The following is a 144,179-nucleotide window of genomic DNA, read 5'->3' as shown; positions in this document are numbered from 1 at the left end:
TTTGTATTTGTAGTTTGTCCTCATCAAAGATCTTTTCCACATTTCAGATGCCTCTGGATTTCACAAACCATTCATGAGCATTTTGACCTTGTCACCTGTAAAACAGTCTGGTATTGGCTTGGGAAAACTAGAATTTTATTGGATACTGAAAAGTGAAGGGATTTTATAGTGGTATCCTGGTATGCATGTCTGCACACAGGTGAAAGATATAAAAAAATTAAGTATGTGTTAAGTGGAAAATACAGTTTTACAAACATATCAAGTAGATGTTTAACACTGACTCATGGCAGCCAGATTTTAGCAAATGCTAATTCCGTTCCTATTCCTGATGATAGGATAAATCTTTTTAAAAGTCTTAAAGGATTGCAAAGGATGAAATAGGATGCTCACAAAAATGAGAATTTAAATAATAGCTGCCTGACAGAAAAAGCAAAAACATTCAAATTTTTTATTTTGAAATTCTTTATTAGTTTTATCTATCGGTTTTTGTATCTTTTTTCACTAAAAACCCATTCAAATTTGGAGTGTCAAGCTGGATTATTTTCAAGGAGTTTTAAGAAAATAGCAAAGAATAGGATTGCAGAAAAAGGTGGGGTTTTTGTCATTTTTTTCTCTTACTTTCTACTATAAATCCTGCAGCTACTTTTATAGCAGAACAAAACCCAAATGTTGAGGTGCTAGGAATGTCAATTTTGAGGCCAGGCAATAAAAAAAAGATCAGTGCAGGACACTTGCCTCTTGCTCTACTACTAGCAGCAGATGTCTCTACTTGGATTTATGAATTTGAATAAACTATGAATTTGCATATGGATTTTTTTTTTATTTTTATGCTAAAAGGAAAAACCACATTAAGTAATTTTTACAGCCTCAGACAGAAAAATGAAGACATCAGAGCTTTCAGAGGTATCATGTGGACATATGGAACAAGTGAGTAGTTCATAATGCAAATGAAGATAGCAGCGTGATTTTGCGGTGTTCAGCTATAGGCAGTGTCTATAATCTGCATTCATTAAAGTTCAGGGCAGCTGGAGCTATTTGAAAATAAAGTGTAATTTTCTGGATGAAATGCATTTTGGAAGGGAACACCGCCCCCCAAAAAAGGAACATTAGAAAAATCTTCTAGTTGCTCTGCCTTGCTCACTCTTCCAGATAAGGGATGTTGTTTCTCTCGGTTGATTTTAATGTTGCCTCTCAGCATTTTTCTGGTGCTCGCTCACACTCTCATCTGGTGGCCTGGGGATTGGAGACTTACATCATTGCTCTCCATTTTGCTGACAGATGTCCTTTAATTCAAGCTTAGATTTCTAGTTTTATACATTTCTGTTGTTCTTGACCTCAGTGATAAATTTTGAGCAATCAATATTTTGTGTGAAATTATTAACAACAGCATTTTATGTGGACATTATTTTCACAGATTTATCTCAAAGAGATGGTGGGTAGGAAAGAAAGTGTGCATGATTATCTGCTGTGGAAACACCTAACATGAGAATAAGAATTTCCTTATTTGTTCTCCTATCAGTGATTTGGTATTTTACCACTTCATTACATTTCGTAATACAGCAAAGTATAAAGATCTTTGCATATTTGACAGAGATAGTGCCAGTGGAGTTTCTGCTTCATAGCTGCTCCCAATAAATCCAACAATGTTTTTATCAAGAAAGAACACTTTCATCACTGTGAGGTGAAGGGACATATTTTGTTATAAAATTGATTTTGGCCTGCACAGCCAGGATGAATTTGACTTCTTTTCCTATGCTCAGAGACTCATTGCATGACTGAAGTGACCACAGGCTCTGGACTATGTGACTCCTTTGGAATCTACAAGGTCAGTGAATTCCTGGACAACAAATTAGGTTGTACTGGTTTTGGCCACTCAAATTAAATTTTGTCCAATTACGAGCCAGACAAAGCATTTTTGTTGACTTACCCTTGTTCTGGTAGTTATTAAAAATGCCTTCATCTTTGCAAAATTATTTTCATCAGATAGTAGTGCACTTTTAATTAGTGCCTGCAATGCTATTTCAAATATAGGTATTCCTGAAGTTTGTAATATACATGTGTGTGTGAAATATCGTGAATGCTAAACAAATCTCCCAAACTTTCCAAATGTCTGTGTGATTCAGAGGTCATTATTACAATTAAATGTTCCTGATTTACAACATAATATGGGCAGCCTACACATTAAAATTTCTTGCAAAATTGAGATAAGTACTCTATAGCAAGGTGCCACTGGCTTTTGTTTTGTGAAGCTGAAGGATGCACGATTATGTGGAGTGTGACACAGGGAAATAACCCTTCTGATCTATCTTTGTGGTCCAAAGTCATCCAGTAGCACTCAAATACAAGAGAGGTGTGGACATACAGGAGAGGGCTCAGCAAAGGAGCAACTCTCACACAATGAAAGGTTGAGAGGGCTGGGACTGCTTAGCCCAGAGGAGAAAATGCTCCAGGAATGTCACCAGTGTGTAAAATACTCGGAGGGTGCAAAGCAGACAGAGCCAGTGGTGCCCAGCTGCAGTGAAAGAGATAACAGGCACCAAAAGATGTGGCATCAGGCTCCTTTCCAACATCAGAAAAGTGCAACCAGGCTCTGGCACAGAGATAATGTGTAAAGCTCTTTCCTTGGAGATATTAAAAACCATCTGCGTGTGGCTCTGGACAACCATGTTCTGGGGTGATCCCATTTGGGCAGAGGGGGGTTCGATCAGATGACCTCCAAAAATCCCTTCCAAACTCAACCTGTCTGTGATCCTGTGTGAATGTCCTAAAATGACCAGCCTTGGTCCTGTCCTCAAGGCAAAAGTCAGAGTTGCTTCCTTCTTTGGATTACTTAGGGTCAGCTTCTGCCATATCACATTACACTGTGTTCTATGTGATGTCATTTAAGATCATACAAGTAACCCAGAGTGAAAGCAGGAAATTAAAGCACTTTTTCCACTTCCCCTACAGCAGTATTTTAAATGGCAAATTTCTGGCTTATTTTTGTATTGGTTTAATTTGCTGAGAGAAGTTGAAATCACCTTGGCTTGCAGTGCTAGTTTCACTATCCATCTAGTTTTAATTTATTAATTTATTGATAACTCTTTTGCTGATGAAACCACTGAGTCTGAAAGCTATCATATTTATTCATGTTTTATTGTTTTACAAGAATATAAGTCTATGCAAAAGTACATTCTCAGAAGCTTTGTGTTTAGGGTTCAGATATTTTAAATCTATCCTTTATCATTTACAAATGTCATAGAAACTTTATGTGAAATGTTTGATAAGTAAGAGTTAACTTTCACTATATTGGGGTAATTGTAATTCATGTAGATATTGCTTTTGATGTGAAAATTAGAGTTGGAAAAATTGAACTGGGGATTACTGACCCCTCCAATAATTGCAGAACATGATATATTGTACCCCTCAAAGGCACAACAATTTTTAGAGGTCATGCTATTTTGCAATGACATGATGTAGGAGAACTTAATTTTACTTGCATTCCTGAAAAATGAGCTACATATTAAAACCATGCATCTATAAGAACTTAATTATAAGGAGGGGCCAGCTCAATGAGCAAAGTTTCATTACATTTTACTGTAATTGTAAAATCTGAAAACAAATGGTAAATTAAAAAAAAAAAAAAAGTAAATTGGTTGAAAATATTTTTTTTGTTTGTGGTATCTCTCATGCAAATATATGGGAAATCTTCACAGGACCATTTTTGAACATAGTTACAAAGAATGGAGTATTAACTTCTTAACTTGATTTGTTACTTAATGATACTTTTGGACAGTGTGGGTCTTTGTTCCCTTCCTCAGGTGTACATTATTTTGGGAAGGCTTCCTTCTGTTCCCATTCCTCTAAACTTGGCCTGCTGCTTTTTCTTCTTTACCTGAATTGTAGAGCTCTGTGAGGAAATATGTATTTGCACTTTGCAACTGAAACAGCTCCAATTTCTTTCACTGTGTTGTCTGGAGTAAGCTGCCTGTGACATCTCTTTTCAGATTTGTTTTTCCGGACATCAGATCCAAAGCAGACACGCTTCCTTGCCTTGGATATCTGTCAGCTGATGGACTACAATTAGGAAAGTTAGAGCTGCTTTTTTGAGCTATGATGAGAAAGCTGAAGAAACTACATAAACTCAAAGCCACCCTGTTTCAGATGGAAAAACTTTCTTGTTTTCTGAACCACTGAAAGCAGAAAGCTGAGTGAAAAGCGCTAAAGCTTTGTGCGTGTGTTGGCTGATTTACCTGCAGCACCATAAAAGAGGCATACAAGGAAGACAGAGTACAACACAAAAACCCTTATCTCACTTGCAAGAGTAACTTGAATTGTGAAACAGTTTTGGAGTGCCGCTGCTGACTAAGGACCAGCTGGACTGGATATACTCCAAGATTTCTGTTGGAGTATAAGAAGCCATAGGGGTTTTGATTGGCAGCCCTTCCTGTATTGGTTCGTTTGAATTCTCAGGGTTCCTGAGGATTTGGCAGTAAATTGAAAGCAGAAACTACCAATTATTTCTGAAAATTTTTGCTGTGAAATCACATACAAATAAGAAGGCAGAAAGTATTAATTCTGCAGAAATGGGATGTTTTTTTCTACTTCGTATTTTATTTTTAGGGTGGAGATGAGCCATTTGATTAATGCAAGACACTAGTCCTGATGTCACAGTGTCATATATAGGGAGTTAATAATCAACCAGATCTTTATTTTTTACAGAGTGTCATTTGGAGCTAGATTGTTCTGCTCATTGTTCAGAGTAATCACAAGCCATAGGACCACAACAGCAGTGTAGAATGTGAGCTAATAATAACCTGTGCCATGAGACAGGGTTGATAATTTAGGTTCAGAGCCACGAAAATGCAGGCACAGCACTCTCCAACATCTGTCAGGATGGCACATGTTCTAAAGCTGTGAGTGAAGAAAGGAACAATTCTTTAGATTTCAAGTATACAAGAGAGAAAATGGTGGTGGAAGGAAAGGATGAAACAAGTGACAGGGTAGTTAAAGAGGACAGCAACGATGCTTGTAGAACCTGCCTTTAGAAGAATAGGAATGAAATGTAACACACATAGAGAGAGCTGGAAAGCCAGACTAAAGTTAAAATCAGGGAGCTGTTCTCTCTGGACCTCTGTGGCCCCCAAACACCGAGAGATGATTTTGCAAGATGGAGGACATTGCCGAGGAGCTTTCCTGGTTGAGAAAGTTTGGAGGTGTAAACTTTGTGCGGTTGTGGCATTCACATTCTCTGATTTTTCTCCTGGGAAATCGAGAGGCCTCAGAGGATAAGGAAAACAATAATTATCTCATTTGCTTCTCCTGTGTTTTGCTCATGTGGAATGTGTTTGGAGATTGTTTACCCACAGGTGATTGTTCCATTGGACTCCAGTGTGAGTTGATTTGACTTACTGGCCAATTGGGGCCAAGATGTGCTGGGACTTTCGAAAGAGTCACGAGTTTTCATTATTATCTTTTTAGCATTCAGTAAATATCTTTTCTGTATTCTTTAGTATAGTATTCTTTAATACAATATAATATTATATAGTAATAAATTAGCCTTCTGAGAACATGGAGTCAGATGCATCATTCCTGCCTCCATCAGGGCATCCTGCAAATAAAATATGCAGCAAGAAATCAAGTATACTATTGCTGACGCTGAAATTCTGGTGGGCTTATAACTGTGGGCAGTGTTAATTTAGCTGAAGAGAAAGAAGAAATGAAATTAGCAGCTTGATAGTCTTTCATAATTGTTCTTTACTTATTCTTTTATGTTTGCATAACCTTTAGTCTCTGAGGACTCCTGAGAACTTAAGAAAGAAGTTTTTGTTTGTAAAATACCAAAGTTTTGTAATATGAATCAATTACTTTTATATCTTATTTTGTGGCTGTAAGATTGTAGAAAATTTCTTTTATGTCATTACCATTTTAAAAAATTGTACAAATGCCCTTAAATATAGAAACAGAAACTTTTCTCCTGGCTTCACTCTACATGGAAATACTTTATTTCTTCAGCTATCAGGTTGCTCCCTGTTTGTTTACTGTATCTAGTCAATATTGCAATTGGGATAACATATCTTATTTTGTCAATATTTGTAGAGTGTTTAAATCCACTTAAGATCTTCCCATATGAAATGTAATCCTAAATTTACATTGATCCTTGACACATTTACGGCTCTAATCAGCTTACTTGTCTAGGTCTCTGATGTGAAGTTACTTAAGTAGAAGAGTCTGTGAATATATAAAATAATATTTTGTGGTTATGTTTTCTAGTGCTTATTAAAATGTTCTTATTTTTGACATCCAGAAAAGTAAGAAGCAGTGTTTTGCAAGCGACTTTTATAAATTGTCCCTAATATTAGGATGATAATGTCTTTGCAGTTCTTGCTACCCTAGTGGATATTTAAAACACAGAAAATTTGTTGCTGTTTCACAAATGTACAAGGAGCAGTAAAGAAAATATATCTATGCATAAGTGTATGGCTTTCAAATAGAGAAAAATATTACTATTCTTAAGCATTTGAGAATAATTCATCTGTGGTTTATCTGCATTATTCTTGTTTTCTTTGACTTTGAAGTTCATGATATTTCTGCTACAGGTTTTAACTTATATAATTCATTTTATCTAAGTAAAGAATTTTTTGTAGGGGTGTAAACTGAGTAACAAAATCATTAATCTTGCTTAGAGACATTTAAAAAAATACATACAATTCAGTAGCAGGTATCCTTTCTTCCAATTTGTAGTACACAGGCTTTTGTTTATTTACAAGGTGAAACTGTCCATTTTCAAATAATCTTCAAGGGTAAGCATCCATCACATTTGTATTTCAACATTTATTATGACTGATATAAACGTATACTTTAAAAGAAAGAAAATAATATTTTAAAAGAAGATACTGCTTTATAAAAGAAATTTAGCACAGCTGATTCAAGGTAAGGATAAGTTACTGTGCAAGAGAACAGTGAATTGGCACATTGATTTCTGAAGGCTTCTGAAGATTTTGCATTTAGTTAAAAATATAAAATTCACAGAATCTTTGATAAGTTTCCTGTAAGTTCATACTGGCTCAGGTATAATATTCCTCCAAACAGATCCATAAGGAATAAAATTTTTGAAAGCTGGAAATGTTCTTGACTGAAAATCAATTAAATTATTTCTATTGGCAGCATATTTAATACAACATATTTTTCTGATTTCTATTTAAAATTAGTATCAATTAAATATATTCATGTCCATGTTGATATGTTATAAATGTATTTTATCAACTCACCCTAACTTTCCAAAGAGATTTATTATGTTTTATCAAATATCTCAACAAGTTCTTCAGAAATCTTTTAATAATATATCAGTAATGAGAAACTTCAATATGGTTCTCTAGTGCATTCAGAGAATGATAGAGTATTTAATCTTAAATTGGTAAAAAAGATATGGAATGATAGACAGAGATTTGATCCTTTAATATTGCTCAGATATGCACATTAGAGGAAACCCTGGAAATCTTCTTGTGCTCTGATTTTATTGTATTTATATGCCCAGAGCTAACTTTAAGCTTTCAGTGTGTCCTTTTCCCACCATTTCAGTCAGAAGGATCTGAGATTTAAAATGAAAATTAGGAAAAAAGTTAGTAATTTGATTTGGGGCAGTTGACTGACAAAACTAATTAACAAATCAAAGACAGTCTTCAATGGGGAAGGCTCTAAAACTTGAGAGAAAGAAAAAAATGAGAGTTCCTCTGAATCCTAGCACTGTCACAAGAGCACTAATATGTCAGATATAAATTCTGAGTAATGTTTTTTATTTAAAATTATACTCATATCAGAATTTGATTGTGAAAGCAATATATGTAAATAGCCTTTTATAAAAAGTAATATTTAGAACACACAAAGATTTAATGAGTTGCTTGTCTCCTAAGATCTAATTAACAACTTGACAAAATGCACTCTCTAAATCCATTAAGAAAAGAGAAATCCGTTTTTCTTGCTCTCATCCCATCAATGACTAATGAAATTAATATTTTACTATTTCTTGAAGATATCTTCAGGTTTCCAGAGAACATCCTTTCAATCTTAATTTCTATTGGGAAGAAGATATGTAACATTCTACATCTCTAAAATTATTTCTGACAAAATGGAGAGGTTTGTGGTCCTACAAGTGAGACAAAGGCCATACTTAAGAACAGAATCAGACTGACTGGTTGCAGTTAGCATTAAATGACATCCTTTTCTTCCACATACTGTTTCTGCAATTCATGTTTCTTGACTATTAGAAAATAATAACATTTTGCAAGAAGGAAAACACGTATTCAGCCAGTAACCTGGCAAAACCAGGCTTACAATGTCAATCTCCTGTCTCAGGTATCACTGCTGCTGTTGTCTCCTAAGTTAGCAGCCAAGGAAATAATAATTTCAGGATGTGTAGGTTAACATCCACAAGACTGAAAATATCTAAGGTCATAAACTGAGTTGCACCTTCACCCATAGCTTGAAAAAATATTCTTGTCTGTCCACTTACAGATCAAAGATATATTTTAGCTGCAGGATTCTTAATAATAAATTTCTCTAAATATTTCCCTTCCAAACTCAAAAGTGAAATTTATTTTTCCCTTGTCTTAAATGTACTCTTGTTCTAATAGAAGAGAATTATGGTAGTGTATTACAAAAATTATTGTTTGTTTAAAATTATTCCTTTGAAATAATGATTAGTTGGACAACAGAATAAGGCTAGGAATAAGGAAAACAAAGAATACTAAGAATAAAGAAAGCAAAGGTTTAACTGGAAACTTGTTTACAGTCATATTTCAGAATCTCAAGACCTGCCAGAAACTTCCTATCTGTCTATGAACAAGTGCATCCCAGGTAGCTTTTAATTGGCTCCTGAAAATATTTTAAATATAAAAATGTATGGATTCTTGGACCTTAAGGGTCCTTTCCAACATAAATGATTCTGTGCAAAGACCTTTCACAATATTGTGTGTGTGTTGTGCTGTGGGGTAAAACAGATGTTTAGATTAGAGGTGCTGTTCTCACTCTGGAAAACAATAAACAGCAAAGTGCAAATTCCCAAATGCATTGCTTCAGTTTTTGAAATGAAGTTATTAATACGTATGAATAAAAAATCAAGTTTGAATGACATAACTATATTTAATCATTCTTTATGTGTCAAAATTGGGGAACAATAATAATAATAACTAATAAATAATAATAACAACTATTTTTTCTTAAAAAGATAACAAATTGAAGTAATGGGCACATTATATGTCAAACCACGACAATTTACTTAACTAAAATAACAAAAATCATGGTGTCCAAGGTAACAAAGGGGCCAATAAATTGCAATAATTTTAATATAGAGTATTCACTTTACTCCCTATTTTTAGCAAGATTAAATAACATCAACTATATAACATAAAATGCAACATCTTACCAGTTGAATTCATTAACACAATAAAATAAAGAAAAATTTTGAGGGGCTGGAATCACTTAATAGCTTCATTTACAGCTACTGTGAACTTTTTTCATAAATGAAAATTGATACTACTGCTTTATTTTATGTTATGATGCTTCCTGAGGAAAGACTGCTTATTTCAAACCTGCTGGGATACAAGGAGGGAACAGGGGCAGGGAAATATGGACAAATCATATAAGTTATGAATCTTTGCTAATTGCTCAGCATGACCATGGGATGCTGTTTTTAAATAACTCTCTGGAAGCATCAAAAGAAAACCAATATTAAAAGACAGAGAATTTATGATATTAGTAACTGTAGAGAATTGCAACTTAGACATGAGCCAGCTTAAATTTAAACATTTATAGTAATGACAGAAAGACTGTGTCTACCTTCATGATACTGACATCATTTAGGCAGCTTTTATCAATTTAAAAAAAGTGCTCAAAGTTTTCAGAATGACCAGGTCTGCTAGTTTGGGGTATATTGTTCCTCTCAGAACAAATTGTGTCCTTTCTGGCAGCTGTAAGGAAGGGATTCCTCAGGGCTTAGTGGAAACCTCCGGGCAAATCTCTGTGCCTCTGCAGACATTTTGAATTGTTGGCAACATTATTATTTTTTTTTTTTTTGCAATAGCAAATTGGCAAAGGGATTTACTTGGAATTATAGCCACTTTACAGGTTTGTTTTCTGTTTCTCCCTGCTTCTGTGTTCAGATTGCCCATCAGCATCAATATATGCAAGAAAGAGGATTTTTGAATTTAGAAAAGTTGACTGCATTACACATTTTGTAAAAAGATTTGGATTAGCCTATCATAAAAAGTGCCTTTCAGAGCAAAACTTAAAATTTATTCAACATACACCTATTGATATCCTGTCTGAACAGAAGGGTTCAAGAAATTCATTAGGGTTTTGTTCTTTGCTCCTAATAAATTTGAATAATATGTAACCTTGAGGATTCCACCACCTCCTAGAATACTTTAGGTTTCTGGAGAAATTTGTAAGTGATTCCAAGCAACTAGAGGTGATTTCCTTTTCAGTAAAAATCCTGCATTGTTCATGTGTCATCTCCACCAACAGTCAGATAAATTATTTTGCATTACTGATTCATTTTATGAGAGATCCAAATGACCAACAACTTAGAATAGTGATTTTCCCTTGTAGGAAATAGAGAACTGCTAAAGGCACAGAGGCAAAATGATGACTTAACACTCCTGGGGGATTAAGAAACTGTGATTAGCATAGAGATGGAAGAGGGCTGAAAATCCAAAGATGCCTTTGCTGAAAACATTTGCTTAAGGACTCACTTAAATGTTCTCTAATTCTGAATCTAAAAGCCCTAAAGCAATGTCTGCATTTTCAGCTGCACCCTTCATTCTTTCACTATCAATTTGCACCACATGTTGATGAGATAAATTTCTCTGTATTTAGATACTTGTTTTTTTTCCTGCATTGTATTTTCACATAAAACTGTGATACAAAAATAGGGTATCCTGTAGCCACTGTGCCCTTGATTCAGATCTTGAATTCACTCCCTGTCAAGAGTAATCTTTCACTAATATATAGTTGGTTTTCTGTGAGAAGAGTCCTTGGTAAACGTAGGAGAGGTGAATGATTAAAACAAATGAACAAAGAAAAAGCCCTTCATGCCTACGAATAGAATCAAGGAATGTTAAGGGGTTGGAAGGAAACTTTAAAGATCGTCTAATCTTGCCCAGCAATGCAAGAGGTAAAAATAAAAGGTGTTTGGTCCACCTCTGGGTTTGTCATCAGAGCTGATTCTCCCAGCTCAGGAGCAGGAGAAAGGGTTACTATAGAAATAGCAGAGCTGTGTAGGTTGGTGATGTGGATGTAAGAAATGCTGTGGTAATTTTGAAGCGTAATAATCCTGGTATTGGATCAATCTAAGATTGCTAGATAGATATGTATTAGTATATCATCTGTCAGTAAGTCAGATCTTCTTGTCTCTTAATATTCCTGTTAATAAATGCAGTGAAACTATAAATACAAACCCTTGTTCTTAATGGGTTATCTATTTCTAGTGTACACTTTCATTTTAATGGGAGAAACCCCAAAATTACTACAGTGTCCAAAACTTGCCAATTTTTGGTCTCTTTTAAATCTTAGCCAAATAAAGGGATTTTTTATTTTATATTGATTCAGTTGTTTGGACCCACATAGCTAGCAATATATTCAGTAACTTCTATGAAATGTTTTTTTCATTAGAAAAGTAAAATTTTCTTTTTCATTGAGATTGCTGCTTTCCTTCTGCAGCTGAAATTGTGGCAGACTCATACATCAAGTCAGCAAAAATTATGTGTCTCTCCCAGGTGAAGTTAGGAGAAAACATGAAAAACTTCAAGGTTTATGTGTACAAAATACATTTATTTGGGGAAATGAAAATATTGCCAGCAATAATAATCCTGTTGAAAACCAATCTTTATTTATGCTCTTATTTCAAAAACAAGTCAGAGGAGAGTTTAACAAATCATTATTTTTTTGTCTGTGGAGCTTGTTTTAACAATAACTCCTACCATTCTTTAGTTTCCCACGAAAAACATAAAACAAACAGGTATTTAATTTTTATGTAATTTAGTTTGGCATTTTCACATTTTAGGCATGTATTTCTGAATATTCCTGTAGGTTCCTACTTTGTTTCTTGTATTCATTCAGCCATTTTATATGTATCTGTAAGTACCAATTGTTAAAATTAATTGTTTAATCTTTGTAGTTATTTGAGAAATCTTACCTGTTAAGAAAAGTGTCCTTCCAGCTGAAGATGATTGTTTTATATTGAAGATTAGAATTTTATTTTCTTATGGAAATAAAGGTGCTTGAGCCCTTCTTGGGATGCTACCTAGTAAAAGATCACTCTTATGTACTGATAACTTAGTACATTTTGTTTGTAAATGGGCATTTTCCTGTTACTTCTAGCAATTTAAAGCATTTTTTCCTGTAATTGCTCTGACCTAAGCCATTATTTTGACAGCATTCTATTATTTTTATTTTTTTGTCCTCTGGTTGTTATGTGAGTGCCCACAAGTACAGAAAAGAATCTCAATTTCCCTGGATTTCCGGGATATATCAGGCATTTACCACTTGGAACACATTTTTTTCGTTGTATTTCCAAATTCTATTGTAGTTTACTTTTCTCACATCCCATGGAATCATAGAACAGTTTCAATTGGAAGGGATCTTAACGATGATCTGGTTTGAACCCTTCTGCTGTCGGAATTTTCTGGCCCTATAAAACAGTAGCTTTCCTATTAATGCAAATCAAATAGGGCAAAATTAGACTTATACTGAAGAACACTGGAAGACCAAATTGTGAGAATATTTGAAAAGGCAATGTCACAGCCCTGAGAATTCAGAGAACAAAGCATGTGGTTGACTTATGGGGAAAGGTGCATCGACACAGGTAAAATGGTCTCCAAGAACTTTGACTGTCAGAACATGTAATGCAGACTTCTAGAACATTCTTGCCTCTTTCCACATCACTTTTGGTTGGCAATGTCTGCCACCCTAGAGATCTGATTTGGATGGATTGTCATGTCCCGTGTTGTCAGTTAGCAAGTGGAAAAAGAGAAGAAGAGAGGACAGCTAAGATCAGGATGTAGAGAGAGACTTCAGTGACAGCACAAAAGAGGATTGAAGAGAGCCCATCTGCCAGAAATCACTGGAGTAGTTAAAAATGTCTGCATAACTAGATGAATGTTTTCCTTTTACAGAAAAAGGATATTTATATATGTGTGTGTATACACACACACACACGCACATATATATATATATATATATATATATATATATATATATATATACACATATATATATACATACATACATGTATAGTTTCATGGTGTCCATATGGGAAAGAAGAGCAGAATGGCTCTACCAGGCTCTTGTAACTTTTAGGAACAGGGGAACAAACACAAATTTATACTACTACTTTTATCAATGAATACAAGAGAAAAAAGGAAAAAGAGATGGGGATCTCCCATTTTCCTAAGATCTTAATGAAAGATTTAATTAGCAGCTGCAGCATTGTTTTACAATAAATCAATTAAACTCTCCTGCCCTTTCCCTTGTGAACCTTTTAAAAACTCACAATTAATTAATTGAAATCTTTTGTCACTTAATCATTGCCCTACAACCCTGAATTATCATGTGATGCAATAGAGTAAAATGCCATGCTTTTGATGCACATGGGATGACCCTTCTAGCTTGAATTAATTTACAGTGGTTTTGCAGAATAATTTGTGGCAGACTCTGCTGCTTTTCTTTGAAATTTGAAGGGACCTCCTTTGATATGCTGATATGCTTGTTGATGAGGAAGATATATCTACCTATGAGTGCATCTAATTTATACATGTTCTGTAGTCATAAATATACACTCATATCATGAGAATTATAATGTAATATATAACATACAATACAGTTTTTTCCCCACTGTTCATCTTGCAGCACACATCCTTCATACTTCAGTCCTGCAAATCAGAACACAAACATTTCTGTGCTGGAAATGCCCCTATGAAGGAGACAACATTGACTTGGAGCAATTCCTTGATTTTGAAATAAAAGAAGAACTTAGCCATATTTTACCTCATATTTGTCACATATTAGAAACGTTGTGCTTAAATTGAGAGAAAAGTGGAAGAGTTGTCTTAATGCTGCATATTCAGAAGATGATCTGCTTAAAGAATGAAGCAGGGAGGAAGGGGATGAATATTTCACTCTGGTGTACTACAGGGTCCCAGATGTCCTTGAGATCAGTACTTCACTCGATTACCACATCTCTAAAAATAGGTGAATAAATCATGAAAGTTAATTAGGGTGTGTTGGATATCTGCAGAGAGACAGTGGTGTTATTAATAGCTATCTTTTTATGTCTTACCTTTATTCTTATTTATGGGTTAACAGGCTAAACATGTAATCCCATGCAATACTCAAGGTGATTTCCACCATTACCAAAGGCATCTTTGAAACCCTGACATGAGAGGGCTGCAGCCAGCTGCTTCCCAAAGGTCATCAGATGTTTGAATTACTTTTCTGCCATTAAGGTGAATGATTATACTCTCTCTGATGCTTCATGCTTGTGTTGGTAGGGTTAAATACATTCAAATATGAAATAAAAAATTTGGGAATGATTTATGCATATTTATAAGAAATTCTTATTGTTCACAAAGTTTGTTTTGCTGACACTGTTTATAAAAGCACAGGTGTGTCATAAAAGATTTCAGCTTGAAATATATGTGCTCCTTAGCTTTAATTGGGCTGTTCTTTTCTTTTTCTTCTCCCTTTTATGAAGCACATTCCATCTTTAAGAAATTATCTACTAAAAAATAATCAAGATGTTCTAAAGTATTGAAGTTGCCAAAAAGCAATCCAAAGAACTTTCTGCTCATCTTGGTTTTGGTTGTTGTCTTAAAAGCACAGAACAAATATTCACTTCACTTTAGTAAATGCACTTTGATTAATATTGTATGCTCCATTTTTATATGGAGATTCCAGATTTCAGTGCTCTGAAATCTGCAGTGACAAGATGCTGTTTGGAAGGCCTTGGAAAAGAAAGGAAAAATTATGTTTTGCTAGCAGAGAACTAAACCAACAGGTGCCACATTGGCGCAAGCAGGCACCAGAGCTTTCCTGTGCCAGTTCCAAAGCACATCCTTTCTCTCCAGCATCCTCTCCTCTGCTGGAACAGAGAGCAGAGGAAAATCTCTTTGCCAAAGGTAATTTGACCAAATTACAAAGGCCCTTCCTTCGTCTGCTTGTCTGATCTGCAGCCACATCTTCACCAAAAGGATTCGTGCTTTCCCTTGCCCAGACTGCCCCTTCTGAACTACAGAAAACTTGGAAATGAATTTCCTTAGAAAGGGTTTCTAGAAAGAAAAATGTTGAAAGCGACTAGCTAAATGTTGGTGGAGTAACTGGGTGAAGGAGCTGCTGCAGTTCTGTTGCTGTGGCTGGCAGATACAGAGGCTCAGCTTTCATGTGAAGGACAAGATTTAAGCTGAGCTCATCAGGCTGTAGGAAACCTGTTCCCTCCTGGTTTTCAGTGAATCAGGATGATGCAGAGCATCTGCAACTATTCCTAGGACTGCTAAGCTAGAATTTACTTGAAAGAGAATGTGCTGAAATGTAATTTTTGTCAATCAAATTATGCACAAGCTTTTGTCTATAGTATGTGGTAAAATTGTAACCATTTTGATAAATTTCATCTTCTGCTAGGCAGGTGCCTTTCTCCCTTAAAAACAAGATACAAAAATAATGAAAAAAAAGTATATAAAAAGAGGACTTTTTCAGCTTCACATACTTATTACAGCACTTCATAATTACACAGGAATTTGTCCATGACAAGAACAAGGCAATAAACATGAAAGTAAATAATTCTAAAATAAAATGTCTTTCAGACTAATAGACTGATTTAAAAGCAGTGCATTAATAAAAATGCTAAATGACTTTTGAATTATTGAGAAATTATATATGTGTAATTAAATACTAATAGAGATTTGTTTCAGAAAGTGACAGTGATTTTTGATTTAAATGTTAAGATTTTGGGTTTTTTTACCACAAGAAAGCAATGTTAGGATATTAAATGTGGAAATGCAGACTACCACATTTAGGACAATGATTTTAAGGCAGCAAATTAAAGTTTCAAAGTGTTCTTTTCTGGAGAGCTCACAGCATTCTGCTGGGCATTATCATGGTGTTAGTAAAAGGAAATTCAAAGGATTTTATTATGGGGACAACCAAGTCAGAGCAATCTGGAATATCCTTGAGAGCTGAGAATAAATAGGAGGCAGCTGAACCATTAAACCAATGTAGGGGGCCTTTGTTTGTTTTATTGTTTTACATCAAGGTTGTGAGCCTGCTGTTTTCTATTCTCTGTGAGTTTTTCTTTGAATTAGCCCTGTGTTACAACCACTGAAGACACTGAAATAAAAACATTGCTTAAGCAGATGTTGGACTAGAAAATGGGTCCAGATCATTAAATATATTTGCTTCATTTAAATTATTTACTATAGTTTTCAAAAAGAAGTTTTTTTAGGAAAACCCATGACTAGTAAAGACACAAGTCAAGTCCACCTAAAAGCAAATTGTTCAATTATCAAAATTTGAAGTTGAGATACTACAGTTGATAAATGGGATACTCATATATATATATATATATATATATATATATATATATATATATATATATATATATATATATATATGTATGTATTTTTGTATTCTAGAGCAATCAATCTGTATGAACATTTCTGGGTTTTTGATGGTTTTGGGTAGGTTTTTTGGTTCTTTTTGTTTTTGTTTTCATATGTTTTGCTTTGTTTTGATTTTTGTCTTTGTTTTAATGGGGAGTAAATGATACATGAAGCTATTGGGGAAAAGGAAGTTCTGCATTGCAGAGTTTTGCTCTCTTGCTTGTTTTCTTTGCAATACTTCTAAGACAAAGATACCTTTTAATTTTTTTTTTTTTTTGTGAAGCAACTTCCATCACTTTTGTGGGTCCTAAATTTTCCTTATTTTAAAAGTCTGGAACTAATGATCTATTTTTTCATTGGATTCTTAACTTTTTTATTTTATCTCTTGTTTGTTAAGTTTTTTAGGAATTGAACTATTTTTGAAGCAATCTTAAAGGAAGGTAAAATCTGATGTTCTATACTATGATATAACAACACTGAAAAATGCTATGAAATTGCATCCCATGTACTTAACACACAAAATCTATAACTTTCACTGTGCTTCTTTTGCATCATAACTCTCAAATAATTCCTGATGAGAATAGTTAGCATGAATTTACCAAGAGCTAATAGCGCTTGGCCAACCTGATCATCTTTGGAGATGAGATGACTTCCTCTGTGGATAAAGGCAGTGCAATGAGTACTGTTACCTTTGATTATTACCTGCTTTTCATTTTAGTCTCTGCTGGAAAATTTGCATTGTCATAATATTAAACTGCCTTCTTTGCAGAAGCTGGTCTATGAAACACTGTGTGGTGTTCAAAGGAATACTTTTAACATTTTATATAATTATCCTCTTAGCTTTTTTCCCCCTTCTTTTTCTTTTGATGGTGCAAAACCTGGATTGTCAATATTCATGTTATTTTCTTGAATTTTAAGAGGAAATTTTTTCATATTGTATAAAGGATGTGGGTTGAAATTAATCCCTAATGAAGCTTCCTCTAAGCACTTCTCTCAATGATAAATATTATCAACACCTTAAAAATAATTAGTCTGTATGTCAGAGGTCACAAACTGCCATAAGGTCCATAGGATAACTAGAGAGAGGTTTGTACAACTCTGACCTTGGAGGTCACTTTTCAGTGTGACAGTGTGAGAGAAGTGGAGACTGTGTTATATTCTTATCTCCTTTTGACTGTTTTGTGTTTTTTTAAGTCATCTTCCTTCATACAATGATTCACTAAATATCTGAGCTCTAATTCACAAACATGCTTCTATTCACAGCATGTATGTACAGCAGTATTCCATGGTGATATGAGAGGAGAGGTTTGCTTCTTCAACCAGTTTTGTCGGTCTTATTGCTGAGAAGTTAATCTTCATGGAAAATATGCCGGTGAATGTCTGCAATCAGCTGAAGTATAGCTGTCCATTCTGATGGGAAAGAAGCAGAGTTTTGAGATATTTTGATATTTTGCCTCTTTTTTTTTTTTTAATATATATTTTACTTGGTCTTCAGCAGACTTTCCCCACAACTACTCAGTCCACTACCATGGAGTCATTCACCTCCTACTTCAGGTTATAAGGAACCTTTACATTACAGGATGTTAGCTCGCATTTTGTCCTTCAATCTTGAACATCTTGATCCATCCCTAGCCTTGAAATTATCCCACTGGCCACATTTCAACATGGTTTTTGTTGGACCTCAGGCACCATACACCATACAAGGCAGCTCATCTAAAAGTCAGCCAGAATTGGATATCAATGACTTATATTAGGAAATATAAATAGCTTTATAGGTCTTAGATTAACCATTGATGCTAAAGTTTACAGAAAGCAGCAAAGACCAAATATTTTACGTTCTGAACAAAAAGGTATTGGTTCTTGGGAGGAGCAGAGGGGAACCCAAAAGAGAATGGCTCTTTCAGGCAGTCATTCCAAGTGTTGCTGCCATCAAATACATTTCCAGGATGTGTTCGTATTTCAAAAATGTGCCATACCCTACAAAACAAAATAAACCCAAAGCAACCTGCTTTCATTCTATTTTGGAAACTCTAGTGGTCTTCCTTATAGGTAGATAGAGATAGATTTTGTATGAAAGGATGAGACAGTTGTGGCTTTTTTCCTCTGTTCAGAATTAGGCAGGTATTTAGGGGAAAAGTCAAGTATTTTATTGTATATTCTTCAATTATGTAGTAGTAAGATATTCAGAATTAATTTATTCTTTGCCCCAATGTCTATGTGCTTATTATTATTATATTTGGATGGAAAGTGGCTCTGTGAAAAGAAGGGAAATTTCCTGTACCATGTAATAGTCTGGAGGTACCTCTCACATACCAGACTTATTGCACTAAATCTGTCTAGCCCCAAACACTGAATAAATGTCTGATTTTTTCCTGATCTCTGTGTGTAATGTAGATTTTTAGAACTGGTTGCACTTGTTGTTAACTGTGCGAGGCAAATAAGAGTTATTACCAAAGGGAGTGGCATTCACTTCAGCTGCTCTGCTTTGGATAGACAGGAATCAAAGCCATAAGCACTCACAATTCAGACTGGTTTATTAAGTGATATCCATGGCAATTTACATTAGTGGATGGGAGAAACTGAAGTGATCAAATTGTCCCTTTTTTTTTACAGCATGTGTCTAATTTTGCCAGTTTCCTCTGGCTGCAAACCTTTAAATCCTACCTAGCTTACATTGCTAGAGTTTGCAAGAGCTGGTCTAATCTGCGGTTCCCAAGGGCAGAAAATAAATTAATTTTTAATAATAGCAATAAGAATAATACAAAATGAGTCTGGAGCTATCATGGGACACATGACATGGTTCAGAAGACTTTTCAAAGAAAGCTGTTTCTGTGAAATCTGTAGGGCAGGTGATTACTAATGGGAACTAAAAAGTTGATTATTAATCTAATTTTTCTAATAATAAGAACAGCTGAACCTTGGATGGTAGTGATTATAATGGTCATAAAATGACCATATTTTTTATATTAAATTCCATTAAAACCACCACAACATACAGTTTATATTATGGTAATGAACACAGCTGAGAGAGGAAGTAGTTTCTGTGTGCACATTCAACTGTAAAAATATGAAAGTTAAATTATTTGACAAAATTTTTTATTTGGTTTTCATTGTTTTGAAATGCCCCACCTTGATTACTTTTTTTTTAGGTTTTTTAATAGTATTTTCATGCAGAAATATTCTTTGCTGTGATGCCTGATTGATTTTTTTGGTTTTGTTTTTCTTTATATATTCTCTGTATTCTTTACACATACATTTGTACCTCTCTTGACTATTTTGTATAGGTATATAGTTGTGAAGGCTGACCTAGAGCAGAGACTAGACAGAGCTAAAGAATAAAGCAGGGATTTATTAGAAGGCCTTAATGGATCCACCTTGGGCAGCACAAGAGGCTGCACACAAGATGAATCCCACGTGGTCACAGAATGGACGACTGATGATGAGTAAACGCACTTTTACAGGTTCTGCTCCATTTGCATATTGGAGTTAATTGTCCAGTTACAGCTTCAGATTATGAAGTCCCATCCTTCTTTTTTTTTTCTCTCTTCAGTCCACCTTGTTTGTGCTCTTGGGCCTGAGATCTGGATCAGCTGTCCTTGGTCCCCAGCTAGAGAAGGAATTGTTTTGTCTCCTTGCTCTGTGAAGAGAGCTCACCATCCCCTCATATGAAGCCCAGACCCACACACTAAAGCAGCACAGAATCTGAAAAATGTAAAAGTTAAAACCTGAAGCATCACTGGGAACCAAGGTTGAAAGCAGCTCTTTAGGCACATTTTCATCAACAACATTTAGTCCTTAAAAAGTGGGAGTGGGATCCGGAGAGGGTTGAACCATAGAAAATTATTATTATTATCACCACTTATGTCTCTAATTAGTGATTTTTGTCAATTATGCTAATTTGCTAAACGGTATTCACTTCATGGGGGGGTAGGCATTTTATGGACATTTTCCATACCTGCCCCTGGACCCCTCCAATAAAGACCATTCTTTATATTGCCTCCTATACCAATAGTATCTCCAAAGTGTGTTGTTTCATTTCTAGGCTCTTTAAGGCATCAGCTTGATTAACCGTTTCCAGGGACAAGTCTTATCTCAGTGTTCAACCATCCAATCCAGTCAAAAATGACAACAAGATTAGACATCATGGCCACACTTTCACAACTCATCTTGACTCCATCAGTTTTATCATCACTGGAGGGAGATGAAAGGATATGAATTGCATCAGTTTAACGCTGCATATTTTCAGCTATGTTTTTATTGAAAACTCTCCCAGCTCTAGGCAAGCTACATAAATATGAAACTGCTTAGACTATTAGGCAGATAAATTTATCTCAAATAAAATATTTATGCATTTCATTGTTGGATTTTTTTGAGATGCAGTGAAATAATTAAAGTAGTGCTTTCTCCTTTTTATAGCCCCTAGTCATTATTGCAAATATATTATTTATATGTATATATATACATTTTCGATTTTGTCTCATTTAGATATCTCAAATACTTTTTTCTCAAGTTTTTCAAGGTCTCTTTTAAAATCTGGGACTATTTTCTATATGCAGTAAATAATCATACACTCATAAACATAAGCAATATTGGTATTCATTTATATAAAAAAAATTCAAAATATAAAAAGTAAGTATATTCCTTGGGAAAAAAAAATCCCTATAGTTTGGTGTCAATTTGTTATTGGATTTTTATTTTTGGACAAAATAACTTTGATGTGTCTGGAAATAAATCAACCAAAAGCCCCAATTATATTATTACTACTGTTTTTGCTGTGAAAAATTTGTTCACTTCACCTTTTAACTTTAAAAATTACCTCTCTATATCTGGATCAAATTTGTTCTGATTCCTTCTTGGATACTTTCCCTAAGCTCGATTTCTGCTCAAATTTCATTTAACAGTCTTTGCATTTGCCTCAGAGGGTTTTCCATACTTTTCTTCCATTTCCAGTAGAAATCTTATTTGTTTTATATATTGGCTTTGGTTCAGTTGATTCTCAAGTATTTCTTTTTCATAATTATTTCATATGTATTCACCTACAACTTCCAGTATGAATCTTAAAATCTAATTTATAGAAAAAAATTTTGCTGCCTGGCTAAATAACAGTGAGTCTTTCTTATTAGTCAGTCTTCTCATAATTATTTTGCATTGCAGTCCATAACTAATGTCACATATGTATTTTTGACTAGTATATTCAGTGCTCCATATTATTTCTATAAATATTCTAACTTTATGAAATGCCTTAATGCATCTTTTGCACAGCCTGGGGTGGTTTTTTTGTTTATTTATGTGTGCGATAATCTTAATTCGATGTTTTTCTTCATACAGTAATCTATTTTGAGAGTAATTGCTTTAGCTGAATTTGAGCATCCAGAAGAATTGGACAACATATATGAATGGAGTAAATATCAGTAATTTACATTTTAATTATGAAATATTAGTGTGCAAACCCCATGTCGAATTGTGTGTCTTCAGATCCTAATTGCATCATGTAGTTAATATTGATTGTACTCTTGTTAGTGACATCAGAACACAGCCATTAGTTATTAAGTCAATTCTTTTTTTTGCTTCAGGGATGTTTGATGCCTCAGTCATGATTAGACACAACTTCCATCTGTTCTGGCCTTAACCAAGTGATATCCGACCCAAACAGAGCGTGCAATGATTCCAGACTCTATCACATTGCTTGGCTCAACATTTTTAGCTCTGGTAACTGTTTAATATCATTTAAAAGTCTGGCAATAAAAGTCTTTCAGTTTTAAGAAGCAAAATAAATCTTTCAAAAAACATCACAAATTAAAGAGACAGTTTTTCAATGTGAACAGAAATCACCAAACATTGTCTTCATCCCCATTAGATCATACCATGTTTTATGGTGTTATTTCATATACATAATGTGTAATTTAATAGTAGAATAGGGTTGTAAGGGACCTTTAAGATAATCTTTTCCCTCTTTTTTGCTGCACTATAATTAGCTGCTGCTGTGGAAAAGAAAAAATTGACTCTGCAATTTCTTCTGCTTTGTTCCTATATGTGATGGTAACAATGACAATGTTGATGTTCAAATTCATAAAGCCTCCTAAAAATCTTTCCCCTCTTTCCTGCCCTCCCTCTAATAATGTTTGTTTATATGCCTTTTGGTGGGCTAATATAGCCCCCTTTCTTTTTCAGAAAAATGAATATCTCAAAACACTTGAGATGGGCAGGTATAGGATGATAATGATTCAGGATGGGAATATTGGTCCTGTGACGCAAAATAAGCAAGAGAAGGCACTCTCTAGTCTTCACTGGTAGATGCAAATAATTGCAATTATGAGGAAAATCTATGTCCTTTTACTCATTGCTATTTGATTGAGTCTGCCATCTTACACCAAAAAGTAAAATTTTCATGTTTTTAAAGGAAATTAGCAGAGTTCAGATCTTCACACTTCTACTGTTCTGGGTGTAACAAGATTTTAAGCTATCAGCAGGGTAAAATAATTACAAGCAAGATGCTGTCACATTACATCAGTATTTTGGTTTGATGTGGAAAATGTACAAGGTTTTTTGTTTGGTTTTTGCTTGTTTGGGCTTGTTGGTTTGTTTGTTTTGCATTTTATAAACAGACTGAAATGACATCATGCACAAGAGGAAAAAGTAATATAAGAGCAGTCAACGTATGTAAAACTATGAAAGTTATTTAGTAGTCTGTTACCTTCAGCCAGTTTTGCTCATTAAAGTTTCTAAACAAAACATAAAGTTTCTTACAGGTGCAAATGAAATTAGTCCACTCTGTTGAACCAGGACAGGGTGATATGTATTTTCAGATCTGTGAAAATGGAGGGGCAAAGCAGGGGAAGAAACGTCAGTGGAAAGAAAAGGAAGCCAGATGCCAAATGTGAAGAATGAAAGGAGGGACTTCACCTTAAAGAAAGTTTTAATCTCCATATAAACTTAATAATTTGTAGGAATTTGCATATTAGATCAAATAAGTGAGCTAGTTTGCTTGGTACCCTGCCTTTGAAAGTTTTCAGCTTAGATAACTCCTACAGACAAACATGGAAATTAAATCAATTAGAAGCTGATAAATGTGCTGTCTTCACAGTCCTTGATTATAAGTGTGCTTGCAGTTATGCATTTAGAGTTTATATAAATATAATTCTCACATTTATATAAGTGTGAATGCATATGTATGTGTGTAAAATACACAAAGAGTAAACTCTTCACATAGTGTTTATACTACAATAAATAGGCAAATAAAGGTTTGCAGGAACACTCTTCTGGCCTCTTTTTATCTCAGACCAATAAAGAAGTTACCAACTATTGATCAGACTAAGCTGACTTTTGCCCATTTCTGCATTGTCCAAAGTGCAGTCTGAATTTTCACTTTATTATTTTTTATCTCCCTCCCTTCAGCTATATTTATCTCTTTAGACTTTGTGAATTATTCCTGTAAATACAGCTATTTATACAAGAAGGGTAGAAAAGTGAATACCACATGGTGCTTAAATCAGGATTAGTACCTTACTATGTCAAGCTTTTGCAACCTCTGCATTTTCACAAATTTACTACTGACAGACACATTTAAGAGAGAATTTTGCATCACAATCCTGAAAAAAAATCAATAGAATTGCTTTACTAAACTGCCAAACCATTCCCAGAAGTTTTGTTGTATAAACTTTTACCTTAAAATCACAGTTCAAAGGTAAGAGAATGTTACAGCAATAAGATGTAAAGCAAACTTTGGATGTTCTTTCCTTTATGTACATGAAACACAGTATTAAATTACAACTGTAATGGTAAAATATGGTTTTGCTTTTTTTTTTTTTTATGGACTCTGCATTGTATTTACTTGTATTTAGACTATTTTTTTTCTTTGTACTCCTTATGGTAATTCACTTAGGAAATCAGCTCTTTGCAAACAAAAGTAGGCATTGTTTCTGTTTGTGGGATTTGGATGAGTACATATTTAAATGTTGAAATATAATATGGGGATAGGAAAACATTCTTTGTTTGCCAGGAAAGGACATGGGCAATCCTGAGAACATATGGAAATCCTTATTTGATTAAAAACATTAAGAGTGAACCAAAAAAAAAGCTGGTGCTTGGAAAGCTTTTGTCTTTGGTCTAGCTTCTTCTGTTAACATCTGGAAAGTTCCTGGGTTTGAATGCTAAAAGAAATGGACCATGTGCAAAACCAAGAATTTTCTTATTGAGGTCAGAAAAAGAGGCACAGTAGTTGTGTTGAACATAATAAAACCTAATTACTAACCTAATTACTGGAGATATTCCATCCTTTAGCTTTTCTGAGAGCATTTGAATAGACTCAGTATCCTCCTGCTGTGAGGTTTGCTGCCTTAAACTAAACTGGGTTGTATGTTCTGGGCTTGGCATGAATCTGCTCTCTTTAGGTACATATTTTCCAGTTTAGAAGACAGCTCTCCAGAAAAAAAATGCAGGAAATTATCTCCCTGGTAAGAAATAGAAAAATAGTGAACAGAGCCAGTAGTAGAGTAGGATTGCTTTTTCTAATTCTGTGAAAACCTAGTAAGGAAAAATCTGAGGCAGACTGCCAACCGAACTTAAAAAATGTAATTATAATGAATATAAGTGACATAATAAAATGGACATATTGCAATCTGTATCATTATTTTGATGAGATGACTGATGCATGCAATGACTTCCTCTGCTGTCTGGTGCTTTTTATCAGAGATGTGACCTTTGCTAAAGAGACTGACAGCTTTATTGGAAGTGAATATCTAAGCACATATGTAATTTTTTCTTCATCATGATTGTAAAAACACAATTATTCCATGTATTAAAACCAGTAAAAGAACCATGATCATCATGGAGTTCCTTAACTGTTGAGAAACAGGAAAATAAATTTTTCAAGACCTTAAAAGAAAGACATATCTTATAGCACAAAATTTTTTTAAATATCACTCAGTTTGTAAGGGTGGGTGGGGAAATCTGGTAATATACAGAGAGAAATTGTTCCTTACTAATGAAAATCATCACCTAAATAGTGATGGGTCAGGCAGAACTTGAACAATTTTCTTTTATCCTTTTTTAGTTGCTCAGATACTGGGACGGGGTTTTGTTTCATGACTTCTGTAAAACATGGCTCATTTCTAGTTAATTATAACAACTCCTGGTTTCAGATAACTAAATAAAATAGTAGACATTGAAGAGATCCTCTTTAGCTATATAAACTACTGATAATAGGCATATGAATAGCTCCAGGTGAGCCAAATCTCTCTGGGTTTACTTCCTAAATTTCATCAACATTTTTGCTTCAGTTATATCATCATGCCAGCACGTACCTGTATTTTTCTATAAGCTGCCATTTGTTTATAGGAAGAATATACAATGTAAGTAATGCATAAAAATAAGTAGATACATTTGGGGCAAATGGTGAAAATCATTTGGGTTTATTTATTTATTAGATGTAGTCCAGAGTCATAAATATTTAATTGTTCACAAGAGTACTTCTATTGGTAAGCATTCCACAGTGCAATTCTATTAATTTGAAATACAAAAGTGGACTAACAGCTAAAACACTTGAATATTAACTATTTAGCATCTAGACTATAAACATGGTATGAATAGGTGGCTGCCAACATAAAAAAAAATTATATCTGTCTAGTGAAAGTAATTAACAGAAGATGTTGGTTTAGATGGATGAGATCTAAACCTGAAAACACATTTTATCTGTTGCCCCTGTTGGGAAACAATTCTGTTCAAAGTTCAGGTACCATTATCCATGGGGATAATGGAAGGCAACCAGGTAGGTGTATCATCCATAGATATTCATATTTTAGCCTGTCAGTGCATTACTCTGTGCTTGGCTTTGCTTTGGAAAATTATTCTTTCTGTCACTGCCCTAGAGCCTGTCTTTGTTTTATTGGTATGGAACACTTATAATTTATTCAGAGCTGCTCTAGTTGAGGGTAAAGTTTGTTTTCACACTAGCAACTTCACATATTATGAATGGCATTGTATGGCTATTTACTGCTCTTATCTCCATTTGGGAAAGAGCAATGCCCAAATGAAGAAGAAGCCAGAGGTGTGAATCAAAAAAGATTTTAAGTTTTGATTTATTAGTCTTTATTTCAATAAATTGCTCCATAGCTCATTTAAGAGTACCTATACTGATAATGTTTGGGACTAAACACCTTATTTTAAGCATTAGCATTTCTTCTTAGACCATTTACTACTGTAGAGCGTTTTCTATATTTTTGTTAAATATTCTGGTAATGTAATTTTGTTTGAGGATTCTTTTAAAAGAATCTGGTAATAAAAGAGGCCCAATGACCATCACACATTATATCCTGGGTTCTTCAGTACCATGACCAACATAATACAATATAAATCTCACCTATTCTATTGTTAGGTGGTTTTGGGATGCCAAACTTGATTATAGTCAATAAAGAGTAGCCACTGAGAACCTATAGGATAACTCAGTGATTAGCAGAAAAAGTAAGTGTAGTTTAATTCCATATTTTAGGTTACAGTAGAAATTGTCACAGTACAACTGAACTCCATCCGCATCAGCAAAATTTGCTATTTAAATCACATTGTTGAACAGCTGTCTTCCACAACTTCTCTGATATCTCTTCATTTTCCAGACTACTGCTTCTTTGAATAACATAAATAGAAAATGTTTTGGTACAATTTAAATTCTATAGAAATTAATTTTTAAAGCTATTTAGGGGGCACACTCTTCTGGGTTTGATTGGAGCTGCTTGAATATTTGCTGAATTTCTGTACCAGTGATAAGATATGGTCTCCTCCTGAGAATGTATGGAAAGAGAATTAGAGCATGGCAGGTTTGGAAACGTGCAACTAGGAGCTTGTGCAAAAGCTGGAATCTGTCAAGAACCCTCTGCCTGCTGCCTCAGTTGGTACGCTGTGTTGAGGATTCAGCACTGATTATTCCAGTTTTCCAGGTTATTCCTCACTTTTCTAAACCAATAAGCAGAATAAAACATTTTTATAATGAATTTGAAATAGCTATGGCATGTCTCCTCTCAGTTGCTTTATGATGTTATTTGTTGCCTATAAATATACATATTCTTATAATTTATGTCTCTTTCTTGCTCTCTTTCCTACTTATCTCTTTATATCTTGGGAGAGAAACACCTCTGTGAGGGAAGGTCCTTTTTAAAGGAAAAAGTTTTACATTTTCTCATGTGTACAGACTCCCAGCTTACTCTCTGCACTTTCTGTAGGGTATCTCAAAAGTCTCTATTTCCAGTGCACAAGTCAGTTTCAGTAGCCTGACCTTTTCTAGTGGAATAATATTCCACATGAGAGTTTCCTACTAGATCTACTACTGAACTCCATGAATACATGATCTTTCTCGACAGTGGAATGGGAGCTGAAGCCTTTGAACCTAGCCAAGGATTCAGGAAAGTCTGACTTTTGAGTAAGGCTTTGCCTAACAAACTAACTTTCCCTTTGAGCTGCGTAAATCATGAAGTAGTTCTTTGGTCTTGGGCCAGGAGACTTGGCACCATGCACTGCCACGCCATTTATTTGCTGGTGTGTCATTATATCTCCAAAGGGTAATGCCATAAATATCTTCATAATTTACTGCAGATAATGGGCTGCAGACTCCCTGGCTTTTCTCTTAAACCTCTCAGCAAAAAAGTTGCAGAGACCCCACAGCTTCTTTGAACTCTCTCTTGTGATGCCAAGGCCTGTTCCAAGAAAGGAGATCTATCTCAATATCTCCAGGATTTTGTAAATGCAAAAGAAAATGGACCACGTGAGCTGCGTTTTCCCCCCATTAATTTCACATATTTTGTATACTTAGCTTGAGCAGTCACTTGATCATACAATTTGACTTTCTGCACATTAGATAGCCAGAGGTCCATGATATTGCTGTCTTATCCATGCATTAAGAACAATAATTTGTTTCCTGAAGCCTTTGGAAATCTCTATAGCAAATTAGTTTATTTTTTCAAAACTTAACATCTGAAGCGCATTTCTAAACTCAACTGTTATCTGTGAGCTGCACAGCAAAATAATGCAGCTCTCCAAAAAGACCAGCAACTCAGCACCACCCACAGAAGGAAAAAGGATATCCACCTTAGCAAGTACTAAAGAGCCAAGGGTACTGCAGATATTTGCACTATATTTTTGAATTAAGTTAGATCATGCTATAGAAATAAAAAGTGGCAATTTCTGAAGTTTCATCTGGTAATGAAAAAACTCTCTATTTTTATCATCTGTCATGGACCTTTATGGCAGTCAATCCAGCAAGTGTGGATATCAAATCACAGAATTGATGGAATATTTCTTACCAGACATTTACTCTATCATTGTTCCAATAGCTGAAGCAAAGTAATAAGATTAATAAAGACAAAAAAATTACTTACATAACATGGCAGTTGCTGACATACTATCTTACATGAAGCTAACAGTATATGGAAACACTTAAATGTCTTTTAGTAATCCAATCCTGTTTGCCATAAATCATTGTTTGGGATTTTTTTTTATATGAACAGAATGTGAACCAGGATTTTCCATTCAGTTTAGCTGCGAATCCTTTTTGCCAATGAACTACTTATATCTTAAAAAAAATTTAAAAATAGAGATTTCTATTTTAAAGTACTAGTTGTTAAAATGACAGGCGGACAAATAAGATATCAATGAACAAAGAATTGAGCAGATGTAGCCCTATTGAATGGTGATTTTCTTTCTGGCTGTGAAGTTGCTTCAAAACAGACATTATTATTATTAATAATATCTAATAATGTCTTAAACAGACATTTTAATCATTATTATGATTATAGGGAGCATATAGATATGGGACAGTTTATGCTGCCTATGTGTGACTGCCCCCAAAAGCAATCAAAACCCTTGCCTGATTTATTACAACTTTGCTAGCAGTATCTTTATCATGCAAAAGTAACAATATACAAAAAGAAAACAAAATAGACTGCAAGCCTCATGGTTGTTGGCATCTGTTTTACAGTTTCATTTAATTCAGTTATGGAATATAATGCAGGGATGCCTTAAGAATGCTGATAGTTGAGTTGGTATTTGTTATTGTACATGATAGAATGACCTGAGTTTCTATTTTTTGGTGTTTGTTTTAATTTCTATACATGCCTTTTCCTTCTCCTTTCCTTCTTTGTGATCCATTTTCTTTTATTTGCACTGCATTAAGGAAATAATTTTTTTTTTTTGCCAAAGGCTTGACTCATATGCGTTTACAGAGTACCTATTCTTAATGTTAACCATTTTGACTAGTTTTGTGAGATTGTCAACTTTGTATATTATCCTGCATAAAAATTTGCACCCAGTCCTAATCTCTAAAATGGTAAAATATAAAAAAAAATCTCTAAAATTGTAAAATACGTTAAAAAAATAAGAAAATTAAATTCTAAAGTACAAAAAAGAAGGCAAAATATAAAAATAACTTAAAATAATAATAATTAAAAAATAATAAAAAGAAAACACCATTTAGTGTTCCCTTGCTCTTTTTTGCTTTGATTTTGGATTTAATAAATGGCGCTGTTTTATTATGAAAGATGCAGGACACTGCGAATCTTCTGCTCTTTAGTTCTATATTTAAAATTAACATAATTTTTGAGAATAGAATTTTGCTTATTGTTAAAAAATTTTAAAATGTAAATAATAGGGGCAAAAAAAGCCAGATAAGATTTGTAACTACTTAGGTTTTCCCCCTACATAAGTGTTTTTCTTTCAGCTACATCAAAATACTTTCATGCTGAAATTATGTAGAAAAATATGATAGATGCAGATAATTTTTTCTGATGATCTATATGATGACCAAAGATATGCAAGAATCAAATGCTAATTCTCTGAATTCTCTGTTCTGCACAACCATAGGTGGTCTAGACAAGAGATTGTTTTCTTCCACAGCCTCGGTAAGTACTCTAACCCCTGGGTTCATGAACTCAGTATTTTTCTTGATGGTCCAATGAATATTGAGCTATTTGTATAGTTTTCTTTCAAGACTGGAGACATAAGATCAACACTGAGTATTTGGATGGTTCTGTGTGAGAACAGAAACATGTACTCTTCTTCTTTGGTTCAGGCTGTTAGGAATTTTACCAAAAATATTTTTTCTCCAAAATCATGAAATTTTTACATTAAAAATCCCTGAAATTAGCGGAGAATCCCAATGAGAACTTTGTATATCAATGTGTCATGTTTCCTAACTAAGGAAAACAAAACAGCCCCCTTCAAATTTCTACTTTATTCAAGGAAAACAAAACCTCTTCAACTGTCTCAGAAATACTTGAAGACACAGCAATTACTGGCTTTTTTATTTTTTTCTTTTCCCCCCAAATCTTTTAATTGAAATAAGTGATAGAAAGGCTAGAGGTCAAATAGCTATCTATAAATTTTTTTTTATTGCTATAAAATTATACTATCTTGATAACTTTTACATATATTATTAGCATGTTCTAGCATCCATCTGTCTTTGCTAAGAATGCCTAATTGTGAAAATTTCACACTTCTGAGGAACTCAAAAGAAAAGATTTTAAAAACCCACAAAAACCCCCAAAACAACAACCAAACAAACCAGAAACAAACAGGCAAAAAACCCGTCTGAAGTATTAGATGTAATCTTATATAAAGGTGAAAGTGATCCTTTGTTTCTGAGAACTGTAAGCAAACATGCTAATATTTCACATGCAAAATCCATTAGTACTTTTCTTTGCCATCTGGAATACAGTGAATTATTTCTTGGAAAGATCTGCACTATTTTTAATGCCCTTTAACCATATACCTATTAGTGATCTTCCAGCTCTGAGGCTCAAACCAAAGCTAAGTGAACACAAAGATATTTTTTAAAAGATGAACAGCTTTCTTTTGTATTAAATTGCATTAATTTCACCCCACTGGGCTTCAAGTTCTGTTCCTTTAAATTGCTATGTAAAAAGGCACATGAGCATAGGGCCATTGAGATTTGTTTCTGCTGATGTCAAAAAAATTTACATGCAGTGAAACGTAACAAAGTGCTGAAATATAGTAACATAAAATATAAATATATAAATATAAACCACAAATATTCAAAATAGGCACATTAAACTCTGTAAATCATAGATAATTGGATGGGGCTTGCTTTAATTTAATTAGATGTGGCTCTCTGGCCCTAATGCCCAGAAAATATTCTGGTCTTAAGGTAGTTATTTCTATAAAATGTCAATGTTATACTTCAGTTATCACTGCAATTGTTGTGGTTTGAAGGGTTAAACACAAGGAACTAGGAAAAAAATGTGGAATTCCTATTGCAAGATTTGGCTGGGAAGAATAATAATCCTGAGCTGAGAGAAGCAATTCCCATTGTCTTCCCTGGAGAATGAAACTCTGTATCATTGAAATGCTCTTTTATACCAGAAATAGATTTCAGTAGAAAGGAAGATTATACTGGTTAATATGATTTTTTTTTTTTAAAGTTATATTTCAATTTTCCATTGTCCCTAATCAGATCTTAAATTCTCTGAGACAGAAACTGTCTTGGTAAACGAAACCCTCTTAATAATTATGCCTGTAAAAAAAAGTTATATCTGAGACTGTAAGTTCACAACAGTTAAGGTTAGTTCTTACTTTTTTTTTTCTTTTTCTCCTCATCTTTATATGAAGATCACTCCCATCCAGTGCATACTAAGAAAGGATATTTTTCTGTTAGTTATATCTGATGTCATGTGCACACCCACTAAATGTAGGAGAATGATGTTTCCCTGATGTGAGAGGGCTGGCTGAAGTAGTTCAGGTCATGAATGAAGTAGAAAAAGAACCACACAGACTCACAAGACGGGCTTCTAATACTGGACAAGATCAAAGATCTATTTTGGAAACATTCAAAATAGACAGAGCTACAGCAGAGAGTAATATTTCAAGGGAAAAACTTGTGAGTTAAAATGTGTACATTATTGCTTTTTAAATACATTGGCATTTTGCAAGTGGAACTGGAATATTAAATTTAGAGATAAATAACATCAATCCCTTTTGAAACCTGTCAAAAAACCCTAAGCAATTACATGCTATAAGGTGCATAAGGTTTTTCAGAGCTTTTATTTGGCAGCTGTGAGAGTGTAGGGCTGAATTGATACAGAAAACCATATTTAAAAAAAGAAACTTCAACAATAGAGCAACCCTCAAAGCAAAGAACAAGAGGACATTACACGATTATAAAGGACTTTCAGTTTTTGATTTTTCTTTACTTATTATTTAGAAATTTATCCACACTGGTCTAAGACCTAAATATTAAGTACTTACAAGGGACATAAATGCATTCAACCAACCAGAGATGTGTAAACATTTTTAATGATTTGAACTAGAATGAGATTCAGAAAATTTACAAATATTCAGAAATTCTAAGAGTTACAGTCTTGTTCAAAATGATTAGCAGACACAAAGTTGTCAGAATTTAATCATGCAACAGAATTGCTCTAAGGCATTTTTCCTCCCTTCCAAGTTGCATCTTCACTCTTCCAGAGGATTCACTCTTTTCAGGTGATTTTGGTGTGAATAAAGGCAAATCTGTTTACACTTGACATTTTAAATAATCCTTTTGTCTTGGGCACAGCTGAAGGAATACAAGATGCAAGAGACAGTTGTAGTTGCAAAATTTAGCTATTACTTCTCCTGAGAATTGCCAGTAATATGTTTGGGGACAACTTCCTTCTTACATCTGACAACTATTTCTAGAACCATTGTTGGAGAACTATTACTTTTTTTTTCCTTAAGAAAATGAAGAAGAAAGAAAAAAATGCTGGTTTAAAAATTACTGTCGATATTGCCCCTCCAATTTTTTTTTTTTTTTTTTTTGTGGATCTTTTTGTTAGCTGCAGCAAAATTCTGCTGTGAGAAGCAGTCCATCTTTAAGAGATTCTCAGGATGGAAGAAAGTTCCAACACCAAGAGTTAGTTGTAGCCCAAGATTTCTAGGGAACTTGACATTTTCTAGGTATGCATGTTTTCCCATCTGGAGTCATGTAGGCATATTGCTTGCAAGGAATCTCTTTACAAAATATGATGATTTTCGTTGTGTAGAGGTTGATACTGCTTTACTTCAGCCACTGGTCTTTTTTATCTTTTCTTTTTTTTTTTTGCTTCCTGAATAAAATAGCCCTTCCCAGTATTATAGATGTTATTATTTTCACACAGTAAAGCTAACATGCTAACATGAAGCAGAGAAAAAGAAATCCCTTTAGCAGGCGACTTCTGCTCCTTTGTGCTCAGTCTCAGCTGACTGATTCGCCCTGAGTCGGAACCCTGTCTCAGCTGCAGCTGTCCCTGACAGACAGACACGCCTTGGAGGAGGTGAGAAGTGGAGAACTTGGAAATTCTTGTGTTTCCTGGACAGTGGAAGTGTCAGTGTCAGTGATTCCTGAACTTGGGAGAGTGTTTCCTGCCCACTGTTGCCTTAAGCCCCAAGACATTCTCCGTGTCATCAGTGCCAACTGCAATCCGGCTTGAAAGAGAAAGGTGTTTGAAAAACCTGTGTCCACCTCTAAGAATGGACCAGCTCATCTTTCTTTAATTCTTTTGGCAATGATGGGACTGTAGTGATGAAGCATGAGAGTTTGGGAACACAAAAACCCTTTCGCAAGTGTAAAAATTTAGATCCAAATCTGCCTGCTTGAACAGCAGAGCTGTCTTCTAACTAAAAATGCTGACAGCAACTATCTTATTAAATAAGTACACATGTTAAAGCATAAATACACACTTTTAAAATTAATCTAATACATATTGTTCTAATAGGAATATATGAATATCTATTTTAGGTTTTGAAATGAAACACAAGAGTGCTGTAAAAATCTGTGAATATTATAAACCCTTTACGGATGAGATTTTTTTTCCAGTTAGACTGAACAGCAAATAACATTCACTCACCACAAACTTGTATTAAAATTCATGTATAAAAAGTAGTTAAATTCTTTAAAGCAACTATAACAAATATTTGTAAAGTTTTAATTTTGTAGTTTTGTAGACTGCTATAATTTCAAACCAGCTTTGATGATAAAGTGAATAGTTTACATAAAAATCTAATAGATTTGTTGTTATAAACTTACAGAATAGGTCTCTAAATTGTAATTTTTTTATTTCATTCTGGCACTCACAAACATAGTCTCATCAGAATTTTTCTGTGAACATGATGAGATTTCTGTAACATCTTGTAAGCCCCTGAAGTTTATGGCAAACTGGTATTCATAACATCCTATGAAGGGACTGTGGAAGTATGCACTTAGTGATTCTTATTTAAATAAGTGTAGCTACTTTGGTAGCTATCTGTACATCAAAAGCACTTTAAATTGTATGTAGAAAGTAATTTACTAACTGGAAAACTTTATCCAACATATCAATAGGCAGTCTGTACTGATGTGTGAAACCACTCCTGGTTTCAGTACTTTTTGTTGTCTTAAAAATGGGGTAAAAATGAATGTGCTATTAAGAGGAAGTCAGTGTAATATTTTGGAAGTGTGTGAAGAAAGCATCAACAAAGGACTGAGCAGGGTAAACAGAATAATATATTGTGCTTGTTATTCTAGGACTAGATCTGAGGAGAAGCATGACAGTTCTACTCCTACCCTTTTGCTGAAGCCAGCAGAATTGGAGGAATTCCCGAAAGACTCAGAAAAGTGTCTTGGTTTGATATTGGCCAAATGCCAAGTTTCATGCTATATTTGTTCTATAATTTAAAATGTTTCTAGATTTCAATCCTCTTAATGCTGTTCTTATGATCCTTCTTGGACTTTTCATTGTCAAATTCTGTGAAGACCTGTTGTCCCTTCCTCCCTGTATAAGGCTTTTGGTCATTCCTGTATCTTCAGACATCTTTCCTCTCTCTCCCTGCCTTTCTTCAGTGCCCCATCTCATTTCCTTGGATCTGTGGCATATGAGAATAGCAACTTGCTTGCCCTCATGCTTTGGCCTAATATCAAAAGACAAAACTCTTGTGGCAGTATTAAAATAGTAAGATAAAAATCAAAACTTTCTAAGAAGCTTCCTGGTACCCCTGGTTATGGGCACACCTGGCCTTGGATTTCTACAATTTTATAACTTTAACAAATTAGCATCTCTAACAAAGACTGTCCAATTAGAGAATAATTGTCTAATAATTGTTCAGTTATTGTTACATAATTTTCCCCCATGTTCTGTTTCGTTGGAGTTGGCCCAGGGCTTCTTTGCCCCATTTCTTGTTTTGTCTTCCTCGATTTTGGTTGCAAAACAAAATGTTCTTGTTTGAGGTTTTTTTTCTTGAAAAAAAAGTCAAAACAGTATTTCAGGACTGTGTTAGAAAATTATCTGACTCTTCTAAAAGGTAAGGGGAAAAGGGCAGGAAAAATACTAGAAGCTACAGCCATGTATTAGTACTCTACAAAGTTACTAATTATGGAAAATGTTTAGAAAACATATTTAGGCATAAAAATATTTAGGCATCAAGGGAAGAAGCAATGGCTTGGTTTTTCCAGGTGATACTCAGGGAAAAGCAGCCTCTGCCCAGCTCTGGCTTTGAGGCACCACAACAAAAACTGGTCCTTGGTTAGTGTGCACATTCAAGTGCTCTGTGCTGTACACCTGCCTAACAAGTCTGTTACGTTGACATCAACCTTGCTCTTCAGTTCAGATTTAATTTTAATGTTTTCCTAGGATTTTTTATTTCACTTAAAGCAGCTTGAGAAATTGAAGCTGTTGCAAAACTTTGACATTGTTCTGGATTGATTGTCTACTACTAAAACTTTATGGTCTTCTCTAAAAATCAGTCCTTGTGGAAGGAGCTCACAGCTGGTCTGTGAGTCAGAAAGACTTGGTTGAAGAAGAGAAACTGATAAGAGTTGCCTTTGCCCCTGAAAGGAGTTCTATCAAGTCCATTAGCATGGAAATGGAGGAGAAAAACAGATAAAGAACGGGCCTGCAATTAGATTTTGGCAGAAAACAGTGGTGGAGACCACCTTGCTCCAATGAACATTATGTTGACTTATTGTGGCCAATGAATAGACATAAACTTTGTGAGAAGGTACAAAAAGACAGCATCCTGCTAAAATAAAGGAGAGAGAAGCCTTCTCAAATGCATGGTGTTTTTCTGCTTGTTACAAGCTCTAAACAAGGACAAGTCCTCTTCATAAGAAAATAACTTTTTTTTAAATGGATGCAAAGAACTACCGAGGTCTCCATCCATCTGGGAGAAAATGCTGATGTTTTGAAAGAGTTCCTATGCTTAGCTGAGGCTTAACAGTGCTACATTTAGAGGCTGTGACAGAAATGATGCTGATTTGTTGTAGAAACCAGGCTCAGTCCCTGCATCATCCCCTGTGCTGCTCTGTGAAACAGAGGCAGATGGAAGCGATGGCAGTCACTGGTACCAGAGTGGCTGCAGACACTGATGGGCATTTCATATGCTGCCCATATGGTCCCTGTGGGAGACCTATGGCTTTGGTTTTTGCCTTAAGTTTGTCCAGTTCTGTTGCAAGATTGAATTCTCCCTGTTAACTCTGAGCAGAGAAGGAATTTATATTTACAATTTCATTTAGGAACACAACCTTCAAGAAGAGAGCTGCATTAGAGAAAAAAATAAGCATTTTATAGGTATTCTTTGACTATTGACTTGGATTATTCTAGTGCAATACCAGCTTCCAACCTTACAAAAGGTCAAAGCTATTATAGATTGATCCATTTCATCTCCTGCTGAGAAAAATAGGAAGACTTCAATGACTTCACAGGGAGCTTAGCTGGTATAGCAATGCCTTCCTGAGAAGTACTACGTGGCCTAGTTGAAATCCACCAATTATACTATATTTTGCTGCAAGGTATGGGTAAGGTCACAGTTATACAAGTTCTCAATTTAAGTGCATGTTCCTACCATTCAGATCGTGCCAAGTTAGCACTGGTTCAACAAAATCCAAAGTATATAAAAACAACAGTAATCATTTTATACTAAGGTCATTTATATTCTATATGGTAATCATTATATATTTTGTATTCATCAAATAACAGGGTGTTTTTAAATTTAACTTCTTATTCCACAGTGGTAGTGGTTGGCATTAGACTTTGATCTTGGTCCCACAAGCGTGTAAACATGCAAGCATAGTAAGTGATTTTAAGCATTTCTTGAAAAGAGTTGAAATACAGGCTCTGGGAGAGTCACTCTTACAAATATGCTCATGTCCTAACTTCTCCATTATTCTCCAAGCATCCTCAAGTGATGATCACTTATAAATGTTCTAGTCTGGTTTTCTGCTTCAAACCAGTGTTTTTCTTGATTCAAGGACCATGGGAAAATTGTCATTCCAACATCTTTTTTCTTAAGACTGTGTGAGATATCTTTGATTTACTCCTTGCTGAGGGCATCCCTGCCTGGCAATAAATAAATATATCTCTGGTTTAATGCTATTTCTCCCCTTGGGTGTCTTTCAAATGCTTTTAACTACAAGGGATTTTGCTGAAGTAATCCATCAATGCTGGTAAGACCTCATTCAAGTCGTGGAGGTCAGTATATAGTAATATAACTGGCTCCCAAGGATGTTAAAGAGCATTTACCATGAATAAAGCCAAGCTTATTTCATATAGGGATGTTCATCTAGGTTTGACAATTTTAATTAAGGAAGCCACACAGAATTGGGAAATGTTTCTCTGATTTTTTCCTAACAGTTGGCAAGCAGTTTGAATGGGGTTAAAAGCATGTACTTCAGTTGGAGAGAATAAAAATGGAAGCAAATAAGAAACAAAGAAACAAAACCTCACAACAACAAAAGCCCACCCACCTTCACCATAACCTCCCCCACTAGAAAAAAGAAACCAAACCCTTTTTCAATATTTTCTGTAAAAGAGTCAATTATGAAGGCAACTACCAAATTAGAAGTTTTTTCTTTCCCTTTAACTGATGTGAAGACAGAAGGAAAAGCAAAGCAGGCAGGAAAATTCAGTTTTCTCCATCTACCAGTGCTCACTCTTTTTTATTTTTCAGCTTTTGAATCAAACAGTAAACTTTTAGAATTGGACAATGAGTTACTATGTATTTTAAATAGCAATAAAAACAATCTGATGTGTTACTGTGGAAATAGTTCATAGCTTTCTGGATAGTTCTGAAGGGATTAATTATTGTACCCCTGGAGTCAGGCTATAAAACAGCTAAAGTGGAAATCTGAAAATGATAAATAGTACTTTGCATGTTCACCCTGTTTTATTAATAGCATATGTTTTGTTTACCTTATTTTATTCCTATACTATGTGGCCATTGTACCCTGGATATTTATGTGCAGCGTGATGTATATTACCATTATTATTATTATAAAAGAACACTTTTCTGTTATTGTGTAGCAAAACCAAGACTGAGCACCTGAACAAACTGACAGATCTTCCAAGGAAATAAAATATTTCACTACAAGTGACTTTTAGGTATACAAATACTTGGTGTTCATAGCTATTGCTTCTGGAGGGGATTAGGTGCATTCCCATTCCATCCTAAAACTTAGTGCCAGGCTGGAGCTAATGCCAAGGCTGTTGATATATCAAAATTCTTTACTGCAGCTGTGCTTTAGCTGCATGCTTTTTGTTTGTTCCCATGCTGAATAAAAGCCTGCAGACCAAGTTGCCCTATAATTCTGGATAATTGGGTTATTCATTTTAAACCCCTTGTATGGTGGGAAGAAATAATCGCTGCGCCTGTATGAATTGGAAAGGTGCCATTCCATTGAAACCAAGGTGTTTGGTTGTTCAGTTGTCCCTGATATTCCATTGTTTCTGGAATATCAGGGACAACTGAACTGCTGCAGAACAAATGCCTTTTTGAGATAAAACTAGACTAAACAGCTTTAAGCTTCCCTTTACTTGTTGGTGCCTGCAGTTCCGAACATTTTAATTGAGGTTTTTCTTTTGTTCCACATAAAAGAAAGCATTGTCCATCTGTTTGAAGTGAAATGTTATTTTGCTTAAAAGAACCCATTATAAAAATTGAACTGTAATCTATTATTTTAAAAGCATTTGGTCCTATCCTGAGTTGATGTAAAATTAATATTAAGTTATAAGAACAATACATGAGAAAAGAATCTAATAATTTACTTCTTCCACCACACAATTTATGTAAGGATCAGCGTTTAATATTTTCCTAAGATAAGCAACACCATTTTGTTTATCATACAAGTGATTCTATCTGTCCTTTTTGATCTGTGAGATGTAAAGCCTTAGGAACTAATTAAAAGCTTTGGCCTTGGACATGATGTTTCTTTGTTTTCTCTGCCTTCAAAATATTGTTATATTCAAGTTTTTAAAAAATTCTTTACAGTTATTCTAGACTAAAATCTGAATACCAGATATTGCTAAGCTATACCTACTTTAATTTCTTAAAATTCAAGTATCTTTAAACATTACTACACATCAAAGAATTCAGACACTGCTAAGAATTAAAGATGAACAACTAAACTTTGGCTTTATTAATAAAACATTCCAGCTCTAAACAGCGGAATAAGTTTTCTCTTCAGTTATTGGATGTCCAAGGAAAATAATGAATTCTGAAGAAAGTAAGATGATGTTATCACAGTTTTCAATAAAAGACAAATACTTCAGGGAATATTTTTCTATTTCCTTTCTGATAATGACTAAGTTCTTGCACAACCATTCAGAATGTAATGAGCTATTTATGGGTATATGAAGGTACAGCTGCATTCATTGAGGACATTGCCTTAAATGTGAGCTCTCTAATATTATGCATAACTGATATATATGATATTATATCATAATCTATAAAATCTTAGGCTGAGTTTTTCTTTGGAGTTGGTCAATATAATTTTTTCTATTGAATAGTACTGACTATGAGCAGCTGACTGTGAGGAAACTCCTCAGTACATGTAAGAAGACCAAAACCATGAGTAAGGAAAAAAAAATGATGTAAGTTTCATTAACTAAAGGAATAATCACTAGATAACCAGTGGGTTTAAAGAGGTTCACACTAATGCATAGCATTTGCTTTGTAGAAATTAATGTCTGGAAAATATACTGTATAGGAATGTATGATAATTTACATATAGTAATATGAGAACATTGAATGGTGTTACCTCTCAGCTGATGACAACGGAGTATGCCTAATTAAACCATTTATCTGTCATGAAGAAATGATAAGTTGAGATACTTCAAATAACTTTTATATAAAACCAAGGAAAAAAATATCTATTTGAGAAAATAAAAATGAAATATAAATATAAAGAAAGCTGCACCATCTCTTAGTAAAAAATACTCTTCATTCAAACAATTCCAAAATGTTTAAATAAATAAAAAGAATTAACAATTGTAGCTATTAAAAATAAGATTGATAGGGAAAACAAGGGTGTTTCTAGCACCTCATGACAATTACTACTTGCAGTGCTCTTCACAAATACAACATATGCATTTCATGCTCTCCTGACTTGCACAAAATGCTTTCCATGAGCTTTGCCTGGACTTGGCCTGCTTGGCCTGTTTGCCTCCACCTTTTTGGACCAGTGGTAACATTTCAGTTGGTGCCTGCTTTGTGCAGTCAGTGAGAACTGGCAGCAGTCAGACCTTAAGTTCCAAAGTCTGTTTTGAAAGAAGAAACTGGCAGGATAAATCATTGTGCATTATGGAAACTGGTCTGTGGCAGAGAGCATAAACTCGGGATTTCTCTCTCATTTGGAAATGGGAGATGCTGGAGGTAGATTCAGGTGCTTGTTAAAGTAAATTGTTTTACTTTTTAGCCTATTTAGCAACTGTATAGGAATATCTCAGCTAGAAGAGGAAGAGTAGGAATGGAGATATTAAAGAGAACTAAAAAATTAGTATAATATTCTGTGTGTGTGTGTGTATTTAAATGCAATCAAAGCTCCTGTCAAGCTCAAAATATCTGCAGATCAAAGGACAATTCTACTTTGTGTGTGGCATGCCAGAGCCAGGGAGGAGCAGAAGTGTTTCACATCAGCTGGAAAACTTGTCCCTGCTATCAGGAACCTTTCTCTAATGCAATGCTTCTTCCTTGCCACAGCTTCTCTCTGATCTTTCTGTCACAAGAGCTAAGGAAAGCTTTGATCCTGCGCTAAAATCCCATACTTTGATTCTGTACTAATCTCACACCTCCAAAATTCATGTTTTCCCATCAGGTGGCCCGACACAGTGCTGTGCCTCTGTAAGAGCCACTTGATCCACGTTATCACATCTCTTGGAAATTAAAAATGGTATCGTTTTAAAATGTAGCAGAACAAACAAAATGCCAAGGACTGGTTTTATTTTTATGTAAATAATGGGCAAGACAAGAATGCAGCCTGTTCTGTTTCTGTTTAAAGATATGATTGTCTGTGGGATGTGCTTGCAGAAAGCCTGTGGAGCTGATCAGAGGATTAGCTTTTACAGCAGCTGTTGCTACTGAGTAAGAGAAAGCCAGTTCTAATTCAACATATTTCTCATCACTTAAAGCACCTGTGTTACTCAGACTGGCTGCTCATAAGCCCACTTCAGTTTCGTTTTTACTTAAATTCAAGGAAGCCTTGAATATTAGTTTTTAAAGTACCTGTATTCATAGAGCTATCTGACTATTTCTTCCTGAAATGATATATAGTAGTTTATCACTTCATCCTGAACCAGAACAAAAATTTATAAAGAATGGCCTGTCTAGAAATACTTTATTTTGAAATGAAGATTTTTCTTCCTTTCTGACAGCTGAGCTGGAAAACTTTTGCTGAAAATAAGTGAATTAAGGGTCAAAAGTAATTTATACTCTCCTGACTAAAAATTTTAAATGCGTTTCCACTATAATTTTTTTCTTTGAATATATTCTTTTAAGTAGCAAGAAATACTTAATTAATCTCTTATATAAGTTTTTTAATTAGTATACCTTGTCAAGGTCTATATATCTTGCTGTTATTATTTTTGGAGCAGATGAGCCTGAATGCTTGTACTATAGAGTGACTTCAAATGAATTAATTACTGAAAATTCAGGGACACGAGATGAGACGCAGAATATTAATCTGAGAAAGGAAAAAATGTTAGATACTTAGGTAGAGAGACAGAAGGGCCAAAAAAAAAAGAAAATCTGGTGGCTGAGAGACTGAGGAAGACTCAGTCTGTCTCTTTGAAAATAAGTGTCCTGATCAGGTTTTGCACTAGCTCGGAGAATCTTGGTGAGGATACTGAACTGGGGAGTGCCATTCCCAAACCATGACAATATTTATGGGAGGATGATGAACAATGTTAAGCTTGGATAGTATCTGCATGTTATTGAGTCATAAACAAATGCCTTGAAAAATTGTATCACCTATTATTCACTTGTTGAAATGTCTGGACTCCATATAAATTAAATCATCAGAATAGCACCTGTTTGGAAAACATTTCTATGATACCTAAAATTTTAAAACTAATTTTAGGGGAAGAAACCCCTAGTATTGATTTAAACATCTGTGCCAATAGTGGAAAAAGGGAGGCAATGATAATATAACTGGGATATTGAATTATAGACATATTTTCACTTGTCATATTCTTAAGTAATACTAGTGGCCTTCCTCTGTAAGGATGTAATTAAAATTTCTAGAAACCAATCCAGGCAAGGCTCATGAATCACACAGTTTCCTCATTTCCGTTTTCAGCTGCTTCCCAAATGGATAAAGTACATATTACCACATTTCCAGCCTACAAAGCTTATATTTGACTCTGAATGATATTTCAATTGTACCACATGTTTCTGCTTCACCTTGTTCCAACACGGTTTCTACAACTTTCTGCTAATGGAGTCCATAGATCCGTAATGTAATCATAGTTTGCTGTTTTCCATCCACATCCCCCCCAAAAAAAACCAAAAACCAAAAACAAAAAAAAAAAAAAAAACCAAAAAAACCCAAAAAAAAACAACAAAAAAAAAAACCCAAAAAAAAAAAAAAAACCAAAAAAAAGCACAGCATCATCAGGATTGTAAGAGACCTTTAAGATCATCAAGGCCAACCATCAATCCACTGCCATTGTAACCCCTAAACCACTAAATCCCAGCAGCCAATGCCAGGTCCAGATTCTTTTTGAGAACCTCTGGGCGTGGTGACTCCAGCTCCCCACGGGCACCCTAAAAGTGGGGTTTTTTTCCTAATATCTAATCTGAATCAATTCTATCTAAGCTGTTATTAATTCACAGAATGCATACTTTCCTTATACTTGTTGACTTCCTTATTGAGAATAATTCCCCAAGCAAAGAATCTGGAGAAATCAAGTTCCTGTGAATTTTTGCCTCAAGACCTGTAAGTATGCTCTAAACTCCAACTGGAAATTCCCTATGTACAAAATCTATAATTTCTTTGTTAGCTCCACTTCTTTGATTAAAAGAGAGAAAAAATACCTTTATATGTTTCACAAATCTGCAGAAATTGAGATATTTTAAAAAGTAACCCTTTTCTCTCAAACTAGACTTAGGTGTAACAGTGGTTTCAGAATATAAAGGTGCAGAAAGACTGATTTACATCTGCATAGTGTGATGGAATGTTTTATGTCCTAGTTTGATGTTTATTTTCATATATGTGCAAAAGTCTTGCTGATTTCAAAACCTGGAAAATAGCCATGGGATTTAGCTTCCTTATCTCCAAATTTAAATTTACTGCAGAAGATGAAAAATGGCATTTCAATGCAAATACTCAGCAAAACATGGGAAAGTAACTATAATTTAATAAGCAAATTATTTTTCTATTAATTAAATGTATATTGATTGCTTCAAGAGCAATTATTACAATTAGCAAGTATGAGAGAGATTAATCTAGTTGCAATCTAATTAATTTAGAATTGCATGGGCAATACAAATACATAATTAGAAGGAACTGTATTTCTAGGAAGTTAAGGATTTATTAATGAAAAATGTTCTGATTGTATGAGTACTAATTACAGAATTCAGGGAATAACAGTTTTTACAAACTGCAGTTTTTAAAAACTGCTAGAAAAGAATATACAGAAGAAGACATGAGAGAGGTACGAGCCTTGCTCATAGCCTAAGTTTGGATTAGAACTATTTATGTTAAATTAATAAAACTCAGTTTCCTTAGCAGCCATGGGCAGAAATCCTTCTATATAAAAGGCACAAAACTTCTACATTTGCAGTTGATGGACAAAGGAGAAAATAATTAAAGGGCTGTCATTAAAATATGGTGTTCCCTCTTGCAGTGCAGAGGCCATAGTGTAGCAAAGAAAAGCACAGGACAGCTGGGATCCAGGCTGCTGGAGGATCCGTGGATGTGAGAAGCCTGAACAAAACAACCCCCTGAGTAAATTTCTGGAACAAGGATGAATGGCACCTTTTCCCTCTACTCACACAGAGACCTCTCATGAAAAGCCTTGCACTGTATTTCCTAACTGTTATTAAATCAAAATGGTTTACCTGACAGGGCTGAATAATCTTTATACAGGGATTTTGGAGGAGATGTACCATAAATTTTAGCAATGCTGGGCAGTATTTTATAGCTCTGTAGGCCAAATGAGGTTTGTGGGTCATTCTGAAGCCATTGCTAGCTAAACAAGCAAGCAATGTGTTTACCTCTGTTGTCATTAAAGGAAAAGGGACTGGATGAGATGCGTCTCACAAGGTGCTTAGCAAAATTTGATGAAGCATTATATTTAGAGCAAAACAAAAACAATCAATCAAGGAGAAAGGATAAACTAATCTTATGCTACAAGCCCATGCAGAAGGGGGTTCAAATGTCATTTAACTCAAAAGAGTTACAATTTAGCATTTAAACTTTTTTCAGTTGTACTCAGAATAGAACTAGTATTATAAGATGCAGATTTTATTTTCTTGATAGAATTAAGCTAGCTTTCTGCCATCAAATGCAGTAGATGCAGAAATATAGACATAAATAGGAAGAAGAAAAGAAATTTTTGAAAAATTAATCACATTAATAAAAAAAACCAAACCTTTTTCTCAGATACATGATATGGAGAAGCAATGTATATTTGCGAAAGATTAAATATAATAGACAATATGTGGAAAATAATTTGTTGCGTCTGAATCCTGAGAAAATTTTCTTCAAGACTTCATTTTCATTAGTGTTTTACAGTCAATATCAGTTCATAAATCTTTCCAAACTATTTCACAGAAATTAGTGACCCCTATTATTAGCTGTTGTCAAAGACTGGAATAATTCATGCCTCAATCATTGATATGAAGTTTTTCTCATTATGGCAGAAAAACTGTATAAAGAAGCTACAACCACAGAAACCTCCTTCCAGAACTTTGGACTGTGAATCAAACTGCTGAGGTTAGATAAAGAGAAACCCATTCTTCAGTCACCTCAGGCCAGGGGAGAAACAAACAAGGCTGGGGGAAATGAATGCCTCCGCAAGAGAGCCAAAAGCAACAGAGATCCTTTCCTGTCTGGATATGGGCAGAGGGAGACCACAGCCCACAGAGGCCAGGTTTAGAGGCAGAGAACACCCATCTTCCCCTACAGAAACCAGCCCAGCAGTGAAACCCCCAATCCCACAGGCCACGTGCATGGGACATTCCTGAGAGAGCAGCTGAGGGGGTGCCTGAATCCATCAGTGCCCTCATGGTGCCCCTGGAGTCATTCCTGAGGCCTGGCACCATGGGACTGCAGGGGAGAGGAGCTGAGGGGGTGCCTGAATCCATCAGTGCCCAAAGTGCCCCTGGAGTCATTCCTGAGGCCTGGCACCATGGGACATTTCTGAGAGAGCAGCTGAGGGGGTGCCTGAATCCATCAGTGCCCCCATGGTGCCCCTGGAGCCATTCCTGAGGCACCATGGGACTGCAGGGATGCCACAAACCCAGAGTCTGTGTAAGGGACAAGGACAAACTCCCCCCAGGGAGGTACCTGGGTTTTCCTGCCTGGCCTGAGCAGATATTAATCCATCTGATTCTGTGCTTATTTGGGGGGACCTTCACCACAAAGCCGACAGACTGGAGAGGATGAAGGGAGCATCGTTGGGATCCAATGATGGTGATATTTCCTTTATTCTCTCATAGTCACTCTCTTTCTGTCCCCCCCGTATTTTCTCTTTTTTCTTTTCTCTCCCTCTCTCTCTTGCTCTCATATTTACTATCAAAGAAAACCCATAGTCTTTACATTTGCATGTGGTCTCATTTGCACCTTAATTCAGGCAGACACATCTCTAATAACCTCTCAAACCTTGACAGCCATTTCTGAGAAAACAGTAAAGTGACTTGTAGAGGGTTGGAGTGCATCAATAGTGTCATTGGAGAGCAAATCCCCTGAAATTGTTTTACTTCTTTGATTTTGTTACTAAGCTGTTTCCCATCAGTTTCTGTGGATAAGACAATTCAAAGCCAGTCAAATAACTCTGCATATCATCTCTGTTGCTTCTTTTTACTCTCTTCAAATACATCTATTTTGCTATATAGAATAAAACTCCATCTGTCTCCATTTGTTTGAGTTCTCTTTGAGTACTTCATACTCTTCCTGATAAAATATTCCAGGTCACAGGCTTGCTGCAGATTGCTGGTTTCTTGCCTCTCTGGCTCTCTCCCCATTCACAGCTCCAGTGCTGAGAGAGCAGGGGGCAATCAGAACCCTTCTGCAGCAGCTCTCCCATCCACTGATGACACAGACTGTCCATTACTGGCTTTTAGTGTGAGAAACTCTGTTGTGTCCCCTGACCTATCGCTCGTGTGTCAGTGAAACAGATGTTTCTCAGAGGACAGCAAATGTATCGAGAAAACACTTTGTTGTTATAGCCCCTGTACCTAGATGTGGCAAATAAAGGCTATTTTGGGTTGTCAAATGTATAATAACTTGTGTGTAGAGATTTGTAAAAAGCAAAGTTTGTTCTGTAAAACTTCAATCTTTTCACTGTGTAGGGTCTGGGAAAAGTTGGTGTTCTTTTAGGTCAAGGAGATGTGATTTGCAATGCTTTCACTTAGGAAAAACTTTGTGAAGGAACATAGGATCCCTCTGCTCTGACACACTGGCTGTTCTCCCTGTTTCCTTTCAAATTTTTCCCAGTTTCCCCTTTCTATTTCTTTCTTTTTGTTTTTTTCTTAAGCTAAAATTTTAAAATTACTCAAAATCTACATACTTCTCCAGATATGGGCAGAGAGTGGTGGGCTTGCCAACACATGTTGTACATGTGGGTTCACGCATTTGAGTACTTCAGAAGTCAAATCATGAGAGAAGCAGAAGGTACTGCCTTTCAAATAGCTGCATTTTCATTTTCCTACTCATTACTGGGATACTCCTATTATAAGTTAGACTTCTTCTTACTTTCCTGTTTAAATGCATTTCCTTCTAGAAATCTCTGGTCATGGTAACACCTGCACCAGGAAAAGGCAATATTCGATGGGGGAGAAACCCAGAACAATACATTCAAAATGATGTATTTGTAGGAAAATGGATGAGTAAGAGGTAATAGCTAGACAAAGTACTGAATCCTAAATATGTTACAAAGTATTAACCCTAGCTGATGCACTATTAATGATCAAATACTGAGTATTCATAATATATTTCATTGAGGAACAAGAAAGGGATCATATGAGTGTCGTTTTCAGGACAAATATTTCAGTGATGGAAACAATATTTGAAGTTTTGGGTTGTTATTTTTTATTATTCAAACAAAATAACAGGTTGAATAACAGGTATGAATAACAGGTTTAAAGAGACTCCCTCTCAAACCTGATTGATCCTGTATGATATGGTAAAGTGATAAGAATGCATGTTGGATGTCTGTCCATCTGCAAAAATCCAGATGCAATTTCTGCATCATTTTAAAACAAAATGTCTTAAACCTCTTAACATAGAAGCAGTTCATTTCATTTTTATATGGTTTGCCAGCAAAAAGAATTGCAAAATTAGAGACAGTGATATGTGCATTTTACAGTAGGAGTATCTTGTGAGGAAGTTAGAAGCTGTTCTTTAGCATGTAGGTAATCATCTTTGGGCTAATAATGCCCAGGAGATGTATTTCCATTTCTAGTTTCCTGTAGGCAGAGTAGAATGCTGTCAGCCAAGGTCATTACATCCTGCACTACAGAATTGCAGGAATTCAGCCTCATTCATCTGGGAGTTATTATAAAGTAGCTATTGACAAATGTGAAAACCTTAACCTTAAGAGAAAAAGTGAGATAAACTGTGTGTTGAGCTAAAGACAATTTAACAGGTAAAACTGAAGACCACATCACATGGAATGGGAGATCCCATGGGCCAGTTGGAGTTGGCTGTCTCAGCTGTGTCCCCTCCCAATTTCTTGAGCCCCCTAAGCCCTATTTGGGGTGGAGTGAGAGGCAGAAAAGTCCTTGACTCTCTGTAAGTCCTGATCAGCAATCATGAAAACAGCTCTGTATTATCAATACTCTTTGGATCACAAATGCAAAACACAGACAGCAGCTATTATGATAAACTTAACTTTATGCCAGTCAAAACCAGCACAACAGCATGGATGCTTTTTTGATTAAGCCCATCACCTTCTAAGATTCCCTTAAATAAAGCATATTATGATTAGGAAAGCTCTCTAAACTAACAGAGCCTATCAATCCTGAAGGATTTCTCTGTTGGGGAGAACAGCTAAAAATTCAAGAACAGCTGAAATTTCAAGAACCCATGGACGGTAGAATAAAGCCCAAAATATATGTCATGCTGAACAGTAAATAGCAGAGCCATTCTAATCTGATGGGCCTCACAGCCTGGGAGCCATAATAAGTGTTTAGCTGCCAAGGAGCAGTGAGAAGGCATATGTCTAGTAATGGTTTTGGATTTCCCAATTTAGAAATGGCCAGTGTTGCCTATCATTTTCTCTGATAGTACGGGCAGCATTTGCAGGATTCAATCCATGTTGCAGACATCTTTTATGGAAAATCCTTTCCTTAGGATTTTTCCTCCTGAGAAGCTGGGAGGCCTCAGGAACAAAACACAAACATTGATTATCTGCTGCTGTGGAATGCAACAGGTGCATCTGTGATTGGCCCATGTTGGATGTTTGTAATTAATGGCCAATCACAGTCAGCTGGCTCGGACAGAGAGCCGAGCCACAAACCTTTGTTATCATTCTTTGCTATTCTATTCTTAGCCAGCCTGCTGAGGAAATCCTTTCTTCTACTCTTTTAGTATAGTTTTAATGTAATATATATGATAAAATCAAGCCTTCTGAAACATGGAGTCAGATCCTCTTCCCTTGTCCAAGAACCCCTGTGACCACCGTCACAAATCCATCCTCAAAAATTGTATTTTGATGAACTTTATTTGATCTCTCACCTTTTATTTTTTTTCCCTCTGTTGCTACAGTTAATTCTCTTGAGTGTAATATGAGGCTACAACTTGTAATGTGCAGTTAAAGTGTGTTCTGATTCACAGAGTTAAATTCTGGTTTTTGACCTCCAGAAATCATTTTGCTGCTCTGGTACTTGAAACTTTTGGGGCTATAGGGCATAAACACTGATGAACTTATCATCAATTTAATTTATTAATTTATTCAATATTTATTTCATTTCATTGAAATGAAATGGGCAAATCCTTTAAAGTGAAAAGTGGAGACAGAATATATATATATATATATATATATATATTTTAAATATGTTTAGCTAAAGAGAAGCTCACAGCATTTCATTTTGACGCAGAAATTCTTGGACGTATTTGTTTGGGGTTATTTGGTTTGTGGTTTTTAGCAACGTGTTCAACTGTACAGAATAATTTTGTATTGTATCCTTCTCAGAAAACAGTTTAGATAAGAAACAGAAAACATCAATATTTCATGCATAGCTGTCACTGAGTATTTGTGCAGCTTGTCTAAAAGGTACCAAATAGTGAACTTATGAAAAATATGAAAATTCCTAGAAAGATGCTGTGGCAAGCAATGCAAAATATGCTACTTAAAATTAAAAAAAAAATACATGAAGCATGATAAAGCTGACAGAGAAAATTTTGTATTTGTAATTGAATATAACTGCAGTTAAAATAATAATATTAGTGTTTTAGAAAATGAATATATTAAAGATACACTGTCACTGAAATATATAGGATATAACAGGATAGTAGGATGTAGAATAAATATGTCTACCTGTATTTTGCTCTACCAACATCATATATATACAGTAAAAGGCATTATCTAACACTATATTTTAGGGTTTAATTTTAACTCTTAGAGTGGGAGAGTAATTTGTAGGTATTCTTCAAAATTATTTGATGAAAATACAGCAGCTAGTAACTTTTTGTCCCACAACTTACAAATAAAGTGTAAAAACAAATACGTTGTAAAAGCAAATAAGGTCTATTGATTTCTATAATTAAGGCCCTCATTTCTACAAAAGAAAAAAGTGTCTTTTTTTTTTGCTTCCGTTCAAGATGCTATATTAGAAATTGCTACTATAACACACATTGTTTTAGGTGAAATTATTCATTTCCTCAGATAAATTTCTATGCTCTGAAAGTGATCTGTAGTCTCTTTAGTTGACTTTAGCAGCCACTAGAAGAGCAACCCACACGACAGTGCCCCACACCCTGCCGTGGAGCCCATCACTATTTAAAGCTCCCATTCAGGGTAGTAGGGTTGTGGATGATTTCATTGTAATGCTCTACATCTCGTCCATCACCAGCATTCAGAGCTGATTTTTTTTTTAGCATTCAGTGATGTTTTTTTAGCAGAGCTATCTGCTGCCTTCATCTTTGCTTTTGACATGCAACATGAACAAGGAGAGTATTTGTGGTACCTTCTGCCAGACAAGTAGTTTTGAAAATAGATGCTGACTGGATAGCCAATGCAGCTAACAGATGGTCTTGTAACATGTTCTTTTGAATCATTAAAAAAGAAAAATAGATTCACTTGAGCTTTTTTTCTCTCAGCAGACAAGCTCTATGACAAACAATATAATCCTGCTGGTTCCTTAGTCAATGGTAAAAATACATTGTGTGTCTCTAGAAGACAAGGAGAAAGACAAATTTCCTAGGAAAAGGAGCCTGTAGGTGATATGTGCTCTCTGAGTAAAACTCAGTGTTCCTGAGAAAGACTGCTGGAAATCATAGCCAGTGGTACACCTATGCAATTGAAATGCCATATTACTGCTTTTTCTTTATCTGTTGTTTTTAAAACAGTGATTATTCCTAATCACAGCCTGCACACAATTAATCATCGTCAGGTGGCAGATGGCAAAAGAGTTTGAAAACTGATCTCTTTATATATTTTGGGTATGCTATCATTTTCTGTACTTTATTGCTTCTTCAGCCTTCAAAAGTAGAAATAATATAAACCCACACTTTTTTTTTTTTAAACTTCAATCTTCATTGCTATTCATAGCCTGTGGCATTAAAAGCTAGCTGTTGTGTAGCAAACACGATGGTAATATTTCTGAATCAGCAAAGAAAGGAACATATGAAAATACCTGAATACCAGATTTTCCATTCTACACCCATGAGGTGACCACCAAGCAATAGCCTTCTGCAAGTGTGTGATATAGTGTGTTTTGGAAATGTTTTCTTTCCACTTTGCACAAGTGCCAGCAAGACCTTCAGTGACAAATTAGGTTTGTCATCTGTTTTGCTGCTTCATAAAGTCTTTGCTAAATAAGCCTGTTCAGTTATTTAAGTGTGCTCAGACCTGGAGTCATGTTTGCCAAGACTCAATTTCTCGGTTATCTCTCAGTTAATTATTTAACCATGGTTTTAGGAATGCAAAATTTAGGCTTTCACTTTTATTTGCTTCTATTTTTAATAGAAGAAGTAGGACTTTTCAAAACTTTTAAAATATGAAGAGGGCATCTAGGCTTTAGCAAACAGGACTTTTAATAAAGTTCAGACTGATCCTAAGGAACCGGGTACCATTCACTTGATAAAATCTTCTATTTGTTAGAGGGTTATTAAAGATGTCATTTGCTAGGGGAAAGGACTCTTAAAAGGTACTATTTTAACAAGTCCACCCTATTTCTTTTCAGACTCAGTTAGTGATCTTCATCCATGTACCAACACAAATGAAACGCACGGCATGATGTCAGTATTGATTGGCAGGCTTGGCGTGTGAGGCTGGCTATTATGGGCACACAGTGAATTTCCCTTTCAGAAACTAATTGGCATCTTTGCAGACTTAAGCAGCTTGATGAGGGCTAATGTGAGGAGGGATGAGGTCCCAGCATCTGTCCTTGATGATAGAGGTATATATCTATTGATTTCCAAGTGGGAAAGCAATGTCAGCGTGTTGTACGCGTGCTCTGTGCAGCAGATAAGGTACCACATTCTCTAGCGGAGATGCAAGCCTCTTCCTCAATTATTCATTCATTTTCTACAGGTTTCTTGCTTGGTTCTGAGAACAAATTCTGGTAGTCAAATGCTTAGGAATGTAAATTCAAGAAAGAAAATTTCAACCTCAAGTGGTAGAAACTTCTGAAGGTATTAGAGATGTTCTGAGCACTTAATACTCAAAGCAGAGATATAAATATGAATAATTTTCTAGGAAAATATGCAGATGCTACAAAAAACAAAAGCTGCCTCTCAGTGTCAATTGGATTTATTTCATTTCTTTTAGAAAAGAAAAAATTATTTGTTTTAGTTGTCTCTAGTTCTGAAATTAAAACAATTAAATTTTTTTCTGTATTCAAAGATTGCCCCTTTTTTAGAAAGCACTTTGTATCTGTTAGTCAGATGCAAAAATATAAAATTGAAGTAAAACAACCATTTTACTTTATAAAATATTATTTCATAATAAATTATTTTTTTCTCACCTTGAAAACTGAGGAAATATAATTCTGTAGAAATCCTTAACTTCTCAGTATATAAAAAAAAAAATAACTGGGCTTCTTCCACTTCTCCCCTTCTCAGTTTTCTTTATACTAATAACAATTGCATTATAGTTATTGCTATAACATGTACTGGTATCTGTCATATCCTCATTGTAAAAAAGAAAAAAACCCAGAGTTTGTGTTTCAGAATAGATCAATCCCACTGGCATCATCATGCAGAAATGCTGCAAATACTCAGATTAGACTTTAACAAGGCCTTTCAAAGTTTAGCTGGTTTCTAAACAGTAAGTCACCATCCCAGCATTACAGGTGAGCACAGATATGGGTTTTCTTCCTATGTCTTTATCCCGTTTTCCATATCTGTCTGGCACAGAAATGATCAATGTCTTTGACATAATAACTGTATTCTTCCATTTCATCATGAATTTCAGTAATTGTTTTGAAGGAGCAAAACTGTACTAGTTAAGAGTACACAAAACAAATCCTCCAAAGCTACATTAGATTCAGATCCCCAGTCTTTTTCTGAAGTTTATAATTTCTCCTTCAAGTTAAAGCTATTTCTTGGAGAGTAGGGAGGGTGAAAACCCAAAACAACACCTATATACAAAGATAATAAAAGCCTTAATTACTTATCAGGGAGAAGATATCCTTGAAGTAGATATCAGTGGAGAATAAATACTGTGAAATAATAAGTGCTCTAAAATAACAGCATTGTATAAGTAATTTAAGGAAATAAGAAAAGCACTGCTGGATGGTTGATCAAGGAGATTGATGATTTTTGTATTTTTTCTAAATATGATGTAGCTAATGTTAACATTTATCCAAAACATTTTTTCCTTTTAGTGCCAGTTTGAACTGAGTCAAATACCTTATATGTTGTACAAAATATATGCCATTAACCTTTGTCATTTGCTAGAAAATCAAAATAGTTTTTATTCTTCTCACAACCTCTGCCCAATAATAGTGCTGCCACAGAAGTTTGCATATTAGAGGCTTGGCCCCATTTCAGAGAACTGACCCTAATGAACTCAGCTCTGACTGTGTAATTTACCTAAGAACTTTCTACCACAGGTTTTATGAAAAACGGTGAGATCAATACTCAGATGACTCATTTTTCCAGAATTTCAGAATATTTTAACCTTTAAAGAAGCAGGGACTCTAATGCTTTTTTAAAAAACAAAAATTTGCTAACAATGCAGGTCTTTTATGCTTAAAGTGGTTTAAATTATTAGGAGATATATTGACATACAGTGTGAGAAAATTGTGAAGAAAAAGAACACACCCAAGAGGCAACTCCCTATTTGCTGAAAGTAACTAATGGGACAAATAAGACATTTCAGAGCATCTCACACTGTTTTAGATACATCTCAGTTATCTGAATGTCATATTAGTGCCAAACTAACATCTTATCCTCAATTTTAACAACTCAGTTTTGACTTGGGCTATACTACAAGTTGGAAAGAAGAAAGGCATCTAGTCTTGCCATAACTGGGTTTGAGGGAGTTGTTTGGATTTGATTTTTAAATCAAAAATCATGAAATCCACCTTGCTTCTTTCAGCTCTACCATCCCACATTGTACTCACACAAAAAAAAAAAAAAAGAAAAAAGATGGCACAATTATTTTGAGCTTCAATTACTGTTTCTGTTGGCAGTCTAGGAAATTAATATTAGTTCTTTCTATTTTGTGTTCTACCCTCATGTTGGACGTTCTGCCTCTTTGTGATGCTCTGGTGACTTTTGAAAGGGAAGCTGTTGTAATCCTATTTACCACCAGATTTTCTGCTAGTTTTGCAAAATGAGGTTCAAAGTCATATATGCTGAACATCTTTAGGTATTCCCATAGCATCTATTTAAATTTAGAGGTAAAAATCCCTTGTGAACCTTTGCAAAGGTGGGTTCTGATTTCAGAATACATGGTACAATCCATGGAATTTACCCTCCAAGTATATTCAGAAGTATAATCACCTCTTCCATGAAATCATAGACTTGTTTCAGAAGTCAAAATATGCCTTCAAAATACCTTATTTTACTCCAAACCATCCCTCAAAATACCCCACTTTCTAACATTAATGCTGAAATCGAACATATTGAACAAAATAATGTTAGAGTACTTTTATTTTCTTACAGGAAAAAAACTCATGATTACCTGCATAGAAAGAAATATTAAAATAGCCTTCTGACAAATTTTTTTCATTGTTTAACATATGTCCACATTTTATCCTTTCTCTTTCACCTTAATACATTCATTTTAATATTGTTACATTCTTTCTTATTAAGAAGACGAGAGATTGCAATGAGAGATTAGTCACTGCTATGTTGTCCATATCAGCTGAGTGACAAACAACATGCCAGTCTGAATGCTAAATAACTTATCAAACCTGTGCTCCTGGTAAATGACTGAATGCATATGCAGTTTATACCTCACAATTTTTCTATCAACTAAAGCAGAAGTCCCTCAGATGACAGCTTCATTCACTATCTAACCCTAATTTATCCTTTGAGCACTGTCCATCCTGCACAAAATGCAATTAAGTAATTAAAAAGTGTATCAAAATGCATACAGGCAGGGGGGGTACAGGGAATTAAAAGTGCAAAGTCAGTGGTAATTCTTGCGTTTCTTCATTTTTCACTCCTCGACTTTGCAGATTACTGATGTCTTTAACAGAATTTTTATATGTAACTTTCTATGTTTGTTGAAAAGTGATTTGGAAGCAGCTCAGACTGGCTGCTGGGGAGGCCAGCACAGAGGCAGTGCCATTTAGAGTGGTAAAGTCAATAAGCTCAGCCCATTTCCACTCAGCTAATGAGATTTACAAGCAGTAGAATCTTGCAAATTGTCACCTTTCATGGAAATCAGTCACAAAAGGCAAGTATTTTCCTAAAGATTTCTGTACGTTATTTGCCAGTAGGAAATTGCACTCTCTAATAACTGTAGTATGTATTCCAGATTTTCTGCAAATTCAGTCATTTCTTCCTTTTGTTCCAAGTCTGGGTAGTCTAAGCTCTGTGAGTCTTCTGAAGTCCTGAATTCCTGCTCTGCTCCCTTACATATAAGACTACTAATTTTATTAGTATTTATTGTAAGGCTGTTAATTTTAATATGACTTTCCTCTGCCCTCTAATATTTTAATCTGACCATGACAATGCATGCCAGGTGTGCAGTCCAAGTCTGATTTTAAAAAGCCTCTGACAGGGGTATGACCAGACTCAAAATTCATGGTATATGTGACAGTATATGAATATATAGACAAAGGCAGGAAGGTAGGTCCTGCTTTATTCACAAAATTATTATAGTAAAATGGAATTTTATGGATGTCTATGAGTGTTTAATCTGTAATAAACATTGTTGGACACTGTAGCTGGATGTTTGAGATTTGTTGTGGCACTGTTGGGAGCATCAGTACAGGGTGTGTCAGAGAGATTTGGGCATAAGGGGGAATATTTTCTATCCTTTCCAAAACAATGCTACAATTCTTGAGGCACAAGAAAAAAAAAAAACTTTCAAAGTGATTTCTGTTAGCCAAGATTGTCAACTGAAAATATATTTAGTGCAAAGAAGTTGAGCTGACTGTAAGGTGGCATTTTTCTGCATTAATTATAAGGCAGTTTAAATAATGCCTGTTTTAGAGTGGGTACTGTCTTTGGCTTGTTGGAAAGCAGAGAGGTTCCAATTCTTGGATTCTTCATAACACTTGGTAAACCTACATGTATTAAAAAGAGAAAAGGTTTCTATTTTATGTCCTTCTATGTGCATTTGAATTATTTTCCCACTTTTTAATTCTGCATTTGAAGCACATTGTCTGACCTGGCTGTCCAGTAAAATTATAGTTTAAATGAAAGCTCTGGTAATTTTTTATGAATCCCTGCAGGCTTTCTGCTAAAACTGAGTGTGCTCATTGCAAGGTGCAAGTGCTATGTAGTCCATCAGCACAGTGACATTGGGAGCTGGTTTTATTTTAAGTCCTATTTTAAACAAATTGTTACACTTTATTTAGAATGTATTGAATCCATGCTTGTAATCAATATCAGAATTTTCTCTGAAAATAGTCTGTAACTCACTCAGGAGTATAATAAATGTCTGCATGAATAGGCAATAGCCTGAAACTCCTAAAGGAAAAGACATGGCTTGACAGGATAGCATTAAAAGAAAATTGAATCTAATTGTAATAATTATGATGTCAACAAAATATTTTTAGCTCTAGCCTTTCACTGAAGTAGTCCAAAACGTTGGAGGGGGGAAAGACAACATTTTTTGTTAAAATAATTATTGTTTTCATGACCTATGTCCTGCTTTGTAGATTTTGAAGTATGTAATAGCCCTCAGGGGGGACAGTGCTTTTCTTGAAAAGTGTGAGTCTGAGGCCTGTAGAGATGTTGAAAAGAGTGAAAGACAGATGCCTCTTTCTGCACTTGAGTGTAATGCTGTTTAAAAGAAAATGCAATGTTTAAACGATCCCCGGTTGTCTCTTTGACATATTCTGATTGTAGTCAGCTCTGCAGGGAGATTTAGATGTCTCTCCTGTCACATGGAAGACTGGGAACTATAAGGAAGTTAACAGAAGCCACAGATGAAATTTGCTTCTACAATTGCATGATGAGTTCTGTTCAAAAGAAAATATTGCATTCCATTTTCACTTTTAAAATGAAATTTCCCATTCTGCTCCCATCGTGCTCTGACAACCTCCCAGCTGGAGGCTGCCATCAATGAGAGCAGGTGAAAAACACTGACCCCAGAAATGGTCAAAAGCTTTGGATTCTAAGTATGTGAAAGTAAATATAATTCAAGAAGGATACTTATAATGTAGAGAGTCCCAGGGGCTAAACTTGGGGTTAAATTTTTGATTTCCAGTAGGTGTATGCGAGGAAGTTTTCATAATAATGAGAATCATTCTGTACTGTTTCTTACCCTCGCAAAGATCCAGGACACTTTGCTGCTTGCACAGGGGTACAAAGACAGCGCAAAACTTTTATTTCTGCAGGTTGTAGTGGTGATGCTACACTTTCAAGTTGTTGTAATAACAAAAGTATCATCTACATTTCCTTTTTGTAGGTTGCATATTAGGTGCGTGCAAATTGGCTGACGAATTTTCGTTTCTCCTATTCAGTTGTGAACAAAATGATGAAAGATGATGTTTTTATATATCTGTTTTAAGACTAAAGCTGAATGAAGGGGACACCATCTCAGAAAGTCCCTAAGCTGCTCACCATTGTGGTCTGTGCAGTTCCATATGGGAAAGAATCACTAAAACCTTGTCTGTTCTTGTGTTCTTGCTCCAAGCAGCTGCTGCTGGTTGGGTGTGGACATACCAATTTATATTTGCTTCTCAAGGTCACAGCTGAGATGCACAGAGAACTATTTGTACTTACTTTTATAGCTAAAAGAATGGAAATCTAATTATATGGTTAGAAGTGTTTCTATCTTTCATCTTTTAATGGAATGTTTCTTTACAATTTTCTTCATCGTTATTTATTAATGACAATATTGAGTTAATATTCCTAACAGTATTGTAGATAGGTACTTTTTTATCTCAAATATGCTGAAGTCACCAATATAGTTTAGAAGTTTATGTATTTTAGGTCAAGTTTTATATAAAATTTCTTTCCTTCAGAGATTAAATTTTACACAGTGGCCATGATGACAGCATTGTCTGCAAGGGTAGAAAGAAAACACTTTTCTAGTGAGGAAAGCAATGAGTTATAAGAACAGCTAAGGGCAGGATGGAAGAAAGACCATTAGTAAACTCACAAAGAGATTTGGTCTGTGTGTCTCACCATTCAGAAGAATTTCATCAGTCACCATGCACATCCTTGTAACCTAATAATTCATGATTGATTAACCCCATCTAGCCTACCATCTTCACCATTTGACTCAACATTTTGTGTCTTCTTACAGCAGAAATTTGAGGCACAAGAAAGAAATCACTTTCAAAGTGATTTCCCTTAGCCAAGATTGTCAGCTGATGATTTTTTTTAACGCAAAGAGGTTGAGCTGACTGTAAGGTGGCATTTTTCTGCATTAATTATAAGGCAGATTAAATAATGCCTGTTTTAGAATGGGTACAGTCTTTAGCTTGTTGGAAAGCAGAGAGGTTCCAATTTTGCCTGTAAATGAAAGAAACTCATGTTTGCCAATTAAATCAAGAGGCTGTTTCACAGACAATATTGCTAATAGCTACCAACTAAACTCCAAGCTGTTACTCTGCATTGTTTAATGAACTGCTTTTAATACATAGTAAATGCTAACCTCTGTATCTCAATTTATTGAGAAAGAAGGGAGGGATAGTTAAAGATATCTTCAAAATTCTATAGCATTGTAGGAACTTTCTGTGCTAATGAAGCACAGGAATTTGATACTCTTTCTTACACTATTTATAAGAAACCTGGAGAGAATAGTGCTACCTAAATTGTTTTTGACAGTGCATGACAAAATTGCCACGTTCTGATGCTATACAGCCACTGTAATTTTTTTTTTCTCTAAAGGAGATATTTTAGGCATGCCATGCAAACTTGCTGCTTGTATTCTTCACTGTAAACTGCACAATACTGATGATAAAATCAAAATGCTTCTCACGTTGGGCACACTAATGTATGCAGCAGTCTTGTGTGACGAATGAATAAAGGAATTGGAAACAATGCAAGAGTTTCAGCAAGAAATATTCAAAACTCAGGAATTCTATCTTGAATATATATAATTTTTTTTTTTTTTGCATGCAAGGCACAATCTCAGGTATTTGTTTCCATCAGAAGGCCTTCTTTACATCTCTCAGCTCTTCTCTGAGCACAAGTAAACAAGGCATCAAAGCTATCTAACACAAAAAATAACTGGTTCAGGGAGAAACCGTGAGCTGGCAAAACTGCACGCTGGGAGAGTGTCCTTAGTCCATTTCTTGTTACTGCCATGTCAAAAAAGTCCAAATGTCTTGACACTGGCATAGAAATATAGCAAGCAAGACTAATTGCAGCTTAGGTTGATATGACAAAGTTTTGCTTTAACCACACAGAATCTAGAAGTGAATGGCTTATTTTTTTTTTCCTTTCTCAAGTTAAAATCTCAAACAATTAAATAACAGTGAGAAAAAGGAAAAGCTTTCATTTTTCTCTTTTTATCTACATCTTGGACATTCATTAAATGCAGCAGAAGATGAAAAATATAATTTTTTCTTAGAACCTGCCTCATTTTCTGCGTTTATTTCCAGCTTACATCTGTTGCTAAAATGAGAGAAAACAAAAAAACAAAGGAGAAAAAAGGAAGAATTAAGGAATTTTCAAAGACCTGTTGCAATCAGCAATCTCGCTCTTTTTTTTTGTTACTATTTTATAAGTAAAACAGACCAGAAAATTTACATTTATAAGCTGAGGGGGTGGTGGTAGTGGGAAAACAGCCACAAACCAAACACACAAAAACCAGAAATGCAAACTTCTGACTTTACAGATGGCTGTTTTTCTTAATTATAGGGATAACAGTTTAGTAATACCTAATTGGTCATGCTTGACAAGTAATAGCAGTTTTTCCAAGACAAACAAATGTTCACATTTTTCATACTTAATCAGGGAGTTTATGTGCAAAAATGACCAAATGTATCATCTATTCTAAGCCTCCTATGTTATTTTGTAATAAACCACCATCTGTACTTTGATTTTACATTTTTCTGATGACCACAGAATTTAATTATATTGCAGATGGGTTTGGGGAAGAAACTAGATTTTTAAAAATTTTTAATTTTTTTATTTAAATAAACTACAAAAGCTCACTTCATTAATTTAGAAATGTCCCCAGTGCTAGTTTATTTTGCTTTTATCTGGAAGGTAGTGAACGTCCAATAACTGCTTAAATCTTTCTTTCCAGTGTCTTCTAAACTCAGAGACATTTCTTGATATGGGCATTCAGATTGTGAAAGTGTATATTTCTTTCTGTGCTGTATATTTACATATTGGTTACTTATTTTCTGAGTAATTTAACTGTTAGTGAAGAAGCTTGTCAATTATAGTTAAGATATTAGTTTATTCATATTCTGAGAGCTTGTCAAGTTATATATTTTATTTTCTGGTTACTTGTCACAACTTAGAAGATTTTGTTTTTGTGAGTAAATATACCTGAAATAGCTATTCTTTACTAACGTTTCTTGGTGTACAGTTCTTTCACATAATATTTCTGCATTTTGTGTGTGACTAATACAAGTAAGGTTTTGAGGTTTTTATATATAAATCATTAAATAATGTGAAAGATTTAATAATTCATTCAATAATTACAAAAATTAGAAGTGAATAAATAATTTTAATATTCTTACATATTTTAAACGTGGTCCTTCACCCTTCATCCTCAGACTCATTGCTGCTTAGGTTGATATGACAAAGTTTTACTTTGACCATACAGAATCTAGAAGTAAATCTCATTTTTTTTTCCTTTATCAATTTAAAATCTCAAACATCTAAACAACAGTGAGAAAAAATGAAAAGCTTTCATTTTTCTCTTTTTATCTACATCTTGGACATTCATTAAATGCAGCAGAAGATGAACAATTTAAATATTTCTTAGAACTTGCCTCATTTTCTGTCTTTATTTCCAGCTTACATCTGTTGCTAAAAGCCATGTCCCCAAGCCAGACTGGGCATGCACCATGTAATACTCTAATTCTACCCATGTGCAAGTTTAGAGCATTTGCCAGTTCTTGGCTTCTTTTCTGCCTCTGTCAAGGTCGGGGTTGAAAGTGCTCGAGACGATATTTAATGTTTGGGCTCAAATGCTTATTATTTCTTATCTATATCACAGTTTACAAGTTGTGAGGTCTACAGCATTCTACTAACAAGCTACAAAATGTCTAACTGTCTTTCTCTACGAGGTCTTTTAAGGCTAAACTGTCCAATTAAGAAATGACACCTAAATTGTTTTTATTTTTAACCCAATAACTAATCCTTTGTGCCCTGCAATGTGGATTTTTTCTGTCCAATTACACAATACCACCCAAACCCATGAAGAAGAAGATGAACAAGGACCAGCCTCTGTCCTAAAACCTCCATCTGCTTCACATATATCTTTATATTCTACAACCTTAAACTCTAGGTTTTCCACCACGTGATATTACACACTTCTAATCTAAACACCCATAATCCCACTTTTATCATTCAATTTTGGAGCCTTCTCCACAGCCTCAGGTCAAATGCAGTGTCGTCTTGAGGATCTGTGCCTTTCATCACAGAAAGCCCAAAACTCTCAGTATCCAGGGTTCCAACAAGCACTAAGGTAGGAAGGTTGTGAGTGATACTTAGTGCAATTCAATATCAGACCTTTACCCTATATTCCACTAACTTCTCCATTTAGAAAAGGTCTTGGCTATCTCAAGGAAAATAACCTGAAAGATGAACTCTTCTCTTGCCCCACCTTCTGATTATACCTCCTTCAATTCCATGAAAAATGGAATATTATCAGTGCAACTGGGAGGACATGTAGCTCTCAGCTATTCATGAAAAAACATGAAGTGACCTGAAAGCCACTTACACTCTCTTTTTTTCCCTTTTTCTTCTAGCTGTGGTGGGTTGGCCCTGGCTGGATTCCAGGCATTCATCAAAGCCAATCTCCTACTCCCTCCAGAGCTAGATAGAGGAGAGAAAACATAACAAAGGGTTCAGACAAGGACCAAGAGCGATAATAAACTGGTTACTGGCATGGGCAAAACAGACTTGATTTGGGGAAATTAACTGAATATATTCCCAATCAAAATTCAAGCACGATAATGAGAAGTAAAATAAATCTTAAAAACTTTCTCCCAGCCCCTTCTTACTTCCCAGCTCTACCCTCTCTCTCATCATGGAGTCCCTCCCACAGGAGAGGGTTCTCTATGAGTTTCTCCAGCATGAGTCCATCCCACACAGATTTTTACAAACTACTCCAAGTTGCCTCCCTTTCCACGGGGTGCAGTCCTTCAGGCACAGCCTGCTCCAGTTTGGGTCCCCCACAGGGTCACAAGTCCTTCTAGGAAATGTTCTCTAATGTGGGCTCCTCACTCCAGGGCTCTGCCAGAAACTTTTTCCAGCGTGGGCTTCCCATGGGTCCACAGCTTCCTCTGAGGCAATGTCCTGGGTTGACTATATGATGCTTTTATCCCAAATCACCTTGCTTTGTTTATGCTGAATAATAAGTTTTGCACCTTTAAGCCTTGTTCCAGAGAGTGAAGGGGGCAGAGAAGAAGCAGCAGTTTGTTTTCAGACACTGCACTCCACACTCCTGGGCTGTGCTGTCTGCGGATGGACAGACAGCGGGACAGAGCTCTCCTTTGCTTTTAGTTGGTGTTAGCTAGCTGAGGCAAAGAAGTTCCCTGGACTGTGTTTTTTTCCCTTTTCTTTGGAGCTGTTTAACCTGCTCTGGCCTGAACACCCAGGGGAGCACCGGCAGCTGCACCTGAGGCCCACCGGGCCGGGCCTGGCCTGCGACATTGCCAGCACTGAGGGACTGACCAGAGACTGAGTGAGCCGAGCTGCAACCCAGGGAGGGACTTTCTCAGTTTGTCATCGCTTTTGGAGCAGCAAGGGGTTTGATTGTTTAATATTGTTTAGGTTTTATTGTTTAAGGAACAGGTTTTTTCCACTTTTCTCCAAGGAGTTATTTTCTCCTGGACTGGTTGTGAGGAGGGGCCGATTGAATCTGCTTTCCTAGAGGAAACCCTTTGTGGATTTTCCTGACCCTTCTGCCCTTTAAGAGTTGCCCTAAGTTGTGCTCTTTAGGTTGCTTTGAACATGCTGCACTCCAGAGCAATTTTACCATCTACTCTTCTTGCTTTCAGGATGAGTAGGTAATTAACTGGGATAGATGCTAACAAGATTCCATGAGATTAAAATTTGTGGTGAGCAGAGGGTCCCAAATGGGCATAGTCTTGGCCTGAATGGTCTTGAGAATGTAATTTTTCTCCCCTGTCATGAGATAATTAAGCTGATTCAGACAGTGTGAAAAGGCAAAATTGCAGTGGAAAAGTATTTAAGCATATTATAAGATTTGGGTCAACTTCCAGTTCAGCTGACTTTAGACAAGCAGTACAGGCTACTGCAAAAGCATCTGCATGTGCATCTCATCTCTTACAGATTTGATATTTTAGTAATTGTGGATATGAAGAAAATATGAACACTGTAATTGAAAGCATTCATGAAATACTTATGACAGAGATTTTTCATTCTGTACTGGCTGTAGATTTTATTTTTTTAATCTTTTCCCTCTTCTTCCTTTGGTTGGTTACTAGTTTGCTGTTAGAATTGGGTTGGGTTGCATGGCTATTCACTATGATATTTCAGCACTTTTGCTTCCAATCTCAGCTTAGATCAGGGAATATAAATATGTGCAAAATGGAAATTGGCTGACAAAACAATAAGGCTTTTGATTTGCTTGTTTTGTTGAAAGTTTTTATGGTTAAGTTTGGATTTGTTTCAAGTGTGGGCTAGGATTTGTGTTTATTTTTATTGCATGAAAATTTTATTGCATTTTCTTGTTGATGTATGAATAAAAATAAAATGTGGAATGGGATATTATAAGAAAATATGCAAAAGTATAAACACAGCATATATAAAATTAAACATACACAAAAAATTTAAGGCAAATACTTTATTCTGTATACTGGGCAAAAACCTTGTAGAATTTTAATATGTATGTGCATTGAACTTTCATAATGTGAAATTCAGTATTTCCCAAATAAAATAAATTAGTAAATAAATATTACCATAACAGGAAAATAAAAGTAAAACAGAAAAGAAAAAAAAATCTGACACAGGTTATATGCCATATGGGTATCACAGGCTGGTTCATATTGTCTGAAACTCATTAAGATAATTCATCTTTTCTTCACACTTAAGTTGAATTTCAAATTTACAACTATAATTTTCAAGTGTTCATTGTTTTGCATTAGTAACTTGAAAGAGGTTTAAACAATTTAATCTTATCTTTTTAAATCTTTGTCCATAGGCACACTGTTCCCAAGTGGATTAAAACCATTGAACATCATTTAGATCGTTATCGAAACTTGAAACACAGAGGAAAATGCCAGAGGAGAAAGCAAAAGCACTGTTGTGCTAACATACACTAGAAAAGCTTGAACATGAGCAACTTGATAAAGATTTAACAGATAACTTGAATTGTGGGATAGCACACGATTTAATAAATAAAGAAAATGAGTGTGATTAATATCTGTCATGGTTTGGAGAGGTGAATTCTGTTTAACACATTTGTTAGCGTTTTTTGATGATCTTGTGTCTACATAAAAGTTGATGGCAACTTCTGCAAATCATTTGAGATTTATGGTACTCTTCCATGAGATTTTGATAAAAAAATTACCACCAAAAACTAATTATAAACCTGCCTTAAATGCATTTTCCACAGGGATTTAAACAGGAAATCTTCTTCCAAGGATGTGTTTCAAGTTAGAACCTTCAACAGTCTATTCTTAGCCCCATTATATGCACTTTCCACACAGATTTAAAAATATATATATAAAATTAATTACAGGTAATGTTTTTTTATCACACTGAAATTGATGGGACAATGAACAAAAATAAGTATGTACCAGCTGAACTATATTCTTTGGTAATATAAATACAATTAAACAATATGGTCAGAACCCAAGCATCTTGCAAAATTATGAGCAGTCATTTTTGTGTATAGAGACAGTTATAAAAATAAGTGAGTTAGGATATTATGTATTTATGTATATATGTGCATGTGAGTAATCATTGTATATATATTTAATATGTAAGATATAGCTAGCTCTGAAAATCTTTGGCAGTACAAAAAGGAGCTTGACAGGAGGAAAACATCAGATTAAGATATTTTATTGTACATGAGAGATGAAAAAATTACTAAAGGGTTCTTGAAGATCCAACATCCACAGTCTTGAAATAAGATTGCAAAATTAAAAAGAGAATTATAGGAAAAACCTCTAAAGCCTGAAGAGAAAAAGTAAAACGTCTCAGTGCCTGTGTTTAAATTTCTTTATTATTGCAAAGGGATATGTTTAGTCTTGATCAGCAAGTACAATTATTGACATCCTTATGGGCGGAAATGTTTCTGACAGTCAGGGGTTGGAGGGCATGGTAGTGAAAGACTTAACAAGGTCTATGGATGATCCACTTTTTGGGAGATGACATTAGATAAATTAAAACTAGAAATTAACACTTATTTATCCACAGTGAGAAAGACTAGTCTAGAACAAAGCAAAAATTTGTTGGAACATTTTGAACTGTTCAAGACCTGGCTTATTTCTAAAATATAGTCTCAAGGTCAAATAGAATTGGTCAGAGATATAGAAAATGTTGTGTGATGCACTTGAGTGATGTTAAGATTTTCAGGTCCTGATTGATGTCTATTCTGAGATGGTAAAATAAAGACACAACACAACCCCATAGTGAAATTTTGTGAAAACATCATATAAGAGGAAAGCACATATATCCTCAGAAGGTAAACAAGATATAATAAGCTTCTGTTTTCTCATGAACTTTGAAAAACAGTGAAAGAAGTACCTTAGAATCCAAAGTGAAATTACAAGTTCAGAATCAAAATTGTACTGAGCACAAAAATAACCCCAAATCCATAAGCCTGGAAAGGAAGTAAGAATGAAACACCCTTAAAAATTAGCCTTAGAAATTACTTAGGTTAGTAATAAATTATATTTTGCAATGAGCAGGTGTTAATAAACTTGAAATACAGCTTTGTTTCCCTGAAGGGGACTCTTAATTTCCAGCTTGTTGTTTAAAAAAGCTATTTATACAAAAGGCCTTTTGTGACGGTGGTCACAAGGGCTGCAGGATGAAGAGAGAGGTGAGAATGTTGACCTCATGTTCAGAAGGCTTGATTTATTATTTTATGATATATATACTACACTGTAACTACACTAAAAGAAATAGAAGGAAAGGTTCCCAGAAGGCTAGCTAAGCTAAGAATAGAAAAGAATGAATAACAAAGATCTGTCTCTCAGCAGAGAGGGAGAGCAGCTCTGCCGTGAGTGGTCAGTAAATCCAAAAATCCACAGGAGACCAATCACGGATCCACCTGTTGCATTCCACAGCAGCAGATAACCATTGTTTACATTTGTTGCTGAAACTTCTCAGCTTCAGCAGGAAAAATCCTAATGAAAGGATTTTAATGAAAAGATATCTGCGACAGGCCTTTGGTACTTACTCATCCTGGTATTTCGATTTGACAAATAAATAAGAAATAAAGTTTTTTAAATGGAAAATTTCTTGAGACAACATGCATTCACATACTCTTACATTCTTGCCATCGCTGCTTATCCCTGGAAATCTGAGAATAAAGGATGAGATCCTGTTTGGAGCCCCTCAGAGGTGCAGTGTGAAGTCCCACAGCACAGAGAGCTGGTGCAAGCCGAGGCTGCCAATTGCACAGCAGCAGACCAGAGCCCACAGCCCAACTCTGAGACGCCCAGGAAGTGATTTCAACTGACAAGAAATCAAGTAGGGTTGTGTCTCCCTGGTGTCACCAGCAGCGTTCAACTAATTCAACACAAGCATCTTACTTAAAATAAAAAAAAAAAATTCTACAGAAAAGATATTGTACTTGCATTAGCTGTACTCTGAAACTGGGCAAAGTCCACAAAAAATGAAGGTGAGATTTTCCTCATGGAGCTTTGTCCCTTAGCAGTTGTTGACTGTTCGAGTGCCAAAAGAATTGAGTCTTTACTCCATTGTATTTAAGCACTTTCAGTTTTTCATCATTCTATGAAAGAAAGGAGCAGGAATCACTGCCTTTGCTTTGATCTATTCACACTGTCCTCACTGTTACTCCTATTGCTGCTTGTATTGCAATTCCCTTTATGTTTTATTTTGAAATATTTGAATTTGTCTACAGAATCAGAAGTTTCACAGATGCCAATGAATCCCAAACCAGCCCAGTGGTCAGAGCCAAGATCTGCAAGAAGGCCTGCCTGAGCCAAACCTCCTCCAGCTCCATTGCAAAGCCCCTGCTTTCAGCAGCTGAGGATTTTCAGCAGTGTTCCATCCTGCTTTCTGAATGTTGAACCTTGTAGAGGATCCCAACACTAAACTTCTTTCAATGGGTCACCTGTCATGCTCTCACACTAGAGGATATAAAATTCAGTGGGTACTGATTACATGGTTGCACCATGGACCTCATGCACAGCAGCTGCTGCCTCTCATATTTATCTATGAAAAAGTTCATGATATGAAAACTTGCAGGTTACCTCTACTTTTACGGTTGCCATATTATGTTTCTGATTTTCCCTACTCTGACATAAATTATTCTAGATTAAGATGTCTTTATATTTAGTATATATCTTAAATATCCACTTTTCTTGCTGAGAGTGTTAATTTTACACTCGCAACTGTTTTACTCATGCTGAGAGGTTTTCCTGTGCTTCTTAAGCCCTGCACACAGTGAACTGAGATCACACCTAAAAGCGTCTCCCACTTTTTGAATGTTGCAGTCATACAAGCTGAGAGATGCCATTATCTCTTACTCTTATTTCTTCAGAGAGTAGATAATAAAAGATTAGACATCCCTGTACGATTTTTAACACCTCCTATATATTGCCATCAAAACTTCCCTGGCTTCACTGGAGCAGTGATAGCCCACTCTGTTCCCACTGATGGAAGCATGACAGGCCACTGCCACTGATATGGATATTTTTCTGTGGCTGTTCAGTCTGAACAAACAAAACTTGCAAGAACTTGAGAAGAAAGTGTTTCTTAGCTGGGGTATTTGTTAGAGTGGGATTCTGGTGCTCAGGCACAGATGAGCAGCGATGAGCACCTGGTGTGTGCCCTGGGTTGTCACTCTGCCCAAATGTCACAGGGCTGACAAGGAACCCATATCCTTAAGCAGGATACATGGATCCCAAGCAGAATGCACTCCATGATACCAAAATCAACCATCAGTATTTCCTGGCTTCCTATAAAATATGGTTTAAGTTTTTTTATTTTATTATCGGTGGGTTTTTTTTTTCCTTACATCTCTTCCATTCTCATAAGGTCTCTATTTCTCTGTGCACAAAATTGAAGTCTTAAGTTTCATGAAAAATCAAAACAACTAAAGCCAACAAACTCTGGGCTTCTCCCACCCCTATATAGGATGATCAAGATTCTAGAAATTTCAGAATCTAAGAAAATATATCATGAAAAGCATTTTCCTTTGTGAGCCACAGAATTATGTGCTGTCACAAATCTGAAGTTTTAGCTATCATGAACCTCTAGATTTTTACAAGTCAACAGATGGTTATCAATATTTGATTCTTTTCAAAAATCCTGAATATAATTTCTTTGTGCATAATTCCCATTACTGTGCTCAGGTCTTTCTTCTATGAGCATTGTGTTCTTGTTAAAACCAAAGAGGTGATACTATAAAAGCTGCTCACAGATGATTTTAACACACTTTTTTATCCTGTTCTATTTTTTAAGCCAATATTTTAAAAAGAACTTGTAGCAAAATGTAAACTTTCGAATCTTGTTGAAAATTAAGTTCTGAATTCTCCTAATCATAAAGTATGTGCTGTCCTATATATTTTTTACTTAATATAAAGAAAAATGAACGAACCAGGCATAGACCGAGCTAGGCATTGTTTTGATGATTTTTTCATACATCATTTTGTACTTTCATATATCACTTTGTACCTTCCAAAGGGATATTATTTGTGCCTTCAAACACATTTTGTGCATTTTGGCAGGTAAAGGTTCAGGGTCATTCTGAAATTCTGCTTTCCTGTTCTGCATAGCAAGGACCATCTGTAGTGAATAGTTCCCTCTTACTAATTGCAGTCATTTGTTTTCAACATTCCTGTCTTGTAAAGCCTGGTTCAAATTCATTTTTAAGAGAGAAACCGAATGTTAAAAATATATTTTGATGCAGTATATCTGCATATGATGGGAGCTGAATGTGTGCCTGGGTTTTAAATCTCTGAATGCCTACCTAATAAGGTAATTTGGACAAGGTTAGTTTCTTGCTAATGGCTTGTGTCAGCCTAGCACAATGTCCTGGTCTTTGGCGAAAGTGCTGCTGCAATACAAATATGTGATAATAAAAGATACTCATCCTGCTGAACTTAAGCTGTAACATCCCATTTCTTTAGCAACAGGGCCAAGCTCTTCTGCACTAAATCAGTTCTTCCTCTCATTTGAACCTTCTTAAAATTCCACATGCAGGTTGCCAGCTAAGTCATTACAAGGACACATCCCAGAGTTTTAGCCATCTGAAGCAATGCAAGGAAATAAGTGGAAGATTGATACTTGAGTTGATGTATTTTTTCTTTACTGATCTTCTGTTTAGTGCACTTAATTTATGTCAGATAAATCACTGGAATTCTTTTCAAAGATCAAGTGAGTAAAATGTCATAGCATTAAGCATAGGTATCCATTTTTTTTCCTAAAGGTCTTGTTGTCCCCAGGTACATGCATGTAGAAGGTTCTTGGGGAAGAGCACACATATGGCAGAGTCTTGTTGCCTGATTTTTGTAATATTCTAATCTTGTTTTTATCTGGATTCAATTTACACAAGTGAAGATTAGCTCTTTTATTTGAAATAAAGATTGTTGAGATTAGCAGTTGAAAAAGAAACATCTGTATCTGAAATACAGCTGAAAATGCAATTGTTTTTTTCCAGTCATCAAGATTGAAGTCACCAGGTGGTGCTATTACATAGTATTGCAAGACCTTCTTCTTAAATTTCTTTAATTACTTTTTTAATTTAAGGAAATGTTGAATAACCCCTTTGCCTTACATTTGAGAGAGGCTAAGGGCACATTGACCTCTGACTTTTATTTTGGGAGTAGAAAGATTTGTGGGAGGTGAAATGGGTGGCTGAGGTTGTTTTCCTCTAAGACAGTATAGTTGGCATTCTGGCTGTGGTGGACTTTGTTCCTGGTCTGAAATAGTACATAACTTATTTGACATGCAACATATTTTTTGCCCCTTAAACTGTAAGATAAACAAAATAAAGCTTGAAAGTACAAAAAAAAAATGTTAGGAAGAGAAAAGAGACATCAGGAGGGATAACTATGCTATTGTTTGCCTGGAGAATATCATCATGACTTTGAGGGGATGTTATCTCTGTAAGAAAAACTCTTCGTGATTAGTTTCCATCTTCATTGTATTAAATTAGAGACAATAAACATTAGAGTAACTATTAATTGAGGTGACATTGATTTAGATTTTTATCAGCAGAACCAGTGGAAGTCCTATAAATGTAAGTTGAAAAAAATCAAAAGGGAGAAAGGTAAATAGTCATTACCTGCCAGTACGTGTGGTGGCATAATAGTGATAAAGAAAAATACCTAAATGGGAAAGTAGCCATCTGGAGTTTAAGAGAATAATGATTCAATCTGCTTCCAAAGATTCAGCAATTTTAACATAAAAAGTCTTGTTAGAGACTAAGATGAGACTCTTTTATCACCCCATACAAGGAACGTGGATGGTGTTGCTTATCTCACCTCATTAGCATTTTAAGTAATAGGAAAGACAATTGTGTAAAGAGAATCTGATGAGTGGAGGAGGGGAAAAGCATTCCGAGTAGTAATTGATGTTTATTTATATAGTTCACATAGGCATGTGCAATTTTTTTCCAAGATAGGATTAATTTTTGAAATTATTCCTGACAATGGTTTTCTTCTCTTGATGCTTTAACTAAACCATGATGTCTCTACAAATTCAATGCAACCACTTTTTAGAATATCCAAAAGTAGTGATGTAGCTGCATGATGATAAATATGAATAATGTCCCCCATTTCTACAGGTTTTTAAGTAATTTTTCTAATTTTGGTGTCTTGGGCAGGACTGAAAGAAATATTTTACTTATACAATGTTCTTTATTAGATATCTAAAAAATATTTGAAATATCATTCAGTTAATCTTTAGAAACAGACGTTTATTTATGCTTGAAATATAATTTCAAAATGTCTCAAAATTATTATAGGTAAGTAACAATTATCTACATCAGAAAGAATAGGAACATATATGTTCTACTTTCCAGAATGGTCATTTTTTTTCTTTTTTTACTAACAAGTTATGATAAAGCTCCATGATTAATGCAAACTAGGACATGGCTATGTTTGATGGACTGGGATACTGGTCCAAGTGGAAGTTATTCCTGAGAGAAATCAATTTTTAAATTTTTCTGATGTAATAAACAATTTCTCATAGGAATAATAGTAAATAGAATTGGTAATGGCCATCTTTACAGTTTAATATTTTCTTTCATGTGTACAGTGTTGAAGAAAATAATTCATGGATTGTATTTCTGTGTTACGCTAGATAACTCACTAAAATGTTCTTTTAATAGTTCACATCTTTTTCATTAACCTCTTGAAACTCTATTCATCTCCATTAGGGTAATATCATATAATAAAACCAGCAGAAAAACAGAGACTATTTTCAAGACAGAAATCAGTACGAGGCCACGTACGAAAAAACAGATTTCAATGAGATCAAATCTTCAGCTTTTTTCTTTTTCCTCTTCTCCAGTTTCCTCTGCCTGAGCATTTCTTGCTATTAATTGCATTTCTATGCTGCCTTTCATTCTGCTCTACTTCAATAATATGAGGAACTTCAAAACAGGTTCATGGGTGCAATGCTAAAAGCTTCACAGAAGATATGAGAAGAAGCACAGTAACATTGTTGAGTAACATTCATCTAACACTGAAATTTATGGTGCTTTTACTCTGCTGATATCATTAGATCTTTCCTATTTCCATCCTTGCATTTACATCATGAAAACTGAATCAGGTATTTAGAACCTAGAGAATGTTTCTGTTTTAAGGCACTAGTCTGATTAAATAATTGGTTTATTTATAAAATTAACACATGAGTAGTTTTCAAAATGCCATCTTTATTTTGAACTTTATGCCAGAGTTATATGGTGCAACACTTTGTTCTGAACCTTGATGAGGTGTGACTCTGAAATCATATTCTACATGGATTTTAATAAGGAAAGGTTGGCAAAGAAGAGAGTGTATCACAACTAAAAGTAATGCTTGCTGAATAGAACAGTTCTATTCTAGAACACTTATACATGTTCTGTTTGAACACAGAAAATGGGTATTATTATAAACCCCCTTTACTGATTTATTTCTTTATTTTAATCTCTAGATAAATACAAATTTCAAGGTGCCACAAATATGTTTTTCAGCTTAAGAACATCTGGGAGATTTTTTCTGTTGTGAGGTACTCCAAATTGTTGTGGTTTGAAGAAATAAGGTTAAATCTTACAACAGTTTTGTGTAGAATAACTTGTGTGCCACTTGAAATTTCTCCCAACCCTATGAGAACAAAAGAGGACTTGAGCTGACCTTTGTGCTTAAGGCACATTTAGAGGAAATTCCTTCTAGAGACACCTAGAAGAAAGGAGGTGTCCTCCAAAAGAGGGATTTGGAAGATCTGCTTTTTCACTCTCAATATGCAAGATTTCCTCCTGAAGTGAGTGGAAGTTTTAAGTGTGTACAGAATGAAAAAGCAATAGCAAGGTTAATAGAAGATCCAACTGTAACCCATGAAAATTTGGGAAGCAGTGAGAGCAATAATGCCATAGGCTAATGCCATGGAAATTAAAATGTATTTATGTGTAACCCCTACAGGAAGCAACAGAAGTTTAAATGCAGTGAAGTTTATTTTCTCTAGTATATTAATTCTGTTCCCATTTCAAAAGAATTCCTGCTTTTTACTGAATCCCAAAATAGATTGTGCATTGTTCTTGAAAAAATCCCTCTCAGTATTTCAAGAATTAATTTTAGAACAAATTGTCCTCCACCTCACTCACCAATTTGTAATGCAAATTTTTCCAAAGTCAGTTTATAATTTTTAGGAATCTAATCCTGAAAAGGATATCCAAATATAAATAACTAAATAAGATGAATACCATCCATGACTATTTTGCACCTCTAAAGAATTTACTTTCCATAATTATAGCTACAGATGCTATTAGGAGACATTTTCAGGAAATCAGAAATGGGCAAGTAGGACATGTAGAGTGTCTAGATGAGGAATGAAGATAATAAATTCAGATTTACTGTTGGTAAAACCCCTAGATATACCAAGATGTTTACTTTTCCATTTAAATCACATGTTCAGAAAGCAAGTGGCTTTCCACATATCCCCCAGAGTAGTTTTAATACACATTCCCTGGACTATGATGGCTCTCCTACAGTTTTCATTCTTTCCTTGAATTTGTCAATCTCCCAGCTCCTGAGCCTTCTCCTTGCAACTGAGTCTTGCTTCTGGAATGAGTGTTTTGCCAGCCCACTTTTCTGAGACCTCTCACCTGCTGTAGTTAACATTTACAAAATGAGGGTTTCAGACTGCAGCTGAACCCAAAATTCTCAGAAATTCTCTTTCCTGATCAGTATTTTGTCTCCTGTCTCTTAAATGCTGCAGATATGAACAGGTCTCTTTGTAAGAGGAATGAGGTGGGGGAAAAGTATTTTGAACCATGCTTTCTTAACATATAAATGGGAATTAGAGTGCATATGCACAACTGCATTTAGCAATAAAATTTAACATAACCTCACATCTTAATGTCATTTAAATCTGAAAATGTTCTAATAGAATCTTAGCTTCTAAGGCCTCTGAATTACATCTCTGCAGCTGTAATTTTATGTCTGATTTTAATCTTAAAAGCTATGAAATTAACACTTTACTGATTATAAACTAAAACACATTTATGCATGTCTTTGGATTAAATAAGGTGATGTGGTTATTTCTTTTGAGTAGGAATGAGATATTTGCTGAAAGAATAAAATACCTTTTAAACTTTATAATCTCAGGTTATAAAATAAGGTAGGGTTTCCTTTTCTAGCAATAAGGGAGACCAGCTCTGTGTAGATTTATTTGCATTGCTGATTGTTTATCAAGGCTAGACTTTTCTGAGAATACCAGGAGATGGGACTACCAGATATGAATTTAATCTCTGTTAAGATAATAGCATCATTTAATTAGTCATATCAATACAGTTAGAAGAATATTCAATTACTGTTTTATATTAATAGGAAAAGGTACCACTTGCTTATTGAATCACTATTTTACTCAGTATTAAATTCAGTTATGTGGAAAAAAGTAAGATCTTAAAAAAAGCCAGAAAAAAAGGAAAAGTTCTCCATAGATTTAGCCTGAACTACTAAATAATAGGTATTAGGCAATAGATACTATCTAAGAAAGTTAATCAATAATGGCTCACATTTATCAGCAGAAAAAGAACAACTAATGTCATAAGCAGTAGAATCATATTACTAAGATATAAAGCTGTGTACTACAAGATTTCTGAGCTAGGGAAAAAACCCTAAACAATAAATATTAAACTAAAAGAAAAGCATAACAAAGATCTCTTTAGAGTAGTTGCGATAACACAACAGACGGCAGATGACAATATGCATGTTAGTAAACACCAATCAATTTATTTTCTTCATTCTAGTTTCAAGGGCATCACATCAAGAGCATCTCACAGAATAAACAACAGTCTCCTGAGAGTAGTCCTTTCCCTGGAGGGAATTGATATCTAAACCAGTAGAAGTATTTGTGAAAAACAAAAGAATTTACCATACAAACAAAAATTGGGCAAGGAGAAAAACTCAGAGTGATGACATTAGAAAATTAGTCAAATACCATAGTCCTAAATCCAGAAAGAGCTTTATGGGCTGCTTCATCAGGCTTATCCAGCTAATTAGGAATACAAGACCCAGTCTGAAATATGTGCAGAAAAATTGTTCAGGGCTCAGACACTCCGGGAAATGTATGCATAATATAATTAAATAACTGTACTATAACTTTTTAAATGTTTTATTAGCATAAATATCTAGTTGTTGTTTTGTCTTTCTTTCAAGCATATTTGAAATATGAAGATCTTTGAAATGTGAAGATCTTCAGAGAAATAAAGCCTTTTTTTTCTTCAAGTAGGGGTGGTCTGTCTACTGAAGAACACAAGCTGTTTTCATGTTCTCTCAAGTAAATCATAATATGATGGGTGAAACAGCAGGTCTCCAATTAATAATTGCCATAGTGAAAATAATTTGTCATCTGAGCACAACTCCTATTAGGGAGCTCAAACTACTTACTCCATTTGTTATCTCACTGGAAGAAAAATATAAGGAAATATCTATATATCTCTGCTGCATTCAGGTTTGCCTGGATATAGCCTCACTTCTGACCACCTCCTTTGACTTTCATTTATGTTGATGAATTTGTAGGTCACATTTTTCAGAATTATTTAGTGGCCTTAAAAACAAGTTCAGCTGATTTCTATTACTTGAAAGAGGCACAAAGTTTTTATCTCCTTCAGTCCACTTTAACTCTGACTTTCATGAAAAAACAAAAGATTTTGGGGGTATCATTTGACTGTAGGAACAGGATGAACTTATTAGGGTATAATATGGATATAGTTTTCTGAAGAGACCTTACAGGACTCTACAGTGTTTTCAGGGGCTACAAGAGTGCTGGAGAGGGACTTTTTACAGGGGCATGTAGTGACAGGGCAAGGGGGACTTCCTTTGAAATTACAGAGGACAGGCTTACAAGAAATTCTTTATTATGAGGGTAGAAAGGCCCTGGCATTGGTTTCCCTGAGAAGTTGTGGATGCCTGTCAAGATCTGATTACTAAGGTTCTTAGAAATAACTCTGCCTGAATTAAGGGAAAAATGAGACCAAATAACAATAACAATGGTATGGGTTTTATTTGATAGTAAATATGGGAGAGAGAGAGAAAGAGAGAGAGAAAGAGAGAGAGAAAGAGAGAGAAAGAGAGAGAAAGAGAGAGAAAGAGAAGGAAGGAAGTGGCGGAAGGAAGTGGCGGAAGGAAGTGGTGGAAGGAAGGAAGGAAGTGGCGGAAGGAAGGAAGGAAGTGGCGGAAGGAAGGAAGTGGCGGAAGGAAGGAAGGAAGTGGCGGAAGGAAGGAAGGAAGTGGCGGAAGGAAGGAAGTGGCGGAAGGAAGGAAGTGGCGGAAGGAAGTGGCGGAAGGAAGGAAGGAAGTGGCGGAAGGAAGTGGCGGAAGGAAGGAAGGAAGTGGCGGAAGGAAGGAAGTGGCGGAAGGAAGTGGCAGAAGGAAGTGGCGGAAGAAAGTGGCGGAAGGAAGTGGCAGAAGGAAGTGGCGGAAGGAAGGAAGTGGCGGAAGGGGCGGAAGGAAGTGGCGGAAGGAAGTGGCGGAAGGAAGTGGCGGAAGGAAGTGGCGGAAGGAAGTGGCGGAAGGAAGTGGCGGAAGGAAGGAAGGAAGGAAGGAAGGAAGGAAGGAAGGAAGGAAGGAAGGAAGGAAGTGGCGGAAGGAAGTGGCGGAAGGAAGTGGCGGAAGGAAGGAAGTGGCGGAAGGAAGTGTCGGAAGGAAGGAAGTGTCGGAAGGAAGTGTCGGAAGGAAGTGTCGGAAGGAAGGAAGGAAGGAAGGAAGGAAGGAAGGAAGGAAGGAAGGAAGTGTCGGAAGGAAGTGTCGGAAGGAAGGAAGGAAGTGTCGGAAGGAAGGAAGTGTCGGAAGGAAGGAAGTGTCGGAAGGAAGGAAGGAAGGAAGGAAGGAAGGAAGGAAGGAAGGAAGGAAGGAAGGAAGGAAGGAAGTGTCGGAAGGAAGTGTCGGAAGGAAGTGTCGGAAGGAAGTGTCGGAAGGAAGGAAGGAAGGAAGGAAGGAAGGAAGGAAGGAAGGAAGGAAGGAAGGAAGGAAGGAAGTGTCGGAAGGAAGGAAGTGTCGGAAGGAAGGAAGGAAGGAAGGAAGGAAGGAAGGAAGGAAGGAAGTGTCGGAAGGAAGGAAGTGTCGGAAGGAAGTGTCGGAAGGAAGTGTCGGAAGGAAGTGTCGGAAGGAAGTGTCAGAAGGAAGTGTCGGAAGGAAGGAAGGAAGGAAGGAAGGAAGGAAGGAAGGAAGGAAGGAAGGAAGGAAGGGTCGGAAGGAAGGAAGGAAGGAAGGAAGGAAGGAAGGAAGGAAGTGTCGGAAGGAAGGAAGTGTCGGAAGGAAGGAAGGAAGGAAGGAAGGAAGGAAGGAAGGAAGGAAGGAAGGAAGGAAGTGGCGGAAGGAAGTGGCGGAAGGAAGTGTCGGAAGGAAGGAAGGAAGTGTCGGAAGGAAGTGTCGGAAGGAAGTGTCGGAAGGAAGGAAGGAAGGAAGGAAGGAAGTGTCGGAAGGAAGGAAGGAAGGAAGGAAGGAAGGAAGGAAGGAAGGAAGGAAGGAAGGAAGGAAGGAAGTGTCGGAAGGAAGGAAGGAAGGAAGGAAGTGTCGGAAGGAAGGAAGGAAGGAAGGAAGGAAGGAAGGAAGGAAGGAAGGAAGGAAGTGTCGGAAGGAAGGAAGGAAGTGTCGGAAGGAAGGAAGGAAGTGTCAGAAGGAAGGAAGGAAGTGTCGGAAGGAAGGAAGGAAGGAAGGAAGGAAGGAAGGAAGGAAGGAAGGAAGGAAGGAAGGAAGTGTCGGAAGGAAGTGTCGGAAGGAAGGAAGGAAGGAAGTGTCGGAAGGAAGGAAGTGTCGGAAGGAAGTGTCGGAAGGAAGTGTCGGAAGGAAGGAAGGAAGGAAGGAAGGAAGGAAGGAAGGAAGGAAGGAAGGAAGGAAGTGTCGGAAGGAAGTGTCGGAAGGAAGTGTCGGAAGGAAGTGTCGGAAGGAAGGAAGGAAGTGTCGGAAGGAAGTGTCGGAAGGAAGTGTCGGAAGGAAGGAAGTGTCGGAAGGAAGGAAGTGTCGGAAGGAAGGAAGGAAGGAAGGAAGGAAGAAAGAAAGAAAGAAAGAAAGAAAGAAAGAAAGAAAGAAAGAAAGAAAGAAAGAAAGAAAGAAAGAAAGAAAGAAAGAAAGAAAGAAAGAAAGAAAGAAAGAAAGAAAGAAAGAAAGAAAGAAAGAAAGAAAGAAAGAAAGAAAGAAAGAAAGAAAGAAAGGAAAGAAGAGGGCTGACAGAGACAGAATAAGGAAAGACACCACTCCATGGATCCCAACGATGCTCCCTTGATCCTCTCCAGTCTGTCGGCTTTATGGTGAAGGTCCCCCCAAATAAGCACAGAATCAGATGGATTAATATCTGCTCAGGCCAGGCAGGAAAACCCAGGTACCTCCCTGGGGGGAGTTTGTCCTTGTCCCTTACACAGACTCTGGGTTTGTGGCATCCCTGCAGTCCCGTGGTGCCTCAGGAATGGCTTCAGGGGCACCATGGGGGCACTGATGGATTCAGGCACCCCCTCAGCTGCTCTCCCCTGCAGTCCCATGGTGCCAGGCCTCAGGAATGGCTCCAGGGGCACCATGGGGGCACTGATGGATTCAGGCACCCCCTCAGCTGCTCTCTCAGAAATGTCCCATGGTGCCAGGCCTCAGGAATGACGCCAGGGGCACTTTGGGGCACTGATGGATTCAGGCACCCCCTCAGCTCTCTCAGGAATGTCCCACTGGGGGTTCCACAGCCAGGCTGTGTAAGTGGGGATGGGTTCCCTGCCCCTCAGCAGAGGTTCCAACACTCCCAAACTTCCTCTCCCCACCTTGGTTGGGGTCAAATCTGGACAAACCTGCTCCCAGCAAAGGGGTCTGTGGGCTACGGCCTCCCCACCCCGAGGCAAGCCAGAGATGATTCTTGGCACAGTGGCTGCGTTTGCTCACGTTCATTTCCTTGTGGACTCTTTTGTTTCAGGTGACTGAAGAATGGATTTTCCCTTTATCCAACCTCAGCAGTTTGACTTTCAGTCCAAAGTCGCAATATCAGGTACCTTTAGGGAGGCTTCTTTGGTTGTATCTTCTTTATACAGTTTTTGTTATCATGAGCAAAACATCATATCAATGTTTGAGGCATGAACTATTTCAGTCTCTGACAATGGCCCATCCCTGGGTGTGTTCAAGGCCAGGCTGGATGGGACTCTGAGCAGCCTGGTCAAGTGGAAGGTGTCTCTACCCACGGCAGAGGAGTTGGAAGGGGATGACCTTTAGGGCCCCTTACTAAATCAAAGCTATTCTATGATTCTCTAGACGTGGTAGAACTTAGAAGGGACACAGAGAGGAAAGGACTTGTCTTTCTGACTTGAAGAACTTCAGCATTCATCTGTACTCACAAGACTGAGATTGAGATATCTTCTCTTGAATTAATGTAAACTAATGTGTAGGGCCACCTAATCAGTTTACAAGTCTAGATTCAAACTGTTTTCACCAAATAAACGGTGAGGAATTTGAGAATGGGGACAGATTGCAGAAAAAGCTTTCCACTAAGGCATTCAAAAGTTATACCTAGCTTCAATTTCAATTTATGACTTTATTGTGGTAATCAGGACTAATCAGCTTTGGTTTAAGAAGACTGCTGTCTGCCTTACTGAGAACATAGGCAGGATGTGTTCATGTCTGCATGTCAGCCTCCCTAGATCCAAACTGGATATCCCGAGATTGGTATCCTGTGACATTTTTGGCAAGTGCAGCTTTTCTGCACCATTAGTGAGCTTGCTGAATCAGTACTGCAGGAGCACTCCTAGGATCAAAGGGATGGCATTAATCCTTTGCAGAGGCCAGCTTCTGGAGCTGAGAACATGAACATGCCTGGTTTAAATCTTTATTTTGAATCTCTAAGCAAGATTTACCTAGTGCAGGACTCTATACCTGCATCCTGACTGTATGAACTTCACAGCATATATTGGATTTCAGCATGTAGTGTGAAGGTATGCACTGGAAGAACTAACTTCCATTTTATAGTTCCTAAGGGATACAAAGCTTTAATGCTCTCCACAAGCTTCATGAGGCTTTGAAGTGCTCAATAACTTCTGTATTATGCTGTTAATATTAACTCCACAGGGATAGATTAGTCATTCAGAACCAGTTAAGATTTTTGTGTACTATGCATTTGTTTCCTTTTAGGAAATATTTACTTATACCTTTCTATCAAATATAAATACATAAGAAAATAAAAAAAAGATACAGATATAGCTTTCAGATCCTGTGGTCATAGACACATTCTTCGAAAGATTATAAAGTATTTATTGTCTGTTAATTCTCAATTATATTGGCAAGGTTTTTAGGATTATTTGCATTTTATGCTGTACATATTCCATTAGGAATTACTTTGATGGTAAAATTTAAAATAGAAACAGAATCAGCAAACTCAAAAATGCATACTGATAAAAATTAGGTTTAATTTAATTAGAACTGTATAAGCCAAAAATATCTATATTGATATGTGCATACATTGAGACATGCTATTGAGTTATAGGTCTTTTAACTTGTTTCAGTCATTTATGTCTCTTGAAGTCCCTCTAAGATAAAAATACTAAGAAAAGAGATTGTTTATAATTAAAGAAGAAATTAAAAAAAAGAATACATGTATCTTTTCTATCTATTTATCGAATTTCCAAGATGTCCTTGCAATATTACTGCATTGTATATCAATGAGATATTATACAAGGTATTATGGTTCACATTAGAAGAAGTGAAAATTACCTGACCTCCCAGGATAGCAAGGCACCAGAAATGAGATTTGCTTCAAAATGTCAAAAAAAAAAAAAATATACATAAATTACATTTATAAAACATCTTAACAACATCTTAATTCAGAATTTTCTCGTTTTATTTTTATTATGTGTTATTTCACAGGAGGAAAAAAAATTCTATTGCAAAACAGTCTTCAGAACTTTAAGTAGTTTTGCTAATGTTAGTAGATTTTCTTAAATGTGTATCTCTATGTATTATGAATGTATTTGTTTCTCTTCCTGAAATAAAATTGGTGGGGAAACTTTCTGAACAATATTATATAATGCATAAAACCTGTATATGAGCCTTCCTTATTAAGACAGTATCTTAAAATTTTGGATGCTTCTAGACCTCTTAATATGTAATCCCTCAATTTATTGTGTTTCACTAAAGCGGGAACATTCACCATATTGTAAACAATTTCCTGGGAAACAGTTCATGATATTTGGCTCCACTCTCATCACAGCTTTTTTGGAGCTGTGTTTGAGCACTTTGCAAATGTCTCCATTTGGGATGCAGTGAACTTTTATTTGCATCATTATCAGTAAGTCATCTCTAGTTACATTTCTGAAAGCTGAGATATTAACTATGATTATCTAATATCTATTTTGCATAGCCAAATGAAACAGAGCGGTTCTCTGGGGCCAGAAAATGAAAACTCTTTGTCAAAATCAGTAAATATATCAGGAAAATTTCCTTTAAAAAGTATTTTCCTGAGACAGATTCCAAAAGCTAGTTTCAAAGCTGTGCAAATATTTTCATTCAGTGGTGTTCTTTCAAATATTTTGTTTTTTTAACTGACTTTATACTAATGTATATGGGATAGCTTACTGTCCAAATTTAAATATTCAATATGCTCATTAAAGTATTTGAGTATAAAGCATTTATTATGCTATAGAGAGTACAAGTGAATTTTAGATTTTTATGTTATTGCTGTGCTGAATTACATTTCGCTCTTCCCACCCTTTCACCCTTTCAAAATTCTCTTTTTTTTTTTCTCTCAAGAATATCAGACTTCCGAGAAGTTTCTCTACAACTGTATTCGAGGCTGTGTAAGCACAAAAAAAAGGCAGAGGTTCTTTATAAGTGACAAATAAGGAGTGGGAATTTGTCTTTCTGGTGGAATTCAGCACAAGTTTGGAAATAATGATTAAACAACATTCAGCAAATACTACTGGCAGAAAAAAAAAATTAACATATTCTACAAATTTAATTAAAGAAACTGTTGTAAAGAGGAGTTCATAACTGTCACGGTTTGACCCGGAAACAGGATTTCTGGGATGCTGTGGATGGGGCCAATGAGTGCTCAGATTTGAATATTGCCATCTGGCCCAACCACTGGGCATTGGATCCACCTCTGAGAACACAGGGTAAAAGCAGGGCTCTCCCCCTGGCAGTTTCTCTTTGGGTTTCCGGCGGGAAGGAGTTGGGTCTCTCCCCCGGCCCAGTTGCTGGCTGGGCGGGGGGAGGGGAAACGCCATGCGGCCCGGCCCGGGAGAGGTAGGCCTGGCCCCCCCAAGGGTGGAAGGAAGAAGTAAAGAAACGCTGGGAAGCAATGTACAGCCTGTTCCCCCCCTTGGAGTCAGACAGAGAGAGTGCAGCCTGTGTTTGTGGCCGTTACCTTGAAATTCAGTAAACATGTGCTGGCAGCAGGCAGCCCGGCTGAGGAGATTGGGGGGGGTGTGCAGACAGGAGTCCAGCCGCTTGGAGGAGTTTTTAACCCTTCTTGGACAATGAAAACTTCACAGAACATTAACCTTTCCTAGACGAGTGATGAAGGTCTGGACCATAGAGAGAGAGAGTGAGAGATGTTGGAAGAATGGAGAAGATGGAGTGGCATTTTATGCTGGACTCTTTTGTGTAGCCATGGACAGAGCCATGTTTCCGTGTGATACAGAGACTGAGTCCAGGGGGAGAAATGTCCCAGTGCCAAAGAAGATTCAGTGTGGGTACCCCTCGGCCCCAGGGGGTATATAAAATATGGGGGGGATAGATGTCCCAAAGGTGAGATACTGTGCTTTTCTGGAACTGGACAAAGCATCCTTAAAAAGACAACCCTGGAAGCAGCCCTGATTCTTGTTCGGTGGTGAGAGCACCGGAACAAGGATGGAAGAGGCCACCACGACACAGGGAAGGACTCCCTCTCCTCTTGAGGAACTGAAAGTTGAGCATTCTAAAGGGTGGTGCTGGACCCAGAACTGGTGATTTTGGAAGATGTATTGTATTGGGAATTTAGGGGGGAGGAGGAGGAGAGTGTTTTTGTGAGGTTTTCATTTTCCTTGTGTTTCTTTTTTTTTTCTTTTGTGTGTAGTTTAGTAATTGTTTTTTGTAGTTTAGTTAATAAACTTTTCTTTTTTTTCAAGTGAGAGCCTGCTTTGTTTATTCCTGGTCAAAATCTCACAGCAGACACCAGAGAAGGTGTATTTTCATGGGGGCTCTGGCTTTGCCAGGCCTAAACCATGACAATAACAAAACACCCAAAAGTAGCATCTCTTTAAAAATTCCACAGCTAATGCAGGCACTTGTTTATTTTATTACGATTTATGAGCAACTGCCATAAAAAAACCCAAGGACAGGTGGGTGGATGGTGTGACTCAGGTAGTGTAGGATCACTTCCTCAAACTGGGTGGGTGATTGATTCACAGAAATCAACTTAACAATGCACTTGTGTAACATTTGCCTGGAGACTTCACTTTGTCAGTAGTTTTTGGTAGTATTATCTCTGAGAGAACAATAGCAGATGATTGGCAAGAAAAAAAGCCAGTGCATTATTTCTTGTAGAGAGGAAATGGCTCTTACTGAATTTATTTTTTATTTGATGTGCTATTCCCCAGATGTAAAATAACTATTTTAAAAGTTTGTACTTTGTTTCTCCTCTTAGGTCATTGTGCCTAAGAAAAGTAGTTTCTTTTTTTCTTTCAGGGTTTTAGCTTTGAGTTTTTGTTTGGTTTTTTTGGGTTGGTTTTTTTTTTTGGTTGGTTGTTGTTTTTTTTTTTTTTTCATCATTTCCCATGATTTCTGTCACTATTGAGTTACTTGCTCTTTGTTTAAAGCCTGTAACTTTAACTGCAATACATTTTTTTTTCATTCTTTGTAAACAAGATCCGTTCTGGTCGATTTTTCTTTGCTGCTGTATTCCATTTTACTGGGAAAAGAACAGCTGTGTATAATTTTACTAGCCTCCAGCAAACTTTGAAGGGTTTCTGAAGTATATGATGTTGGGGAGAGAAAATCAGGGAGAAAATCTCTGATTTTATATCAGTTAACAGATCTCCTTGGTTTTTCCCAGATGCTCAATGAATAACTATGTAGAGATGCAAATTTACATAAATCTGAGGGGCAATTAGAGAAAAAAAGAGGATGCCTCATATTTTTATTGCTTTCCCTTACTTACATGACTAAGACTTACATTAGAAATGTAAATCCTACATATATTGAGTTATCCATGGAGGAGGGGAAAACTGTTGTGTGCAAATAAGCAAGAGAAATAATCTTTTGTATAATAAATAATCTTTTTTATAATAAATAATCTTTTGTAGCCATGTAGGTATGAAAATCTATATTAAGGCAATTGAGACATTAAACTATTGCAGAGTTCTTGGGTCAAGTCTGTGAGTATAGAAACTGCTTAGAGAAAATTAAAATTGTGGCCTTGAGTTATTATAATAAAGACCTTCATTAGTACTTCTGGATAATTTTTAAAAATAATCTCACCCTTTTCACCATTAATTTTTTATGTGGGAATGAAAGAATTGCCTTAACATAAAAATTCCCTTTATATTCATTTATACACCAAGGACAGTTAAGAAACTCGTTTCCTTTACAGCTGGTCTCATGACTTTGGGGATTTACAGAAGTCAGGAAAATGTTTAAACATGTTTAGGTTTAAAAAGCAAAAGTATATGGATAAATAAAAAGCCACTAAACTGCACCCTCAAAACAAAGTGGATTCAACTAAAACATATTCCTTTATCAGTCTGTCTTTGCTAGCAAATATATCTTATTTTTGCTTCCAAAATGCACATACTGATTTCATCCAGAAAAGACCAAAAAATATTTTACCTTGCAAATTATCTAGAAATGTATTTTTGCAGAATGATTTTTAATATTATGATTTTGCTAGATTTATTTTTGTTCTGAAGACCAAAGGAGCAAGAAGCTTTTCTCTCTTAACAGGAGGAAGAAGTTGACATGACAAGATGAGAGCCTAATAGAAGGTGCTCTTCCCACCTGACAATAAATATGGGCACTCAATTTTTTGTTAAATATAAATATGTTAACAACCTATGGAAGTTTTAATTTTCTTTATCTTTAACCACAATAAACATTCACATCAAACAGGACAATGAGAAAGTCTTTGCTTACAAGGACTCTTTCCAGAGTTCATACTAGAACAACTTGTAATTTATCTGGTAACACAAAAATGTCTGCTGACTTAGTTTAAACAAAAACAATCTGATGTTTCCAATTTAATAAGTTCATACCCAGGAAATTATATGTGCATATTTATCCAAATTCCTTACAAAAAATCAAGTTTTTGTTGTTTTGAAAAATGGCATTTGATCTGAAGGCACGTTCCCTGTAGAGTCCGGGAATAGATAAATTCTCTCCCTTGTGATCTCACTACTCTTCATGGGGAAGATGTTTTACTCTAAAGCATGATTTTGTTAATAGATGGTCATAAAAGACATTTAATGGAGCTATATGCAGTTTTTTGAGCTTCCCATTATCCCGAACCACCAGCACTGCAGTGCCTACCCATGGAACAGTTCTTCCTTCCTCTTCTCCTCAGTGAATCCCAGAGCTTCAGGCACTACACCACAACTGCCCTTAGGACAATTACTTGAAAAGGTGTCTGGTCTTTTAGATTTCTGAGTTCCTGATGTCCTAAACATTCTCTGGAAGCTCTTACATCTGTTCAAGAAAAGACTGTCATCAGTAATAATTTTCGGAGAAGATATTCAGGGATGAGAGAGAAAATGACTAAAAGAAATTGCTCTGCTTTCAACAAGGCTCAAATATTGGGTGGAAACCTCTATGAGGTCTAGCTAATTCTCATTCCTGCATTAACAGAACACTACTCTTGAATTAAGGAATGTGAATTAGCAGTAGAACTCTTATACTTGGCATTTTCTTTCTGTAAAGTGATCTGCAACAATTTTATCCCTGAAGTGATGCTTTCGATCAATTGTAGAAGGAGAATATTTTCCCCTTTAACTGGAATATAATTCTGACAAGTTTTCTTATTATGATCTTTCATTTCCAGTGAGGCAACCTTTCTGATTATAATTAAAATCCATTGAAATTCAAAGGTACTTATGAAGGAATTGAATTTTAAATATTTGAATCCTTCAAGTACTTCATAACTTGAGTTTTCATACCATGGGAGACAACCCAGCATGTATTTATCTCATAGTTGAAATACAATATTTTTGAAGAAAAAAAGCTATTCTGTATTCTATACCATTTTATAATATCTCTTTTTTTTTTGGTGAAGACTTCAGTAATTAAATTTATTTCATTCATCATCCTGTTCAGGCTGTTGACTGAAATGCTGACTTGTTGGAGCTAAAAACTCCCAGTAAGCCCAAAGATTTCAGATGAATAAGAAATACAGAGACAAATTCCAACTTGGATTTGTCTCTTCCAAGTCACATAATGTGTTTTCTCAAATTATTCTGTTTTATCTTCATTCCTTGAAAGCTAGAGGGCAACATTGTTTCAAAAGACGCAGCAAAAGCACATCACTAACTGCAAGAAGTTTTGCACTAATAAAAGTCTTTGTTCTGACATGTTCTTTAACTAAGTTGAGATACTTGCCTAAGACATCATTCTACAAGGCTCACTTAATAGGGCGTTTTGAAACTTGTCTTTTCATGTGCAGTGGCTGGCGTGAATTTGTGATGGTGGATTGGATAATGCATAGGAATATTCATGATGGAAGTTGTGTTCTCTGTCCAGTGATAAGGAGAAAGTTAATTTAGCAGGCAGTATTATTTAGGGAAAAGCATTTTTGGTAGCGCAGTTGGTTGGTGCAACAAACCGACCGACCGACCGACCAACCAACCAACCAACTCACTGGAGGCATCAAGATTAGATGTGACCAAAATTAGGTGAGAGCTGCTTTTCCTTTTATACAAATCATGTTCAACTAAAAATGCAGCAGCTTCAGAGTTCACTTAAGCTGGTATCATGCTGTTTACTGCCTGACCTGAATGTGCTTACTCCAGTTCTGAATTTGGTCAATGTTCTTTGGACAAAATGATCTGATAAATTAATTAATTTTTCTTTGGATGGATTAAGTAACTCTTCTTGTTTTACTCTAAAGCATGATTTTTTTTAAATAGATGGTCATAAAAGATATTTTATGGAGGTATACAAAGTTTTTTGAGCTTCACAAACTTGGCAAAATGTCCCATCTCCGAGTAACCAAGACATTCAAAAAGATGGAATAAGTAAAAACAAGTAAATAACAATCTCAGCATCTATCAATAAATTCTACTGTTGTGCATTTGGCATCCAAACATAGAGTAGCAGCTCAGTTAAATCACTATTCCATGGAAAGTGAGTTTATAAGCTGTATGACTGGATCATCATGTTCCATTTGGAAAGGAAATAAACACTTAAAAAATCAATCCTCGGTTCTAACAGGACTAAAACCTGAGGTTGCAGAAATGATCCTTATAAAAGTGCTTTTCAGGTAAAGTGTTTGGAAATATTGACCTGAGGTCCAAAAAATCTGCCTCTTTCATTTTATTTTATTTTATTTTCCTTTATTTTAGACATCTGGTTCCAAATGAAATTACTCAAATATATTAAATACTCTGGTTTCAGCATTACTCTGGTTTCAATTTATTGTAATGAAATAAATTCTTAGTAAAAAATGTTATGACACTGGTAACTTGGTTAAAGCTGTTTATAGTGAATACATTTTAATTTTTGGTTAAAAATGTTTTTGAGATGTTAGTGCAAATTGCACCTGAAATATGCCAACCTAAAAATTAGAATAATGTCTCCCTTACAGAGGCAAACTAACTGAATAAATAAAAATGTCAAGTTGTAATTTAATTTCAGATTGGTTTTATCTCTGTGTTTTTATTCCAGTTAGATATATTATTTCCTACACATTTTTAGTGGATTTTGAGAGTTTTTAAAAGGCTTAATATATTTTATTATTTGTTAATCAAGACCTGAAAAAACATATAGTAATATTGCATTATTTAATGCTTTGAATAAATATTTACATAAAAGTTAACTCATCTCATTTCTTTTATATAATCTCCTGCAGGCTTTAATTGTCCATGTCTATTTTACTCCACAGGAATCTTGCAAGCACTATTCCCTTGTGATCACACAGAGTTCTATTTGTCCAACATTGAATTAAGTTTAATGAGTATATTAATTTCCCTTCATACACCTTATGCTGATAAGCAGATAGGTGTTTAATATTTTTATGGGGGAAGAATCATATTTTAAAAGAGGAGGGAAAGAACCCTGAAAACACAATAACCATGGTACCCATTGATAACCACTCCAACAGTGGAAATGTGAGAAAAAAAACAGGAATGGGATTTGGCCCATGGATTTGAATGACTTTTAGAAAATGAGGAGGAAGGGAAGGGAAAGGGAAAGGGAGAGGGAAAGGGAAAGGGAAAGGGAAAGGGAAAGGGAAAGGGAGAGGGAGAGGGAGAGGGAGAGGGAGAGGGAGAGGGAGAGGGAGAGGGAGAGGGAGAGGGAGAGGGAGAGGGAGAGGGAGAGGGAGAGGGAGAGGGAGAGGGAGAGGGAGAGGGAAGGGAAGGGAAGGGAAGGGAAGGGAAGGGAAGGGAAGGGAAGGGAAGGGAAGGGAAGGGAAGGGAAGGGAAGGGAAGGGAAGGGAAGGGAAGGGAAGGGAAGGGAAGGGAAGGGAAGGGAAGGGAAGGGAAGAAATGTTGTAGCATGTGGTCTCATAGAAGGAGTTATGGATAACTGGAAGCTAGATTTTAAGTACAGCTGAAACTTTGTAATGATGTGAAAGTTATCCATGGGTTAAAAGTTATCTATATCCTGTTGTGACCTCAGGTAGAGTCTATCGAGCATATGCTTATTTTAGATAATCAGCTTTGCCTAAATAATTCTGGTTTCATTCATAAATTTTAAACATCTTTTGAGTCTTGATGGAAGATGAAGCCATTTAAGGTAAAAACATTTAAATCAGGTGCTTTTTTTCCAAAATAAATAGAGGGAAAGTGGTCATCTTTGCACATTAGTACTTTTTCAAATAAGTTTGCTGATATGAGAAGATTCAGATGCTGAATATCACCTTTGATTTTATATGCCCAACTGCTGTTCATAACTACATAACATGTAAGTTTCATTTTGGTACTTTTCAACACATACTGTTTTGGTTTTTTGGGGGTTTTTTTTGGTGGGTTTTTTGTTTTTTTTTTTTTTGTTTTTTTTTTTTTGTTGTTGTTGGGGTTTTTTGTTTGTTTGTTTGTTGGGTTTTTTTTTTATTTTTTTTATTTTTTATTTCTGTGTTGCATAAATGGAAAATAACATAAAACCAGAATTCAGTGAATATCTTTTCAACTAAGAAAATGTATGCAGGTCTCACAATTTTACAAGACATAAATGTTAATCTACTATCACTCAAAGATATATAGATATATATATACATGGAATGTTGTTTCAAGAATTATAGCAGTTCTCCCAAACATGCATTGACAACAAAAAGAAGGCATGTTTTTTTACATCTTATGTTCCAGTCTGTACTTTGGTAAGTATTCATAAGCCAATATGTGTTCAGTCCTCTGATTTCATCATAAAGGGGTCTAATTAAGAGCGTTTTAATTATACAGTTTCCAGATCAATTTCTGATTATGTTCAGTGGGGATGACTTCAAGGAAAATCCCTTCATAGTCTTGTTTAAGTGAAGTAAAGATTTTTAAATTTAAAGAGGAGCACGACATATAAGAATACTTCCTTGCTATCCCCAACCTTTTCCTGCTTTATAAAGGTCACTTTCTTTCCGTAACATTGTATTTCTCAATTTAAGCTCAAAAATAATACACTTTTTGATAACATAAACTAAGGTGCTCTTGTAGGTAAGAAATAATTGCTAGCTTGCTGCACTTCATTAAGCCAGTACTCTCATTCTGTCACACAATTTAATAACTTTTTTCTATCCAGTTGGAGTATTTTCATGTTTGCTTTTCTTCCTCACTCTATTTCCAGCTTTTTTATCAGCTTTAATATAAAGACATCATTTAACACCACACAATAATCACACAATTGCAACAATTTTAACTAGCTCTGTCACAATTTCTTTATGGTTTGTTTTTTGTAAATTAGAATGACTGTAATATGTGTCATCAAAACACTCAATAGAATCTGGTAACCTAGAAATTACTGTGGAAGAATAGCTGGAGAATTAGCTATACTCTGTTCTTCTTCCAGGCCAGAATTGCAATGATCCTACCTATTTCCTTCTTACATATAAGCATTTCATCCTGGAAACATGCCCTTACTAAATACCAATTATGTGCTTTTTGCAGCATGGCGTGTAACTAGGAAAAGTATTTCCTTGTAAATGGTTCATGTGATATGTAATCAAATATCCACACAGTAATTATATAGTGGCACTAAATTAATATAAGTATTAGGTATCATTGAGCTATTACTGATTTTTAGACACTTGGTACCTGAAAATCCTTCCCTTAAAGACTGACAACGCATTAACACATAGTGTATTTTCTCAGTTCCTGAAACCTGGTAATTTCTTTCATTATGTGATTATTAACAACTGATGAAAGCAGTCCTGGAAAACAAAAATCATACAACCAAGCAACAACCAACAAAACCCCAAAAACCACCCCCCAAAAAATAAAATAGAAGGGATACTTTTGGGGGAAAATTATTTGGAATATTATGTGGAATGTTATTTTTTGCAGTGAATTACTATAGGTGTGATTCCCTTTCCAGATGAGAATACACGAAACCTGGAATGTTTCTCCAGAGAGGTGTGTGGCCAGACACTGTGTTAATGCAAACTGTAGCATCATTGATTCAGCAATATTCTTAGAGGGAAGCTGACAACTGATTTTTAACTATCTGTGTGTGACTTAACATAAGCAATTGGCTCATTGTGAAGAAGAGGAAAGGTAACGTGGCATCTCAGCTGTGCCATGAGCAGAGGAGGCAGCTTGTGAAGCCCCCTGAGCCAGAACTGGGGAATCCATTTGTCTAAGTACAGATCTCAGCCCTCTTCATCTTGCCATGCCAGGAAAACCCTGGCAGCAAGACCAGCTCCTTGCTTTGTTCTCTGCGGTGTCAGTGGGGCAGCCGTGCCATGTGGCTCTGGAGATGGTGATTGCAGTCTCCATGTGGGCTCTGACTGCTGCTCTATGAAAGATGAACAGCTCCAAGATCTGTGTCTGATACATAAATTATTCACGGAGTGATGTCACATAGAGGTACGAGTAAGCTCATCTTACAGCGTTGACTTCAGTTCCTTCTTCTTTTACAAGGGGGCTGCTGATGGTTACACAGTGAGGGAGGGGGAAGGATTAGCTCATGATCATCTTTCCTCTCCATTAAGCTGATGTGCTTTGGCTTCACTTCACAGTGCACAGCATGGTGGAACAGAGTTTCCTTCCTATGGAGGCAGCACCGCCTATGGTTCTGCTATGGTTAGACACACTCACATAAATTTTTGTCGTTTGCTTACTGCCTTGGGGTTTGCTAAATAGGTGTTTCAGGTACAGCAGTGATAATTAAATAAGAAATTCTGTTTAACTCATGAAAAGACTCCAATGAAAACCTTTTATACTGGCAAATTCAAAATTAAGCTAATATTTTATCTAGGGTGTATAATGAAATAAGAAGATGAACTGGAATGCAGTAAAGACAGAAAATCAGGATCGATTTCTGTGTTTCTAATTTATTTAATTTTGTCATGAGGTAATGATTTTTACATTTCTATATTTAATTCTTCCATTTCCATTTTAATCAAGTGAACCATAGTCTATGGAAGATTATACACTTCAGCCTACATATGTCAGGACTTTAATGACACCTCAAAGCAATTTCTGGTTTCTTATTTGTTTGTTCTATGTAGTTCTTATTTTGCCCATCTGTAACAACACTTTAAAAATATTATTCTTCCAAGAATTTACTGCTTTTAAGCATGGTTTATTCATAATTGGTGTGTGAAGTTTTTTCACAATAGAAACAAACTTGATGCATGTAGTGCAAATTCAGAACGTCTCAAAGCAAATTTTGAAAGACAGCTCTTCAGTTGACGAGTCTCTTGAATTTTTACACACCTGTTAATAGGACTTCACATTAGTTTTCTGCTCCTTTTTTCTCTCTTTTCCTGTTAAAAATCAATCATAGGGATTTCCATAATGAACAGAGGGCTTTCCAAGTGCCAGAAAATAAAGATTTCTCTTATACCAACAATAAGAGGGAAAAAAAAGAAAAATGTAATCTTCAGATATGTAAAGGTAACAACTAAAGATTCCTTGCTGAATTCAGATCCACTAGATGAAAAACTATCAGCATTATTTTACTCTTAGAATAGGTCACTTCAGAAAACTTAATCTTTGGGATTTAATTAAAAAACCCAAGCTAACAACTTTTGCATCATTCAATCATTTATAATCTCAACTGAAATTTAGGCATCATTACTTCAAAGCTATTTTTTGTAATAACAAAGAGCTAACCAAAAAACTTACCAAAGTGGGGCTTAAACAGGACTAATGAAAGCAGGATTTTTTTTTGTTTTTACCTCTGCCTCTCCGAAAAACAACGGAAGATTTGTTTCCTCAGCTGGGAATACTTAGGATGAGCTTATCTTTTTCAAAAGGCAGGCTGAGCATGTGAACAGATTGTATTTGATGCCATTTTTGTGCAAAACCCCTCAATACTAGAGGTTGCACAAGTGCTTTCTAAAATGCTATTCCATGTCTCAAAGCTCAGCAGATTTGTAGCCATTGCTGATGCATATAAAAAGAAACAAAACCAAAAGAACCAAAATGCCAAAGCATATGATTTTTGTGTATGTTCCCTTGCCAAGAAGCCATTTCTGCTCTTTCATCTCCAGCACTTACAGGAATTTTGATATGGAAAAGTTAGTGCCGAGTTAAACAAGGAATTTTAAAACTACAAAATGTTTTCCTGATAAACATAAACTAGGTGAAATTCCTTACTGTTCTGTGAAACCCAGTGTGATCACCAGTAATCCCTCAGGCTCCCTCTGCTCTTCTGGTGATAAAAACCAGGAGTGATTTGGCTGCCTGCTGACTATTTTGCTGTTTTATTTGCTGATTCAAGGGGTTGTATACTCCCTCTTTTCAAAATTAATTGTTGCTTTCCATAGTTCTTGATGGGAAAAAGCCTCTCCTATGAATAGTCTCTGCAACCCTGAAAGCTTCCAATGTTGTAAAACATTGCAGGACTTTTGTTTAATATAGGAATATTTCAAATTTTCCAAACAAGTCTCATATTTAGGAAATGCATAAATACTGCTGGAAATACATCTCCAAATGATGCCATATAACTGATGATTGGTTTTGTCTTGGAATTATTTTTTATTTAGTAATAACAACTTGCTAAAAAGAACAAGCAGCACATTTGTGTGAATTATATTCATTATGTGACAAAAAGAAATATTTTTTCCTAGTTGTTACAAGGATATATTTCTGCGTAACAATGTTATAGTGGTCTTTGTAAAGGTTGTCAGTTTAATAGTTGTTTCAAATTGAAATTAAGGTTTTACTTGGATGTGTCATGATCGTTGGTCATCATAATTTTGGACTAAAAATGGATTTTAAATGCTGATGCATTACTCCTCAATACAAGAGGTATTGTATGGCACTTTTCCATGGCTTATGAAGGTTTTTCAATTAGGTATAGGACCTGCTCACACAACAAGCTGAGGGCAAATATTTTCTGCTGGCTTCAGCAGAAGAATTTCCATCAAGCGAGAGATCACCCAAGTGTGGCAAGAAAGGATTTGGTGAATCACTTTTTACAGAAAGGTACACATAGGTGGTCTTGAATTGTCAGGCTCATGTACAAAGGTGCCTGTTGTGTTTCCAACCCAGAGCAAATTTCATTTTCACAGGAGAGTAAATTATACTATTAAGAATCTTTTTTAGGCAAATAATGTTCATGATGAATAAATGGTGTTCAGAGGAAACATGTGGTAACTAGTTTTTAAATTATTAGCCTGTTTTATTAACGGGCAAAAAAATGAGAAAGGAATTGTGAATGACTTTATAATTTCTAAGTAGCAAGCTGTGTTCCAATTGTTTTCTCAAGCATTTTAATTCTTTTTGGAGCCTTGATCCTCATTCAGGCAATTGGAATACTTCCAGACATTGGCTGCAGAAACATAGATACCTAAAAAGATAAAATAATCTGCAGGACAGAACATAAAATTCAATTTTATAATTTGTTTCTTCCTCCCATTCCCCTTTTGTGTTGCTTAAATCATTGCTTAGCTTTCTTAACATTAGCATTAGCAAAACCTTGTTTTGGCTAAAGAAGTAAATAAATATTCTATCAATTTCTATTTGTTTTAAACTTTATGAGGTTTGGTATTTACCCAAAAGCTATTTTTAAAAAAATCATCTTAGTGAAATCAAATAATAAATATAATTTATTAAATTAACTTCATGTGAAGACAATCCTGTTCTGAGGTGACTGTATGGTCTGGTATCCTATCATTTGGGGTTTTTTCTGTCCATAAATGGGTCCTGAAGCTTTAAGCCAGGCCTAGAGAGAGAGGGGGAAGAGGTGGTGGAATGCTTGAGGTGCATAATCAAAACAGAGAGATAACATTTCAGACCCCTCCTAGCTTACAGCAGTTGCAGAGTTAGAGACAGACAAGGAGATTTTTTTGGGTGGTTTTTGCTTGTTTGTTTGGGTTTTTTTTGTTTGTTTTGTGTTTTTTTTTCTCCCTGCTGGTTTTTCTTTGTTAGTGATGGCAAGAAAAGTTTTCCCAGGATTGTGTTTTTTCTGGGACTGCTCCAGTGTTTTTCTCCAGTCTGGATGCCCAGGACAATCACGCAGGGGGCCCCCAAGCTGCTCTGTGGCTGGACACCGGCTCCAAGCCGCAGAGGGACTGAGAGAGACTGAGCAAGCCAAGACACACCCATGAAAGGACTCTCTGGATTTGCCATCTCTTCAGAGCAACAAGAGGTTTCATTGTTTTTTCACTTTTTCATGTTTGTGAGTACTTTGCTTGTGAAATAAAAAGTTTTTTCCCACTTTTCTCCAAGAAGATTATCTCCCAAAATGGTTGGAGAGGGGCTGCTCGAATTGGCTTTTTAGAGGAGACCCATTTAGGAAGTTTCTTCACAAATTTTGTTTCAAACCAGGACAAATAATTAAACAAATTGGAATTTTATTTATCAATTTATCGTATATCATGAAAAAACCCAAACCATACCAGTCAGCAGAACAGTCAAAATAAATATTTTCTTTTAATTGTTGTTTGCCTTTCATATTTTATTGCTGTGTTATTTCTGTGATCCTTATTCATGGATATGCTGTGTGTTGTTGGATAGGATCAGCAGTCTGCATTCTCTGATGAGAACCTTTCTGTTAGTCTTGGCAGCACTATTCTTGCCTGAGCAGACATTTAATGGAACATGGAAGAGTTTCAGGAGATTGAGCCAGGTCATCTCCACCCCAGTACCCAGCTTATTTGTAGAAGGCAAAAGGTTTTAAATCCTCTTAGAGAAAAGAATTGAACTGTGATTTCCAAATAACTTCTAAATGCTTTGACTGTAAAAACACCTAATTAAAAAGGAAATGTTTATATGTGTAACTGACCATCTTTGGAATAAAAATCACTTGTGCCGCTGCCAGGTGCAGTGAATTCCAGCTCTGAACCACAAGTTTAAGAAGGTTTCTCTGTACAACCATGCTAAAGAGATATTCAGTATAAACAATCTCCTATCCTGGTGTATTGGGTTCAGCAACTCTGTTCATTCTTTTGAGGTGACCAACGCTCCTAATAAGGCTAATTTAGGGATGTGAATATTTTACAGAGGTCAGGCTCATAAAAGGGATGTTGTTTTTTGTGGTTCTACTTCTCCTCTCTCTTGGATTATTAACACTACCCTAATTTTAAGAAAATGTTTCTCCAGATTCCAGTCATCTTATCTTTCCTCTTCTTGTTTGAGAGCATAAAACTGGCCTATTAGATTATTATAAGCTTCATATTTTTGTTTTCTTTCAGTGATTTAATGCGACAAGAAATATAATAATTTATCCCTGGCTATCAATAATCGTCTTTTCATGAGAAAAATATAATTTTCAGCCTGGCATTTATACTCTGTTCAGATCAATAATGAGCACAAGGAGTAGAAGAGAAGGATTAACACATTGGGTTAAAAAGCCCTTTGAGGAAAAATCTAAACACTCTTTATATGATCTCAAATTTTATATAGATCAAAATTATAGTTCAAAAATACTATGTACTTACACAGTCCTAATAACAAGCAATCCTGTCAACACACCTGCAACAATTCTACAGAATAGTTCTATGTTTTTTCTATTAGATAAATCTTTTATTTTTTGCAACAGATACCAGGTTCCATTTTGACATTATGGTTATAATTGTTGTTAATAAAAGGGGAAAGGAGAATAGGGGTATCACAGCCCATGATTGTATAATAACAATGGCCATGATTGAATTAGTCTTGGTTCAACATTTTAAAAGCCCCTAACAAGATTATATCAAAAAAGAAAAACCCAAAGAAAAATAGATTGTTTTACCATTGGCCTGATTAAGTGATGCAGTTCTAGATATTTAATACTTGAACTCTTTAATTTGGTAATGGAAAAATTCAGCAGCCTGTGGCATACATGACACCAAACTTCATGGTCTCAATGATCATCTCTGAACAGCTTGGGAACCTCCATGGATGAATAATTGTCTTGGGGTCTGATTTACTATACCATTTTTTTCTGAAAAACATTTCTTAAAACATTGAATAAAATATGAACTTGTCTGATGCCAAATTTCTTGAAACCAGTCATTAAGATTTATTATTTCCATTATGAATAATGTCCATTATAAAAGAAGAAAAACATGACTGTAAGGCAAGCATATATTTTCTGTCATAGCACAGCAGTTTGTCTTCAATGACTGATGTTGTTTGCTGTTTGGGAAAGTAATAACAGAGAAACAGCAAGCAAGAATTGTATTTTTAGCAGAAACTCATTGTTTACATTATTTTCATTCTTCAATAAAGTGACTGCTTATTATTGTCAATAGTGACAACCAAAAGCTACCTGACCTCCTCTTGTAGCTAGATAAAGCTACAAATTTTGGTGAAAAGTCATAATGTAGAAAGCATTAACAAGAGGCCTCACCAAAATGTACACATCATGGCATATATTATGAAATTTCCTTAATAACACATAATTGTCTCCTTGAGTCCTGTGTGCAGTTTGGGCAGCACAATATAAAAAAGACATTAAGCTATTGAGAGTGTCCAAAGGAGGGCCATGAGGATGGTGAAGGAAGAAAGCCCTATGAGGACATCACTTGGTTCAGCCTGGAGCAGGCTGATGAGAGACCTAAGTGAGGGCTTCAGCATCCTCACGAGAGGAAGCAGAGAGGCAGGTAAGAGATGTCCTCACTCACCTGACCAGTGACAACACTCAAGGGAAAGGAATAAAGCTGAGTCAGGAGAGGTTCAGGTTGTATACCAGGGAAGGGCTCTTCAAGAGGATAGTTTGGTACGGAACAGGCTCTTCAGGAAAGTTGTCACAGCACGAAGCCTGACAGAGTTTAAGTAGTGTTTGGACACTGCTCTCAGGCGCAGGGTGTGGTACAGGGTCAGGAGCTGGAATCAATGGTCCTGATGGATCCCTTCCAATTCAGCATATGCTGTGATTCCATGGTTCTTTTCTTCATGAGTGTCTTGGGAATGGTTTGTATCCCATAACCATCTTGTTTTTGTTTTGTGTCCAAAGTGCCACTGCCCCCACCCTCCAGCTCAGGAATATTGTAACGGGTGAAGGGCAGCCCAGGATCCTGAGGGTGTTGGGAGCCAGGGGCTGATTTTCCTTCTGGTGGGGTGATCGACACAGCTGCCACACGGCACAGTGGGTCTGACCTGGGGACCTGTTGCCCTGTGGTTTTTGTCCTATTTTGTCCCCTCTTATTTTTTCTTCTCCTTTAGGCACTCTGACCAGGGCCTGCCAGTTTGTTTCTCTGCCCCTGGGGAGCCCAGAGCCAGTGCGTGCTGTGCCAAGGCCTGGAGCCAGGAGCGCTCCTTGCCAGGCTGTTCCCTCTGTGCGGCCGCCCGGCCTCGGGACAAGCTGTGGCTCCCTGTGCAAAGGAGGGATCCTCCACACAGCCCCACTCTGTTTTCTGCCACTGCTTCGGGGTTTTGCTACACTTTAGCTCAGCATCCTGCATCCGCCAAGACCCTCCGCTGCTTCTGCCACCGCTTTGGGGTTAGTGCTACACTTCCATTTGCTGCCCCTGGGGTCTGCTCGCCTCTGGTCTTCCAGCCCGCTGCTCCAAAGCTACTGCTACAGTCCAGCTCCCACCTGGAGTGGCACTGAGACCTGCTGCTCCCTGTGAGCTTTCCAAACTCAGAGGAGGAGCCGCCTCCTCTCTTTCCCTTTTTGCCGCCTGAGCCGCCATGGCGGTGTGGAGAGGCGGCCGAGGTGGCACCACAGCGCCCCCTGCAGGCGTGGGGGAATCATCGCACCCGCCCTGCCCGGCCGGGAGCCACCAGCGCCCCTGCTGGCCGTGCCTGGAACTGCACCGGAGGGGGAAGGGCCCGACCTTGTTTGTTATTGCTGCCGCTGTTGTTGATTGTTCTATCTATCTAATTATCATCTATCTATCTATCTATCTATCTATCATTATATCTATCATTATATCTATCTATAATCTATCTATCTATCTATCATTATATCTATCATTATATCTATCTATCTATCTATCTATCTATCTATCTATCAACATACTAGTAAGGTCTCACAGTTCAATATCTAGCATTTATTTACCTCTTTTCCATGCTGTGTGTGTGGTGGTGTTTGCAGGGGTCCCAGGATGAGGGAAGAGATGAGAATCTTGACTCCATGTTTCAGAGGGCTGATTTATTATTTTATGTTATATATTATATTAAAAGAAAATGGTATATTAAAAGTATACTAAAAGAATAAAAAGAAAGGATTTCATCAGAAGGCTAGCAAAGAAAGGAATGGAATGATAACAAAATCTTGTGACTAACCAGTGAGTCTGAGACAGTTGGACTGTGATTGGCCATTAATTAATAACAATCACATAAGACCAATCAAAGAAGCACCTGTTGCATTCCACGGCAGCAGATAATTATTGTTTTTCTTTTCCTCTGAGGCTTCTCAGCTTCTCAGGATCCTGGCAAAGGGATTTTTTAGAAAATGTGTCTGTGACACTGTGTGGGCATTCTGTTTGTCAGTCAATGGTTGGGGTTTTTTTCACTTTCATCTGCTAGCATTCACTTGCTATTGGCAGATTGCTATTAGGGATTCCTTTTTAGAGGAAGCACTCATTCCAGAGTTTTTCTCCCAAACTTGCTCTAAACTGAAACAATGAGAAACAGCTGGAAAGTGACTGTCAGACTCACCATTTCATCCTTTTCTTGAAGGCTGAGGACACAATACTGGCTTGACTTGGGAATGAACAACCTCACGAGCTGGCAGCAGCTCAGCAGCTGACCTCCTCTGAAGGTAGGCTTTACTTCTTCCCTCATCTGTTCTTGCTCTCCTGTTAACTCTTTGTATTGACAGGAACATCTTCCATTCTCTTCTCCCTCTTCCTCTGGCTTTGTTCAGAAGTGCATCTGCAGTCAGCAACTAAGTAGACATTTCCCACCTGGTATAAGTTCTCAAAATCAGTAATTAAAGTCCAGCCTCATTTTTCACCCCTCACCCTTTTTTTGCTTGATAAAACTGAACTGCTAATGGTTCTGGGAAACCTGAACTGCTGCTGCCTGCAGTTGGCCAATAGTGGACAATTTTCTCAAACCATTTTGTTACCTTGTAGGTTTGTAATCATCTGTTTGAGAAGCGAATGAAAGTCAGTGTTTCCCCAGCAGCAAAATGTTATTATCAAAAGAAGAGCAGTTTTCTGTGAAGTATCCCTTTGGAGGAGTGTGGGGCGTGTCCTCCTGTGTTTATTTGCTCAGACCTGCCAAGGGAGCTGGGAACTTGCACTGTAGGTGATGCAGGAAAGTACAACGCTACAGGACGCTCTCTGAACAAGTCCCATATGAGGTTTCAGAATTCACAGCTATTTATTTGCAGTGGTCCTCTTCTCTTTGATCTTTCTTGTATGTCATTGCAAAGCCAGAGACTGCTGCTGCCTCATCTTTTCAATTCCTTGGCATTAAGAGTGTTTGTCAGTGACCTGTACTGCTGCTGTCTGTGAGTTGTGGAAGGTAAGGAAAAAGCTGAATGAGAGCACAGACAGGTACATTTCTTTGTGCCCTCTCAGCTTTCCTGAGAGCCAAAGGGCACAGCCACAGACCATGGTCTGTGCTCCCACGCGGTGCCTGTGGTGGCCACCAGGAAACATGTAGGCAAGGTATTAAAAATTAACACAAGTATTTCCTTCACAAATGCAACTTAGAAACCAAAGTAACTGATCACAATTTGTTCTATTCAAAACATTCTGCAGCTGAGAACATCATTATAACCCCAACTCTAGGACTGAAAACACGTCTTGTTTCTACTCTTTCTAAATAATGCAATGTGCTGTTACAATATATATGTTTAAGCTGATGAAACTTAAATCTTACTATGAGTCTTGATTGTGGTGGGGCTTTTTTCGCATGGATTCCAAATATTTATCAGTAAAAATGTCTCTAAGTAAGTTTCTAAAATAATTTCACCCAATAGGATCAAAGAACTACAGAAAATCACTTTGCACAAAATACAATAGTGTGTATATTATATTTAGTGTAATAGTATATACTATATGTATAGTAGTATATTGTATTATATATAGCATAATATATTTCAAAACATAACTTGTATAATCTGTATAACTATAAGAAGATTTAAATTTGTTTCTTTGCTATAACACGGTTCTAGACAAACTTTCCAAAACAAAAATCAAGGAGCACTTGAGGAGCAGAAGAAATAAATTTGTAATAAAGGCCTAATATTCTGTTCAGATAGTGAATGAAACTCTAGGAACATGAGTATTTTTCATCGTATTTTTTCATAGTAAAGATGTCATTGTAATAAAAGTATGTTTTTAAATTAGTGACATTTTCAAATTGGATTCAGATTTATGAGAAAGCTGTGATGGTGGGAAATAATCCAAGGAAAAAAGCTCAAAAATGTTAATTAGAAAGTACAATTCTTGTTGTGTCTTGAGCTACCAGAAATATCTGCTAATTGCTACCAGTCATCTCCTTTCAGTTCAAGCTGATCTAATTAATTTCAAAACACCCGTGAATTTCAGAGCCTGGATTTCTAGGTTTCAGAAAATTTATTTGCTCTTGAAGGCTCTAATAAAAACTCATATATCATCTGAATCAGGTAGATATTTTAAAGAAGATCCCATTTTAGGTAGATCCACAGCAAATTTTCCTTCTCATACTCTTCTTTCTTAATAAAAAATACGTGTAATACACAACATGCCTGCTGTAAGCATTTGAGAACTGTGTATTTTGGAAATTCAACTCATGCATAACATACACAGAGATAATTTTAAAAGATGCCATCTATTTATATATATTTTTTATTAATCACTCACCTCCCATGAAGGTGAATTATTACAGAAATTAGCTGTATGCATGATGCATTTTGCCTTCTGGCATTCTGTGGCCCTTCTGAATTAAATTTTTCTATATGAAGTATTTCAGCTGCATTTATATTTTGTCTTTAAGAATTACCCAAGAACAGGATGCAAAACAGTTCCCTGTGCACATTTAACAAATTTAGAGCAAGCATTTGGACACAGGGGTTTTGATTAGAATTATATCTAACATTCGAAAGCTCTATCTGTCAGTTGTTTGATAAGCATATCTAGGTCGGGGTTAAAAATTCTTAAACACAACTGTACATTAAACTCAGATGGAAGTGATATTAGGTGAAAGTGTGAAATTAGGTGTTTGCTGGTTGGTTTGTTTGTTTATTACCAGCAGAAATTACAAGTGTGATGATGGTGCTCAGCTTTTCCCCAGCTCGCTTTCCTGTGCAAAGGCAGAGTTGGGATCCCCATTTAAATATGGTTGAGAGATTGTTAGCTTTGGACATCTGAATAGTCAAAGTGTGCAGTGAATAATCACAAAGTGTGCTTCCCTTCAAGTATCTGGCCAATGATCTCCCTTTTAGCCTGAAGCAATAATTGTCTGTGCATTTTAACAGTTCATTTGCTTTCACCACACTACTTGTTTCTTAGCACATCGGATTTTACGCTGTTTTGAAGAAAAACCCTTGTGATGGTTGAAATGAGCATTTGTATTAGATGTGGTGCAGTGGAAGAAACTCTGATACTGGCTGTGCACATTTTTACATGGATAAGCAGTGTCTATGGATGCCATCTCTTAAAGGATTTATTTATATCTCTTCTCTTGTAGAAATGATGGATGAAGGTGCCATATTTACCATATAATAGCATTTTCCCAGATATTGTTTTTTTACTAATACAAACACAGCCATAAAACAAATACTCTCTGTGGGCTCTCATCACAAAATTAGAGAGAGAGTAAAGTTCATGTAGCACTCTAAATGGTGACCAACTACAAGAATCATTTCCCAAATGGATAAAGAAAGGAAAAGAATTAAGCACACTAATTTCTAAGCAGTTCTTTAGCCCAAGGAATTATGTGAGGATAGTGTAGCATTCATAAGAGTCCTACAAAGTTATGCAATCAGCTTCTGCTGCAAAATGTCAGTCTGTACAAGATTAGTATAAGGGATGAACTGAAATGTGTGCTGCAGCCTCAAGAGGCAGCACAGCTGGGGATTATAAACATGCTTCTATTCAGTTTAAGTACAGTCCAATGAAATCACCTTATTTCAAATGCTTTTTGCTATTGAAGGTTTATGGAATGCATTACTTTTTTTCTCTCAGTGCATTGGAGAACTTGTTTTTTGCAGAACAATTCTGGTCCAAACTGTTGAACTGTTTTCGACATTGAGTAAAATTGCCCAGCATATTTTATTTACAAGAAGGAAAAAGCTGGGGGGAGATGATGGAAAATAATTGCCCCGTGGAAAAATTTTCTGAATATGCTGTTTTCTTATTTTCTCTCTGAGATAGTTTTAAGGACTATAACGCTCTTTACTACAGAAGAACTTGACATGCAAGGTTTATCTCTCCCTTTATCAAAGCTGTTAAATTTAGCCATATCTTTTATTGATGGGAAACACAAGTGCCTCACTGTACCAAGCTTATTTTTCTTACTCTTTTAATTGAAAATATCTTGTACTCTGTTCTCAGATATCTTACATGTGCAATACAACCACATGCTGTTATATAATATTATTCAAGTTGTCAGCAATCTGAAAATGTACTAAAACCATTAAGAAGTTATTTTCATGTAGATGATAACAGGTCGCAATGCTTGTATGATGTGCTTATTGTCTTATATGTGTGTTTAATTATGTGAGAAACAAATATAATGGGTAACAACACAAAGCAACACACAGTTTTGAAAACTGAAGTTTATCTGAAGGATGCAGAGACTGGCTGGAGCTGAAAAGTGTGTTGTACCACATGCCTATCTGCTAAAACTTTAATTTACTATTTTATCCGAGAAATTCATTAACTTATACAGTATAAGTTTGCAGTAATCCTTAAAGTAAACAGCAGTATTGCTGTTAATTAATTTTTCATTTTATTTTTTTGGTAGTTTTTCAGCTTCTGAGAAGGTGTTACCATGTTCTTTTTCAAAAAAATCCACATCACCCTTTTCTTGTTTCCAAGGCATTCTTTAGACAACTGCTGGATGACAGATGGTGACCATATGTCTCTTCAAATCTACAACATGTGTCTAAGTGTTACCAGTGCCACCTTTGCTTTTCAGGACAGTTTGGAAAGAAGAGTTTAAAAATGGTAAGGCATGTATGTGGAAAATGTAAAGTCCCTTTTGCAGTGGAACCTGACCTTCTGGATTGTAGGGATATTAGCTATTCCAGACCTTTAAGGAATATTTAGGTCTTAGAGTTTTTAAAAATTTATTTAAATCACTGTGAGTGTAATAGAGTATGAATGGACTTCCAGTTTTCTTTAGCTGATAGGAAAATCCCATCTACATAATTTTTTTCATATATAGTTGAGCTATTTCTCTGTTGTGTCCCATAGTGTAGCTCCGTTCCAGTGTTGCATTAATTTTCCATGTCCTTTATATTCCTGGTTGAACTATTAATGTGGACTTGAAAGACAGGGTAAGTCTTTAACTCTTTGACTCCCTTAAATGCTCTTTTCTTATTTTCTGTTTTTTTTCCCTAATTGTGTCACCAAAACCCTGAGCTGATTTTAGACTGTACTGTATGCTCAGTCATTGAACACACAGGTTTAAAGAATTAACAAAGAGTAATGAAGATCACAAAGGTAACTGGGATCACAAATCAAGAGAGTGATAAAAAGTTGGCCTAATCTCAAGTAAGGTAAGCATTTATCATATGCTTATCATGACTATCTACACTTTAAACATGATAAAGCAAATGAAATCTTTGTGCTTGTGGTAAGCATGATAGCCAAGGGGAAGGGAATTTTAACTGCTGAGAATTTAGATCTGAATTGTTAAAGAAAATGTTTTTAAAAATCTCAATGCTTGGCTTTATACAAACTAAATCATATGCTACAAACTGTTAAATAGTAATGTAGATGAAGTTATTAAATTATATTTCAGATATAAACTGATTAAATATGTATCATTGTCATAATCCTTGTTTATTGAAACCTGTACAGAAAATAATAAGGCTCTTTTAATCAATGCCAGAAGACTTAACTTTAAGACATTTGTTCTGACTCTCTGGTCTTCTGTCATCTGTGCTTTCTGACATGGCAAGAGTTCTTGCCAAAAACAAATGTAATATTATCAATTAATCTTCAATAACAGTGCAATAAATGGCAAGCATAGTGAACAGATAGCCTACATCCAAACAGAATGAAATTAATTTTACCCAAGGAACGAAATGTTGTACCAGAAATTCTGTGAGTAAAAGCACTCAACCACAAAGAAAATGCTAACTCAAGGTAAGTAAAGGAAAGAAAAAAAAACCATTTTCTAAAATGCTTTTAAATGTAAAATGTAAAACCACTCCTCCTCCATTCCTTTAGTCCTGACTCCTGAGGGAAACCAACATATTATCTTCAGAGGCTGACTCTGGAGTCATAAATCTAAAAAAGATTTAAAAATCACAGACTCAGCAGATGTATTAGTTTTCTGACATACGAAAAATTTCCTCACACCTAACATCCAACTAAGCCATCAATGTTCTAAAATCAATATAAAGCTTTTTCTTTCTATCCAAGAGGGTTAATGACTTAATCATTTCCCTGTCTCCTAAGAGTCTTTTCTATTCTTTTGGTTCAGATTGTTATTTTAGCTCCAATTGGTTAAATGGCTTATGTGGTAAATTAATGCCAATGAAAAGTTCTGATGTCTCCTGGTTTTGTTCTACTTTTGTGTCAACATTTTGAAAGAAAAGTGAGAAGCAGTAGAAAAGCTAGAGTCAAGATTATATATGCTTCATTGACTTCAAATGACAGCTGTACATTATTTTCATTTTAATTCCAATACAAATGTGATATTTACTTTTTGGAAACTCTGATAATTCAAATTTCATTTATTTCATATATCAGAAATTGCTCTGTTAGTGCAAAAGATTTGGAACTGGGTGACTACAATGAAGATGTTGTCAAAGCTACAATTTTGTGCAAAACATCTTAACTGTCTTCGCATTTCTGTGTGAGCACGGTCTACAAAGTTGCTCCTTACAAACACATTTGAAATTACATTCAGGGTATTCCACTCAAATTAAATTTTCACTGGTAAAATATTCTAATTCTTCCTAATGTCTTTAGACAATATTTTTATTCCTGGTTAAAATGCTTATCATAAATTTCTGTAGGCAAAATTGGCATATTAGCACTTTATACTGTAAAATCCAGTATAATTACTATGGCAATGCTTCCACTAGTTTTGTAAATTCTCTGAAGCTGGAAAAGCTTAATGAGCCTTTCTAGTGTGATAGATAGATTAGTGTGAAAATTAATTTGGGTTAATCAACCTTACCTGGAAGAAGTATGAATGTAAAAGAATATTTAAGTAGGAATTACCTATTTCAAAGTATCAGTAACAATTTCACTGTTAAATATTCCTCCTTAGAGACCTATTTTTGATTTGTGGGGGTATCTAACTATGGAATTGCTTTATCTGTAAAGGATTATGCATGTTAAGCCTTCCTTTACAAAGCATTTCTTTTAAATTTAATTTCATATTTATTCAGAAAAATATTTTTAGGTTTTCAATCCTGCAATCTGTCTTGTACCATTTTTTAAACTTTTGCTTTCAAGAATAGATGAGGATTGTACAGTTTTTGTTGTGTGCAAATTTCATGTATCCTTAGATTTTTCAAATATGAAATTATCAGTTTCACTAGAATCTCTGAAAACAGCTAAAATAAACTAAATTATACTAACACCCTCCAAAGCTGCAAAGCAAAGGCTTTAATTTGACAGGCAGGGTCACTAAGATTAAGATAAATTTTTAATATGGGCATGTCAAGGAAATAAGTACACTTACGAAGACCTGAACAGGTCTGCTTCCCTTTTCTGAATGAAATATATTTGCAATTAATAAAAGGAGGAAAAACTTTTGAAAATTTCATCAGAATAATTGTAGAATTTTCCCACTGGTGTTAGATTTAGATCTGTTTCAATAGATTAACTTCTACAGACATCAAGCATGTTGTATTAAAAAGGCTATATGAAATTTTTATTCTAAAAAATTCAAACCGACAAAGTTTAAAAAACAAAATTCATTTGGATGGCACTTGCAGATGTCATTATTTTTGAAAGGGGTACAAGGTTGCCCAGGAAGTATGTGGAAACTTCAAACATTTTTTTCACTCACAGTTAGGAAGTCATAGGCTGAAGTAGGATTTTAGAAATGTGGACTTTTTAAGACTGATAACATCACTGCATCATTGACTCCATATGTGTGGAATGGTAAGCAAAAACTAGCAAATGTAATAAAAAAATAGCAGATGAAGACTGATAAAGGAAAGTACTAAACAAAATTTGAAAGTACAGTAATATGTCCCTAATCGCTACATGGAGAAAATGAAACATTTTACAAAATACTTGAGAAGAAATTATTCTCCTAATGAAATATGTGTTACTATGTTGATGAATTGCTTATCAGTTTGCAGGGACTCAGGGAGAACTAAAAAAAATAATGGGTTTTGTTAATTTGACAAAGATTTTGTTAATTTAACAAAAAAATAAACCTTTTAATTACTATGGTAGAGATATAAACTAGCTTTTATTACTATGATAGAGATATAAACAAGCTTTTTTGCCTTAAAGAACTTAGAATGTCAACTTTTGAAAAAAAACCCTGCTATGAAAGGTCTATGCAGTTGTTGTGAAAGCCAAATGCACGTGTAATGGTGAGGAATTGTTGTAAGGGTTGGAAAATTTAAGGGAAATTAAACTAATTTTGCAAATGGCAGCCCTTTCACAATTTTGTTTGTGAAAGCCTCCAGAAATGTAAAAAGAGAAATGTAGATTGTAAAGAGAATCTGATAGAAATGTGATAGGAAAATCTTTCATTACCATTTCATCTGCAGTTTTGAAGTCTACCCATAGATCTATTTTTGGAGGTATATCCCTGCTTCTCTACACAATCTGACATGGGATTGCTGGTTGCAGACTTCAGCAGGTAGCAGGGACTAAGTGAGCACATGGAGGGCGTGACAAAATGTAGGTACAGAAGCAACAATTTACCTAGCTAACTAAAAACCATCACTTAGTAGCATTTTTCTTCTTAGGTGTCACGATATGCATTCTTCTAAGGTATATGGATGAAAAGAAATTTTTTGGCTTAGCCTAGCTAGCAAAGTTGATGTGTGTGAAAGAATTGTAACTATAACATAAATTACACACTTTATCCTTAACAACATAATTCTATCTTCAGCAATGAATAAAATGTCTGGTATAGAAAAGAATGACAATTCTCTCCGTGAATGTGGAATCACTTTTCTTGCTATGGTAACGCAAGACAAATGCTTACACAGATGATTTGTTAAATTGACCAATTCAGAGAGCAGTAAGCTTTAAAGAAAAATCAACTTGAAAAGTTTATTATGCTTGGTTTGAAATAATAAGCCAAATGAACCTTTGGATGGAGGAGTGAGCACCACTGCTGGCTACTACTCTGAAGGGACATGGACATACTTTTCCAGCAATTTGTCAGAAAAAGACAGGAGAGTGTTTCTAGGCATTAGCAACAGCTATATTATCTTGGCATTCTGGAGCTGGACATCAAATAAAATTGGCAGAGCTGTAGAATTAAAATGGATCAAGTGAGGCATCTGTACCAGAACTGTCTGAAGATGTGACCATTGATGATTTCTATGTCAACCACATCTAGAAATTTCTAAAGACCTCTAAACTAGTTTATCTAAAATGCACATTTTAAAAATGCATTAATAATAAGAGAATAGGTAATAAAAATAATCTCTTTGTTAAATGCTGCTTAAATCTATGAAATATACCTTGACCACCATCACTCAATTTAGCAAATCCTAAAATTGAAAGCGTATCAAAGTAGGTGAACTGCAGAAAAATTATTTAATCTGATACATGAAAAGGTAAAGATCAGGGCATGTGCTAACGGGAGATATACAAAACCCAGGAAGAGGGTGGTAGGCTTTTTATCACTGTGAGAAGAGTCCAAACCTCCACTACAGTATGAGGGATTTTCCTTAAAATCAATCAATCAAACAATCAAACAAACAAACAACAGCACAGCAAAAGAACCACAAGAGAGAACACACATCCCCCCTCCATGGTTTTTTTTTTGGTCAGGAATAGTGACTACAAGGATTCTATTTGCTTCAAGAAACTTGGTTTTTTTCCTGAAGACAAAATAAATACCTAGCTTTCCATCCCTTTAAATGAACACAACTATAGCTGAGATGCCATGGAATGTGGTAGTGGTTTTGTACTACGATATTTAATTTTTGCCAACCTGTACATTGTGATATTTCTATTATAGCACTGTATATTTTTCTGCTCCTCCTGTTTTGTACATTTTGACTGATTATAAAATTATATTATTTTGGCAGAGGTGTGGTTCTCATGTTACAAAATATAGAGGTGCTCTATGTGTGATTAACATTATTTTCTGGTCTTTATGTAAAAGAACTTTTCTGTTTCTGTTGGTCTCCAATGAGTTGCAACAAAATTTTTGGCTGTGCAGGAATATCACTCTTGTTATATTGCAGCAACATTTAAGATTCTAAGCCATCACACCTGGTTAAATGGGTAAAACCTACATTCAGGAGACTGACTGGATATTCCAATACTAACATACAGCCTGCTAATTATTGTAACTAGGAGCAAAAATACATGAATGATGTTAATTTTAACTAGGAATTGTTTCTCAAATTACTTTAAGGTGATCTGGTATCTTATGTATAAAATGGAAAAAAATCCCTTCATTTTTCAATCTACATCTAGATATTCATGAAAGGGAGGAAAAAAAAAAACACCAAAACCAAACATTCCAAAGAATTTTGCATGGTATTTAGAAAACTAGTTTGTATTTTGTTCGGTATGGCATGAACTTAGTCTGGTGAGACAATAAAGTCAGATGCATCTGTAATATTTGTACTATAAACTACTGCAAATAAGAGATAGCAGAGTACTTCCTGCCATATTCCTTCTTCATACAATTAAACTTAGTATATAGATGTATATCAGTTTACATTGTTGTTACATGTATTCCTGAAAAAAATAATTAATAGAATTTTTTTGATTATTTGCATTTTTGAAGGAAGATAACTGAAAATAAGCTATGCAATTTTCATCAAATATGCAAATCAGAGACGTGTGTTTTTTGTTTAACTTTCATTTATCCGGATGCAAACAGTCAACGGTGAAATTTGAAAAGTTCAAAAATTTTGATTAAAATTAAAATTCAAATTAGACTTTTTAATCAGCACTTAAAAATCTTCCAAATACTTGACTAATAATAAATGCATTTTTATTCATTACTGTGGCAATTAAATGCTAATTTTTTTATTATTATATTGAAAGTTTAAAAAAAATCCAAATTGTTTCCAGCTATCAGAAAAACTGTAAAAATATTTGTACTTTCACACTTTTCTACTGTGATCTTATGTGTGTTTATACTTTTATCTCGGAATATACAAAACCTTCTGTTCTCTTTCATGCTGGGAAAAAACAGCATCCATTACAAATGCTTGAATCAAGGGGAAAGTGAATTTACTAGTGAAATGTTTTGACAAATCAGAAGCATTCAGACCATCTACCCTGAGTTTCAGAAGTGCCCGTGGTCTGTTGCCCTGTTTTTTTAAGTTCTTCTAAGCCTTCTGATGTTGACATTCTTGTAACAAACCTTCTCACACACTTTTCTGCAAATACTCATTGTTTTGCATTCTTTTATGGAGGAAGAGAAATTTAATAGACTGTTGGTTTGTCCAGTGTCATTGGAGAGGTGGCACTGTCACCCTCCAATCCACTGTCACTTTTGAAAATCTATAAATCTTAAAGTCAGAAGTTAAACTTCCCTCTTTTTACCTTAAAAATTCCAGTGTCCACGTCATTTTATTTTGTATCCTATAACAACAGTGGTCCCCATTCTGATTTATGCAAAAAACTGCATGTGTTGAACAGCTTAGAGGCTTAGGCTGCATTCCTGAATTCTTCCATTTAGATTTCAGTGTGAATTTAGATGCTTACATTATGGCACTTGATTTTCTGTAGCTGTAATTCTTACTCATCCCACCAAAATATGAAGGATCAGGTGGGGACCTGAACTTTTCCTTTCTATAATATGGAAGGCAAGATTATTTCTTCAAGCTCAAGGCAAGATTCAGATGAACTCCTGCTTTTCTTTATTGGTGTTCATGTCCCTATTAGCTGTAAACATTATTGTGTCAGTAGGGTTATTAAAACAGAAGTGAAAAATCTGAGTTTGTCATTGATTAAGCACACTTTTTTAAGTGGCAAGTATTTTCTGAAAAATAATTTTGGAGTATTTTCTAAATGAATAAACTCAATTCAGTATTGCTGCAACAGTCTGTTTATTATATTTTCATAGGGATAGAAGTTAAGAAAATAACAAAAAGCCCCAAATTTTGAATGTAGCTAGCACATGCTATTTATTCTCTTAAAGTTTGTTTGTTTGTTTGTTTGTTTTAAGGTTTACATCAGAGAAGCAGAATCAGCTTTTTAGTGTCTCATCTTACTTCTGTGAAAGCACTCACAAAGCACATGACGGTGGCTGAATGAAGCATCTCAGGAAACAATTTCCTTTACAAAGAGGCACTTTAGGTTTACAAGTGTGAGAGTGCCTTGGGATTATTTTTTTTTTTTGAGTTAGTTTTACAAGACTATCTTTACAAGCATGTTTTGTTACCCAGAGTGCAGTACATGAAGAGATGACCGCTGGTGCAGGAGATCCTTACTAAGCAAGGCAGTGTTTAACCAAAAGCAGACTGAAGCAATGGAATTTTAGGATGGAGACCACTGGGAATACAAAATTTTCAAGGCCAAAAGCTAAAACTTTCTGGAAAGGCACCACAGAAACTGTGGATGCAAGAACTTACTCTGGCTATTAAAAATAAGGACAAAAAAGGTAACTTTTTTTCTTTTTAATATGTGAGTTATTTTTCTAAGCAATCTCATGAGGACAGAGAAAGTGGAAGATGAGGAAAAATAGAGATAACAGTGCCAGGAATAAAGCCTGACATGTTAAAAGCTGATAATTTTTTAAAATTAGTATTGTCATTGTAGACAGCATGATTTTAAAAGAGGAAGAGTGTCATTTTTTTCTGGGTCTGTTGGTTGGTTGTTTTGTTTTTTTTTAATTGATAAAATTTTCATGCAAATCACAAGTATTAAAACTGAGACATTACAAAATTCAAAATTTAAGAAAATCTAATTTGTCAGTTTTAGTTTTGACAAGGCAGGGAGTTTAGACTTCTCAAGAACTGTAATAGTTCTCTTTTAATTCTCTGGATTTTTATTGCTGTTTTGAAAGAATTTCCCAAACCCAAATGATAGGTGTGGGAAGAAGAACATAAAAAAGAACAAATAAACATGAAAATAAATAGCCCTATTCCATTTTTTTTTAAACTGAATTATATCGGACAATACAATTACCAAACCAAACTTGGTCAGTTGAATAACTACAATTATACCATCCAGCAACCAGATGTTATAAAATTAATATAGCCAAAAATATCACGAGAAAGATGAAATCGGCTGATAGTCAATTCATATAAATTCTCAAGTATATGCTCATTCCAGGGCACAGACCAAGTGTAGCAAGTAGGGAAATTTCAGAATAATCTCCAAATAGTTTATCCATTGATTCCTAAAGCAAATATTAAATGCTGATTCCTTACTAAACACTCTATTACTGTAAAAAAAAAAAAAAAGAAGAATTAATACAGATCTACCTTACTAAGAATTTTAATTCAGAAGAAATGCAGAAGAGTGTGATTGTCTTTGTAGTATTTTGAAATGTATGAAATGTTTATAGTTCATAGTATCTTCAGAATCAGGTGCTGTCAAATCCAAGGTTTTCTTTTGGTGATACAACTTGAGAGATTTAATCTTCATGAATCTCAAAGTTAGGCTTTGAATTGTCTTGATTTTCATGTCTCTGTAGTGTCATTTTCAGAAAACAGAATGCATTGGTCTAGGCAGAAAAAATAGATAGATTTCTAGCTAGATATAAAAGCAGCAATGTGATGAAGCAGAAATTTATCCACCCCAGATACTTGCTGAGGTACCAGATAAGATGCATCTTTGAGTGTCAGTGGTGACGTCTTTATGTACCAAGATGCAGTCCAGAAAATTATCACAACTTCTCCACAAATAATGAGATTTATTGGATCTGTTTAAACAAAAAAAGGCATTTAGCTTTGATCTCTGATTTGGGTCTGGAGCTTGAGAACCTTCAAGTGTATTTCTAGAGCAAGTAATTCAAAAGAAATTTGGCAATGTAAAAAGATGGTCAATTCTTGGTTCTTTTGAAAAACAGGACTTTGCAGGATTGGTTTGGCCAGAGCCTCTTACACAAGTAATTAGAAACCATAAATGAGGCTAATTTAAAGAATTTTGGTGTTCCATAAAGCAAAGGCCATGGCATGAGAGCACAGGAGCAAAACCCTCATGGTGCTTTCCAGCGGAGGCAGGAGTGGCACGTACTCAGAAAGAAAGAGCTGCTGGCAGTGGGATTTTGGAAGTGAACATTGATTGGCACATCTTTTGGAGCAAGAGAGAAAGTCCAGCCACAAAGTTTGTTACCTTTGCATCTGGCTCCAGTCAACCCAGCAAAGCACTGAAGAGGATCAGGTGCTGAGGATGGCCCAGTGGCACAGGAGGTTACACCTACTGCACAATGAAGACTGAGCAAAATTCATGTATTAAGTTAATGACTTAAATTTATTAATATTTAAGATATTATTTTATATTTTCCTTGCTTAGCAATTACTTGAGTAGAAGGATTTAAGAACTGATATCATGAAATAACCATGAAATATCCTGGCAAGAACAGTCAACTGAGAGCATTGCACAGCAAATGTGTATTGTGCAATAAGTGACAGGTGAGACAAACGAGCTTTAGAGGCATATCTGTGCAATCCCACTCTTAATCTGCTGAAAGGCTTGCAACCCAAAGGCCATGCTCCAGAGAGAATGGGAACTTCCTAGGCAGGAGGTTATTAGTTTAGTTCATAGGGTTGTACATCCTGAGGAAGCTTAGTCATGACTGAGGGTCAGAACACTAAAGGTACATTTGGCCAAGTATTGTAGCTCTTGACATGCTGTGATTAACAAATAGCTGCAGCAAAAAATCACGAGTTTCAAATATTCAGAACCAAGGGGATGTCTGAATTCAGTCAGTTTTTTCAAGTTATATACGACACAGTAAGGAATAGATTTTTTTCAGTAAGACCGGCAGAAAATTAATGGTCAAAGCAGGTAATCACTGGACCAGCAAAGGTACTTCCAGCTGTGATCAATGCAAGTCATAGCACATCCCAAATTCCTTTACTGTCTGTGTATTTAATTCTATTGTGACTTTTACCAAAAATAGGGAGAAATGCATGGGTTTGGCAGGTAGCTCAAGTGATTTCTGAACATTACCAATGGTATTATTGTTAGAAACAGAGCTAGAAGCAGGTGACTTCTGGAAGGACCTGTCAGTAGTAGAGGGAGCAAATTTCCTGAGATAACATACTTAAGCATCAAATTTTAATGCTGCCTGTGTTTTTGGGGAGTGGTATTAAAGAGTTCTGTGGAGAAGGCTGTACTTAGAAGTGAGAAGGTCATCTCTATTTATTCTTCCCTGTTGCTCTTTTGGCACTTGGGAAGGGATAACACAATAACATTTCTGGAAGTTTTGGAATATTTCACTTGTTTTCATGTCCAGTAGGTTAAAAAAAAGTGCTAAATTTTCAAATAATTTTTCCATATTTTTTGGCAGATAATAGAGAGCTGGATTATTATTAATTATGCCACCATTTACATGAGATGTAAATTTGAACCTTTAAGCTCCTCTAACATTACAACTGAAAGAAAAAGAAAGAGGAAAAAACTCAAAAACAAACTCTAAAAAAGCAATTCATGAATACTTAATGAATGAGCAAACATATGCATCATATAAATATTTTCCTTCTCCTCATCAGTATTCAGGGGCTGTATTGCCATCTGGCAAAGGTTTCAGTTGACTAACGCTGAAGCAATAAATTAATACAGTAAAAGATGCTACCAACAGTTTTAAACCAATTAAAATGCCGGAAGCAGACTATGTGTGTTAAAATGTCATGTCATGATCCTGCAGTCGAGAACCAAAGAGCTGTAGTAATCCAAGTGTGAAAGAACAAAGATTGCAGGATTCAGGAGTATTGCTTGGTGTGAGCCTTATGGCATGCACAAATATCCTTGTAATTTAAAATGGTAAATATTCTGCCTCATGGGAGGGTGGACAGTAGTTTTATGATAGAGTTTGTCTCAATTTTTTTAGTTGTTAATTTGGATCCAAGAAGAAAACAAAGGGAAAAAAAAAAAAAAAAGGTAAGTGAAGTGTGTGTTTTAGCTCTCCTATTACCATCCAAATAATGGAAAAATGGTTGAGAAATATCTCAAGCTACAAAGTTTCACTGCAAAAGGGCACAAGGGAACAAGGGGGTCAAGGACCAAGCAACAGCTGCACCTGTGGCTCTGTCTTGCCAGGGCTTAGACTGCAAGATAAGAACCAGGCTCCACAGGATCCCCATCCAGAGTTACCCGTTCCAGCACAGGCCAGCTTCATTCTTCAAAGGAAATGAGCAGAGCTTGCTGCTGTCTTTTGAAGGGTTTGGTTTCCTCCAACTTTTTGTGGAGACTGTAAAGGTGGATACTGTGCTTAGGAGTTTGAGACTTTCCTTAGAGAAATGCCTTGTGGTCAGACTCCTTTCTTGGGGAAAAATGTCACAATTTGCAAGCTGAGCGAAAAGTTCTTGTAGTGGTAATGCAAAGCAATGCCATAACCTCTCCTGGAACAAGCGAAAGAATTTCATTGAACTTCGTAGGGATTTTTTCTTCTTTTTTTTTTTTTTTTTTTTTTTTTTTAAATCAGGACAGGATATTTTAAAACAGTATGGCAAAAGGACGTTATCAAAGATCTTTCTGAAGGTTTCCAAGGCAGGGATACCTATGGGAACATTCAAGACAGGGAAGAAGCCCATTCCCAAACCTGTCAGTTAGGTATGTCACTTTTGTACAACATAGAAAGGAAAGAAAAGAGAAGAGATATTCCATGTCCTTCAAAAATGACAGTATGAAAAAGTGGAAATATTTTTCAAGAATTTTAACCACTTACTTGCTTTCTACACGTGTTTATGAAGGTAGTAATAGTGTGGCTGTGTTACTAGAAAATACAAAACACTTTTAACATCTTCTGCAAGTCGAGTGGGGGATGTTTTTGATTGTAAATTATTATCAACATCATTATGAGAAACAAGTTGAAACAATGCAGTAACGCCTGCTAACAGCAAAACTATGCTAGGGTTTTTTTCTGCTAAAACTTATTCACTAAGAATAGAGCTAGATGAGTGACACACAAAAATATACCAAGGTGGAATTTTGTCTTTTAGAGACATGAATGCTATTAGAGGATTGTTGTTGAAATATTTCAAATTACAAAGTGATATATTGGGATAGTTTTATGTATTTTGGAGGCACAAATGATCATTTTAATGTTGCCTGATCTCATTGCTGTGGGAGAAAGTCTTGTCCTTTTTTTCATGAATGGCAATGATTTAAAGATTTGAAAGGAAAACATTGTGCTTTTCCTGAAGTGTATATTACTAATAACTAGTGCACTTGAACAAGTCAGACATCCTCAACTTCCATTGCTCTTAACATTTCCAGTTAAGTGACTTTAAAAAAAATTACTCATAAAGATTTACGTACATTCAACTAAGTTAATTTTTGTATCTGTCATATTGAAAGTGAAATAAATTTTAAAAAATTAAAATGCTAAAACACTCCAAATCTATTTACTGAATGAAAAGCCATTTTCATTTGAACCGTAAGATCTGACATAATATCGGTCATAATTAATTCAAAATGCTCAGAGTACAGGAACTTTAGAGGGGAAATGCTATGAATTGACCCTTCATTATATAGAAAAACATGTGTAGAGGAGTTTTCTAGATGAAAGTAATGCTTATGATTTATTAAAAACCAATTATTTTTCATGAAGATTACAAGGTAAGATTATTTTCTTTTATAGTGATGCAAGACCTTTGAGAAATAACTTACAACTCCCCATGACAACCCTTCCCCATATTTTTACTTTTCAGGGATCTCTTTAAAATAACATCATAGGCTATTATTTATCAGGGAGATAAAAGCAAAGGAGTAATCAGGAACTGAGTTTTGTTTTCACCATCCTCATCTTTGTAATCACTAAGGAACATCAGGAACATCAGCTTGCACCCACAGCAATCTGCATCAATCATCCATAAGTTCGAGCAGCTGGAGATTTTAAGAGCTTTCAACAAAATGATTGTAGTGCTGTGGTGACTGACATACCTCCACTCAGCTCTGTTCTCTCTCTGCAGCTCCTTTGATAGATTAGGAAAACTGAATATTAAATGGTTTCCTTTTATAAACACAAAACCCCTCAAATTATAAATTATTTATGTTAAATTTTGATCAGTGATATGTGAGAAGGCAATTAACTATTAGAAGATATATATAACAATTAACTATTAGAATTAACTATTAGAAGATGAGAAGCAATTAATATTAGAAGATATATATATCTTTCAATAATTTCCAGAAATAAGACTGTCTCCCATATTTTCACTAATATTATGCTAACAGCAAGGAATGATAAATTGCTAAAGATAATAATAATTTTCTTCTAAAACACCTTTTACATTGTCCACGCTTTCCAACCTAATCCCAAAGCTACCTTGAAAAGCAAGGAATGCAAATAATTAATTTAAGAAACATTCAATCAGATGGGAGGTGATACACCATTGAAAATACATGAAACAGGCGTTACCAAATATTCTCTTTTTAGACATGGGCAAATCTTGGTAGTAAGAACTGGTGAGATTTTCAGAGCCAGCCTGTAGATACCTATATGGAAGGGTTAAATTGCTCCAGCTACCAGAGGGTGCAGCAGCTTGGGAAAGGCAGGGGCACCATTTCACCCCACCTTTCAAGAGAATATAATGTGTAGCCAGCAGGGAAACCAGGTACATCTTCCATCACAATCCATCCTTTTCCTTGGGCTGCATAAACCATCCCTTTGTTGCGGAATGAGCCGTTTGTCGGGGACGAGCCATTTGTCGGGTGCAGGGAAAACTCGGGCCTCAATATGAGTCAACAGCAAGTTCCGTTTATTGAAGAGAGCATCAGACACTTACACAGCAAGTAATAAGCTTATGAATATTCTGTAACCCAAGTGATCCATTGGTTAAACTATACCATCAACTCTTCCTCATTCCTTTGGGCCTACATTCCCTATTTCCCACATCTCTCTGTCCACTTGTTATCACACCCAGCTAGGCCCAAGGACACGCTATCTTGCAGGTGCAGGACTTGGAATTAGCCAAGGCCTTGTACTTTTCCAATCTCTAGTCAGCTAAAATCCCAACATTCCTTGAGATCACACCATTGGTCCTGAAACCGGTGAAATGATGGTGAGTTAGTTACAGGGAAGTGAAGCATTCCTCCAATGACAGATAGTAGAAAGGGCCTGACTCCTGTGCTGCCTTCCCTCTCCTTCCCAGAGTGGACAGTGGTGGAAACCACCCTCTGCAGTGATCATCTGGGGTCCTCACACAATATACACTCCAGAAAATGAACCTTTTGCTCTGTTTAGCCCTCAAATTTATGGAAATTTCTTTTTTTGTTTTGCTAAATACACTCGGTTTGAAGCTTGGCCTAGCTTGTATAGTGCCATTCTATCTTGAGGAAGGTGACAGCATGGCCAGCAGTCAATAACAGCCTGGACATCCAGGAGTTTATAGTTTCTAGAGCACCATTTTTTAAAGAAAAGAGCAAACTATGCAACAGAACATGAGCAATCTTAAAATTCAGACAACAGGGATTTTCTGGGGAATTGAGTTAAAATAAACAATTTGAGAATATATTCTGTGTTCTTGCAGAGCGTTTTATAGCTGCAGTGAACCACTTAGGCACTTTTCTCTTATTTGAATAGTGTAGTGTTGCTATTAATGTTTAAAACACAGATACTTCTTGTATACCTTCCCACCTGATGAATCTTAATGAACCAGTGCCAGCTGAACAGGATGAGTCATTGTCCTATTGACCCATGTTCAAAATAACACTCAGGATTTGTCTAATTTTGTCTAAAATTACACAGGGCAGGCAGAACCTCCAGGGAAGCTTCTGTATGGAGATGCTATTTCCAAACCAGATAGACAGGATGATTGAACAGATAATTTGCAGATATGATTGTTATTGCAACTGCTCGCCTTGAGCTTTAATATGTGCAGAAAAACCTTTTTGTTGGTTTCAGGGCCTTTGCAAGCTGCTGCCGTGGTAATTTCACCTCAGTGATTCCAAAACCATCTTCAATTATATGATCAGTTTTTTAAATAAAAGAAGACCAGGAGAATTAGGACATGTAAATGGATCTATTCAGTCATAGTCATCTTTATTTTTGCAGTCTGCACGTAATTGTTATAACTGATAAAAAAACCCTCTTCTTTTTCTGAAATGAAAACATTAGCAGTATGCAAATTACTAGGAATATCAGTGCAGCAGTTCACACAGTTGTAGAGCACATAATATTTTGCCCTAAACTTGCTTGGATAGGCAGAGAAATGTGTGGATTGAACTTCTGAGATATTAGTGCTAAGATGCTGTCTTTATTTTCTCATTTTAGTTGCAAAATTATTATCCCAAATAAACCCTAATGGAATTGTTATTGTCAGCACATTTTACATCCCAAGCATGATACTTCCAAAAAAAAAAATAGTCAAGGATTTTAATTTTTTTTCATTTTACAGTTTTAAGATAGAGAATTTGTGAGGTTCACTAAGACTTCACATAACTGAGAGTCAAAATGGAAATGAAGATTAGGAACTTAAAGAATAACCATAAATTATCTAAATTTTGCCACCTTAAAATTTACTAGATTGAGAATATATTTTAATTGGTATTTCCTGCATTCTACAGAAACCAAGAATTTAGAACAAGAAAGGGATACAATTTGATAATATCTCTTTCAGCAAATTTTCTCATTCCTGAACCTGTGTCTAAATCAAAAGCATTTAAAATCTCAGCTCACACCAAGATGAGAATTTTAGTATAAATATTACATAACTGGAGATTTTCCAAATACTTGTGTCTTAAATTTCCCTCCCTTAGCTACCTTATGGAAATACTCTGTTTTTCTGTAAAGTGCAAATTAATAATTCACTAAGCAGAATAGCTCAAAATATATATGGGTATATCAGACAACCCTTTTCTCAGGGTGGAATTTAAAATCCAGTTGTCTTATTTTGTAACTTCTCTGTCCCTGTTTGTTTTGCATATAAAATTTAATACTGGTTAGAATATTTTTGTGAAATATATTTTGCTATATAAATAAATAATTATATTCTAAGCTACCACTGCATTAGAAATGTCAACTGCTGCTCAATCAGTTATCAATTAACTCTCTTGTACAGTGTTACCAGATCTGTTGAATTTCATGGCATGCTGTTTACTGTAAAAACACAAAGAATTTACAACACCGTTTAGAAAAATGTAATTTACACACCTGAAAGCGTCTTACTGAAGTCATGTATCACTGTAGCTTGCAACTCCTACGGAAATATGAATTTAAAACTTGGTGAGTGTGAAGAGAAATGCTTTGAGATAAGCTGAGAAAGTAGGCTGCAGAACATTACACCACAGCATGGAGACATGAGCAGAATGTGCTGTTGGGGAGTTATCCTGCCTGTGAAAACATGGATAGTTGCACAGGACAATGTTATTGCTTGTCCTGACCAGGGATCCACAGTTATAGCCCTTCATTAAAACCAACTTAATTTCATGCCATGAGTCTGCCTACCTGTGGTTTCTTCATGGTGTCTTCCTTTGTCAACATTCTCTTCACAAATATTTCACTAGAAATGCAAAAGTTAGCATTTTCCTGGTAATTTTCCAGCCTTTTTTCATGTCAGAGGAGTCTTAGCCAACCAATGGCACTGCATGCTATGCTGGCTATGTCACACTGCAAGGCACATGATCTGAGTGCCTCTAGCTCCCTGTCAACTTGAGTCACCATTGTCAGTGGTGTGGGCAGCATGGAACAATGCCTCAACTGTATTTTGTTGGACAGAGTGTTGCCATGATATTTTATGAAAATAACCCTTTCCTTAGGATTTTTTCTTCTGAGAAGCTGAGAGACCTCAGAAACAAAGCGTAAACAATGATTATCTGCTGCTGTGGAATGCAACATGTGGATCTGTGATTGGTCTCATGTGGTTGTTTTTAATTAATGGACAATCACAGCCCAGCTGGCTCGGACTCTCTGGTCAGTCACAAGATTTTGTTATCGTTCCTTTCTATTCCTTGCTAGCCTTCTGATGTGTAGGGGGATACAGTATGGGTAAATGAAGATGGTGTAGAATGTAATCTTATCCCCCAGTGAGTTGCAGCTGGAGCAATTACTAAAGATTAGGAGCAGGCCTGATGTTAATAGGCCTGTAGCCAATAAGAGCAGTGGTATAAAAGATTGGATTGGTGGGATCTGGAGCCAGATGGCTGCTGCAAGGACTGGGAACAGTCAGTGCTTGGAGGAGATGCCTGCGAGAAACATCAAGGAGGTATGGAACTCTGGTGATATGGAATCCTTGCACTATAATGATAATAGAACTCTTGGTATGTAAGGCAACAGTGATGAAATCCTTTCTTCTATGGTTTTAGTTTAGTTTTAATGTATAATTTTCTTTTATTATAATATATATCATAAAATAAGAAATCAGCCTTCTGAAATATGGATTTAAGATTGTCATCTCTTCCCATGTCCTGGGACCCCTGCGAACATCACCACAACAGAGAATCCTTTCCTTAATATTCTCATCCTCAATACCTAGAAGTCACCTTATCAGATGAAAGTAAACATATATTCTAGATCCTGAATACCTCAGCTTCTCATTGCTGCTTATCTGAGTCTTTGTCATTTGAAGTAAATAGAATGATAAGTGTTGATGATACCACAGCTTGACCTAACAGGAAAAGAAAAAGGCTGATGATAAACCTCCCAGCAATGCTCAAGAAGGCTGAACTGTTATTTAAGAGTTTTGTTTGTAATGTTTTTTAACAAAGGTGTGATTTAGATACGTGCTCCTGACAAAATATCAGCCACAGGGACATCTTGGGTCATCATGGCAGGTATTTATGGTTTTGTCTTATAGCTAAAAAGCAGAATCTAGATTTTGTTTTCTTTTGTAGTCAAAGGGGAAACTTAGTCTTTAACCCCGCTGTTCCTCCTCTGAGGGTTACCTGGGAAGGGATGTTGCATGTATGATTTTCTTCATGCAAGCTACAGAATGGTTTCTTCTATATAATATTATGTGTCAAAATTTTTATCAGACTTGACATTTTTGGGGTTTGCTACAATATGCAATACATGTATTTAGAAATTTTCTTAAGCTATCTGAAGAAAGAGCATGTGTGTGTGATGACTTAGAGAGAAAGTCATCATCTCATTTTTTTTTCTAGTGGCTTCACCACCTCCCATCACTCTGTACCCTCCACCCCTTTGTTTTGTCACATCTGAGGAGATTTGTGGAAGGAAAGTGTAAAGTGATTTTCTCGGTTTCCTAGGCTGCAGGCTGATTAGACATGTCGAGGTGCACTTTGGCTCTGTGACAGTGCTTAACAAAACTGGTGGAGCTGGCAATTCCCTTAAGGGACATTTTTAGTACATAACTCTTAAATAAGAAAACATCTGCTGTTTTTCATTCTGCTTTTCTGGATTCTCTTATTCTATCTCTCAAAATTAAAGGTGCAGAGGCAATTGAATATAGTTTTATTTTTCCTCTAGAAAAAAAAGAGTAAATATTTTTTAAAAACTGCTAAACTGTTGTTGAGATTCATTACAGAGGCAGATGGGTCAGAAAATCATCACAGAATTGAAAGTATTGCATACAATTGTCCTACTTGCTAGCTATTTCTTTCTTGTACTTTTTTATTTCATTATTTTTCCTGCTTTTGTCAGGAATGTTCACAAAGCAAATTAATTAGCTGTTTATTCTTCTGTGTGATATAAGAGAAATTCTAAGGTCTTGCCTGGACATCCATTACAAGCACACAAAACATAATTTCTTGTAAATTACTGTTCTCGTTGATTTTAATAGGTCACTCATAAATTGTCATCTTTAGAGGTCACACAATTACATCTCAAACCAACATTAATATGTTTAGAGTAAAGTCTTGTTCAAGTCAAAGAAGCAAATTATCTCAAGTCATTTGGGAGTAATGCATTCAGATGCAGATAACAAATGCTGATGAAAAAACTTGCTAAAGTATTCACAGTCTGGGAAAATCAAGGTTTGCCTTACTGTGTATCCAAAAGGACTGTACTTCTGATTCAAAATGTCAGATTTACTCCAGTCAATTATTTACAAATGTAGTTCAGATAGAGATAACTGGAAATTTTAATAGGTTTTATGTGACCGAGTTTCTAACATGGCTTAATTTCTTGGGATTGTGTTTGGCAAATGATGGAAGCAATAGATCCCTCCTTCTGTGGTACGCTTGGATGAAAAAGAAATATCACAGGCTGTATCATGACTTACACCTCGACTGCTTCTCTGTTCCTGCTCAGAGAGAATATGGAGCTGGTATCTCTGGCAAGGCTGAGTTTGCTTTTCATTTTTTCATTGATGGTAAAGTCCAACAATCCCAATTCCCTAAAAACACAGCACAAGTTGATAGGCAATCACAATAAATAAGAGCTATGGCAAAAGGCAAAACATCTTTGCGATGTGCTAACCTTCAGATGTCCAAGTTTCCACAGGAACCTATTGCGCTACATGTGTTCTCAGGATCTTTTTAAAATGCTTTCATTTCATGCTTTCACTGGGTGTAGTTAAGGAAATTACTGGCTGCTACAGGAGGAGAGAAGAGATATATCAAAAAGAATATTGTAGAAACCCAAGAGAGAGATTTAAGGGATGAAAAAATCGACAAATTTCAACTTGGTAGTAGTTGTGTTTTGTTCAATACAGCTAAGAGGAACATTTTGAATATTTGATTGTTTGAAGTTATGAAATTGATGGTTTTGATAAAAAATTTAGTGTAGATTTCCAGTGCTGAGTTCTTTTTTGGTACCATCAAGAATTATTAAGGAGAAACTGACTGTCAGCTGTTTGACAGGAAGATTTCTAGGACTCAGTTTTCAGAGCACAAATTGCTTATACCCTTGTGTTTGTGAGGTTTCAGGGCTTCTACACTCTCCTCATAAAGAAGCTGCTGAAACAAAAATTACTTTTTTCCAGTTAGATGCATTCAAAACCTCGCTATCAGTTTTTATTAAAAATGCGAAATGAATTTTCGGCAGAGCTTTGACACTTACGTTGTTAATGTGCCTTCAGGCATGTAATTAGTAGAAGACTTTAATCTTTTATATTCCATACTTTGATCAGAGCAAATAAGCTTAGAGAAGCTATAAAGAATTGACCAGCATCTTTGATAAAAGAAACTTGTAAGCACCACTTGAAGATACTTTTATAAACTGGAATGCACATCATTAGTTCTGCTTATAAGAGAGAGAATGTTCTCTTACTGTTATTATTGGTATATCACTCCATCCCATAGAGTATTGTGGTTTTCTTTTCCTTTTTCCCGTTTCTTTTTAAACTTGTGAAAATTTTCAATATTCACCAAAAAAAACCATGAAAACTGCTTTCTGTAGCTGGCTGAGAAATAAATATTTTCTTCTATTGTTGACTCTAAACTAAAAAATTTAATTGATCATTAACAAAACAAGTCTAAATAGGAAGATGAAGCTGTTTGCTTGGTTTGCATTCATACTTTTGAACATCTGATAAAGATTAAAATCAGAGTGCCCTTAAGTAAACTAGGAATTTTATACTCGATTAGCAGAACAAAAAGCAGGTTTTTTAAGTCAGCACTCTATAGTAGTTAAATTTAAAACTTTTATAAAATATTACATTAAAAGGTGTGAATTCCTTAATCCTACAATTTTTCTTATTCCTCAACAGATCAGACCACTCACTAATAAAACCACAGAGGGAGAGGTGTTGGGTCCCACCTCAATAGAGAATGCAAGTTTAATCAGAAAGTGTCATGACCAGATTCGGTTAATTTTTTCTTCTTCCCTCTGTCTCTGTAATAAAATTGAAAATGTCTTTTTGTCCCTGAAAATAACAAAATCAATTTGATATATTTGTGACTTATGATTCAGATCATACTCTTGACAAATCCCCAGAGGAGACCTCTTGTGAAACTACATATGCTCACTGTGTATGTAGTACATGAAACATAGGGTCACATAAGAAAAAAAAAAATGACCCCAAACTTCATGCTTATTTTAGGGACATGATAAAAAAGACACTTATTTCATGCATTCCATGCAGATCTCAGTTGTTTCATGGACTACAGAACACATTAAGTATCCAAAAGAATATAAATAATCCTATATGATCTTCAAGGAACAATAATTTACGTATCCTAATTCTTGCTTATATAAACACTCTCAAATATAAAAAGAGGGTTTTTTATTTTAAAGAGTTCCATCCTCTCTACATTATGAACTGTACTACTCCAATCTCTGCTCCTCAAAAAATCTGAATGCAGAACTTGCATTTTATCTCAAGGTGTTACCTCATTCCTTCCCAGAATAAATATCTGCTAGGACATTTATTTATACAAGAAGCAGTAATATAGCATCAAGAAAAGAGGAACTTTTCAAATTCTTCCATCCTTACTGTCTATGGAGCAGACCACTGCTTCTACGCTTTGTAGTAACATTATTGGCACTTCAGGCTTGGGGAGGGGAAAGAAATTTGACAGATATTGCTTTAAGCTTATTTATTCCAAATTCTTTTGCAAAATATGATAGTAACGGTTTCTTTTGTCAAATATCAAAATCATTTAGACTATTTGTGGAAAACATATAAATCAAAGGACTAAATAAAATAGTACATTTAAGGTGATTTCAATTATTTTGCCTCTCTCTAGTCCATTTCTCATTTCAGTAATTTTCCTGTTTCCAAGGCTTTGCTCATTATTTGGTTAGTTTTCTTTTCATAAAAAAGTTATCTGTGAAAATACAAAAATTAATCACTTTTCCATCTTTGTTCTAAATTATTCTTTCGTGGGTAACTTCAGACAATTCATTTACCAAAAGAGACCTCATTTTATATCAATATATATAGATCTGGATTATCAAGAAGTGTGCTTTATCAAGAAATAATCTTTATAAGAACAATTTTTCTGATTTCCTTCAAAAAGAGACATTTAGTCTAAGGATTGTGATGGAAAAATGTTATATTTACTGTTTTGTGTTCCTTTTAGTGATAAAAATCAGAAAATCCTAGTTTAATGTGTGCCTTGGAAACAAGAGTGGGGCATCTAGTGACTAAGACAAAGGGAGTTAGAACTCATAAAGAATATTTAAAATAATACTTGTTATTACTTATTTTTTTACATGAAAAATTCAATACTATTCAGAACTATTACTACAGGACTGTTCAAGATTCTTTTCATTAAAAATACAATGCTTTGCACACTACTTAGTACCTCCTATATTTAATCAGTACATTAAAAGAGATAGGAGCCTGTGAGGAGGAAAAAAAAGACCATAAATTGGTATTGGTATTGTTGAAGACTTCATCATAATGAATATTTCCCAAGAGCTAATTTAGCATAGTTTTACTCTAGAGTATCTAAAAAGCCTCTGAATAATATTTTGTATTGGAAATTTTTAGGTTCCATTTGCAGAGAAAGTATTGAGTTATTAAATTTGAAAATTTATTTAGAGTGAAAATACTGCAAGATGTATATTGCAAGAAGTCTCTAAAATAACAAAAGAAAAATTTGTGTTAGTAAAGGAAATAAGTGATGCCTGGAGACAGGTTACTGAAAAGCTTTAAAGCTTACAGATATTGAACAATATCATAATTTATTAGATGCATTTGTACAAGGAATACAAATTAGGTATTTTTTCCGAATTCATTGTAAGACAAATAGTTGTTAAATAAATAAATAAAGGGTGAATCAATGCTATTAAAAAAATACTAGGGAGTTTTACCCTGATAAAGAATTCCAGCAGCAGAGTAGCACTGCCACCCCATCTCTGCAGCTAGAAGTCTATTTGTTGTGCCACAAGCTGCATTTGGCCTGAGCAGTGGCAGGGCAAGTGAGACGCCGTCTCAGCTCATTACTTGCTGATGGTTTTCTTCCTCTCCTCCCCCTCCAGGTTCATGCCATGGATGCCCAGTGGTGCTGAACATCACTGCTGAAACCACAACTTGCCTACCAGGAGCAGAGGGAAGATGGATCATCTTCAGCTGCAGCAGGGAGGGTGCAGTGATGGGCTGTGATTCTGTCGTTCATTCAGACCACAGCTGGGTGAGGAAACTTCCTAGCGAGGGTGTGAGAGTCTGTCTGAACTTTCCCTCATCTGCCTCACAATCGTCATTTGGGGACCACTGAAGAAAAGACTTCCCCTGCCTAAAATCTGTGGCTCTGAAGGAGAAAGTTACACATGCCAAGGGCCCCAAGACCTGAGAGCGCAGTGCTAAGTTATTGTTCACAGGTGGTGTTTGCTGTATGCTCCACTGAGCCCAATGAGAAGAAGAAGGAGGCACAGTGCCCTTTCTGCAACAACAGCCTTGGAAGGGTGGACTTCTCCTGAGTTTTTGGTGGTCCCCACAGAAGACCCTCACCTGTTTTACAACCATCGTGACAGACAGACTGAGATGTAAGGAGCCTCTCCATCAAGGACTGAGACATGGAACCCCCATGTGGAAAGGCCCCTCCGCTCCTTCCAAAGACTGAGACATGAAAGGCCCCTCTGCTCCTTCCAAGGACTGAGACATGAAACCCCCATGTGGAAAGGCCCCTCTGCTCCTTCCAAGGACTGAGACATGAAACCCCCATGTGGAAAGGCCCCTCTGCTCCTTCCAAGGACTGGAACTGAAACCCCCAGCCCAGGGAGTTGTGTGGGGGAGGCAAGCTGACCAAAGCGAGATGTTTGCCTGCAGGTTGTGACCACTGGACCACAAAAACAATGGCTCTCACTTACTGCTGAGAACATGGGGCTACCTGTTATATCTATTCCTTATTGTATCTGTTTCCTCCCCCTCACAATTTCCAATAGAGTTATCATAATGAAAACCTCTGAGTTAGCTAGAGATTTAAGATCTCTCCTACATAACAGGCGGATCCTCGGCTGGACTGGACCAAAGGACTTTGTCTCTACATTTGGTAGTTATACCCCTCTCTCTCTTTTTCTCTCCCCTAATCCCTGTATCACATTTTTGCTGTGGTCATTCAATAAAGGTGCATTTGTTTTGATCATCACTACAAACCCCCTTTTACCGTGTCGGTTTTTTAGACCCTGAGATCAAATCCACGAACAGTCATGAAATCCATTCGCAAGGATGGATCCTGACAGAGGGAAAGCAGCAGCTCCTGTATTTCCCTCTCCCCAGCAAAGAGGAAGCGGCTGCACACCCAGGTGGGACAGGAACAGCACCTGTGAGATTGACACTGGTCCTCCATGTGGACTTGCTCATTTGGAGACACTCCACAGTAGACTAAACTTTCTACTAAAACAGTGAGAGGTCATGTTTCCAAAACACAAGTTATCTTTTATGAAAAAAGTAGCATTCTTTGTGGCCAGTGCTGATGTACCTGTAAGGATCCTCACTAGGCACATATTCTATTTCCAGCCTGAGCCCAGTGGATATGAGGATATGAAGATATGGGGATACTTTCCTCAGCCTGGAAAGTATTGCATATACAAAATGTGACAGAAGTTATGCCAGTACCTCATTATACATGCTTATCCTGCTGCTATACACAAATTACATTAAAAACACCAGAACAACTGGTGTATAGGCTCATCTTTTGTTTTTATTTGTCACATTTCCCTGCAGTTTCCTTACGGTTTTGATGAAGTCTTTGTGTTTTGAGAGTAGTATTTATACATTGTGTATACATTGTGTAAGAAGCATTTAGGCTGACCATGAGGATCAGGAAAAAGGCTGGAATGAATATCTTAGGGTATTTTTCAGTAATGGGAATCACAACATTTTTGCCTGTGTCCAGTGGAGAAGAGATCTCAAGGGTATGGCTGCCATAATATTAAGGAACTGCCAACAGCATAGACTGACTCAGAGATGTGAATGTTTGTTTAAACTTTCTCTAAGGGAGGAAACATTGCTTAAAACTATACACAGCTTATTTCCATGCCTTTGTGTCAAGAATGAAATTCTCCTAGTTTTGGAAATTAAACAAAACAGCTGTTTATGTAAATTAGTTAATGCTGTTTAAAAAATAAACAGCATTTTTAGAAAATCATAATGTGGACTTAATAGACAGCTGTTGGAGAAAGTGTGAACACAGTAATATTATCTAAATTCAAGCTGCTTGGAAGCTGGAGGCTTTTTCCTAGTTTTTGTTTTATTTTGTTTTGTTTTTCTTTAAGACTCAAAATGTACTGCTTGAATAGGTGATACACAAACTGTTAAAATGTCACTTCAATTCTCTAGATGAAAGTTAACAAATCCTACATGCTGAAGCAATGTGAAACCAAATTTAACAAAAGTCAGGTGGCTGTTTTTTGTGTACTCTAGCGCGAGTGCTGGCAACTGTGCCGTGATAGAAGATCAAAGCAAAACAAACAAAACCTTACAGTGCTTCTATGCTTCCCCAAAACAAAACAACAGTAATTAATGTTGGATAAAACACTTTTGGCTGTAAACTGCTAAATATACTCACAGAATACATTATCCTCCCAAAGTAGATGTTATTCATTAAATAAATTATTCAAGAATAGTCTTTTGCAGTATTTGACCATCTCTCTATCTGATTGAATGCCAACTCATTGAACAAATTGTTCAGAAGATAACAGCTTGATTCATGTATAATGTATTTGAAAAGCTTCTTTTCTGGTTCTTGCCATCTCTCCTGAGACCAAGTAATATCCTGTGCTTTTATTAATAATTTGTCATATGGCTGACAAAAAAGGAATATAGGCAGCAATAAAGGACAGGATCTGACTTCTTCTGAGGTTAGTGGGAGCTTTGCCATTGATTTAAGTGGGTTCAGGGTTCCACCTGAAATGTTTAAGTATGCCTTTGAAATGTGATATACATACTTAGTGTATATTTTCATCCACATTCTAAGGAACTGATTCTATTTTAATATTCCACAGTGATGACAGTGTGCCATAATATTTGGGTATAATCTTTCTATAGATCATTGATACAGCAATAGAATCATTATCCAACCCAAACAGAAATGTTTGTGTTAGTTACCTCTCTTAGAGTCATTCCTTGAGCTTATCACAAATTGTAAATCGCAGAAGGTAGGGAAATTTCACTATGAATACAATGGGGATTTTGATATTTTTTTGGTGATAAGCATATAAATAAAAAAAAAAAGTTTGCAAATTTATACTGTCTCTCTGCTTTGTGAGAAGCTGGAGTCAGAGGTGATACACAATAAGCAAGTTTCCAGAAACCTATTTGCTGAACAGCTCCTGCATGCTGAAGACAAAGTGACAATGATAAAAGACCCACGCTGTTGATTACATTAGACAAGACAGGACAAAATAGCACAAGATATATTAATGTTGAAGTGAAATTTAAATCCAGGTATAAACGACTTCAGGCAGTGTGTATAAAGCAAGAGAGCTCAAAAATAAAGCACCATGCATTTATCCAAGGCTGAGGGTTCATCTATCCGGGCTGTGAATGTTTTAAGATGAAGTTTGAAACAACAGCATTGACATTTGAGTTGGAAATACATGGACTGCCTTACTGCTTGTGACCACTGTGTTGTATGTGGAACTAATGTTCAGTTATTTTTTTTCTTGGAACATTTCAGCCTTTTTCTCAAGTCATTACTTTCCAAAACTGTCATCTTATATGTGTGACCTTCAATTTATATTGCCATGTTTAGATAAGAGCAGCTTATTAAATATAGCATTTTTCTATCCTTACAATTTGTAGCATTCCAGTAGCTGAGGCTTTTTAAATTGATTTTCTAAATACAGTCCAAAAATTATTTTATACTATTAGGCTTTGTAAATTTCCTTGCAGAATCCCTACCAAAAATTCTTGGAAGGTAAATACATAAGGATTTTTAAAGAAAGAATCTTTTGTGGTTTGTTTCTGTGTTACTCTGAATTTGTACAGTATGACAGCTTCACTGAGTGTTACAGCTGAAGGGAGATTTAAAGCCAGAGATGCTTTTGCACAAATGAGTCTTCCCAGCTCCTGATCGCAGCTCCAAGGGTCGCCATTTGGCTTATTATGGAAGATGGAAGGAGGAAGAATATTCTCTGGGAGGGATGAAAACCTCTGGGACCTTTTCCCCATCTTGTTCTGTTGAGCTTTTAGACTGACAGCTGCCTTCTGAGTCCTGACTTGATTGTGCCCAGGGTGGCTGATATTTGGGGTGCTAGTGAGACCTTTGCTTACATCAATACAATGGCTGAGTCGTGGGATGGCCTAATGATTTTATGGCACTAGGAAGATCATCTTGTTGATCTGTAGTGTAGTCTACCTACTCAGGTACCTGAAATATTCACACCCATTTTTAAAAAGAAAAAAAAAGTTTTAAAATTAACTCAGTGTTGACTTCATCTAGCAGGATTTTCTGAAGATTGAAAACATTTACCTAACCAAACTGAAGAGGTGCTTGCCTATAGCTAATGAGATTAGAAACATTTTTTTTACAGATTAGAGAAGTGTATTCCCAGAAGAGTAGTGTAATGGAATAAGATGCGTACTCTGGAAGAGCTAAGAACCTGTGACTATTCGAATATTGCAGTACAGATGGTGGGTGAAGCAGGGTGCACCTGCACCAGCAGCATGCAGGTGTAATATTCTTTTCCTTCCCTCCCTCCTTCCATTTTTGCTCCTATGTCTTGCAATTTAAAGGGGCAAAGAATTCAACTTACAATTAAAAAAAAGCACAGCTGATGCTTTCCCCTTTTTTTTTCTAATTTGAAATAAGAGCTGGAAATATGACTTTTTTTTCTTTCTTTGTGGGAGGAGTGGGTAAAATATTTGGAGCTGTATTTCAAGTAGTAATTAAAAATTGTGAACTCAGCTCACAGCACTCTAAATGCATACATTTTAAGTCAGTTTGCATGGAATATTTATATGATACAGATTTAAGACTAGCCTTTTGTACACAGTTTCCTAACTCTAGGATCTTGGAATTTTGTTTTTCTTCCCATTGTTCTTCAAGTTCCTTTACTGAATACAAATAGCAAGGCACAGCTGTGGTTATCAGGTTTGGTTTCTTATGCTATCTTGTTTCAGACAAAACTTAAGATAAAAGTTCCTTTGAGAATGTAAAGGCTTGAAAGTTTCACTTTTATATCAGTACCTACCTCATACCCTTACAAATTTGGAAACTTTCATTAGAAAGAACAGCTACCAGGTCATTTTTGCATTCTGAATAGAGTACTAGCACAGAAGAGTTGCATATCCTGCATCTTGTAACTGAGGACTGTGAAGTCAAAATAAATAAGAGCAGTAAAAAATCTATAACTGGGTATTTGTCTAATAGAAAAAGTACATCTGTTCAAGAGAATTTGAATAAGTGTGGGGCATTTTTTCTATATAGGTAAACAGCACAAGAGTTCACATGTGGATAAATTGAGATCGAATGAAGACGGAATGCTGTAATATTATTTTGAAAGAGAGTTATCACAACATTAGCTATTGATATATTGGTGAAGATCTGTATAAGGAAGTTGTCAGAATGCAATTTCATTTGGGCAGACTTTTTTTAAACAGAGAACTTATCTACTAGATCATATTTGAGATGTGAGAATATTTAGGTATTGGATTTATGTTGGAGTTTATCTTTCTTGCTCTATTCACTTTTTCAAATTCTGCCACTTGTGTTTTGGCAACAAATCTGTTCTTTTAAAATTCCTGTTTCATTTCAAGCAACAGCAAAAGTATCTTATTGCTTACCTGGGTACCAGAAGGAGTTACAATGGGAAGAAATGTCCTACCTCAGGAGCATTAACGTGATGTCAATAGTGGAACCAGGAGGAAGAAGAGAGGATGGGTTTCATTATCAATATCACTTTCTCTGCAATCTCAAAAGATGTGCATTTGTCCAAGTTTCCAGTCAGAGACTGATTTTTATTTTGAAGCCTTGTAGGAGTCCCGCAGAGAATTTTTTAGGAAATTTCTCTAGTGTTTGTTGGCTTGGCTTGTTTTTTGCAGCCACAGTCATCTCCCTATCACATGCTGTAATCAAACCACATCTCAGAAGAATGGGATGGACATGAGAGCTATAGAAACTTTTTCGCTCTGTCCTCTAAAATTTAGATGTCCCACATCTCAAAGGAAAGCATCAATCTTCTTACACCCTTGCAACTCCCTCCCTCCAGTACTGGTTCCAACACCAAGTACAAGGGGACAAATGTTGCACAATGCCATTCCAACACAAGATTTTGAAGCAGATAACATTTAAATGGTAAAAAGAAGCTTAAAGCTCACTTAAAGATTATATTTACACTCATAATTAACATTATCGAAACACAAGACAGAAAAATAAAACGAAACAGTAAAATGCTTATTGAATTTACATTTGTCCTGGAGTGGCTTTATGATGCTTGTATCCCAAATTGTCTGTTCTGTTTATGGTGAATATTAAGTTCTACACCCTAGGTCTGAGAGTGAAGTGGGGGGAGAAGGAGAAGCAGTGGAATATCTGAAGTGGTTGTCTTCAAAATATAAAGAGAGAGTTTCAGCTTTCTCTCTCCCAGACCGTGTCGTCTGCAGCACAGACGGACAGCGAGAGAGAGCTCTCCTTTGCTTTTTATTTATTTTATTTTTTTAGCTAGCTGAGGCAGCGAAGTTCCCTGGACTTTGTTTTTTCTTTTCCTTGGAACTGTTCAAACCTGCTCTGGACGGAAACTGCAGAAAAACACTGGGAGCTCACACCTGTGACCCACCAGGGCCCAGGATGCAGCATTTTTCAGTCCAGGAAGGAATGATAACACACTCAGCGAGCTGAGCTGCAGCCCGTGGAAAGGACTTTTTGAATTTGCAATCTCTTCAGAACAGTGAAAAGCTTTGTTGTTTAATATTAGTCATTTTTTATGCTTGTGAAAACTTGCTTGTTAAATAAGCAGTTTTTTCCATTTTCCTCCAAGGAAATTTTTCCCAAACCAGATGGGGGAGGGGCCACTTTAGTTTGCTTTTTAGAGGTAACCCATTCAGAGGTTTCCTCCCAAGTTTGCCCTAAATGAAGACGAGTACAACATTTCTATCCAGAAATATGAATTGAAAACAGAAATATAACAAAGGACTCTTAGTTAATTCCTTCATTATTTTCTTGTTAGTAATTTCTCAGGAAAGAGCCTTTCCTGCAGCAGATGTCACATTGTTATCCTTGGAAATTTAACGCAGTGAAAGTGATCCTGCCAATGCAATTGGGCATATACTACAACATAGCCACAATGCTGCTGCAGTAAATTGCAGTGATGTGTTTATGTAGCCTCGTGGCTCAGAATTCCTAGATAAACCATTAGAACAAATCATTAAATATATAAAAATATTTTACAAGACAGGAGATGCCATTATTCTCTGCTCTCCCTCCTCATTGAGAGCTCTCCACATGCAGCAGTAGATTCTTTATGATATTTGGAAGACTCAGTGTCTTAGATGTTTTTAAGTTTAATTGAGTTTTAATGTGCTAAGGCATTTTCTAACTCATACAGCACTCAAAGAGTGATAGGCATTTAGGGTGTGAAAGCAGCAAGACATGCTCATGTTTGCAAACAGTACAGCTAGAACAGTTTATTTAAAAGAGGTTAAAGTTGCCTTTCTGTTCTTTTACATTTTTTCACCCTAATTTTCCTACCTTGTTTTGTTTTGTTTTGAATTTACTGATTCATTATAACTAGAGGATGATTAAATTTAGGTTGACTTTTAAGGATTTTGCTGCATATGCAAAATAAGCTAGTAAAGGTAGTTCTAGCACTACCCAAAGATGCTCAAGTGTTTCTCAGTTGATTGAATCCCACGTCTATCCTCTCCTACTCTCTCCTATTCCAACCTCCATCTATTATTTCCTGCTAGCCCTTTACTGAAAAATTTCTTTCTCTTTATTTGTATTGATCCACCTGGCTATTCTTTTTTAAGGTTTACTGTTTTTATTCTGAAGCATAAAAAAGTTCACAATGTAAACTTCCACTCCATATTTTCTTTGACATGAAAATTAACCAGCATAACCATTTTAGAATTTGGTCCTCATTCCCTAAAGATTCAAAATCCTATTTCCTGCAGGTCTATAGTTTGTAAACTTCATAAGAAGAGACAGGTTATGAGAACACAGTACAAAAACAAGAATATAATACTTAATAAAGGCTTTCAATATACATAAGGAAAAAAAAGGTTAGGGTTTTCCTTTAAAAATTCATACATCCCCTCTGATTATGTTTTTTAAAATTAAATTTTAAAATCAGCGATATGTTTTCAACCTTTAATCACATTTCCAATTGAAATATAGAACTTAGAGGAAAGTGCTCAGACATTTTTATATATGAAAAACTTCATTATGAAAAATACTCTCAACACAATGTTTGGATTTTATTTCTTGGTAAGGATGGCTCCATTTAATTATGTTAAGTTTTGCCTAATTGAATCATTACTAAAGTTTACTACAGATGTGTCAGTTTTCACATCAGAGAGAGGTTTTTAGAAAAGTGTCCAGGATGTTAATTTTCAAGATGTAGTGAAAGATCATCCCATTGACATCATCAGAAGAGAAAGAGAAGCATTTGAACAAGAAATTGGGAAATTTAGGTAAAATACACAAATAAAGTAAAAAATACAGTAGCTTTTCATTATGGTTGATATGGTAATTAAAAAAGATTACTGAACACCTTTATCTGTGGATCATAATTGTTACCAAACATCAAATTTTGTGAAATTTATATCACCTTATCTTTAAGCAATTAATTTGGTCATTACTAAAATAATTGAGAGTTCCAAACAGCACAGCTAGACAATGGCAAAGAATTTAGGAATAATTAGTTTTAAAATTATTAGTGTCTGATCAGCCTCAGTAGAAAACAGTTATTCTCCCTATTGACTTAAAAATTTGGGTGTAGGTCAGGGAAAGCAATGGTTCATGCCTTAAACATGAAGGAGTTTAGACCATTATAGCAAAAACTGTATGAAGAAGCCACAAGAACAGAAGCCCTTGAAGATTCCTGGCTGGAACTTCGGACTGTGAGTTAAGCCACCAAGATAAGATAAAGACAACGCTATTGTTCCATCATCTCAGGTCTGGAGAGAAATAAACAAGGCCAAGGTGTAGGGGGGTACAGTGTGGGTAAATGAAGGTGGTGTAGAATGTAATCTTATCCCCTAAAGAGTTGCAGCTGGAGCAATTATTACAGATTAGGGCCAGGCTGATGTTAACAGGCCACACCTGTGGCCAATAAGAGCAGTGGTACAAAAGATTGGATTGGTGGGCTCTGGAGCCAGATGGCTGCTGCAAGGACCAGGAACAGTCAGTGCCTAGAGGAGATGCCTGTGAGAAACATTGAGGAGGTATGAAACTCTGGCAATATGGAACCCTTGCACTATAAGATGATAAAACTCTTGATATGTAAGAAGCCACCAAGGGAAAGGAATGCATCCACAAGAAAGCCAAACACAGCAGAGAATCATCCCTGTCTGCGTTTGGGGTGGAGGAGACCACAGCCCACACAGGCCAGGTTTGCACAGATAACCCTAAAATTAGGAGTGGGGAGGAGGTTTCTGATATTTGTGGCATAACTTCTGGTTAGAGGCAGTGAGCACCCATCCTCCCTTACACAAACCAACCCAGCTGTGAAACTCCACAGGCCACATCCACAGGACATTCTCATGAGAGGCACTTGAGGAGGTGCCATAATCCATCAAACACCCCTAAAGGGATCTCCAGAGGCTTGCAGCAGAGCACTGCACGAGATGCAAAATGATGCAACAGATCCAGAGTCTGCTGCAAGAGGCTGTGTCAAACAACCCCTGTGCAAGAAAGGTATCTGGGCATTCCCACCTGGCCTGAGCAGGTATTGATTCATTCCATACTTCCCAGGTGTCCTTCATCATCAAGAAGACCAGCTGGAGAGAGTCATTGAGACATCAGTGGGATCCATGGAGCGCTGATATTTTCTTTATTCTGTCTCTGTCCCTTTCTTTCTGTCCCTCATTTGTGTTTTGTGTTCTGTTTCTTTCTGTCTCTCTCTCTCATGTATTTACTATCAAACACAACCCATAATATTGACTTTGGCATATGGTCTTCTTTGCATCTTAATTTGGGCCAGAGGCATTTCTAGTAACCTTAAAAACTGGACTATAACAGTGTCAGCTAGAGGTGAGTGAGGGGAGAGGGACTATAAGGCAATACTGAATCAATACTATTGCTCATGAATGAAGCAATCTTAGCTATCTGCTGCAGTGGCTGTTAAATGAGTCTGAAGTTCTCTGCAAATCTCCTGCTGCTCTACTTATTTGTGCACCCAGAAATCCCCATTCAAATGCACATGGTGTCTGAAGAGAGAGATGAGGTCAGGCTGTGCAATTGCTCCAAATTCTACTGAAGCCTGATCTGCTTGGGAGTAGGAGATATCAAAGTGAATGAAGAGTGGAGCTGATAACATCCCTTCAGAAAATGAGGCTGACTAAATTAATTTCTTAATTATATGGATGCAACTGAAAATTCCAGATTTGCCTCAGAGCTATGTGGAGGAAACTTGAGTTTATGTTCAAGATCATTTTTGCTGCTAATTATACAAGTAAAAAAATTTAAATTACCTTTAATATTTCAGCCTATTCTACATCCCTAATTTTTTAATTCAATATTTTTTAATGTATGAAAGATAGAGGAATAGACAGATAGAGGAATAGATAGGTATCTTCCATGCTGCAAGAGATTCCCCTAAAGAGCAGTTAACAAAAAAAAAAAAAAAAAACCACCAAAATAAAAACCAAACAAAAACTTTAAGAACCTTTACTTCTTGTTCTAATCCTGCTGCCTTAAGGAGGCAAACTCATAACCCTTCAAATATTAAATTTAAAGAAAATCTAGAGATCCATCATGTTCTGTAGAATGATCATTAAAAGCGTCTGAAATCAGCTAAATGTTCCAATTAGAAATGAGAAATACAAATATTCATAATTTAAATCTGTCCAGACATAAGGTAAACGCCTATTCCATAAAAGTCATTGTAACTCTTTTGGACTTTAATCTCTTAATTTGGGTTGTTTCTCTCATTGCCTTCTATATTGCACTTAGAATCTCTCATCTTTCTTTTGTCAGGTGAGGAGATTTGCAGCAACAACATGATAAGTAATAGATATAAGTCTATTAACATTTTCTGTGTCATTGAATACTTTATACATACTGTAAAAATTAAAAGATGAGTGGCAAATTAACACAGAATTCATAACAGTGCCTGTAAGAATTGCATTTTGGTGGCTTGGCATGTCATCATCAGTAAGACAGAGATAAGTTTTCTCAGTACAAATAAAGTAAATATTCTCTAGATAAACAGCTCTCTACCTCTCAGCAACCAATGTTGCTTCTGGGTGTGTCTTGCTATAGCTTGCTCAGTTTTGCCACCAAGCAGAGGAAATATTTTCCCTGAAGCACAATTACAATGCTGTCTACATGATGCTCATGCTGTGTAAACAGTATTAATGAACAACAGATAAAATTGACACTTTATTTTGCATTTTTTACAAATATTTTGTATTTAGAACAGTCCTCTTTTCAAAATATCAAATTGTTGCGTAAGCTTTTGTTATGAAAACTTCATAAAACACTGCAAATTCACAAAGATTGACTATTTCTTTGTAAACTACGCAATAGGAGATATCCTAGAAAAACTTTTCAATTCATTTCAGGTAGAAATGAAACAGTTTTCTCTTGAAATGTTGCCAGAATTACCCGAATTTTCATAGGGAAGGAAGTTAAGCTTGTACAAAATTCTTTGTGAGATTATGGTTCATTGATACTGCTAGAGAAATTTGGTACTGTAGACCAATTTTAATACGAATTTTTGACTAAGGAAAAGGCATTTTTGAAAAGGCCCAGTGAAAAGTGAGGAGTTAAAGCTCCATATCTCTTTGACAGCCAAAATGCCAAAATCATTCATTTGCCCTGAAGAGCTTCAGATCTAAAGAGATGAGATGCACAAAAGAATAAGAAGTGAACTGCACAGGCAGCAGGTCAGCACCAGAGAAATCCAAGTGTCCATTAGCCCATCTACCTTTGGAAAAGCTTGTGTGCGAGGCATAAATGGGCAAACGATGATGAGAGATCATTCTTGTGTAGTAGATTTTGAGGTCTCGCTGTATTTTTTATAATATAATAAATGAAAACCATTGGGCTTCAGCATACTAGAAAAAAAGAAGCTGAAAGATGAGCAGAGCTTGTCACAACTCATTAGGGAAGCTACAAACTTTTCTTTCCTGAGAATTAAAGCTTATCCAGACTTAGGCAGAGAAAAGAAAATGAATTAAATAGCATTTAGATTCTTTAAGAAATACTTGTGGCTACTGATGAAGCAGTACCCATATCTAACTTACATTTCAGCAGCAAAAAATCACTGCATCTCTGCAGTGCTGCTATGTTATCTGCTCCTTAAGAATCTTAGGAAGATTTTTCGGGTCAGTGGCTATATCCTGCCTGCCACAAGTTTGTTTCAAGTCTGCTCAGGTCCCATAATCAAATGTTTCTAGGTCACTGCATAGGAGAACCTTCTCTGAAATAATTATCCCCTGAGAACAATTAAATAATTAATTTCTACGCCAAAAAAAGTCATACCTTTTTTAAACTTACTGAAAGTAAAAGTGATTTCTTCTGATTATTTTTTGAAGCAAACATTCCCACAATACCCAAGTTGTCTCAGCACTTTTATAGGTAATGGGAGTGTAGGTACATTGAATTTATGGTGTCTCTTCATAATCTTTTCTGAGACAATGTGAAACTGTGTTTTACTTGAGTCTGAATATTCCATCAAACACAAGGTCTGCTGCATCTGAGCTGCAAATGTGGTGGTACAAACTTTCAGTGCCTGCAGCTGGTGTCTCCATTCTTCAGGGGCAATAAGTGACTCTTAGTTTACTCATCCCACCCTGTCAATGTCAGCCTCTGGAGCCCAGCTATTACTAATTCTTGTTGCTCATGGAAAATTGGTGCAATTCCTCTAGCAGTAAGGAAGACAGAAATCAAAATAGACATCTGTCTTTGCCTCTGGAAACCTCTGCCCTTCTTATTTTTTTTTTTTTTTTTTTTTTTTTTTTTTTTACCATCAGGAAAACTTTTACCCATCTCAACATATTGTAGGTATTGCCTCCAGGTTGCAGAAGAAAGTGTTTAAGGACTGTGATTTCTAAAGCTTGCTGTCAAGTTGTCTCTGTCTAAGTTTGGAAGTTTAGCTGACTAGGAGTTTCCACAGTCAGATAATAAACTAGAAGAAATTTTAAAACTTATTTCTGCATCCTAATATAGTACTCAAATAAAACTGTGCTGGTTCAAAGATATTCATGCATAAGATTACTGGTAATTTCAGGGTTTGTACACAGCTACAGTTATTTTTGACACAGCTCACCATATGTGTTTGAACTAAAGCAATCTGCCAGTCAGGAGTATCTGGCACTGCTCATCACCTGGAGATGATTTTATGACACTCCCTTCAGATTTTCCTTGCACCACAATCCTTTATTCATGTGCGCTCATCTTACATGTTGGTGGTTACTGTGACTTTCTTGGCAACCTGCTTAATACCCAAAGTTTGTCTGAAATGAGAGGGGGACATTGTGTTTTATGGTGGGACAATGTGACAGAGCTCAGCAGTGCAGTGGCATGGAAAATCGTCTGCCACACTGGGAGGGGCTGAGTGATGCAGCCCAGACCAGTTTCCAAGACATTTTAAGAGTAGAACCAAAGCAAGTGACTGTTCCTTCCATCTTCCTGCTCTGCTTCATCCATATGCAAACTGATTTGCTTTGAGTAGAGTATTACACAATAGCTCAATGAGGCCATATTAATTCCATCCTGTTCTGCATAAATTGTTTTCAGAGTACACTTTCTTTCAGAATTTCTTCTTTCACTGTACATTTTTCACATGCATGATATACATCTCTTCTTCCTCCATTTTTCTAAATTCTGGATACAAGAATATAGCTGGATTTTTATGAACTCTGCACATGTATACCAGTCTCATAATGGACTGAGAAAAATGGATTGAAAAGTCAAACATGCAGGCTGGAGATAGTAATACTTTATCCTGGACCCTTATTTGAATGACTGCAAGAACAGGAACTAAGTGGTTGTTATTATGCAAATATTATTCATTCTTAGCATAACCTTTGCCTCCTCATGAATTAATGAACCCCATAAAACACATTTTGAAATGAATGCTAATTCAATCTTTGTGTGAATTGGATTATGGGGGTATGTAATATTTCAAAAATAGTATGTAGTTATCAAAAAAAGATTAATTGAAAACAGTGGCAATGTAAACCAAATATTGAATACTGAATCAAGCAGGATATCTGAAACATGAGTGGGTTTTTTGGCACGTAACACTACTATCTCTAAAAACACATACCTAAAATTATGGAAAATAACTTTCCAAGGTTGCACAATGAAAGCTTTTCATGTCCTCTCTCCATGAAAAATTTTTTGAAAAAATTTTGCAAAAGCAGCTTTCTTGTTCTGGAAGAAGCTTGTCTACCTTGATGATCAGCTGCAAGTAGCAATGTGGCCAGCAAGACAGCAAAACTGCCTGCAAGGTAAACAGGCCTTTTATTTCCACTTTCCCCCTCCACTCTCATCCCTCTCCTCTTTTTCAATGCATTTGTTTCTAAATGACAAAGCCAGACAGCCCAGCAGTGCTCTCTTATCAAGATAAATTCCCTAAGTCATGGTGAATGTTCTCAGACTAAACTGTTGACCTTATGATAAAAAATGTCAGTTGTCATCAACAATCAGATACTCTGCACAAAGAGGCAAGAGAGAATGTCTGCAGATGTCTGCAGCTTGACACATGTTGTGCATAACACATTCCTGCATGGCCTGAAAATGTTGGGCACGTCCCTTTCACAGCTCCAGAGCTCTGCATTGAGCCAAACCTAAACAGGGGAATGAGTGCTGGAGATGAGGATTTGTTCTTCTTCTTCTCTTTCTCTTTGGGAATTTTTCTGCCATTTGCTGCCTGAGAGCAATAAATGCTTTTGTTAAGTTGTATACTTTTATTAAATATGTTTCATTTATTTATTTATTTATTTATTTATTATTAATTTATTTATTCCCCTGAGTACAGAACTGTTATTCCTTCTCCCATATCTTTTCTTGAAAGCCCCTTAATTCCATAGTTACAATAACTACAAGGGAAAGGGGTTCCTATTTTCCATCCCAAGGGGGGCTCCTGCCTTCCTTGGCAGGCATCTTTCCTTCAAACCAAGACAATGAGCTATTATTTTTGCACTCCAGCAGAGCATATCTGGACAAAGGAAAAATAATTTATATTAAATACATTTCTTACTCCACGTGTATTAATTAAATGAAATAGAAATTTCCAGAGAAAATGTAATCAGCTTAGTTTTCCTTATTAAGCAAATAGATTTCATAGAATCACTCAACCATTTCATTTGGATATGCACAGAAATTCATTTTAGAAAGATGAGTTTGGCCACAAATAAGCACACCTTAAATCAAAAGTTGGACACTGAAAACACAAATGCTTCTGAATTGGATCACACTGGACCTAGCTGGACACATGCCTTCCCTTCCTGTCATAGCTATATCACTACACTTTGCTGTTTGCTTTCCAATTTTGGTTTGAATGCAACAAAGTTACAGAGAGAATCAAGGACAAGAGAAATATCATTAATGCAGCACTTGTTTTGTCATTGTCAGTACTTCTGGACACAGCTTTCTCAGCTACTACCAAAATGTTGGTTCAGTTACAAGGGCTAGCTGATACAGATTAAGAATCTTTGGGCACAGGTCCATGAAATGGTTTTAGAGATTCACAATGTTCTTACCAAGCTCCCACAGCAGAACTGATTTCCTTGTGTGCAGCCCAGGGGCTTGGACACATCAGGGTGTGATGCACAACAATAACAGCGTCCACATGAAGCAGTTGTTGGGTTAAAAGAATATTTTATAGTCCTTGATGTTTAAACCAAAACACAGTCCAGCTCCTGGATAAGTGCCTTGACTGCAAGGCTACCAAATCCTTAAGCATCCTTAACCCTAGGTTATGAACCATCTGCTAAAAATCATTTACTCACACCATCTTTGAATCCCCTGACCATTTTTATGAAGAAGTATTATCTTCCACGTGAGAAATGGAGAAAATAAATATTCTGTCTAAGACTCCCTGCAAAATTTCAGTCTGTGAGGGAGCCATGCCTTAGATTGACAACTTTTACAAGTCCAGAGGTTTCATCCTAATGCTGACTTTATAACACCAGTTGCTCATATGTGGAAGAGAAACTTTCTGTTTTGCATCTACAAGTTCCCTCAGTGGAACTGCTGCATATTTGATTCAGTCAACCAACCGACTTTTAGAGTTCATTACCTGT

This window comes from Ammospiza caudacuta, chromosome 4 (assembly GCF_027887145.1).
Source record: "Ammospiza caudacuta isolate bAmmCau1 chromosome 4, bAmmCau1.pri, whole genome shotgun sequence".
NCBI lineage: Eukaryota > Metazoa > Chordata > Aves > Passeriformes > Passerellidae > Ammospiza > Ammospiza caudacuta.
This window is presented reverse-complemented; position numbering follows the sequence as displayed.